Below are 123,295 nucleotides of genomic sequence, written 5' to 3'. Positions count from 1 at the left end.
GGTGGGAGGACTGAGGGCGAGGGCAGGAAACGCAGAGCAGATTGCGGGAAGGCAGGGCACTGGCCACACAGGGGCTACAGGTGTGGGGGAGAAGAGGGGGACTGTCGGAGTCATGTGACAAAGGGCATCACCACATCTTGGCCATGCAGAAAAGCCAGAGGGCTCCTGACCCCAGTTATTTTAGTTTCTCATCCTCCAATTAGAACAGCCTCCACCTGCCTCCACACCAGGTGGGAGAGACTAAGCGAGGCCGTGGGGAGAGATGGTGGCCCTAGCGGGGAGGCCACGGGGGAAGCAGGAGCCCTGCGTGCCGAATGCCGGGTCTCTGGGTGAGCCGTGTGCGGCCTGGAGGCCCACGGAGAGGAATGGGTGTGAGCGGACGGGCGTGGGTCGTTTTTCTCTCCCCACAGTGTGGGAGAGCGGGGGGCAGGTGAGCGTGGGCTCAGCGGTGGCCGGGAAGGCCGGAGACCCCACAGGCAGAGGGCATGTTTGTGAGCACGTTGCTAGGAAGGAAAATGGGTCCCAGGCAGAGCCCACGGCCCTGGGGAATGACCCCTCCCCTCCTCCTGCACTTGGTGGGTGGCCAGGAGGTCAGGAGGGACTGGGGTGCGGTGGCCTGGGGAAAGGGACAGGAAGGGGGCACCTGCCCTCAGCCAGGATGGGGCTGGGGTCCTCTGGGGGGCAACCCTTCCCCAAGAAAGGATGCATGGTGACACTCCCGCAGCCTCCAGCCCCCTCCCACCGTCCAGCCTTGCCCCTTTCCATTCTCCTCTCCCCCCACAGCTGCATGACTGGCTGCGGACCTGGCCCCGTCCTAGCTGGGTGACCTTGAACTAGTGCCGTGACTTCTCTGGGCTTCACTTTTCTCACCTGGAAGGCAACGGAGATTAGGAGACCTTACAGCCCTGGGAGGTTCTGTACCTTAAGGGAGGCCACATTGCAAGGGACCCGGCAGGTGCTGGGGCCAAGGGCAAGGGGTGGGTAAAGGCCTGACCATGCCTTCCACACCTGCTCAGATGCACCGCTCCCTCCCCGTCTTCCTCCTTCCCTCTCCCCCCCTCCCTTTGTGTCTTTCTTCTTTGTCTTCCTCTGTTGCTATTTCGGTGCTTCCTCCATGATGTTGGTGAGGGGTGAGCCTCTTTTCAAGTCAGGATGCCAGAACCCCGTCTAGCTGGTAAACAGCTGAAGGATGTGGTGGGAGATGAACTTTCCACTGAGGCTACTTTGAACTTATCCCTTCCTTGATGGGGGCTCCCCTGCTCCTCCCCACGTGGAGCCGCCATCCCAGCCCCACGAAGCCAGGATGGGGGCCAGGGGCCATGCCGAGAGGGGGCCACACCGAGCGGCCACACAGAGCTCCAGCCACCTCTGCCTGTTCACCAGAACTGCCAAGAGGGTCTTCTCGAGGGGTGGAAGTGGAAACCACAGATGGGGCGATAGGGAGCAGTGGGGAGCTGAGCAGGGGCTTGGCAGGTGTACCTCGGAGGTGAGGCTTCCAGTGGAGAAGGCCGGGTACCAGCAGGTGATGCCCTGCCAGGGAAGGGAAGCCACGCCTGTGCTCCCCGGGAGTGGCCTCAAAGCCATGGAGCCACGTCCATGTGGCCCTGGCGGGGGGTCATCCTGCCAGAGCCTCCTCCTGGCCTGGTCCTGGGGTTCTCTCAGACTTCTGGAGGATGCGATGTCGTTGTGGGGCCTGGAGAACTGCACGTGGCTCCAGCTGGGTGTTCAGGTCAGTGGGCACAGACGTGAGCCTTTGGCGTGGATCTCACTACCACGTGGTGAGGAGGAGGCCATGTGCAGTGGCGGCCAGGGCCCGGCCACACCAGGACGAGCTGACAGCCCTGGGAAAAGCTCTGAACCTTCCCAAGCCTCAGTCTCCTCAACCCTAAGATGGGGATGATGCCGGTGCCTCGTGGGGCTGCGGTGAGCATGCATGAGTCAGTGCCTGTGACGTGCTCAGAGCAGTGCCCGGCACACAGTGAAGCACTCAGGAATGGAAGCCGTCAGTATTAATGTCCCTGTTGTCATATTGGCATTGTGGCTGGAGGCTGTGGTGTTGGAAAATCAGCCCCCATGTCTGTGATCACGCTCCAAATCCCGGGTCCAAATCCCTTCCTGCCCTTCTCATCCAGCAAACTCCTACACATCCTTCAGTGGCCAGCTCAATTGTCCCCTCTTTTGTCCTACTTTCCCCAACAAACCCTGGCAGAGCTAGTGGCTTCCTCCTCTATGTCACACATTCTCTGTAGCAATGTGGTGGAGTCCCACAGGAGGCGCAGGTTACGTGCTTAGGCAGCACAAGGGACAAAGCTCCAATATGGTCAATATTACTCTTGAGAATCCCGAAGGAAAGTCTGCTGGGACACCCTGCGAAGTGAAAAGAAGCAAGGAGCCTAAGAGTGGACAGAACATCACTTCTGTGTAAGAAGGGTGTGGGGGGAGGCAAGAGGTCTTCATATTTGCTGGTGTCTATATCAGGGAAACAACAGTGAGGGTGGATGGTGGGGGGACAGGATTTTAATGATATGAATTTATGCTGTTCGTGTTTTGAACCATGTTAAAGTATTTACCACTTGGCAGGAAGGAAGGAAGGAAGGGAGGGAGGGAGGGAGCGAGGAGGAAGGGAGGGAGGAAGGAAGGGAGAGAGGGAGGAAGGAAGGAGGGAGGGAGGAAGGGAGGGAGGGAAGGAGGGAAGGATGGAGGAAGGAAGGAAGGAAGGAAGGAGGAAGGGAGAGAGGGAGGAAGGAGGAAGGGAGGAGGAAGGAAAAGCATGCTCCCTTAGGAACGCGCCTGTATTTGAGTCAGTCCTGCACTGGCTCCAGCCGGGATGTTTCTCTGCAGGCAGGTGAAGGGGCGGCCTTATGCTTCAGGCCTGCCGTGTATGAAAAATGCATCTTCAATAACTAAAATTCCACCCAGTGTGGCAAGGTTCCCGCGGCGTGAGCAGTTCCCAGGATCTGAGGGAGCAGAGGGTCCCCACTGTGCCTCTGTCCTCCGGGTGTTTGTTCGCTGAGGGGAGCGGCGGCCCCAGCTGCTCTCTTTCTTTCTGTTTTGCTGCCGAGCAGATTCACTTCAGTCCAGGGGGGTTAAACGTGCCCATGACGCCCCTCACTGTGCAGTGTGGGGGTGTCACACTGGGGCTTTGGAGTTAGGTAGAAAAGTTGTGCTACACACCACGCTGTGTGGCTTCTGGCTGGTCCCTTAACCTCTCTGGGCCTAAGCTTCCTTATTTATAAATTAGGGAAGATAATACCTTCTCAGAGTGTCCTTATGAAGATTACATGAAATGGCACCTGCCTGGCATCGTCACCACCCCCCCCATGGTGATGGACTGTCTGTGTCTGTCTCCTCCAGAGACTGTAAACTTCCAAGGGCAAGGACCAGATTTCATTTCTCTCTGTGGCCCCAGAGCCCAGCGCAAAGCCTGGCCCTATATGGGTGCCCAGCATTGCATGATTCTATTAAGACATCCCCGAGCCCAGCACCCCAGAGTGCAGTGGGTGCCGGTGCTGTTGGTGGACAGACAGCTGGGTGGGGCTCTGGCTGTGCCCTGCAGTGCAGCTCTGGTGACACAGGGACAGGAATGGGTTCCCATTGGAAGAGCCACGCTCAGACTCTGAAGCTCGATGGCCATATTTAAATCCCAGTGCTGTCATTGTTTACCTGTGTGGCCTTGGGTATTTTACTTAACGTCTCTGGGCCTCAATTTTCTCACCCATGAAATAGGATTGGTGTGAGAATTGACTGTCCTCCACCTCACTTCTCATCAAGCTGGACCTCCTTTTCCCTGGAGAGCCAGGCAGCTTCTTGCTCTGTCTTTGCTCGGGCCATTCTGTCGGCTCGGAATGCCCTTCCCTCTCCACGTCTTGGCTAACTCCTACTCAGCCTTCACGACCTGGATCAGGCGTCCCCTCCCCAGGAAGACAGGAATTCCCTGGTCATCATTGTCTCACTGCACTTGCAGAGCCATCGCAGCCACCACCGTGCCTGCATTCTTGGATACGGCCCCGCCCCCATACCAACATTTCTGAAATTGGGGTTCGGCTGCCAAGTCCATATAACACCTTTGTGTTTCCTCTCCCGGATCCTTGAAATGTGTTATAACTCGAGGTCTTCACACTTCCCTGCCAAGCTGGGGCCCAGCCCAGAGCCCGGATGTCATTCATCTCGGCCTTCTCAGTCCCAGCACGGGCCTGGCACACGTCAGCTCAACCAGGGACAGGGCTGAGTCCCAGGGAGGCTTACACGGGGGAAGGGCCTCTGTGTGAACAGCCCCTGCCATCCTCCCCAGGCCTTGTGGCCGTCATCACCGTTCTGGACATGTGACACAATGTTGCCTGTGACACAGCGCCTCTAGGCTGTCCGGGGCTGGGAGGGGCCGGGCAGAAGAGTCTCAGAGTTTCCCAGTTTCTCCGAGACTGTGTGGGGGTGGGGGGTGCGAGGGAGGCAGCGCTGGTGAGGGAGGACTCAAAAGGTGCCACCATCCCTGTCTGAGTGGGGTTGCGGTGGGTAGGACTGAATGTGACTCCAGTACTAACTCTCGGTGACCTCGGGCCAGTCCTTTCCCACCCCAGGCCTCAGTGACCTCATCTGTAAAATGAGAGTGGGACAGGATGTTCTCCGTGTCCCCTCACCCCAGCACCAGTGCACAAGACCCCCCGGAATTGCTGTCTTCTCCCCACCTTTCTCCTTTTAAGGAGCTCTCGCACCTGTAGTGACTAACCTACCAATGAGAAGGACCGTTCATTGCCGAGCCTCTAACCCTCACCACCACCTATGAGCTGTTTACTGCTGCCGGGCACATTCTACAGGCAGGCTTGCAGCTCACAGGCTCAGAGAAGTGGAGTGGCTTGTCCGAGGCCACACAGCCGGGAGCTGAAGTTGAACCCAGGCTGTCCAGCTAGAAAGGCTTTCACAACCCCGGCCAGGCTGGGAGTCCGCCCCACCCCCAGCAGTGGCTCCTCCCGTAGGAATCCCCCGCCAGCCCTGGGGGGTTGGGAGGGCCCGAGGTGGGGGGGCCAGCACAGTGGCAACCACATCCTGTGACGGTTGCCCTGGGGAGCGCCTGCTTTCTCTCCACCTCTGGGACAGGTGAACAGGCCCCGCCCAGCCCCGCAGCGTGGAGGGGAGGCAGCTACAGCCCTGCCTCCTCCATCACCCCTTCCCAGGCGGGAACGGGAGCCCCAGCCCTCACCCCGCAGCAGAGGGGGGCACTGGTCCTCGCAGCTGAAATCGCAGCCTGCGAGTGGACGAGCACTGCAGGAAATGCCCAGATTCCGCTGCATCGTCTCTACCAGCCTCCTCCCCACTCCCTGTCCCTGCCGGAGCAGTCCCCTCGCCAGACAGCTCCGAGCTGAAACCCTCTGAATTATCCTGCCTCCGAAGCTCTGGGGGCTGCGGTGGGAACCCCTCCGGCACAGCGAGCCCTGCCGCGGGTGGGCTGGTGCGGAGCAGGGCAGGGAGGCAGCAGCTGCGGAATTCCCGCAGGCTCTGCCCGGGTGCCTCCCCCAGGAGGACAGGCCCTGCCTTCTTGTCCCCGTGTCCCCAGCCACGGTAGGTTTCCCAGGTCACCCTAACATTTCCACCTCAATGGATGGAGCTGCTGCCACCAACGCCCCACCCAGCGCAGACACACACACACACACACACACACACACGCGCCACACACATGCACACACACATGCAGCCTCGGTTCTATGAAGTTTAAGAACTTGTGACTCCACACCCAAGTTTCATTCAGCAACTCAGTTTAATCTTGGAACACTCAGCACAGGACACGGGGCCTGGACACGCTGACGGCTCTGGGTGCAACGTTGCACGCCCTGGCGTTCCTCCCGGGAGCACCCTCCTCTGCTGGAGGGGGCGCATGAGGACTCAGCGCTTGGTGCATCCGCTGGGCCCCTCTCTGCGCTCCTGCCCCCGCAAGGACTGGGCCTCCATCTCTGGGGGCTGCGGGAGGGCAGGGCTGGGCCCTCTTTGTAATCCGTAGGAAACTCAGAATAAAGGCCCACTGTCCAGGGATGGTCATTGCAGAACAGGCGTGTGCCCCTGGGGGGCTCCGGGGGGCTCTGGGGCAGGAGTGGCCTCGGGTCCCAGCCACGTGGTGGGGGGCACACGCTCATCCTGTTTGCTGTCAGCTGCCCCACCCCCAGCAGCTCCCATCAGAGTGACAGCAGCCCCACAGCCCCTAGTACAGGGGGCTCCTGCGGCAACACCAGGGTGGGGGCCCATTTCTGCCCCTCCCAGCACCTCTGGTCCTGAGCTGTCAGAGACTTGGAGGATCAAAGCACTGGACCCCCAGGGTCAGAAGTGGCCTCAGGAGTCCAGTCCAGCACCCCCTGACCCCTGGCAGACTCTGCTTGTCCTTCCCAGAGACAGAGGGCTCACTCCTCTTGGGGGCGGCACCCTCCATCCTGGGGTGTCCATCGGGGCCGAGAGGGCTGTGCTGAGGAGTTCGGTTTGATGGAGGGAGACCAAGGGGTGCAGGGTGTGGAGTTTCTTCCATCCCTCTGGGGAGGCCTCTCAGCCCCATGGGGGTGATCTGGGAGGGTGGGGGCGGGGCGGGCCGGTAGGTAGAGCAGGAGGCTGGGAGTGGGGGCAGCCACCAGAGGGGCCCCAGCTGGACCCAGTCTAGGCTGCTCCGATGTCATCGTAGTCCTCGTTATCAGTGGAGTGAGGCTGGGGACTGGGGGACCCTGTGGGCCGGGAGGCTCAGGTCAGTGGGAGGCCCAGTCACTGCCCCTGGTGCCCCACGGCACAGAGCTGAGCGAGTTTGCTCCACACCCCACCCCACCCCGGCTGCTGTGTGAAGCCGCCTAGCGTCTCGTCCATGGCCATCTCCCGGGCTAGTGTGTCAGCCCTGAGGGCAGAGACTTGTCTGTCTTGCTCAGCGCTGCAGTCCCCACGATGGCACAGTGCACAAAGTGATGGACAACTGAATGTCAGGAGCCCCTCTGCATCCACAGTCTCTCCCAAGGAGCCAACTGGCTGCTTTTGCTTGATTGCCTCCACTAATGGGGAGGTCACTTCTTATCAAAGCAACCTTTCCGAATATTTCTTCATCCCATCCACATCCATTTTCCCCACTTCTTAATATTCTTGTTTTGATTTTTAAAAGAAGAATCTCTTTCCCTCTCTTCTTTTCCCCTTCCTTTCTCCTTTTCCCCCTTGGGCTGATGCATCCGATAGATGCCCCACTCATCCACTTCCCAGTCCCTCTACCCCCGCTCCCACGATCCCCTCCCCAGCCACTGGCACCTGGACACCCAAACTGCTCCACTGAAGGGGGCTGGGGTGGCGGTGGCTGGAAGTTCTGGTACCACTCTCCCGACGAAGTGCTGGAGCTGTTGTCAGCCGAGGGCCCTGCTGGAAACCCCCAGAGCCAGTCACCCTCTGCCAGGACACAGCCGCTTCTCCACAGATGGGAGGTCCGCACCACTCAGGAGAGCCAAGTCCTTAGCTTGACAAATGAGGACATAAAGGCCCAGAGAGGGGAGGAGATTTGCCCAAGGTCACACAGCAAGTGGCAGTGGAGCTGGGACTAGAATCCTGACCTCAGCCAGCTCAGGGCTCCCAGCCTCGTGCTTCCTCCAGCCAGGCCGGCTTTGGCTACAGGATTGGGGGCTTGCGGGATGCACAGATTACCTGAAAAAGTTGTCCGGGAGCCGGCTAGCTCCAAGTTCGGGGGCTGCTCCAGGAAGGAACTCCTCTCTGAAGAGAACACCTGGGCATTCCATGGAGGCGGATTGTTGCTGGTGTGATTGCAGTAATCCTCCCCGGAAGATGTGCTGGACTCGCTGTTGCTCCTTGGGTGACATTGAGGGTTCAGGGATGGGGGGTCTGTGATGCAGTGCCCAGGGTTGGCAGCTGGGACGTGGGAGACGTGCAACTCTTCAAGTCCTGGGCCAAGAAAGGGAGAATGGTGAGGAAAGAAGCAGCAGTGCAGCAAGAGGACTTTAAATCAGACTTGAGAAAGAATTTACTGCCTATAGGAATTGTTAAAGTCAGGAAGGACTCATTGAGGGAGGCAGCTGCTGGTAGGTCTCCAAGTGAGCTGAGCTACTGTCTGGGAGGCAGGGCTGTCATCCTAATCACCCCCCTCTGGTCCCTCCCCGGCCAGACTCACCTTCCTCCAAGGGAGGCATCTGGAACCTGCTCTGCTGGGCCTCCTCGTCTGTGACCCGGTGCCGCTGGGAATCTGCAGGCAGAGGTGGCAGTGGGGAGGGGTGAAGGCTCAGGCTCTTTGTCCCAGGAGTTTGGAGGAAGGGGCTGGTGTCCCTCAGGGCTGGGGAGGGTGCCCCTGAGGCCGAACACGGTGGGAAGACAACCCCAGAGGTAGAGAGGGCTCAGCTTTCCCTTTTCTCAGCTCCCATCCTAATCCAAGCAGACCCCTGACCTCAATCTAGGGAAGATTCGTGTTTACCCTGAAACCAGCCTGGGGCCAGAAACTCCAGTGCCCTGGGACCCCCCAGCCCCAGCCCCAGCGGCCCTCCTGCTCCTTAAGGAAATGCCACGAGTCTGGGCTGTCTCCTTGTGCCCTGGCAGCTCTGGGCAGGAAAGGGCAGAGGTTTGCCCCTTTGAGGAGCCTTCCCAGAGCGGAAGCTGGATGGTCTGGAATCACTGTGTCACAGCCTCTGTGGCACTTTCGAGTTTCAGACTCAGAGAGACAGAGACTCACAGAGTCTTAAGAATTTGAGTGTCTGGGATCTTGGAGGCAGCTCTTTTGAACCTTGTACCAGACTTTTAGTTTCAGTGTTGGAGGATTTCGGATTTTGCATCTTACATGCCTGGCCTCGGAATCTCAGGGAACTATCCCTGTGGCTCCCAAATGCCAGTCCATGGACCAGAAGTGGGATCACTCTGTCCTACCCCCTGCCCCCTAGCCCTGAGTCAGCAGGTAGGGCAGGGGTGGCTAGCTGTTCCCAACATCCACTCTCCGTCTATAGTGGGAGATCCCCTGGCCTTTATCTGGACATACAGCTGCCCAGGGTCGAGGCTTTTCCCCTGCCTCTCTTGCAGCTAGCAGGTGGAAGAATGTGAGTGGCGATGACGGGGCCATCTCTGGCGTCTCTAGCCTTTTGGCTGCCTGGAGTGTGGACGTGACAGGGAGCCATTCTGGACCATGTGGACGAGCCTCTTATGGACTGCACAGCAACAAGAAAGGAGGAGGCTGGGCCCTCACCAACTTCTCAGGACGCTGTCACTTGGGGTCTCTGTCACACCCAGCCAGACTCTCATCCTGCCTTACACAAGAGGGGCAGGGCGGGGCTCAGGAATTTTTGACAAGCTCCCAAGTGATTCCAAAAGAGGTGTGGGGCTCTCAGGCTAGTCCAACCTCCCAGCATTGCTGGCCCTGCCTTAGGCACTGTCTTTCCTCTTCCTGTCCCCAGGAGAAAGAGAGAAGAGCTAGACCAGCCAGTGAAGATGTGCAAGCTGGCATGACAGTGGAGGCAGGGAAGGGGGTGGGGCCGGTGGGGCAGGATGGGACACGGAGGGGGGCGGGTGTGCAAGATGCCCTGACAACTGTGCCTCTCGCCCGCACTCCCTAGTGTCTCACACCAACACAGCCACCTTAGGTGAATGTCAAGGGCCTGGTTACTGTCTTAAGACCCTACATGGCCAGAGACAAGCATGGGAGGGACAGAGGTCGGAGTGGAGATGCCAGGAGACATCATGTCTCCAGGGTCACAAAGCTCTTTGGAAATTTCAATGCAGGGCCTTTTACAGTCACTCTAGGGGGGAGCAAGGAGGATCTGCCTATGCCATGCAGGAAGCACCAGGTGGGACCTACGGAAGGTCCTCTGGCCAGCTGGGCTCTCTCCCTGATTCGAGCAGGTGGGCCCCTGGGAGCCTGGCCCAGGCACTCACTGTAGAAGGTGGTCAGGGCCACAGGAGGCTGGGCGCTGAAGTCATAGTGCTCATAGTCTGTGTCTGAGCTGGAGTCCGAGTCCTCGGGGGCTGGGGCCCCGACCTGGATGGGCAGCTTGGGAACTGGGGAGAGAAAAGAGTGGGGGGTGTAGCAGAGTGGTGGGGGAAGGGTGGAGGGAGACGTGGCAGAGAACAGGGACAGCAGGGATGGGAGACAGAGTGGCAGGAGGGCACCAGGAAGCCCATCTGGTATGGACCACCCAGCCTGGATTTCCCAGGCTCCTCCCACTCATTTCCAATATCGGAACTAAACAACATTTATTAATTAGCAAACACTCAACGTAGCACTTGCTCTGGGCCAGGCACTGTTCTAACATTTACCTGCATAATAGCTCTGTGAATGTTATTATCCCCATTTTACAGCTGAGGGAACTGAGGCGCAGAGAGGTTCTCACCCTGCCCAGAGAAGCAGGCGTCTGGTCTAAACCCCTAGACTATACTGTTCGGTGCGTGGCTGCTCTGGGCTCAGCCTCACGCTAGATGCTGTATTCGTAGTGTCTTCTCAACTATGATACGGCTACTGTGTGCAAAGAATATTTATAATATTTGGCTGAGTTTTATATTGGTCTTCATGTCATCGAACTCTTTCCAATAAAGGTGACTGAATATATACATAATGCAACGTGACAAAACTCAGACTCCTCTGCAAGACTTTCTAGAGGTATCAACCCATATATCATAAGAGACAGATGACTGACCTAAGTTTTCTTTACCCAGAAAATATGAAATAAAACTGTGTTCCAGGAGAACCTTGATGGAACTTTGGGGCAGGCCACTGAGGGGGGCGTGACGCCACAAGCACACTCGCCAATTAGCAGAGTGCAGCTTTCCTCTGAGAACCGAGATCCCAAATGCTCCTAGCCTGTATTTGTCCAGAACTTAAAAGCCTAGAGTCTGAGGACGACTGAACTGGAAAGCCATCTGCCCATCAAGGTCCAGAGAGGGACCTCAGCTGCTCAAAGTCTCACAGCCACAAGCTGGCCCATCTCCGGCTGGGCACTGCTCTGACCTAAGCAGTACTGACCCTCCAGAAAATGCACCCTTCTGTCCTCCCCAGCCCCCCACACCCAGATGGGGGACAGCCTACCTTCTTCTTTGGGGATGGTGATGGGGACTGCTTGATAGCTATTGACGCCTGCTGGGACGGTGGTGGGTGGGTGCTGGTGGTTCAGCATAATGGGGAGGGCTGCGAGAGGGGAGGCAGAAATTCTACAAGTCATTTTTTTGCCCTCTCCCCGTCTACCTGGTTCTGTCCTCATCAAGACACACCCCCCACCACATACACACACACACACACACACACACACACACACACACACACACCCCACACACACACAGAGTCTGATCCTCCCATGGGACCCACACTCCCACACTGGTGAGTCCATTTCTGCTGGGCATGCTGGGAAAATCCTTCCCATCAGGAGCTGGCTGGCCACTGCTGGACCACGCCATGCCTGCTAGGGTTCCGCCAAGGCCCATGTCCCCCTGGGATGGCCCTGGCTCCCAGAACTTTGCACCTACCATATTTTCCTTTAACTTTCAAGAGGATGAAGGCTATGGCAATGAGTGAGGCAAGGAGGAGAATTCCCAGAACAATGCAGGAGATGAAGAGCATTAGCTCCCGAAATTCCGTGTCATCCATTTTCACTGTCACAGAAGATTCTGGAAACAAGAAACTCAATTCAGGGAGAAAGAGCAATGCACATAGACTTCTCTTTGTCCTTCTTCTTACCTTTCTATCCTCCCTACAGCTGATCCACTTCTCTTCTCAATCTACCTTCTTCCTCCCTTCTTTTTTTCAAATTTTTCCATCTGCTTTTAGGAGTTTGGTATATAGTATGTGCTCAGTAAATGCATGTTGAACGAATTAGTAATTGACTAAATGAATCTCTGCCTGAGCTTTCCCCTGGCCACCAGGCCACAGGGATCTCTCTCTGCTAGCTCTTTAGTACTTAGTCTTTGCTCGATAGACAATTATTGAGTGCCCACTGTGTGCCAGGCACTAGGGCCTCCAGATACAAATATGACAACAGTATCACAGGCCTTGAGGGGCTCTGTCTAGAGGGGAGATCAACAAGCAGACCCAGTGCGATATGGGGAGGGCCTGCTGCGATGGAGGTGTGGACAGGGACCCTGGGGGCACGCAGCCCTACAAGGGCACCTTGTTCTCTATGTGGGAGGACCAAGGCTGGCTTCCCAGAGAAGGAGACCCTAAGCCACCCTTGGCAGTGAACGCTGGATCTCCTTTCTGTGCCTGGGACCACCCTTCCTACCAGACGTGCCCTCCATGAGGGCAGGAGTGAGGTCGGTGATTTGGGGTCTCCCAGCTCTGCAGCCCCTGCTCTGGTGTGACTTCTTGCCTTCACCTCCCTTTCAGCCTCACCCCTCCTTAAAAAAAATGCAAAGCACAAGAATGGCTAGAGGGCCAGTGAGGAGGGTGCCTGGAACCACATCCATCCAGATGGGCCCCACGTCCTGCTCCCTGTGTAAATCCTGGGGAGCGGAGACAGCAGCACGGCAGGGAAGGGGGTGAGATCATCCCAACCCCCGGCTGGGGGCAGCGTCTGCTTTGCCTGGGAGAGGACCCTCTCCCTGTCCTCGTTTTCTGTGTGCAAAGGGGGCAGTTGGGGCCAGGATGGGAAGCTGGATCCAGCAGCAGGAAGCTGGTAAGAGGGCGAGGCTGGGTGTGGGGGCTCCGGGGAGGCTACTGCGGGTGCGCCCAGAGGAGCTGCACTCGAGGGAGGGGGTGGTGGACCAAGGCTGGGTGGGGTCCCTGGAGGCCAGTTCTCTCTTTGCTCTTCTGGGGCCGTGTGGCCCCCACGCCAACCTCAGGAAGGGCCGGTGCGCGCAGGGTGTCTGCGGGTCCTGGCAGGAGCTCACGCTCCAGCCTGTGTGGGCTGGTGTTCATTCCCTCTCCGCGCCAGGGCCTCTGGCAGGACTTGCTGTCCCTTCAGTCCCCCCAGCCCCTGTCCACCCATCTCTGGGGTGTCTGGGAGAAGCTGAGAGGCAGCCAGGAGGCAGGGGAAGCAAGTCTGGGCTGGTCCCTGTGGATAATGGGGGGGCTTCAAGGGGCTCTATGCCTGGACTACGTAATCGTAAGAACAGCTGACATCCAGACAGTTCTTACTGTGTACCAGGCCCTGTTCTAAGCACTGTATAAAAATTAATTCACTGGAGCCCAGAGCAACGCTAGGAGAAAGGTACATCACCCCCCCTTTCATAGTCTAGGCATCTGAGGCTCAGAGAGGCTAAGAACTGCCCGGTGTTACACAGCTAGCAAGCAGCACAGCTGGGCCGGGAGCCCCAGGAGTCCGCCCCAAGCTGGCCAAACCACACACAGCGGGCGGGGAGGCCCAGCGTGGGTCTGGAGTTCAAGCCTTGGATGCAAACTCTGGCCAGCACTTGGCTGGCTGTCACTTCAGCCTCGGAGCCTCAGCTCCTTCCTCCATGTAAGTTATAATGAGACCTCTCCCATTTGGCTGCCGAGAGGATGAAAGGGTGGGGAAATAATGGCTGCACTCGGCCCGGGGCCTGGAGCATCGTAAACACACTGGCTGTTCCCCTCGGCATCCCCACTGCCTGGCTGGCCCACCGCCCACCCCTTCCCCCCTCCAGCTCAAGGAGGTCTCAGACCAGCTATGGCTCTCTCTCCAGGTCTTTGCAGGAGCTGGAGAGTGTGGGAGATTCAGTGAGCTGCAGGACGACTTGTTAGGGAGGGAAGGGACAAGAAGCACAAAGTGCCCAGAGAGCCCCTGGGAGGCAAGTCCATTGGCTGCAGGTGGGGGATGGGGAACAAACCATTAATTCCTCCCCCCACCCTGCAGACACATACACAAACACACACAGACAGACACACACACACACACACACACACACACACAGAGGTACCAGAGCTTCTGAGAGTCTATGTAGTACCTGGCAACACTCACCTACAGTGACCGGCTGGACACTTGCAGGGCCTTCGGGAGTGGACAGATTGTGCAGGCTCCGGGAACCTGTCAGAAAGCACCGCCCCATCACTCAGTGCATATTACTGAGCCCCTACTGTGTGCCAGGGCTTGTGCTAGAAACTGAACAAGACAGACAAGTGACCTGCAACTGAGGGCGTGCTCCCATCTGGGGCACGTGGCTGAGGAAATGTGCCTTTCCCATCCCCCACAATAAGGAGGAGCTCATAGATCAAATGCTGGGAAGGTTCTTTGGTTAGAATAGGAGCTAATAGAAGAATTTTCCCTTCTTCCTGTATAAGCTGCTACAGACCACAAACCCCCTTTCCATCCAGTCTTCAGTGCGCTCTTCTTTTGGCCCAGGAGACGGGGAGCCGACATTACCTCCATTCCCATAACCAGCGTCCCCATTTGACAGGTGTGCTTACAAAGCAATGGCGCTCACAAGGCCCACTGGCAGATACTGTCTGGTCTCCCAGCTACCCTGTGAGGTGTCTAGTATCAGCATCCACATATGGAAGTTAAGGGACTGTCTGAAGCCTCCCAGCTGGCCGGTGGCAGAGCTGGAATTCAAACCAGGTGTCTGAACTCAATACAGATGCCTCTAAAATCAAGATGATGGCCTCAATCGTTACATTTGATGGAATATCAAGAGTTTATTTGGGCAGCATTTTTTCCCCTTATGGTACATAAAATAATACTAGTGAGAGGCCAAGGCGGGAGGATTGCTTGAGCTCAGAAGTTTGAGACCAGCCTGAAGAGAAAGACCCCATTTCTACAAAAAATAGAAAAATTAGCCGGGCATGGTGAGGCACACCTGTAGTCTCAGCTACTCAGGAGGCTCAGGCAGGAGGATGGCTTAAGCCCAGGAGTTTGAGGTTGCAGTGAGCTATGATGCACTGCACTCTAGCCAGGGCAACAGAGCGAGACTGTCTCAAAAAAAAAAAAAAATGGTGTGACTTATAATCAATGCCATCTCAGATTTGGTGAAATACAGTAGAACCCAACTCATAGAGTGGTTATGGGGCTTAGCTGAAGTGAAAGCTACTGAGTGCTTGGCAATGCCTGCCACGTGATTAGGGTTTCAGGTGCTGTCACTGATATTATTATTATTATTAGTGTCTCCTAACATTATTTTTACTAGGAATGCCCTGGGATGGCAAATTGGTTTCAACTCTTGAGTCAATTCTAGTCAACAGGGACCATTGCTCAGCATCTAATAATGCCTGAATCAATATTGGATTCATGATTCTGGGGCTGAGTTGAGCATCTGTAGAAAAGAATGCCCTGATTAAATAGCAGTGTCTGCCTGGGAGCAGTGAGGACAACGGTCCCTCTTATGTTGTGTTTGCCATTGCTGATCTAGTCCAGTTGTGGTCCTTGTGCAAGTTCTTAGGATTCAGGTGGAATTCTGTTCCAAATCTGGGGGCTAGAGTGGGGTGGGTAGGGGTAGGGGTACCTGAGCAGAGGACCCTGGCTGCCAGCGACTGGCTGCAGAGGTTGGAGTTGTTGAACCTCCACAAGCAGTCGGAGAGGGTGGGCTCCTTTCCCTTGCACGAGTAGTACATCCTGCCCGGCAAGGTGTGGGGCCCCCCCTTCGGCTGTTCCACCGAGGTTCCACAGCCCAAGGTCTGGCAGAGCACGTCGGCCTCCTGTGAGTACCACTCACTGTCACACACGGTGCTCCAGACCCCTTGGAAGTATACCTCCACCTGCCCCTGGCAGGGGTCAGCGCCCCCGGTCAGGCGCCAGGACTGGTGCTCTGCGGGGGAGGGGCAGGGGGCAGAGTCAGGTCAAGATTCTTCGGGCCAGAATCCCTGCCAGCCCAGACCCACCAATGCGGTATCAGCACAGGCACCCATGCAGCCAGCTGGCCTCCAGATCTCGCGTCTCCCCCTCCTGCATTTGTGTCCCCCTTTCATCTGCCACGTCTTCTCTGGCCAGCCCTGCGGCAGCACCCTAGATCCTTGCTACTCAAAGTGCGGTCTGTGGACCAGCAGCATCGGCATTGCCTGAGATCGTGTTGGAAATGCAGAATCTCCAGCCCTGCCCAGACCTACTGAGTCAGAATTTGTGTTTTAACATCCCCGGTCCCCATTCTCGTGCATATTAAAGAGACGCATGAGGGACCCAGAACCTCCCAGTCTCACCTAGACGGCCCAGCAGCCTCCTCAGGGGCCTCCCTGTGTTTAGTCTGCCCTTGCTGCTTGAATCCAGCTGACCAACCACCACTCAGGATGAGTGTCACCTCTAACGCCACCTCCTCCAGGAGATGGACAGGCTCATGCGGCCTCTAAACTCCACCTGACCTCCCTCCTTGGGACATTTCCCACTTTCTCCCCTGAATTATGTTCCTCTAAGTCTCATCTCCCCTCCTGGCCTGTGACGTCCCAAAGGCAGGGACCACCTCTCCAGCGCTGACGCCAGCAGGCCTAGGGTAAGTGTTGGCGGATGGCCACGTTTCAGCGCCGCCGCCCACTGACCTGAGCACACGACACCCGCGTCCTCCTTGTGGCCGCAGTAGTGGTCTCCCGGCAGCCCCGGGCAGTCCCACAGGTAAGTCTCGGCCCCGGAGCAGTTCACCTGGTCCCGGTGGATGGGCCCCCGGCCGGGCGTGAAGTGCGGGCCGGGCAGGGCCTGGACCGCCCAGCCGCAGCCCAGCTGCCGGCACACCACGTGGGCGTCCTCCAGGTCCCACGTGTCGTCGCACAGCGTGCCCCACTCGCCGCTCTCCAGCATCTCCACGCGGCCGGCGCAGGGGCCGCCGCCGTCCACCAGCCGCAGCGCGTGGTTCTCTGGGGGCGGAGGGGTGAGGATGCTGGGGCGCCGGGCGTGGGAGGGAGGTCGGGGCTGGCAGGGGGGATGTGGGCGGGCTGTGGGCCCAGTGACACGGGCCGGGCCGTGGCCTGGCGGGCAGGACTGGGGATCTCCTCCGGCTGCGGTTGCGGTAGGCAGAGCGGCAGGCTAGTGGAAGGGACTAGAAACCTGGTGGGCGCGGCCTGGAGAGCCACAGGGCTCGGGGACCCTAGGAACCTGACAAAGTTCAGAATATGGGGAACAGGCGGAGACAGAGACCCAGAGCAGGAGGGGGTGCCCTGTAAATAGGGTTTGAGACCAGGTTAGTATCGGGAACCCAGGGTGGGTTTGGGGACCAAGCGTAGGGGAGGAGTCTGGAGGCCGGATGGGAGGAAATGCGGGTCTGGAATTGCTACCGCGCGGTCCCCCTGCGCGGGAACCAGCTGTGCTCGCACTGCGGGGAGGGGGGTGCGCGTGCGGAGGGCGAGGCCTGGGTCCTGTGGTTGGAGCAGGGGCGCCGGCCCAAGGCCTGGGGAGCGGGGCAGGCAGGGGCCTGGGTGGCGGGCGCGCGGGGGTACGGTCGTACCTGCACAGGCGACCCAGGCCGGCTTCCCGTCGCGGCTGCACGCGTGCTCCACCACGTCGCAGAGCTGCCACTCAGCGCTGCCGCACAGGACGGCGGGCGCCCCGGCCAGCGTGGCGTTCGGGGCCCCGCTGGCGTTCCCCGCCGCGGGCCCCCACGGCAGCTCCGGGGTCGGCGGAGTGAGCTGGGCAGCCGCGCCCGCGCCGCCGCATCCCAGCGCGCGGCACACGGCCTCGGCGGAGAGGTCGTTCCAGAGCGCCCCGCACGCGGGCTCCCAGGACGCTTCGAGCAGGACCTCCACCGTCCCGCTGCAGCGGCTGCTCCCGTTCACCAGGCGGACCCCAAGCTGCTCCCCTGGAAGTGTCAGACCCGAGCTGAGACCTCCACGGATTCGCACCCTGACCATCCCAGGGGCGGCCTTGGGGCGGGCAGTTGCCCAGACTCTACCACTGACCCTGTACGTGACTTTGGACAACGCCCTGTCCAGCTCTGGGCCTCAGCCTTCCGGCCTGCAAACCGGGGCTGTGCTGGCTCATCCCGGAGTCCCCTTTGAGGCCTGACCCTCTGGTTTTCCTTAGAGTTAGGAGAGGGTGGTGCTCGGGGGTGACTCTCTAGAGGTTATTAGGAGGGGTTAGGCCTGGGATGACAGAGAACCAGAGGTCTGGTCCCCACAAACCCTCTTCGTTCGCTCCTGTATTCAGGGGCACCCTTTTGTGAAAGTAGAGCAGAGTTCCGGGTTCAGGGGCCTTGGTCTTGTGGGTACCATGCGTCCCCTCCTGAGCCCCTCTGCTGCTCTCAGGGTACTGTCCTGGAGGCTGCTGCAATCTGGGAACCCTGCAGGACCAGCATGGGGCTTGGCCACTGGGTTGGAGGTGGCCTGCTTCAGCTAATGGTGGGTCCCCCTTCCCCAGAGCCCCTCCTTTGAGAACCACCTGCCCATATTAGCCCAGGATTGCACCTCACGTGCAAGCACACAGCTTTGCATGGAGTAGGTCCTTATCTGTTGAGTAAGTGAAGGACCATTCTAGTGGAACCCTGACATCTCCACTAAGAGCTCTTTAGCTTATTCTCAACAAATCTCCTTGAAGTACTCAATGAATGCCTGGCCCACATGCACGTGACAGCAGTGGCCTCTCAAACATGGTAGTTCTAAGATCTCAAAGTGAATCTCACGGTGGAACTTCAGGCACTGGGTCAGGAAGGAGAAGTCTTGCCTGAAGTCAGGGAGCCTCCCTGGCACCCTAAAAGCTCACTTCCCTTTCTCATCACCCAGGACACCGCCTACTTGGTTTCCGAAAGCTGACCGTGGACCCGCAGAAAGATGACTTGCTTACCTGGCTCCAAGGGCCCACTCTCCGCACTGCTGGTGTTGGGGGGGCCAGATGGGGCTGGAGACGGAGGACCTGAAATTAATCAGGAGCAGCCATGGTGGGTGTGTGAGCTCAGCCATGGGGCCACAGAGGTGGTGGGCAGGGGTCATTTTCTGGAACCTGCGTGGCTATATGAGCCCTTTGAAAAGACATAGTCCTCGCCCTTGCCTCCCTTCAGGGAGGCAACTTCTCATACTTTGGGGTTTCAGCAGCCTCCACTTCATCTATTAATTATACATACATCGTCAGAAATCAGAGTAGAGTAGGGAAGAATGACAGTGGGCTTTGGAGCCAGACCCACTTACTGGCTGTGTGACCCTGGATGGGTGACTTAACCTCTCTGTGCCAGTCCCAATTTGTTGGCAATAACACTTAACAAGAGTGCTGTGAGGCTGAAATGAGACAAATTGTAAGATATTTGACATACAGAAGAAGCTTGAAAATGGGAGAGATTCAGGAAAAACATTTTTGTTTGGAGACTTTGTTTTTGAGAATTTCATACTGGACTTTAGGATAACTGGCACACCCTGGGCTGGGAACCATTAGAATGCTAAGTGCCTTTGGGCATGGAGAAACTAACATTCACTAAGGGCCTTTTATATGCCAGGCATTTGCATATATTTTTCCATTTACTTTCAACAACACATTGAGGTAGGTATTAGCATTCCCATTTTACAGATTAGGAAAGGGAGGCCCAAATAAAAATCGATTGCGTGTGTCAGACAGTGTCCATCTGTCCCTCCAGAGCCACTATCCCCTCTGCCAGGGGAGGCTGACTGTTCTGGATTAATCAGTGTCTTCCTGGGCCTTTTGGCTTCTGTTAGGTTCAGCCAGTGGGGAGCTCCAGCAGAGAAAGGAGGGAGGGAGGAGAGCGAGGGTGTGGTGCTTCCCCCCGCTCGCTCCATCCCTGTGAGGTCCCTCGGGCAGGCTGTGTCCCTCATCTGAAGGTCATTCCTCCTTCAAAGTAGCTATCTCTCCTTGACTGTCTCCTCCCAGGTCTCCCTAACCACTCCCTGGTCTTGTCTCCCTGGGCTCAGGGTGGTCGCAGCTCAGCTGCTCCTGGCTTCTGGTCACCGTATTATCCTTTGTAAACAGTCCTTTTGTAAATAAGCCTCCTTTAAAGTCTCCTGCTTTGAGTGTGCCATCTGTTTCCTGTTGGGACTCCGACTGATATGTGGCCCGAGGCTGGCCAGCTAGCAAACAGCAGGACCACCATTTACACGGTCTCTAAGGAATCCTCCCCACTCTGGGCCCGGATGTCTGGTTTGCAAAGCACAAAGGGAGGCTCTGTGGCAGGGACCACTGTGCCCGCAATGAACTCGTCTGTGTTTCCTGGTTTCTCTTGCTCCTAGGTTGGGGCTGTTGAAGTCTGGGCAGAAGACGTGTGTGTACTTCTGGGCCAAGGCAGGTAAGACAGAGGCAGTGAGCCTCCTCCATCTGTTACTTCCCTGTTATAGGGCATTAGGGGCCCTGGGTTCTGAGAGGATCCCCACGACAGACTCGATCTTGACCCAACTCGGATTTTGTGTGAGTTAAGAAGTAAGCTTTGATTGTGTTAAGCCATGAAGATCTGGGTTGTTCCGTTAGCACAGCCTTGCCCTCCCGGGCCTGACTGATGCAGAGGCCAAAGACTCAGGTGGACCACTGCCTGTTCTCAGAGCTTCCCCAGGGGATGAAGCCTCTAATTGCCTCTAATTGCCCGTCCTCACTAACTCCCTTGTTGGCCGCCCAGCCTGACCCCCTGAAGGGGGAATGACTCAGAATTCAGAGCACAAACTCCACAACTAATGTAATATTCAGAGCAAGAATTCAGATGTGCACAAGTTAGGATTTCAGAATCCCAGTTCCCACAGCAACAGACGCAGTCAGTGCTCTGGCGTAGTTTTCAATATTTCTGCATGAAATATCGAATGCTGGCTGCACTGTGTATGATTGCGGGCGGTGTGAGTGACTGTGTGTGAGTGTGTGATTGCGATCATGTGTGTGAGTGTGTGTGTATGACTTCGTGTGAGTGTGTGTGAGTGTGATTGTGTGAGTGTGTGTGTATGTGTATGCCGGGGGCTGTCGCTCCATTCCGCATCACCTCTGTCCGGGTCTGGGAAATCGCCTTCTCATGCATAAAGGCACTTGTTTTCTACTAGAACAGAAAACTCTAGAGGGCGGGGCCCAAGGCTGGGTCAGCCCTGTGTCCCCTAGGGTGCCCAACACAGTGTTTGTTGATTGAATGAAAGAGTAAGCAGGAGCTGTCAGCTCCAAGGCAGTTTATTGAAATGAGAGATGCTCAAGGGCTTTGTTTTTTGTGTGACAGGCATCCTCCTGTCTCCTGTCTGGCTTTCGTGTCTCTGTCTCTGACTTCCGTGCTGCAGGAACAAAAGCAGCGGTTACCTGGAATCCTCTCTCCAGCGGGGGCTGGTTTCACAGAGGGCCCAGTGGGGGATCTGTGCTTCCCAGACATCGTTACCCCTTTGTCTGGTCCTGTGCTTCACGCTTTTCTTTAAATTCATTCACTGTTTTGCTACAATAAATCTATTTGAAAAGGAACCTGCAGTAGTTTGAACGGGTCCCCCAATGTTCATGTGTTGGAAACTTAATTCCCAACGCAACAGTGTTTGTTGAGACGTGAGACCTTCAAGAGGTGATTGGGTCCTGAGGGCTCTGCCTTCATGAATGGATGAATGCCGTCCTGGCGGGAGTGGGCTAGTTACTGTGGGAGTGGATGTGTTATAAAAGCGAGTTCAGCCCCCTCATGCTTTCTCTAGCAAAAACGCTCTCCCGCCGTGTGACACCTTTCACCATGTTACGACACAGCAAGAAGGCCCTCGCTAGATCTTGGACTTCCTGGCCGCTAGAACTGTGAAAAACAAATTTCTTTCCTTTATGAGTTATCTAGGACCCAGCTGGCCAGCCGAGTGTCAGGGCGAGCCTGGTGGGGAAGCTTGCAGGTCCAGTGAGGGGCCCACCGCAACGTCGCCGTGGCCACGCCCACTACAAGTCGCGGGTAAATGCCAGCTACCACCTGCTGCCCCAGCGCCATCAGATGTGCTGAGAAAAACACAGTTGTATCCTAAATGGTAGTTGAGTGGATGATGGAAAGAGATGCTGGGTAGAGCTGGGAGGCAGAGCGGAAAGGAAGGACTAAGAAGGATGGAGGAGGAATCTACAGAAAGAACCAGTGTGGCACGCATCACCTGCTAGAAGCATATTTTTTTTTAAAATCGGTAGAAAGTATTTGCAAGTACATAGCAATAGCCTTAACAACAACAACCACAGCAAACCAAGCCCTCCTGATCCCGTGACTCCACCTCTGGAATCTGCCCAGACGAAAACAGTCTTGAACACTGTACGGCAGTCCACGCTTCCGAATTAGATGGTTCCAGATTCCTTTTTCCAGCTGAGCCCCTTTCTAACTGTGGGACTCAGGCAAATCACTGAACCTCTGAGAGCCCCAGGTGTCCCCTTTACGAAATGGGAATACGATGTAGCAAAGTCCCAGGCTGGTCGTGAGGATTACATGAGATGATACATGCAGGGCCCTTGGGGTAGCAGAGTGCTTTGGGGTGCTGGCTGTCTCTGAGGGTAAAAAAAAAAAAATCCAGACTGGAAACAACTGAATTGTCTAAAAGTGATTGGTTAAGAAATTATAGCACATTAAAAATATTTGCAAAAAATGTTTATAAAAAGTTTTCAATGAAGGAGGGAAGTTTACGGCAAGGTTAGTTGGAGAAGCAAAATACACAGTTATAAATATGGTTTGTGCTCTTCCCTGCAGCCCGTGCCCTCACCCCCTGGCCAGGTTTTAAGCTTCTGAAGGTCTTCCAGGACCCTGAGGAGCCCAAGTTCAATCCCCAATTGTATCCTCTCAGGGCACTCGGAGCTGTTCCTTTGTGGGCCCAGCCACGTGTCATTACACAGTGACTCTGGTCACGAGCTGTCTAATGGCCCTCGATCTCGCTAGCTTCTAAGCATCACATGGACAGGGATGGTATCTATTTTGTGCATCCCACACACTCTGCACCTTGCACAGTGCCTGGCCCAGAGGAGATGCGAAGAGGACATAAATAAATAAAATTCTGTCTCTACTACAGAAAAAATATCATAGGAAAAATAAAACACATGCCCATATGGTGAGTTTCTTTTCTTTTTTCTTTCTGCTTTGTGGTGCTAAATTTTTCAAATGTTCTACATCAAATAAAAATTAAAGATCTCCAAATAAATGCCGGGCTTTCTCCTGGGGGGACATGTGGCTTGCTCACCGTCCTAAAACAATGAGCTTTAACAGGGACTACCTATTCATCCTGTCCCCCTGGGCCCTCAGAGAGAGCCTGGGCAGATGGCAGGCCTTGTCAGCCAAAGCCATACTTGCTCCTGGGGAAGAAATGAAGACCTCGCGTGGCTGGTGGGTCAAGGTGTTGTTTTTCCTGAAAACGTCACATTGTTGGGTGGCACAGTGCAGTGGGGTCACTGGGCTGAGCATTACAAGATGGGCTCCTGGTTGATTTCTGTCATTAACTTGCTGTGTGACCTTGGATGAGTCCTTTGCCCTCTCTGGGCCATTGTCTCACTTGCATAGCGGTAGATTTCTGATCTCTTCCCGACCTTGCATTCTTTGATTATAATTAGAGAAAATCAATAATGAAAGACATCTGTCGAGCACTTACTGTATGCCCCATGGATGAGAGTTGTTATCTGTGTGCTTTACACGTAGTACCAATTTGATTCCTCACAGCTACCCTTTGAGGTGGGTACTATTATCATCCCTGTGTCTCACTGAGAAAATTGAGACACAGAGAGGGTAAGTACGTCACCCAAGGTCACCCAGCTGGTCAGGAATAGAGGCAAGATTTGAACCTGGGCAGTCTGGCTCTGGAAACCACCTTTTAACTACCGCTGTGCACTGCTTCCAGCATTCTATCAGTATAGACGGGAAATCTGTCCTGCACATTCAGTCTGTCATTGCAGAAGTGGACGCGTTGTGTGCAAAGAGCTCATATGTATCAACGCAACAGAGGAGCATAGACCTAGAGACCTTAGTGCTCATTCTGTCCAACTTGGACAGTGACTCACATAGAGCCATGCTGTCCACTGGCCACACATGGCTTCAGAGCATTTGAAATACGTTTTATGCAGGAACTGAAAATTTTATTTAATTTTTAAAAAATTTCTATTTAATTTTAAAAACCAATAACCAATTCAATCACTGGAAAACTTTTTAAAATGGTTAGAACAACTGAGATATGTGATTCTCCTGTTTCAGTGGTAAATCTCATGAAATCTAAATACAGATCAAGTATTTCTGATGAAACTTTAGTGTCCAAATTGAGATGTGGTTTATGCATAAACTACACTCTGTGTTTCGAAGACTTAGTAAGAAAAAAAGAATGTAAAATATCTCAATAATTTTTTTAGGCTGGGCATGGTGGCTCATGCCTGTAATTCCAGCACTTGTGAGGCCGAGGCAGGAGGATCGCTTGAGGCCAGGAGTTTGAGATCACCCTGGGCAACATGGTGAGAAATCGTCTGCACAGATAATAAAAAAAATATTAGCCAGGCGTGGTGGGCATGTCTGTACTCCCAGTTTCTCGGGAGGCTGAGGTGGGAGGATTGCTTGAGCCCAGGAGTTCTGGGCTGTAGTGAGCTATGATCTTGCCACTGCACCCCATCCTGGGTGACAGTGCAAGACCATGTCTCTAAAATAATAATAATAATAACAATTATAATGATAATTTTTCTATTGATAGCACATTACAATGATGATATTTTGGATATAGGGTTAAATTAAATAATTATTAATTTCACCTATTTCTTTTTACTTATTTTTTAATGTGGCTACTAAAAAATTAAAAATTACAAAACGAGGCTCACATCATATACATCCTAGACAGTGCCGTATAGGGGAAGTACACAGGCCTTGCATCCAAAGGTCTGGGCAGGAGTTGGGCTCTGTCCCCAATCAGCTGAGTGACCTTCAGCTGGTCGTTTTACCAGTTTGAGCCTTAGACTCTCATCCATAAACTGGAGTTAATAATGCTTCTATCAGAGGCTTTTTGTGAGCAAGTATCTTGTAAACTGTTGAGACCATACAGATGCAGTTATTATCACTGTCCAGGCCAATGATCTGGCTGAATTATTGGAAGATCTGAGGCCCAAGGGAAGTGTCCCCCAAAGTCCACAGGGAGTCAGGCTCCCAGTGCAGCACGGCGATGTCCTAGTTAGCCTGGCTGCTGTTCTAGGCCTCTGCGGGGACAGCGCAGGGTGTGCCCCTCTGCAGGACTGGCCCCAGGCCCCAGGACTAATGTCTCCAAGCCTTGGGAGAGGTGTGGGCCCTGCTGACCTGGAGACCACCATGCATCTTGTTTACACAGACTGACCTTTTGTGTCCTGAGCAAGGGTGACAAACTTACCAGAACCTGCTGGCCTGCCCTCTGAGGCCCTGGCTCAGGCTCCAGGAATTCGAAGGGAGCAGCGCTAGTTCCGGGAGCTGTCCAGAAACACTCACCTGCCCCTGGCTCAATGGGCGGGCAGCTGGACTGGTGTTCCCAGTTTGCAGTTGGACATTTGAGAGGCAGCCGGATAGGAGCCTGGTATTCTACTTCCAACCCATGTTGATGGGAGCAGTTACCTACCTCAGGCACCCGGGTCCAAAATGCAGGGAGATAAGGGAAGGGCGTTGTGATGCTTCCCGTATTCTGATGGGGAAAGAGGAGGCCCAAAGACATGTCAATCACCCATCACAAACCTCCTGGCACAGCTCAGCAATGATGGCTGACATTTATTCAGTACTCTGTACCTACCAGATCCTTTTAAAATACTTCAGATGCGAAACCCAATTTAATTCTCACAGCAAACCCACAAGGTGGGGAAACCAAGGCACAGAGAGGTTTAGTAATTTGCCGAAGACTGCATAACTAGAAAAGGGCTGAGCTGGGATTTGAACCCAGGCTGTCTGGTTGCAGAACTTGCATTGTTAACCATTCCACTCCACTGGGTTGGCATCTGACATCCTGAGTTCTGATTTGGTGACCATGCCAAGGGTGAGAGGCAGGAAGTTCTGACAACCTGGATGGTTTTCCAAACTCCCTGCAATTCTGCTAATCTCAACCAGCCCTGAGCTTAGAAATGACAACCCATTCCCTGCCCTCCGATGGTGACACAACTCGGCACACAAGCTCCAGGGACTAATTTCCAAAAGGGCCCCTGACTCCAAAGATGAGCAGCAAGAGGAGACCTTCCTCCCTCAGGGCAGGGGTCCCTGGGTGGCCTTTGTCTCACAGCTCACACAGCAGGGACAAGATCTGGTGGTCCAGCCTTAAGCTGTCCCCACCCCTTGCCCACCAGCTTGCGCGCATGCAGCTGGCTCCAGCGTGTGTAAATCCCCTTGTTTCAATTCTGAGGCCAGAGGAGAGACACACAAATGGACAAGGAATGGGGAGTCCTAAGTGGGAGGGGCTGGGGCTGTCGGGAATGTTTTTCTTCAAAAATTCCCTTGATGCTGCCAATGGTGAGCAATTGATAAAACAACTAGGAGGAAGGAAAATCCTGGAATTCCATTAAAATTAGAAAGAAGCACAACACTGGCTCTCACAAGTAACATAATTTGATGGGGGGAGGGTAGCTGTGTTCCACCTTTGGGAGGGCTTGGAGAAGTTGTTGCTGTCCAGTGGGACTGAGTGCTCTTTGTTTCAGGAAACTGAAGCTGTCCCGGGGCTTAGTTGGATAGCTCCATCCTCGCCCGCAGAAGGGACCGACTGCAGTGCATGGACCGGGTTGTACACTGTGGCTCTCCAAGCCCAGGAAGGTTCGAGTGACTTCTCTCCGCTCAGAGCCCCAGGGAAGGTCAGTGGTTTGGTGCTTTGGTATTATTTTACAGGATTTTTGTTTGTTTTCACACTCCTGCATTGTCCCCAGGAAGGGCTTGAAGACACAAAGAAAACTCAATGCACTCAATTGACAGAGGCAAAGAGTCCCAGCCCCAGTGGACTTCAGCGACTCAGGTCAAAGAAATTCATCCTTTTAAACTTTCTTTTGTCACCATGTCACACAACAGGAGATGTTCACCTGCGTGGCACCTTCTGTGCATGCCCAGATTTCAGTCCCCCTCCTCTCCACCACCAAAGCCAAGGGGAAGTAAAGGACAACAATTCATAATCTCTGCTGCAAGGAAGCTTAAAGATAAGATCGATGCAACATAATAGGCTTGGGGAACGTTCAGTTTCTGGAATTCACTCTCTCTCTCACCCGAGAAAGTGAGTGTATGTGAGCCAGGTTCTCCTGAAAGCTGAGAAATGAGTCTCTTACCGGCCTGCATTCAATTCCATTAATACTTGCTGAACTTGGTTCACATGCTGGGAGCTGGGGCAGGTATTAGGGAGATAAGTGTAAGGAGGACAACCCAGGGAATAGGAGAGTCACAACCTTCCCCAGGCACTAATTCATCTGTGTAGCAGCCTCCACTCTAAGGAAATTCTTTTTTCATAATTTAGAACAGGGACTTTGGGGACAGATGAAACAGTGATCTGAACCCATCTCTGCCGACCACCAGCTGTGTGACCTAGGGGGAGTCACAAAGTGGAGCTAGGTTTCATCTTTAACCTGCCCTGGGCACCATACGGGCCACGTCGGGTCCCTTCGAGGGGTTCACGGATGATAATGGAAAATGCTTAGGACTTGGTCTATGGCAGCTGCTGTTATCATCCCCCGTCCTGAGCTGCTAACCTCCTCTGTCTCGCCCAGTCCTTAGTGGATGTGCGAGGGCAGCTCGCCATCGACTCTACGTTCCATCCCAGGCATAAAGATGACTCCAGGGCCCCTCAACCCCCTTCTCTGCAAAGGGACGGTTCCAGTTCCCCAGAGGCTGCGTCCTTTCTTCCCCTCTCCTTGCCTTTCTTACTAACGTTATCAGAGCTGCCGCAGACTTGCAACTTGGCGCTTCCTTCCCTGGCTCTGCAGACAGGCATCCCGTGTTCCTGGAGAAGAGATGTAGGCTGCAGTTGCCATGGCAACAGGAGCTCTCAAAGAAAAGGCTCCTGGGGTCCTGGCCCCAAGGCTTGCTCAGGCTCCCGTGCCAGGCTGTGCCTTCTTTGCAGCTCCCAGGCGGGAAGCTGAGACACCACCGAGCATGGGGGGTTTCGAGCAGCTCAATAAAAAACCCCGAGGGATAACAGCAAGGATTTGGCTCCAAGAGAGCCCAGCTGGCCAGAAACACTGGCCCCACCAGCCCCATGTTCTTGATCCCCCATGGGAATTCAGATCATTGAGTGGAGGAGAAGAATGTCCAGGTCCCTCTTCTAGAATTTCCACTCAGTCTCGAATGGAGCTCTGCATCTGGTTGCGGGGAAACCACCTAGCAGGTCTTAGGCAGCAGAAAGAGCGTTGGATTGGAATAAAACGCCCGTGGGTTTGAAACCTAGCTTCCTCCTCACTCTGGGGTGACCTTGGGCAAGTCTCTTGGTGTGCCTGACTCGCCTTCCTCACCTCACAGGTATGAAAACCTCACGGGACTGACTTAAGATCACAAGAAAAATCCAGCACTCGGCCCACTGCAGGTGCCCAGGAAGACTTTTTTTGAAGAGATGAATGCGAATGCATCTAGGAGATAAATGTATATGTGTGCACATATGTATGGTAGGTGGAAAAAGCAGATTATGAACAAAATATACAGGATGATAATATTCTTATAAATATAGTGCATAGGAAAATGGCTGATCATGCCTCATAGAGTTCAGGAGGCTTATACTTTGACCTCAAAACTATACCTTTATGTACAAATTCTAGAAAAAAAATTCTCTGGTATGTTCACACGCAGATGGGCACAGGGATGGTAACTGCAGCACTGTTTGTAAATAGAAGAAAATTAGAAGTAATTGGACTGTCCCCCAGCTGGAAATAAATGTACTGTACTGTGTCACAGACTGGACGATTCAGCTGAACAAATGAACTAGGTCTATATCTACCCACTTGGATAGATCTCGAAAACAATGAGAAAAGTAACTTGCAGAACAAAATTCCCGGTAGGACACCGTTTACATGAAATATAGCACATGTCCCAATACCATCCATTGTGTACAGATACATTTTTGTGTAATAACAGTATAAAAATGTGGAAGAAAAGGGTACACACACAACACTCTGGAGCGTGAGTGTTCTGGGGAGGAAAGGATAAGGAATTATTAAACAATGTCTGTGTGGTTTTCTTTTTTACTAATATGGATCTGAGCAAATATGGTGAAAATGTAAACGTTTCCTAAATCTGGGTCATGAGGATGCATGGCGTTTGCTAACACACTCCCAGTGCATTTCTGTGTGTTTGCAATATTTCTCTCTCACAAAATGTCTGGAAGATTCTATAATAAGCTAGTAACAACAGTTACCTTCAAAGGCAGCATTATTGGCGTGTTTTTTTCTTTTCTTTGTTTTTTTGTGTTTTCTAAATTTTGTGTCATTTTTACCGTATATAATTTTAGTGATCAAAATAAAAACAAAATTTTTAAAAATGAAAGCGTGGGTGAGAAACCTTTGTAAATTGTCTGCATCGTATCAGTGCACCCTACCAATGATTCCTGTGCTCTTCCCTGGGTGAGAAAACTGTGGAGTTTTATAGTTTTAAACTTTTTAATCTCCTTAACAATGCTCAGAAGTAGACACTATTATTATCACCACTTAGCAGATGGAGAAATTTAGGATCCAAGAAATCACGGAACTTTCTGAGACAGTAGAACCCCTAAGAGGCAAAGCAGAGATCTGAGCACAAACCGAGGGTCTCCTGGGCTCTGCTGCAGGGGTGGAGGTGAGGGAGCCCGGGGCCTGCCTTCACCCAGCGTCCGGCCTCGAGAGCCAGGTGTCACAAGCTGACCCGAATCCTGTCTCTCTGAGGTGGGTGCAGAGGCCTGAGCGACCTGCTCCAGGAACACAGCGGAGGGAGTGGCCCGTCCTGCGAGTGGGGGGCTGGTGAGTGAGCCCAGAAAGTTATTGCAGGGGAGGTGACCTTTGGGCCAGGGCTTGAAGGTCAAGGATCAAGGAACACATTTACCAAGGACTTCCTCTGCGAGAGTACTTTATGTGCATTACCTCAAGACAGCCCTGTGAAGCGGTGCTAGAATAAAACCCATTTTATAGTCAAAGAGCTTGAGAGAATTTAAGTCACTAGCCCAGGGTCCCACAGCTTGATGCCGACGAGCCCAAATTCAAATCCAAATTTGTTCCCCAGATTCACTCTTTCCCCTATGTCAGGCAGCTTCAACAGGTGAGAGCAGGTCGGTAGAGGGGGTTTGGGGAAAGAGTAAGCAAATGCCTGGGGCAGGGTAGGGCCTGGTGTGTTGGGCTGGAGACTCAAGATACGAAATTCAAGAATAAAATCCCCCGGAGCGTGGCCCTCTGTGCATAGGCTGGGAGGAGGAGGAGCGGAGGCTGAAACCGCTGAGGCCTGTGTGTGACTTTCCCGGGGGCCTGTCCCCACCCACCGGCTCTCGGGAGGGGCCCTGGTCGAGCCTTCCAGAGCTGCTGGAGCAGCAGTTTCTGGGTGAACAAAGCTTGTACGTGGGCAAGAGGTGAAAATCCTCTCCACTCCGGGGGGGACACAGACGTTTCCAAGGTGGTGTAAAGCCCCAAGAGGAGGCCCCCTTGGGATCAGGCATCATCAGCCTCCCTCCTTGGAAGGAAACAGCCTCTCCCAAGCAGGTGGGAATTAGGCTGGGCTGGGCCCGAAATGTCTCCCTGGGGTGTCCAGGACCAGCCCTGGGGCAGCGGCTGGGCTCACCAGGCTCATCTCCTGTGCCCATCAGCCCCCTATTCCAACGATCCCCTCTCTGTCCACCACCTGCCTCTTCTCTTTAAATAAATCCAGGTTCCAAACTAGGTTTGAAGAGAAGCTGGGGAAGGCACCGGAGATATTCAAGCTGATACTCCGTGGCCACCTTGAGTCGTTAACAGCCCTGATCCGTGGGGCTCAGGGCCCACTGGCCTCAGGGATTCAAGTTCAGGAAATACATGACCTCCGAATGCCCACCGTGTGCTCCTGCTTTGCCTATGCGGTACAATCTCTCCTATTAATCTCCATAAGGGGCCCCCGAAGTCTCCATTTTCCAGATGAGGAAACCGAGGCTCAGTGGCGTGAAATCACTTGCCCAAGGTCACCGTTCCTGGGAGGTGGAGACAGAATTTGACTCCAAGTCTCTCTATACCTGAACCCACACTCACGGCCATCAGGCCCACAACTGCCCCATACTCCCCTCTGCAAGTCATATCTGGGGTGCTCCTGAGGTGGCTCAAAGTCCTTTCAGGTTCCCACCTATTGTAATCTTTAGCCAGGGAGGTTCCATTCATTCCTTCTTCCTTCCCTCCTTCCTCTCAGCCAGGCTCTGCGCCAGGCCCCATGCCCTGGTGGAGGAAATGGATGTACTTGCGATTGATTATGGTCAGATCCAGGTGCTATCCCAGGGCTTGGAACAAAGTGCTCCGGGAAAAGTAGAGGTTGGAGGGAATAACTTCGACTTCAAAGAGCAGGGGCCATGTGGGAGGGTCTTAGAGGATGAGTAGGAGTTCTCAAGGATGAGAAACTTAATGGAAAGTGGTAGATATCCAGGTCTTTGCCAAACAACCTGAGAGATCTAATTTGCACATTTCCCTCTCCCTATGGGGCAAAGTCTTTGGGCCTTTAATCTGGGGCAAGCAGAGACCTGGATGAATGTTTGGTCGATGCCAAAGTATGACGAACACTTGGAAACTTTTGGAGAGGTCTGAGGTGGGCAGCCCAGGCTCCAGCAAGCAGCACTCACTACTCTAGAGTCAGGGTCTGGCTCAGCCAACTCATCTCCCCCCAGTCACCCCCAGGCTGCCTTCCCAATCTACTCCTCTGGCTGATGACTTTGCTTCCAAACTCTGGAGTCTTGGGGAGCAGAGAGGCCAAGAATCTGGCCTCTATAGTGTGGGACAAAACATGGCAGAGTTGGAAGCATGTGGATTTGGAGTCAGAATGATGTGGATTCAAATCCCATATCTTCCTCTTAATATCAGTACTTGGCTTTCTTAACCTCTCTGAGCCTAGGCACCTTTGTCAGTGATGTTAATACCAACCTCCTGGAGCTCTGGGGAGAATAAAGGAGGGGGTGGGCGCCCCAGGGCTGACTCTTATAGACATTCTGGCAACACTAGCATGGTCTCTTGCTGCAATTTTGAACCCCTAGATATCCCCAAACTGAACGTGTTTTCATAACTCTATTGGTGGCAAGAACTTGTCATTTATTCTTCATCATATGAAAAATCATGTATTTTGCTGCAGAAATGTGAATATATTTGATTACAGTGGCTGACCAGGCCCTGCTGAGACATTACCTAATATTCAATACATATATACATATATCGCATCATTTTTCTAAAAATCCGACACGTTGTAAATTCTGAATTGCCCCTGGCCCCACAGATTCCAGAAAGAAATTGTGGACCTGCAATGGTTTCCTGTCTCTCCCCCGCAGGAGTAGCCATGACGGTCAGTTCTCAATCAAAACGTGAGGACAGAAAAGTCACCCTAACTCCCCCTGCCTCTTCCTCTCTCCTCATCTGCCCACCTGGAAACCCTCTTCAGACAGGGATCTCTTCTGTAAAGCAGTAAGGAAAAGGCGAACAGTGCGGAAGTGGCCACAGGCAGGCACAGGCAGGACCCATGAACACGGAAAGTATCCGGCTCTCAGTGATCAGAGACTTGTAGGGTAAGATGGGGAGACGCTGCTGGACACCCACCCCACGGGCAGGGACTAAGCTGTGTGGTGAGACGGTACTGGGGACAACAGGGTCGGCAGGGACTCTGCCCATGGCTGGGGGAGCCAAGCTGGTACAGCTGCTCTAGAAGACATTGCATGGTCACGAGCCAGCAGAGCCACTCCTGAGTAGCGTGGGGCTCTCTAACATTTTTGTCTGAACCTACAGTAACAAATGACCCAGCACCTACCCCCACCACACGCACACACACACTGCTATGGGTTGAATTGTGTTTCCCCCCAAAAATGAGTCCTGATTCCCAGTACCTCAGAATGTGGCCTTATTTGGAAAGAAGAGGCAATCAAGTTAAAATGAGGTGACTTGGGCCGGGTGCGGTGGCTCACGCCTGTAATCCTAGCACTCTGGGAGGCTGAGGTGGGAAGATCGCTTGAGCTCAGGAGTTCAGACCAGCCTGAGCAAGAGCGAGACCCTGTCTCTACTGTTACTAAAAACAGAAAAATTAGCCGGGCATGGTGGCGCATGCCTGTAGTCCCAGCTACTCAAAAGGCTGAGGCAGGAGGATCACTTGAGCCCAGGAGTTTGAGGTGGCAGTGAGCTGTGAATACACCATTACACTCGACTGAGGGCAACAGAGTGAGGCTCTTTCCAAAAAAAGAAAAAATGAGCTCATTCAGATGACGAATTCAGTATGACTGGTGTCCTTATCAAAAGGGGAAATTTGGGCACAGGCACATGCACGTAGGGAGAACACCACGTTAAGATGAAGGCAGAGATCGGGATTATATTTCTACCTGCCAAGGAATGCCAAAGATTGCCAGCAAACCACCAGAAGCGAGGGAGAGGCTGGGAACAGATGCGCTCTCCCAGCGCCCAGAGAGAACCGACCCTGCTGATGCCTTGATCTTGGACTTCCAGCCTTTACAACCGCAGGATGGCACATTTTTGTTGTCATGCTGCCCAGTCTGCTATGGCAGCCCCAGCAAGCTAAGTTACATGCATCTATACACACTCCTGCCACAAAAGCTGCCTCCAGGGGCAGGAGCTGGGGAGAGCCGGGAGGAGCTTCTAGGGAATTCCGGCGGCATGGGACTGGGAGAGGTAGCAGCAGGATGGAGGGATGTGCCCCCTTCCCTTCCTGATGCCCCAGACTCTATGAACCTGCAAGCGCTTCTCGGGACTGAATTCCGAGGCTGTGTTGAGGTCTTCAGGGAGGGCCTTAGCATCTGTCGAGAGCAAAAGAGCTGATGCGCTGACACGTGGCCCTACCCGCTGTACCTCAGAGAGGTTGGGGAACACGCCTGGGGTCGCAGCGGAAGTGGCGGAGCCTGGAATCCACGTGGGTCTCACAGCCCCCAGAGCCTGTGTTCTTGCAGCCACCCGACAACGTGCATCAAAACCAGCACGACGCCCATTAGCACACCCACCTTCCTGCTGAGGAGACGAAACGCCCTCGATGCGCCAGAGCCCTAAAACTCCCTCCCTCAGGGGGAAGGGCTGAGTCGTGTGCAGATGCTGGGTGAGATTTTTCTCTTTGCATTCCCTCTAATGTGGTGGTTGTAACGTTCTTACAACAAGGGTGACTAATGTTTACATCGTGTCTGAATTTTCAGCTAGAATTGGGTGGGAGTGACAAGAAGGGCAGGCTCGAGACCAGCCATTACTGTGACCTGGGGTAAGTTCCTGTCCCTTTCCAGGCCTCAGTTTCCCCAGGGGTAGGTTGGGCCAGCTGGGGCCTGACTGTGGGAGTCGGGGTCGCTCACCACCGCTGACTGTCGGCCTCCCTCACAACACAGCCCCCCACCGTCCCCGAATCCTTCCACCCGTTAGTGAAATGCTCCCAAACCAGGTCTGGGACAGAAGACAATTTAAGGTATAAGGTTAAGTGGGATTCAATCACCCAGTAAGCAAATTATTCCTTTTCCAGTTCTTCTTCCGTGGTGACTCCATGAAGCAGCAAACCTCCTGTGCAGCTACTCAGCCTCTAACACCTAACACTTTTTAACAAAGCGAGCGCAGGCTCAGGCTTGGATGGCAGGCTATTTGATGACACTTTTGTTTTCAGTGTTTTATTTGTTTATGTGGACATATTCTATTTACCGAACTAATATTGATTTGAAAGATATGGTAGTGGTAGAAGATTTCTAGGTTTATATAAACCTACTTTTAAAAAGGAGTTGATGTAAAAATATTTGTTAAACAATTGTATTTGCATAAAGGGCAAATCAAATCACACCCTTCTATATCTAAGACTCTCTAACAGTTTCCCATTTCCCGTGGATTAATTCCAAACCCCAAACCCCAAGATCTATGTTCCCAGCCCCTGCCAACCTCCTCTACTCCCCCATCCCTCTGCAATCTTCTCTAGCCTGTCAACCTCATTCCTGCCTCAGGGCCTTTGCACCTGCTCTCCCCTCTGCTCGAATGTCCTCCTCCCTGATCGCAGCATTCCCAGCTCATCTCATCATGCAGGTTTCTGCTCAAATGCCCTCAGAGGCCCCACCTGGATCTCCATCCCTGTCACTCCTGGTCCCCTTACATTGCTTTATTTCCCTTGTTGCACAAAGTCCTTTCTGAAATGATACTATTTTTGAAATGTGTTTACTTATTTGTCTATTTTCCTCATTAGACTATAAGCTCCTTGAAGACAAGGGCTTTGTCCCTTATCCTTAGTGGCTTAAACAGTGCTCAACATATAATAGTAGTTCAACAAATGAATGGCAAAACTTGTAGGAGTGGAGGGATAACTGGCCCTGGGACAGAGAGGAGCTGAGGCCAGGTAAGACGGTGGCCACCAGAGGCTCAACCCGAGGGCAGCTCGAACCTCGGCCTCATTAGTACCGGCCTGCAATGCGCTGAACCCCCAAAGAGAGCCAAGCCGGTAACTATAACGGCAGAAGGAACGATGGAGTCATAACATCACTGTCAGGCAACTGTCTTTGTAATAACTGACTCAGGCAAGAATCGTCAATAATGTTACAACTACCAGGGGGCAAAGGTTTGAGGGGGACAGAACTATTAATATTTACATATTGACAAAGAATGTGCCCACAAGATTACAAAGGAGGGAAGAGCATCTTCACAGTGGGGAAGCCCAGCGGACAACACCTTCGCCCAGCAGAGTTGGACCCCAAGCCAGGGGACAGCACCGCTTCTGCGACATTCCTGCCCAAAGAGGCAGGACTTAAATCTAATCCCGAAGAATCATTGGAACAACCCAGGTGAAGCGCATTTTACAGAACAACTGGACTGTGCACTTCAGAAAGGTCAATGTCATGAAAGAGAAAGACAATCTGAGAAACTGTTCTAGATTAAAAAAGAATAAAGAGCATGAGAATTAAATACAGCACATTCAATGGAAATCTCTTCTGCTTTAAATGATATTATTGGAACAATTGGCAAAATCAGAATAAGGTCTGTAGATTACCTAATAGTTTTGTATCAATATTAATGTCCTGATTTTGATAAGTATACTGTGGTTATGTAAGAAAATGTCCTTATGAAAAAAAAAGCCAGCGCATTGGAGTATTTAGGGGAAAGGGACATTATTCCTATAATCCATTCTCAAAAGGTTCAGAAAAAAAGTAATAGAAAAAATAGATACATTGAGAGAAAATAACCAAGCCAATGTGGTCAAATATTAACAGGTGGGGGTGTGAGTAAAGAGCATATAGAAATTCTTTGTATGATTCTTATGATTTCTCAGTAAGTCTGAAATTAGGCTGAAATTAAAAGTTAAACAGAAAACAAAACTGGGAGAAGAATATGGCAGAGCCCGAGCACCGGGGGAGCTGTCAGGTGGGCGGGCCATAGCCCAGGGTTGCCTGTGTCCATGTCAGGCCATGTCAGGCCACGTCGGGCCACACTGTCCCCTGCAATCTCGTGGTGGGGGTGTGAAGATGATCGTGTGCCTGGCTCACATGGGCCGGCGCCAGGCCCTGCTGGGCAGTGTGGGAGGGGGCCCGGGCAGGGCCTGCAGACCACCCCTCACCCCTGCTCCGTGACCTTGGGCACATCACCCCCCACTCTGCACCTTACTGTCCTCCTCTGACAAATTGGAGGAGACGACTGGCAGCTCTCTGGGGTTTCTTCCTGCTCAAATGCTGTGGTGATATTTCTAGAATCCCATCTGGGCAGAGCAACACATTTCTCAGGGAGTGTAATTCCTTTGGTGAGTGTGTTTCCTTTAGTTTAGCTGAAGGAAGGAGGGAAACCAAGGTGCTGAGCAGAGTGGGGACCGGGCCTCCTCCCTGCCCCCTTGCTTCCCCCCCTCTGCCCTGCCCCAGCCCCGTTCCCAGGCACCGCTGGGAGAGGTGAACATCCCCAGACTGAAGTGCAGGTAAAATCCTCCCGCCAGTCTGCATTTAGAAAGAAGCAGCTGGCAGGAGAGGTCAGTGACCAGAAGGTGACTCTGGTCCCGGCTCTGTTGGAGACTGGCAGCATTGCTCAGCTCACCCGTTTGCTTTTCTGCAAAACAGTCAGAGCTGTGCTCGGCTTTGCACTCAGCCATGAGGACACAGTGACTTCACCTCTGCATCCTCCCTGGCACGGGGCTCAGTAGGTGACTCCACGTTGGAAGTGGGGTGCTCAGATGGGATCCCCAAGGCACTCCGAGAAGCCCCCAGCCCTGAGGCTCCTCCTCACCCTCACAGCCTGTATCCCCAGGGCCCCGGCCCCAGCCCCACACAGACTCCCCGGCATCTGCTGGCACCACCAGAGACTCCAGCCCAGCTCAGGGTCCTGGTGGAGGTCAGAGGTGGCCTGGAAACGTAGCCTGGACCTTTGGATGTGCCCCTACCCCTAACGGGCAGCAGAGACCCAGAGGCACCCTCCCTTACAGGGGAAAGCAAGCGGTCACCCTCCTGTGAAGGGCCCATGTCCAGCACCTCCCAAGGGCCCGAGGCCCAGCCCCACAGCTTCCTCCTGGCCCATCAGCCCAGCCTCCTGCCTCTGGCCTCTCTCAGCTGCCGTGTTCGGGCACAAGGAAGCTGGACCGCAGGAGCCTACAAAATGGAGGGTGGAAACCTGGGCTTCCCTCCGTCTCCTTCTCTGCACCTGCGAGCTCCTGCCCTGGCCCAGTTCCAGCAGCAGTTGTGGCCATGGGGCCCTCCTAGCACCCCAAGGAGCCTGGTATTTCTCCAAGAACGTCACCGCCAGCATCTCGGGGAGCCCCACCGCAGCCCTGAGCTCTGAGGGCTGCTGTTGGCCCTGCTGAACAGCTGGGGAAACAGAGGCTCAGGGCTGCTGCTCAGCTGGAGGGGAAGAGCTCAGACTCCACTCGGCTCTAATAGCCCCACTGATGGTGGGTGAGGTGACTAGTCCCCAGAGCCCAGGGGGACCTTTCCTGCAGAAATCTTGAAGTGGGTGGGGGTCCCCTGCTCAAACCCTGCCCAATTTCCAGAACTGGGTTTGGAGTCATAAGCTTGAGCTGAAGATCTGTCATCTATTAGCGGTGCAATCTAGCGACCGTCACTTCACCTCTCCTGGCCTCAGTTGCTTAATCAGTACAATGGGGGTAATAATTCATACCTCCTGGGGTTGCGATGAGAAGGCAGGTTTTCGTATTTGCAGAGTGCTGCCCTGGAGGCCATTATCCTTGTTATTGCCTGGCTAACATTTGTAAATTACATTTTGCGTGTGCACCTTCTGTGGAGCAGTCACTGTGCTCGGCGTTTTCATGAGTTTTAGCTCATTCCATCCTCAAGACACACCAGTCTGGATGCGTCAGGAGAAACAAAAGGACCTGGACCTCAGCTCCTTTGGGAATTTCAGCCCCACCCACCTGGCGTGACCTGTGGGACCAGGTCCCCATAAGCTGGCCTCTCAAGGGCTATCCCACCTCCGGGTTTCTGCTCAAATGGGTCCTTCTGTCTGAAATCCTTTTTTGCCCTTTAACTTCTTATTTTGAGATTATAGCCTGGCGCAGTGGCTCACACCTCTAATCCCAGCACTTTGGGAGGCTGAGGCGGGAAAATTGCTTGAGCCCAGGAGTTTGAGTTTGTAGTGAGCTATGATGATGCCACTGCACTCTAGCCTGGGCAACAGAGCAAGACCTTGTCTCTAAAACAAAAAACAAAACAAAGGAAATTGTAGATTCACAAGAAGTTGTAAAAATAGCACAGAGAAGTCTCCCTGTACCCATCACCCAGCTTCCCACAGTGGTGACATATTATGACACGGATTTAAATTCAGCATCAGCCTCTAGCCTGGGACAAAATACGTAACTTTCTGAGCCTCATTTTCCCCACCCATAAAGTGGGGGCAATCGCCTTCACGCTGTCAGGGTGGGACGGGACAGGCGTAGCTGGTGCTTAGAGAGCGCAAGTCTCTGGCAGTGGGTGGTGGTTGCAGTGACTGTTGGCTTGTACAGGTTGTCACGTCTATCCCGGGCTGCTGCTGGTGTGTTCACCCCCTTTCTCGCAACGCTGCAGTGTGCTTGGGGGCCAACCTTCATATCCCACATCTCGGTGCCAGCACAGGGCCTGACACACACCAGGTGTTGAATAAACATGAAAAGATGGCACCTTCTGCCAGGCAAGCTTTCCTGTGACTCATGGGGCCTCCCTAATGCCACCTTTGTTCCTGGCCCCGAGTGCATGGCAACTGCAGGCAAACCCCACAAGGAAGGGCCATGAGGAGGTAGGCAGCACACTTAATCCTCTCTGTCGCTAAGAAGCCTTCCGGGGGCACTTCAGAGGCCCCTCAGCGGTGTCCCTGGAATCAGGGGTGAGGCTGCAAGCCTGGGCTGGCATTTTGGGGAGAAACCTCATACTAGGATAGAGCTCAGAGAGCAGCCAGCCTGGAGACAAGCCTGGTCATTCTTTCTTGTTTATTTGTTTGTTTTGAGACAGAGTCTCACTCTGTCTCCCAGGCTAGAATGCTGTAGCATCGGCCTAGCTCACAGCAACCTCAAACTCCTGGGCTCAAGTAGTCCTCCCGCCTCAGCCTCCCGAGTAGCTGGGACTATAGGTGCATGCCACCATACCTGGCTAAATGTTTTCTATTTTTTAGTAGAGACGGGGATCTTGTTCTTGCTTAGGCTGGTCTCAAACTCCTGACCTCAAGCAAGTGATCCTCCCACCTCGGCCTCCCAGAGTGCTAAAATTACAGGTGTGAGTCTCCACGCCCAGCCCAGGCCACTCTTTCGTGGTGGAAAAAGCACTGGTCTGTGGACTGGGAGGCCTAAGTTTAAGTCCTGGCGCTTAACTTGCTACAGGTTTTGGACATTTCTGTTAACCTCACTAAACCTTGTTTTCCTCATCTATAGAATGAGGTCGCCATGTGGGTAAAGGAGCTCATCGTGCAAACAATGCTAGGTTAACCACCGAGTCTTGTGTTCACATGTGTGAGGGATTATCTTTGGCCTTGCTCTATAACATTTATAAGCTAACACTCTGAGCACTGCGTTTTGTGTGTGCATTTTTAGGTACATTACCTAAATTAACTTTTACACTTTAGTGAGCTGGGTGTTTTTATCTCTAGCATGCAGGCACAGAAACAACCCCAGCATCATGCATGGCTAGAATTCGGAACCCAAGTTGGCCTGATTCTGTAACATATGGCAAGATGCCGGCTGCGGTTGTGATACTGTGCCTTTCCCACGGCTAAGTTCCTAAGGGCTGGATCTCTGTTGCTGGCAGCTGGCTGCCCTGTTCCACAACCGGTAAAGCCTCCAGGAACATACATAAAGTACAAGGGTCCTTAGTGTGCAATTTGCCCCTTTTTTCCAGGGAGGAAACAAGGGCCAGATAAAGGAAGGAACTTGCCTGAGCTTACCCAGCAAGTTAGGGTCAGAGCTAGTTCCAAAAATCCATCCCCACCTTACCCCTCCTCAAGGCTCCTTCTCCTCCCCAAGCTGCAGGGGCTCAGTTTCCCAGGAATCAGGGAACATGAGCTTGGGTGTCATCCCCAACTTCAAGGCTCACTGGAGAACCTGCCTGCTGAGCGGCCCAGGGTGCCAGGAACTCCCCGATATGGGGCCCTCATGTCCAGGACACCCCTAGGCAGCTTCCCCAGGCTCTGTCCCTTCTCTGGATCAGTGTTTCCAAACTGGGGGGCACATTCCCAGAGGTACACGAAATTATTTAAGTGATCACCGACTTGGCACTGAATTACACGGTGAGGGGGTTATATGCCCTGTATTTCCCTTTCAGCCAAAAATCTAATTACAGGCTTGGAGGAGAAGGGCTCGCTCGTGTGGGCTAGGCTTTCAGGCCCCACGCCTGCACAAAGGGACGGCAGAAATGCAACTTGCTAGAATTTAGTGGCATCATTTTGTTTCCATCATGTTTATTTTCACCATTATAATCATGATGGTGGTTTACAATGGCTTTCCTTTTAAGGGAGAGATACGAAGTTTCTCCCGAAAATAAATGTATTTACAGTTTAAAACAGTGGTTAAGAAGAGCAGTTAAGTAAATTGTCGGGTCAATGTCACTTTGGCAAACACTGGAAGGCTGAGTGGAATGAGGGCCCAGGAAGTGCTGCTCGGGGTAACCCGCCAGGCCCTGATGGGATGGGGCCTGGGGGACACGGTGGCTGGGAAAGGAGACGGGACTTGGGGATCCCAGTCCCGCCAGGATGTGCTCAGTGCCACCGAGCACCCGGCATGGGTGTTAAAGTTGGTTGTTGGAGTCTGTGGTCCCGGCAGGGAGGGGGCAGCCAGGTACCCGGGATGAGGTGAGGTGTTTTTTCCTACTAGGTGGCTCTCGGGGGCCTTCCAAGGCCCTGTCTCCGAGCCTCAGTGGGGATCACCTGCTTTTTCCTCCTTGCCCCCAGGGAGAAAGCTGACTCCATAGCTCAGAATTGAACAGCTTGGGGCCCAATTGAATTCCTGAGTTTTCCTATCGGGAAATGAGGCTGGTGCTGCCATTAATAAATAAGGTTCTACAAACGTGGACTGAGTGAAGGAGGCCGTGGGCAGCGTTTCCCACTCATTCTGGAGCCCTCTGTAGTCAGCCACATTCCTCTAAAGGTGCCAGCCCAACTCCCTAGGGGCCACCCGCTCCGTGCCCCCACTACGGTGATGGCCATGCTGGCATCCTCATCCGGCACTGACCCGCGGCCGAGAGCCACACTAAGCCAGAAGACATAAGCAAACGCCTGTCGTACGTTATGTATGTATCTGTGAGAAGCAGTCTGGCCTGGCAAGAATGTAAAAAGAAATCAGAATAGAAAAGCAAACGTGTATGTTTAATTTAATCCAATCAAGCGGTGACGCCATCTGGAGGGGGAGGCAGATGTAGGGTATTAGGTTTGTGTAACTTGGATCCAGAGGTCAAGGGTCAAGGGACCAGCCCAGTTGGAGGGCACAGGCCATCAAAAAGCGGGTAGCACGTCCATCAGTGGCACAGGAGAACCGCATCTTATGTTTTGGTGAAACAACAGAAAAACCCTAACTCAGTCCACTGAGATGGAAATTTCAACCTGCTTGGTACAACCCAAGTTACCTTTGATGGCACAATCGTTTTCTCCTATGTAAGTGGCTTTTAACTCAGGAAGATTAGAGTTTAGAAAACAGATGGTAAAAATAAGCCAACATCCATAGTATTTATACATTTGTTTTGAGTGTAATTTAGGCCGAGTTCTGTGTATTGGTGCAGAAAATCCTGTATTTGTGATATTTAAAGAACATTGGACCATTGAGTTTCTCATGAATGCGATCAAATAATTGACTTTAGTTCAAATTTTAAGTTAAAAATTTAAGAGAATTTGACAATGTAAACATTATTAGAATATTTAAGAGGACTTAATATTAATTTTGCTTATGTTAGTTTTTTTAGATTGAAAGCATTTTCTGAAATCCTTGGGAACATGTTGTCTATTATTCCACAAAAAAATAGAATTCATTATATTTATAAATGTTGTTTAGATATCAAAGGCAGTGCCATCCAATATAAATATAATACAAGCTACATATGTAATTTTAAATTTTCCAAGGGCCCCATTTTTTTTAAGAGCTGAGGTCTCGCTATGTTGTCTAGGCTGGACTCAAACTCCTGGGTGATCCTCCTGCCTCAGCCTCCCCAGTAGCTGGGACTACAGGTGCACACCACCCTGCCTGGAAAGTCCCATTTTTAAAAAGCAAAAAGGAATAAGTAAACTCAATTGTAGAAATAAAATGTAGCTAACCCAACATATCCAAAATATGATCATTTCAATATGTAATTCACATAAAATTTAGTAATGAGATATTTTACATTCTTTTTTGAACTCATCTTCAAAATCTGTTGTATATCTTACACTTTAGGCATCTCTGTTCGGACTACCACACTGTAAATGCACATTTCTAGTGGCTATTGTATTGGACAGCAACAGATCTAAGGGATTTTAATTAGCTACATTTGTAAAGAGTATTTATTATTTAAAGAAGTTTGCTCTGTTCCACTTGATTTGCTCAAATATTAATCAAAGGATCCTGGAAAGTCATTATTAAAAATTATCGGGCTTATAAATAAAATGTGATTTGTATGTTGAACTCACAAGTTAAGGAAAAAATAGATTTTTAAACTTGTTAATTAAAAAAATGAAATATTATTTTCAAAGTAAACACAAACAGCCTTTTCAGTGCACAAAAGCAGCCCCTGAGGACCTCACCGACCATAGCAAAGATGGGGTTAGTCACAGACCTCGGCGCTGCCCTGGCGGGAAATGCCCGGCTCTTTGTCACTGTGTTGTAGTGTCACATCTGGACAAACCCTTATAGAGGGGCTGCCCGAAGCACCCCCATTCCACTGATGGAAAAGCCAAGGTCCGGAGAAGAAGCACAGCCACACAGTGAATTTGGGGCAGGGCTGGGGCAAAACATGGGGTATCCTGACCCCACCCAACCTCCCCAGTCGAGGACTTCTAGTTCATTCTCTCTGTCCCTTCATCCCTAGTTGGCTGATCAGGAAACTAAGGCAGAGAATTGGCGGCACAGACCAGCGGCGCATTGGAGGGCTCAGACCTCTAAGTCCTGGTCATTCGACAACACCAACCAAGGCCTGCCGAGAGGCCAGCCCAGAACCCAGGCTGCTGGGGCAGAGCAATTGCTGTGTGAGGCTCAGGACCGAGCATAGCGCTGGGACTGGGAAGGGGAGCAGGAGGGGGTGCCTGCCGGGAGGCTACTGCCAGGTCTGCCAGGGCCCAGGAGAGCCAGGCTCCACCAGCCTGTGGTCCCCAGGGCAGAGTCAGGCAACCCCACTCGCACATAGATCTTGGGGTGAAGGCGTGGAACTCCTTCATGGACCTCCTTCTCTGGCTACTTTTCCTCCCTCTTTTCCATCATTTTTCTTTCCTTTTCTTTTTCTTCTTGGCGGCCCTAATCCCCTTTTCCCAACATGGCCAGCCCAACACAGAATCCCCACAAGCAGATGGGGGCCGTCCTTGCCCTCCAAGGCAACGGCCTGCCAGGGTTGGGGCCTGCCCGGCCAGCGTGGAGAGCAAGGAAAGCTTGGGCAGGCCCCGGGCAGTGGCTCCGTGTCCCTCACATCTGCCCTGGAGGGGACAGGGGCTCCTTTGCATGCAGTCTTCCTTCTACCTGGAAGGCCCTTCCTGCTGGGCCGTATGTCTCAGCAGTAGGACAGATGCCACTGGCCACTGGTAAGAGAGCTCACCGAGGTCGCATTTGATGCCACTAAATCACATAGCAAAGTCAGGGGGAAAATAACCGCGGGAGCCAGAGGTCTGTGTCACCCCTCTCGCTTCCCTCTAGCAGAGGGGGCGGCTCTGGGCCTTTCCCTTCTTTTCACTTTTTGCTAGAGCGTAATAGAAATTGGGTTTTGCTACCATTTATTTTCATGCTTCCCTTTACCTTTTGTTTATAGCAAATGATACTGGTTTTCCATTTACAATAGTGATGTAAAGTTTCCTTTCAAAATTGAACTCAGACTAGTAACAACAAGTGAGTCAACTGAATATCCACACAGTTTCAAAAACATGAACTAGCAAGCGGCTGGGTTCCAGGCCGGGTCCCCTGGCTGGCTGCTGGTCCGGCCTGCCCAGGCTCGGGCACCCAGGGCTCCGGGGCCCGCTCAGCCCCGGCCCCCGTTCCTGCTGGCAGGCTGCAGGAGGAGCTGGGCTGCAGCCCTGGGCTGGGGAGGCCAATGGGCCCCCGCAGACCTTTCGGGCCTGGCTTACTCCTGAGCCTGTGGCTGGGCCTCCTGGGGAAGGGCGGAGAGGGTGGCCAAGACGGAGATTGGAAGCGGGGGGCCTCTCTTGGGCGATTTCTCTGTCTCAGCACAGGGACAGAAGGAGCTGGGGCTTTGCAGACTCTCGCAGAGTGAGGAGGTGGGGAAGCTGACCGCCCCAACACCCCACCGCCCCCAGGGCTGAAGGCACACAAATTCCCGCTCCCTGAGCCAGCTGGCTTTCCCTGACCCTGTGAGGCTAGGGGACTTGAAGCACGTGCCCACAGATGGAGGCAGAGAGAAGAGGCCCCTGGAGGCTCCCCACATGCACCCAGTCCTCTGAGCCAACCCGATGCCCCCTTGACTGTGTCTTCCCGGGTCTCCTTCAGCTCAAACCGAAAGCACTTGGCTCCCCCGCTGCAGGTTCCGCAGCAGTTTCCCCACCCCCTAAACTGTGAGAGCCCAAGAGGGGCAGGATCTCTGCATCTCTAGACCCCTGCCCAGCTCCGGCCAGCTTGGACCCCATGCTTATCAGGGCCAGCAAGTATCTGGAGTGTGCAGCCCAGCGTCCCAAGCTTTCTGGCCACCTGATCCCCTGGCCCAGGTGGTGAGGGTGTCTTGGCACCTAGAGGCAGCTCAGGATGGGAAGGGGGGGCCCTTATGCGCCTTCCTGTTCATTCGTGCCCTAAACTACCCCACCTGGTTGTGCCAAGGCCACCAGTGCCTGGCTGTCCGGAACTCCCCTGGGCTTCCCTGAGTTCTGTCTCTGGAACTGCTCTCGTGTGAGCAACATGAGCCCAGTGGGCCCTGAGCTTCAGCTTTGGCATTAAAAATATGATCATCGGTGGCCCTGCCTCTCTGGAAGGTACACAGCTCCTTCCTGAGAGTTGGCCAGAATTAGGAAGAGAAATTGCTGAGCCTAAGGGTGGAATGTACGCTTCTCTCCTCAGACCCTGGGACCCTTGGGAAGACCCGAAGCATCTGCCCACGTTATCTCGCTCCCGGGGCCTCTCAGGACTGGAGCTTGGTCCAGGCACAGCCCTGGCCCCTCAGGGGGCTCTTGTGCCCTTGCCAAGCCCCAGCAGCCGTTGGCACAGCTGGAGGCTCCCCGGGACCTGAGTTTAGTCTTCGCTAATAGGCTCCAGAAAGGTGACCACGAGAAAACAACCAGAAAGGGGACCAGGAGGGCCAGACCCGGGTCCTCCAGCACAGGAGGTGAGGGAAGGAGGGCTACCTGTGAGGGCTGCCGTCAGCGATCCAGCGGTCACAAGGAAGAGCCACATGTCCAGGGCCATCTCTGGCTGCTACGCGTGCCCAACAGCGGGAAGCACCATCCTGGGGCTGGGCGGTGACACGGCCGCCGTGTGCCCCTCTCGCCAGCCTGCTCTGCCCTTTGCTGTTTGAGTTCGAGTCTTTCTCTCCGCTGTTCTCTTACACTCATGTGACCAAACCCAGCCTGCGAGTGTCTCTCACGCCTCCCTGTTCTGCTTGTGGTTTTAGTCTCCAGGAAGCTAGGCTGGTGTTACAGGGGCTGGGGGGGAGAGCCCAGCCGCCTCTGCTGGGAGCCCCCAGAGCCCGGCTGAACCCCAAGAGCCAAGGAGCCAGACACACACACGCACCCATGCGCACGCACTTCCCTGAGGGTCTTCTAAGGAGAAGGGAAGTGCAGGGGCCTCATTTCTGGGGCCAAAAGGGAGAATTGATATGTAGTAGATGCTCCACCCATACATGTTGGAAGAGTGGGTGACTGACCCATTTGTCCTAGTCCATGGAATCTGGCTTCATGGAATGAAATCCCAAGGCTTAACTTGACCTTGGGAGCAATGGGAAGAAGGAGGGTGTGGTCTTGGTACGCTTTTGAGATGCAAGAGCCCAAGCCTCCCCTTCGAGAAACATAAATGGCAAGGGTCTGAGAGGTGGCTGTCCCACATGTCCTTCTATACAGAAGGCAGCCACAGCCCCCCGAGGTGGCACAGCAGGGCCAGCTCCCCCCGCCCCTGGGTGCCAGGCAGGGCGTTCCTCTGTGGGAGTCGGGCAGGGGCCGGGCCCACGAGGATGAGCAGGATTCCAACCAGCAGCTGGGGTGGGAGGCCTCAAGGCCAGAGGGAACCGGAGGAGCCAAGGGCTGGGGGAAGGGAGCCCAGGACCAGCAAGGGGAGGGAGAAGTGCTGAGTCCTCAGTCACTGCAGGGGACTGAGCTACAGGAAGGAGGCAGGGACCAGGTGTGTTTAATTCACTGCTGTGCTCCCTGTGGAGCACACAGTAGGTGCTGAATAGATGTCTATGGAATGAACACAGGAACAGACAGGGTGGTGGTCCCAGCAGAACCCTGCAAGTGGTTGAGCCCAGAAGGGGGCTGGTTCCAAATCCTGGCTCTGCCCCATGTGACGCCATCTCAGGTCCCCCCCCCCCTGGCCCTCCACACCCTGCATCGGTCGCTTGTCATTTCCCCACCTGGAGCGTTTGATGCGGCAGGTTTTGGAGCCTCAGGGAGCCAGGCCCGTCCCGCAGTGAGACCCCGCGCTGCCCCGCCCTGGGCCCGGCTGCAGCCGCCCCCTCGTGGACGGTCCCCGCATCGCAGGCCGGCGCGGGTGCCTCCAGCTCCGGGCTCATCTGCGGAGACATCGCTGTGTGGAACTCTGGAGTCCGCTCCGTGGAAGGCGACGGGAGGAAACCACATCCCTGCCCTCAGGGAACACGTAGTGCACAAACACAAGTGACCAAACCACAGGCCGGGGTAAGACGAACACAACATGACGTCTCCCGGTCCTAAGAGAAACAAGTCTGAAATGGGCCGGGAAGGATGGCTGGGCTTCCACTCCTGACCACACTGTAGACGGCCTGTGCGGAAAGAGCTCCCCCCCCCCCCCCATCAAAACACCAAAAAAATACTTTAAGTCAGCTTTAAAAACGTACAACTGAGATGGCAAGAAATGGAGGGAAATAATCAGAGGCCCCAAATGACAATGAAGCACAAATCCAAAGAGAGGGTCAGGAGCGGGTGCCCAGAGGCAGCTGTGGGTCCAGGTGGCTAAGAACTTCAGTGTAACGAACACGGGCAAATCCTAGAGCTGAGCAACGTGGAAAACAAGATCAGAAGCTCCCAGCTAAAACAAAGGGCACTAACACAACACCCACAGCGGTGAACTTGGGGAGAGAACCTCCACAAAGGAGCTGACATGGGATGTGCCTGGCTCAGCTTTGACCCTGAGTGGAAGAGAAAGGAACGTCACCCCTGGATGGCCCTGCCCACAAGTCAGCCACAGATAGGTCTGGAAGTGGAATGCACAGAACTTGTGTGGCAAAAAACAACAACACAACAAGAACCAACCAACCAGAGACAACATAAGAATTTACAGTAGACTATAGTTCCCCAGGTACTTGGCAGGAACAAATGTCGAAAATACCCTCAGGGCCTAAAGAATTCCCATAGAAAAAGTTCCAAGGAATGTGCAGAAAAATCATAAAACACAGTACACAAGGCACTTTCAGTGAGAATGGCACAAAGCATTAAACAAAAGAATCAGACCTTCAAAAACTTCAGATATTGGAATTACAGTATGTATAACATAAGGATGTTTCGTATGCTTAAAGAGGTAAAAGTTGGTCATTGAAGGTATAGATAAGGAACAAAAGACTATTAAAAATGACCAGGAAGATTTAAAAGAAAAGCAAGTAGTACTTGTATAAATGGTGTAAAAACATAATATTTGAAACTACAAATCCAGTGGACAGATGAAACGGCAGATTAACATAGCCAAAGGGAGAACATATGAGCTGAACAATGGTTCCAAAGAACTTACCCAAAATGGAGCTCAGGGAGACAAAAAGATGGAAAATATGAAAGAAGTTAAGAGATGTAGATGATGAACAAGGTCTTGAATACGTCCAATTAGAGTTCCAGAAGGAAATGGAAAATTTCCAGATTGATGAAAGACATAATCCTCGGATCCTGAAAGCTCCCACAGCCCAAGCATGATAAATAAATTTTAAAAAACCTACACCAAGCACTTCTAGTAGCAAAACGGTTGCCCACTGGAGAGAAGATGGATGAACTATGAAGCAGAGTGGCAGATAACTTCTCAATATCAAGACAATGGAATGACATCTCAAAGTGCTAAGAGAAAGTGATCATCAACCTTGAATATCTTCCAAGAATGGGGTTGAAAAGATACATTTTCAGATCAAAATTGACAACATTTACAACAGACCCTCACCTAAGGGAATTCTAGAGGATATTCTTTAAAAACAAGGAAAACAATCCCAGAAAGGAAGTCTAAGATTCAAGTAGGAATGGTGAGCAAAAGAATACATGAACACAGAAGTAGATCAAATAAGCATTTTTAAAAATTTTTATATTTTAGACAAGGGGTCTTGTTGTGTCACCCAGGCTGGAGTGCAGTGGCACAATCATAGCTCACTGCAGCCTCAAACTCTTGGGCTCAAGTGATCCTCCCTCCTCAGCCTCCCGAGTAGTTGGGACTACAGGCATAAGCCACTGCACCCAGCTGTTTTTTATTTTTTAGAGACAGGGTCTCGATATATTGCCCAGGCTTTTCTCAAACTCTTGGCCTCAAGCTATCCTCCTGCCTTGGCATCTTGAGTAGCTAGTATTACAGCTGCAAGCCACCTCACCTGGCTAAATAAGCATTGATTGTATAAAACAATTACAAAAATGTTTAATTTGTAAAGTTAGAAAATAAATGAGATAAAACTAAAGAACCAGAACATGATAACAAATGAATTGGTAAGGAGCAATCAGAGTCAGAAAGGTCTATTATTTGGTGGGAGGGCAAAATATTCACTAGCGTTTGAACTTGTTAAATTAAATGTGCATGCTAAACCAGCAGAGCAATACAGTGGAACAGGGTGGGGAGGGAGCCTGCCCTAAAGTCAAAGAAGGCAGGAGAGGAAAAGAAAGAGATCCAATGGAAGAACAGGACAAGCAGAAGGATGGGTAGGTTTCAGCAGGTAGACTGGGTGTACAGTGGTGAGAAGGGTGCTCCTGGCAGGGGGCACAGGGTAAGTAGGGGCAGGACAGTGTAACGTGAGTGTTCCTGGGGCTGGACTGACATGACTCATCCCAAGCTGCCCACGTTTCACGGACATGAAGCTTTGAACAGGAAGCTGGAAGATGTATCCAGCTGGGTGCGCATCAATGAGCTCATTTTTATTTATAACTCCTGGAGCCAGGACCTTCTGAACTCAATTTGCAAGGGGCACCTAGTGGCTCTGCACCCCGTGGAGAACCCAAGTATTTTTCACCCAGACCTTCTCTCCCTCCTGACCTTGGCCCAGCAAAGTGGAATAAGCAACATGACTGAGGGAAGCCTGACTCTGCCCAGAGGAAGAGAGGACCTAGAACTGCCCACCCCACACTCCGCCATGTGGCACAGGGGAAGTTTAATGCTGACTGGCACTTACTGAACACTTCCTGTTGTGCCCAACACTTCACATGGAATTTTTCCCCTCAATTCTCACAACAACCCACCCAAGTAGGTTGTATCTTTAGCATATCCTTGCAGATAAGGACATTGAAGTTAGAGAGGTAGTTTGCTCAAGATCCCACAGCTAAGAAGTAGTAGGGCTAGGCTCTGAATCTAAAACCCCAAGTTCTTAACCACAGGCAATTCACCCTCTTGGGGAGGAAGAGCTATTGTCTAAGCATAAAGGCTTTGGCTGAAACAAGACACCTCTGCCAGGAAAAGCTCTGGTTCTATCAGACCCTACACTTTGAACCAGCCCTGCCCCCTGCCCAAGTCAAGCCCACTCCCCAGTCTCCGGAGTCCTGAAACTCCTGGGTCCTGACCACAATCTCCAAACCAGCCACAGCCAACACTTGTCTTTCCCAAGGCCCAGAGTTTTCTACCATAGTCTAAATATTCAGCACTTAAATGTATATACATTATCACTAATCACTTAGTCACTCATTCAGAACAACTTTTATCATGTGTTCTAGGTGCTAGGGACACAGTACTGACCAAAAAGGACAAATATTTCTGTTCTTGTAGAGCTTACATTTTAGTGGGAGAGAAACCTAATAAACAATAGACATAATAAATAAGTAAATTATATGGAGAAAAGAAATAGAGCTGCATCAAAGGGGATAGGAGTGCCAGAAAGGGGTTAGGATTTTAAATAAGGTAGTATCTTAGCCTGGCCTCCTCCCCGAGGAATAGAGCCTGGGACAAAGGGCTTGTTTGCAGATAGGTTATTTGCGAATATCATCCCAGGGAACAGATTGAGGAAGGAGGAGTGACATAGGAACAGAAGGAAAGTCAGTAAAGGATGCTTCATTGAACTGGCCACACCCCGGGCAGCCAGTGCTCGAGCTCAGACTTCTGAAATGGATCTCAGAACTGTCTGCCCCATGTGTAGCCTCCATGCCTACCACCCACTGCACCAGCACCGCTGTGGCCGACAGAAGGGAAAAGCCTCCTGTCCACTTGGGAACTGTAGGCCTCCCTTGTGGAAGAGCTTCTCTGTGTTAACGGAACGTAGACAGAAAGAGCCGCCTGCTTTGTGCCCGTCCACATGCCTCCTCCCCAGATATCCTGGTCTCTGGTTTTCCAGTCTCGCTCCTTCCAGGCCCTGCCCAGCAGTCTATGTATGTCCACACCTCCAGCCACTCGTCCTTCCATATACAGTTGATGACCAAAGGTACGCTCCCACCTCTGCCCACCTCAAGGATTTTCCTTCATCATTGTCCTTCAGAGCCACCTGTGAGTGCAGCCGCAGGGCAGCTTCTGTCCATTTCTGGTTAGTAACAGCCTATCGTGCGGCCCCATTTATGAACCAGGCATGAGGTTTTCCTCCTCTGTCAAAGGGAGCTCCCTTGAGGCCATAGAGATATGAGTTAAAAGGGAAATACGGATGCAACAGAGGTGGGTGCCGTCTGTCCATGTAACTTACTTGTGCCTTCTGGTCCTGTTTAGGCCTGAAGCTATTCATTGTACAATGATTGCTGCCTCCCCTCTCCCCGGATCTTATACCTGGTGTGTATAATACCCAGCTTGTGATAGGGCCCTGCGGTCACCTATGACCCATCATCAGATACAAGTCTCTATCAGGACCAAGGAGCAACCCAGGAGATGATTTTCAAATGACAAGCATTTCTCTGCTACAGGAGCAATGGCTTTGGTCCAGCACTTCAGGTTTGTGCTGCAAATTCTCTTGCATTAGAGCCTTCCAGAGACTCCATGCAGCATCCTCACTCATCTGGTGTCTCTGACATGATTAGACCTGTGGGTCTGATGGTCAAGGTGGCACAACAGCTTGCACCACCACCTGGACATGCCACAGCACCTTCTCTTACTCTGGGCCCCACCCAGAGCTGCTAGCCCTCCAAGTGACAGGATAAATGGGTCGAACAGGATGCTACAGAGCCCAGTGAGGCCCACCATGGACTGTGCCTCTACTGACATTTGTCATATTGGAAATTAAAACTGAGAAATTTAAAATATTTACTTAATACATTTAAAAATAGCAACAATAAATTCATTACATGGTGAGACAAATAACATTTTGTATGAAAAATCACTGTATATTCCAAACCCCTCAAAATTACTGGGATGAGTGGCATTGTTTTACATTTTTGCCAATCTCTTGAACATCTGGCTTTGTAGATTCTCATATCTGCTTCTTTACCCAATCTGTTGAGATATGTTGTTTTGGCTGAAGTATACGGAAAAAAATCTGGTCTCACAGTATGCAGTTGGTAAAAGGAGGAGGATAGATAAATAGCCTTTTTTAGATAATTGTAGATATTCTTCTCTGATACTACAACAAAATTTGGCAAGTGATAGTTTCTAAAGGTTAGTACCAATATGGAATCAGAAATCATACCAGTGACCTTTTATACACTATTAAATTAAAATCCATGGGTCTATTTTGCACTTTGAATGGCTCCCTTATCCACGCATGATCTGTGATAACACGCATCAGTCATTTTGGAACATATTGCTTCACAGAGTTACACAGATCTTCCAAATGTTGACATATTTCATTATACAATATCAAGAAAGCACATTCCTTGATGTCATCTCTGATCCCATCAGAAAACTTTGAGCATCGGGACAATGTCAAGATCATGGCAGCAGACGCGAGTTTTCTAAAATTTCTAAAAGCTCAAGTTTCATCATTGGCAACAAATACTGTCAGTTGTTTTCTTGCAAGTGACGGGCTCATTTCATTCATCTTCAAAAAATTTGTCTGCCAGATTCTTAAGTCTGAAAAACCACAGTTTCAAGCAAAAATGGTGTTCCATGGGGGGGAAAAAAAAAAAGGAAAAGTAGTCCAGCTGGCAAATGGAAGAATAACACAAGTGCTTTTCCCGGAGGCAGCCGCCATACTGCACAGTTCAGCAGGAGTGAATACTGCCTACTTCTCCTTCTGTCACATAGAATATTAAAAAGATGTGTATCTAAGGATTGTGATTTAATAATATTAATAATTTTAACTGCTTCATTGAAGACATTCTTAAGTAAAACCAGCAATTCTTCCCCCTATTTCTACTCTGAGTGCACGGGTGGTGGGGGGGTAAAGGATCCGGTGGCTACTAGCACAGTTTGGTGCCACCGCTTTGATTCATGCAAAGGCACAAGCAGTTTCACCTACCATTGCTTTTGCACTAGGCAAATTATGTCAGTGCAAAGGGCCAATTGTGTCTTAACATTATTATGTAAATAATTCTGATTTTCTGGACCACTGAAAGGGTCTCAGGGATCCTTAGGGGTCCACGGATCCCACTTTGAGAGGGGAGGGAAGAGCCATGGTGCTCAGAGCTGAGACTTAGCATCTCAAATACCCTAGTTTCTCTCCTAAACATTGCCTGAGACATATAAGCCCCCTTTGAGGGGCAGCCCAGCTGTCTCTTCTCCCCCACGTGTAGGATTCCAAGGCAATTCGCCGCCCTGATTGGTTCCCATGGAACCTTTCAGTGTGGTGTCTGCTGAACCCAACGCTCTATGCAGGAACCGATCAGCCTGGGGTCTAGCAGAGAGATGTCCCCGATGCTAACTTCGACCTTTGTGTAATAATCAAAGCCTCAGAACTACAGTAGAGGAACTCTAGAAAACTAGGAAAACAAAAAAGAATTACCTATAGTCACATCACCTTGACAACCACATGGCTTAGGGTGGCCTTAAGTGCTGACGCATCCTGAATTTACCACTGATGAAAATCCCCAAGGCTTTTTCGGCCCTGATGCTGTGGAGCCTCGTCTTCCTGGCCCTTCCCAATTGGGTCTGAAGACTCCAGGAGGAGGACCCGACGTTCAGATCTGTCCACTCCATGCATACAGAGCTGCCCCGTCAACATCTGGGGGCTGCAGTCCACTGGCCAGCTTCGTGTGCTCTGCTCACAGGGCACATCAGAATTTGAATCTTGAATTACAACTTCCAATGGTGAAACCACCCCCAGTGATGATGTAGCCCTTCTGTATTGGTTTTCTAGGCTGCTGTGGCACATTACCACAAATTTGCTTCATGTCTGTTGCTTAAAACAACAGCCATTTATTCTCTCCCAGTTCTAGAGGCCAGAAGTCTGAAATCAAGGTGGCAGCAGAGCTGCTCCTCCTCGAGAGTCTGTAGGGGAGAATCTCTCCCTGGCCTCTTCCTCCTTCTGGAGGTGGAGGGAGTCCCTTGGCATCCCTTGGCTGTGGCCGCAGTGCCTTCTCTTCCGTGGGGTCTATCTGATCTCCCTCCAGCTTTTTCTCACTAGGACACAGCTGGGTCACGCCCTGATGACCCAGGATAAGCTCCTCCCTTCAAGATCCTTAGTGTAATCAAAACTTTTGCCATACTAGGTAATATTCACAGGTTCCAGGGATTAGGATGTGGACATTTATTTTGGGGACACCACTCAGCAGACATTCAGAGCAGCAGTTTTCAACAAGGAATAATCTTGCCCCCCGGGGACATTTGGTGATACCTGGAGATATTTTCTGGTTGTCATAACTGAGGGGAGGGAGTGCAGCTAGCACCTTGCGATGAGGCAAAGGCTATTGCTACACTCCCTGCAGCGCACAGACAGCTCCTACAGCACAGCGTCAGCCAGCCCGGAATGCCAACAGTGCTGGTGCAGGGACACCTGACTTATAACAACCAATTACTGTTCCAGTATACCCTATGTAAAAAGCAACCTCTGCCATCCCCACCTCTTTACCTAACTTTATTTTTCATCATAGCCTTTGTTTTGTGTGGCATTAAATCTATCCTACATTTATTTGCTTGTGATCGTCTCTCACAGCCACTAGCATGTCAGCTCCATGAGGCAGAGATTTTTGTCTGTTTCATTCACCGATGTTTCCTCAGCACCTTGAACAGCACACGGCACATGGTACGCAATCTCTAAATAGGTATTGAATTCAGTTATTAGCTGGTTAAGGTGTAGACATTTCCTGAGTCCTTACTATATGCCAGCCAGAGTGCTGGGTTATCTTATTGTGACACAAAAGCCCTCTAAGGTAAGGATTCGTATCCTCCTCTATTCTTCAGATAAAGAAACAGAAGAGGTTAAGTTACTTGCTGAAGATCACATAGCTCTTAGGTCTAAACAGAGTCCTTTCTTGGGTGACCCAACCTTAGAGAAATGATTTCTGTAGAGAGGATGTGTCTCCTGTGTACCAGGCGTAGTGCCAGGCTCTGAAATACACAGATGAAGAAAACACAACTCCTGTCGTCAATAGTCTCCAGTCCCGTGGAAGAAACAGGCAGGTAAGCAGGCAGCTATGATGTGAGTCACTGCAGGGGGCTATGAGGGGTAAACCAGCCTTGAGAAATCAGGGGAGACTTCTCAGAAGAGGTGACATCCGGATCAGGTCCTGAGGGACCAATATTAATGAGTCATGGAAAGTTCTAGGCTGGAGGAGCAACATGTGCCAAGTTCCAGATGAGAAAGAGCTAGAAGCTGACTGTGGCTGAGGGCAGAGGAGGGCAGGAGACGTGGAGAGAGGGCAGCGGGGGAACTGGCTCAGGAATTGGCTCGGCAGCGGTTAGTCTTGGAGGCCCTCAAGTTGGACAAAGGAGTTGGCACTTTATCCCGAGAACCAGGAAGGGGGCTTGCAGGGTTTGAAGCTCGCTGGCCACAGTGCTGAAAAGGAACCAAAAGGTGCTACTGCACTGGCCACGCAGGGAACACTGGTTGCTCAAAAAGGGCAGCGCCGTGGGTGGGGGAAAGAGGTGGGTGGCCACAAAAGAGAGTTGCAGGGCAATATCCATGAAACCTGGGGACAGGACCCTCGGGATATCAGAAACAGGGGGCAGGCAGGACAGCAATCGGTTTTGTAAAAGGTTGGTGAGAACAGACATGTAATAAAAGGATAATAGGAAACAACCATCACTGGTGAAATGTTGCAGCCCCACCCAGCTCCCAACCTGCGGGTGGTCTCACTCAGGTGCTAAGGGGACAGGGAAGACAAAATAAGGATGCATCCTCTACTGCCATCTTCCCCACTGGGGGCCGTGGCTTTCCACAGTCTACGTGGCCCTGGGAATGTCCTGCTCATTCATTCTGGCCTCATAGGCTTGAGAATTTGCTCTGTTCTGCTCCTTTCAAGGCACCTGGCTCTCAGGGTGGTTATGGGGACGGAGTCAGCCATGTCCTGCAACAACACAACTAGACGATGACATTCTGCCGGCAGCTACATGCCTCCGTCAGGAACAGGAATGCTGCAGGACAACTCCACGGCAGGTTACGTGCCATTCCTGGTGCACCTGCTACACCCCTGGGCATGCTGGGATTGACCACCCTGGCATAAGAAGCTGCAGTGAATGGCCCCTCCTTGCTCCATGGCCACTGTACTTTTATCCAGGTGGCTCAATTTTTTGGTTTCCACCTTTCCTCAAACCCAGGATCCCCCTCCAGGTACAGGGTGGAGGTTGGCCAGGTGTAAGAAAAATCCAAAGTGTTCTCTGTGTGTGGCAGATCTTGGCTAGGCCTGGAAGATAACCTTGCCCCCACTGCAGGGGCCGCACCCTGGTCATCCTTACAGAGCCGCAATGAGGCTGTGCATATTTGATGCTCACCGGTGACTATAGAACCTGTGGAGAGTGTAGCAGGACAGCAATGGGGCATTATTAAGAAATTGTACCTGGAAGCTAGAAGTGAGATCAAGATTTCATTGCTCCATTTTTTCAACCACGTAAATTAATTGTGCTGGGTTTTAGAAGGTGGGACTGGGGACCTGAGAGGCTAGGCAAGTTCCACTTTTGAACCTCCCCAAACCTGACATCTCTCACCCTGGCATGGCAGACCACCATCAGTAGGAACTGGGAGATTCCAGAAGCCACTTCCACATAACCTCCTCACTGTGATCCCTTGATGAACACTTGCTGACGATGTAACCTATGAGCTGGATGTAGGCTAAAAGGCTCAGGTCCACCACCCTCCGACCAAGGCGTCTGCAGTTCCACTTCAGCATGTCACTGCACCAGACAGGGTGGCGGCCACTTGGCTCTCTGTGGGCGTGCAGGTGCCCAGAGTTGCCAAAATTTCTGCAATTTTAGGAGTATCCAAAAATCTGGATTTTTATGTGAATGTTTCTGAATTTTTAAAGAGATAACTAAAAAATTTTTTAAGATTTTTAAATTAAAAAACAACAAAACCAAAAACTTGACACCATGTGGCTAAACACTATCTGGACCAAACCACACAGACTGGTGGGTCACGGCCATGGCCCACCAGCTCTGGGGCTCCTCTGTACTAAAATTTTGCTCTCATACTGTAATCGTTGTAACTCGTGCCCTGGGTGACAGTCATGTCTACCTTCAGAACACTACTTCCCCTGTCTGTGAGAGGCAAATCACCCCCACCTTCTCCCCAGCTGGGCACGTCCTTGGGACTTTCCCCGTGATTCCCAGTCCCTGTCCCCCACCTACCTCGGAGATGGAGCCTGCGCAGAAAGGCAGAACCTGCACTCCTCTTCTGCGTGCCGCTTTGCTCTCCTCTCCTGGTGTTTCTCTGCAGGCCACACTATTTTTAGAAACCTTTCCTTTCATCCACCATCTGCTACAGGTCGCTGACAGCACCTTAGCACTCACGTTTGTAAGGCTCAGCCCTCTGGGATGGCATCTGTCACATCTGCCGGCCTAGTGACATTGCTGAGAGAGGAAGGAACTGGTCTGATGTGACCTGTGCTTTGTCACCACACTCCCGTGGCTAGAGATCATGAACTTCCTCCAAGGAGGCGTGGAGGTGGCTTGACTGAAGCATCGTCTCTCTCCCGGCTCTGCCTGCCTCATCCGAAGCACATGGTCCCTGACGACAGCAACTGAAACAGAGCCTGGGGTGGACAGCTCTGCTTTCTCACCGTCACTCCCCAACCTTACACCTCCATGAGCCAGTCCCATCCACCACTGCTTGGCTTCTTATCTGATATAACATGCTAAAAGCCCACCCTTTTGCTGGTTGTCTACAGCTTTCACGAGACTCAGTTTATTTTAGCTTTTAGCCTTCTTGATGTTATTCCTACAAATCTTGCCTTGGGACGCTCCTTCCATTCATTTATTCAGCCAGTACTTACTGAGCACCTATTTGCCAAGCACGCAGGCAGTCACTGGGAATAAAACAGTGAAAAATTAGACAAGGTCCTTGATCCAGTGGAGGGTCTGTTCTACTGGTGGAGACAAAAACCAGTAACTGAACACGTAACACAGGCTCTGAAGACATTCAAACAGGACAGTGTGACAGAAAGGATGCTGAGAATCTAGTAGGCAACTACTTAAACAGGATGAGGCCAGATGGACCCCATGGAGGGAAGACGCTTCAGCTGAAACATCCGTAAACAGACGAGGCCAGTCAGGCACTAATCCCGAGGGGGAGCAGTTCTGGCAGAGGGGACAGCAAAGACAAGGCCCTGTGGCAGGAAGGAGTTTAGCATGTGAAGGGGACAGAAAGAAGGTCAGATGGCTGAACTTGAGTGAACTTGAGGCTGAGACCAGGTCAGAGCAGGGCAGAGGCCAGATCTCCCTGGGCTTGTAGGTCAAGGTGAGGGCTGGCGCTTGTCCTCAGTGCATCAGAGGGTTCTGAACAGGGCAGTGCTGAGGCCCACAGTGATTTGGTCTGAGGTCAGCGGGCCTCTCAATCCTGACTCACGTGTGGCTCTCTATGGTGCCACAGGCTTCTTGAAGGTGCCCCACTTCCTTCCTCAGTAGCATTTGCACAATCCAAATTGCACTGTCACCCAGGAGCCCGGGCAGGGGTTTACCCCTAGGTCAGTTACCATGAACCAGTTGTCCTCCCGCCCCACTGCTCACCCCTCACCGGGCCTCAGTCTCTGCATCTGTGACGTGGGCACCTGCGACCAAATAACGCTGGTCCTCCCAGTTCTATCAGTCTAGCGCTGGGTTCTGACTGAAGAGGATGCAGGGAAAGTGGGATCCTGGCAAGAAATGAAACTGAAAGTAAATATTCCTCCAGGCTCTAGGGATGCCGGCAGAGGTGGGGGTGGGGGGAGTAGGCGAGAGAGGAGGGAGATTTTTAGAAAGCTGAGTGGGCAGGGGCCCAGTGACCCAGGCTTTCACTTCTCCTAAACACCAGGCGCACCATGTGACGCAGGCCACAGGGGTGACTGAAAGGGGAAGCCAGGGGAGTCCAGAGTTTCTCAAGAAGTCAGAGAGGGACAGACTGAGCCCGGAGGGCTCTGAGGGGAACCAGGAGGAAGGGGAGCTGAGGCAGTTGGGAACAGGGAGGAGACAGCAGGGCCTGAGGGGCAGAGGGAGCCCCCACCCCAATGCAGGCCATGTCTCATTAGGAAAGGGGACAAGATTTAAGAAAGGGAGGAAAGAGGAGGAGGGGAAAGGGGGAGGGGGGCAGTGTGAAAGGAGGGACAGAAGGGGTCAGGCTGCAGGAAGGTGGGGGGGAGTTAGGGGAGAAAGGGCTTGGGGCTTGGGCGAGGGGAGCACGCATCAGGGGTGGGAGGAGGGGAGAGGAGAGCTGGGAATTAGGAGGAGGTAGTAGAGGCCTCGCAGTGAGCAGAGGGACGGGGCAGGGAAAGGAGGGGAGAGGCGCAGGGGAGAAGAGGGGCAGAGGGGAGAGAAGGGTGGGCAAAGGGGTGAGAAAGGGGACAGCCAGTGGGGAGGGGAGGGGAAGGGCGAGGCCGGGCCGGGTGAGGGCGGGAAGGTGGGCTAGAGAAGATGCCCGCGCCGCGCGCCCCGGGGGAGCCCCGAGCGTCCGGGGAGCGCCGGGCCCTGCTGGCGCGCCGAGCGCGGGGCCCGCGACCCTGGCGGCGGGCGGCGGGCGCCGCGGTGCTGCTGGTGGAGACGCTGGAGCGCGCAGCCTTCTTCGGCGTCTCGGCCAACCTCGTGCTCTACCTCAACGGCGCCGGCCTCAACTGGGCCGGCGAGCAGGCGTCGCGCGCCGCGCTCGTCTTCCTGGGCGCCTCCTACCTGCTGGCGCCCGTGGGCGGCTGGCTGGCCGACGCGTACCTGGGCCGCTACCGCGCCGTGGTGCTCAGCCTGCTGCTCTACCTGGTCGCCTCGGGCCTGCTGCCCGCCACCGCCTTCCCCGACGGCCGCCGCTCCTTCTGCGGCGAGATGCCCGAGACGCCGCTGGGGCCCGCCTGTCCCGCGCCCGACTGCGAGCGCAGCTCGCCCAGCCCCTACTGCGCACCCACGCTCTACGCCGGGCTGCTGGTGCTCGCCCTGGCCGCCAGCTCCGTCCGGAGCAACCTCCCCTCTTTCGGCGCTGACCAGGTGAGTGGCGGGGGGCCTGCCCCGACGGGAGGCCCTGGGGGTGAGCAGGGACGGCAGAGGTCCGGGGCCGAGAGCCGGGAGGCAGGAGGCGTTGGCCCCCAGCCTGACCTCGGACAAACCACTTCCCCTCTCTGCTCCCAGTTTCCTTGTTTGAAAGAGCCCTGACAAAACCGATGGCGACAGCAATGGGAATAACTATAGTTGGCCTTCTTAGAGCTACTCCCGGCGTCCTACGTGCCAGCCCTCAACATTTGCACCATTTTAACTCATTTAATCTTCTTCACTACCGGTGCGGTGGGTAGTAGTATGCCCATTTTACAGAGAAGGACACTGAGGTTTCATGGCATTAGTCAACGTGTCCAAGGTGACATGGAGGGCCCCACCATGAGCCCCATGTCTGTGTGTTATAGGGTTCCGGGAACCAGGGCAGGAGCAAGGCAGCCTCTTCCTACCAGCAGTGCCAGAGGTTGTCAGGTAGACTTGTTCAGATCCCAGCTGTGCCCCTCACTCACTGGGGGCTCTTGAGCAAACATCTCAACCCTTAAGCCTTTCTCCTTTCCCCCTTGGACAGAGTGTGGCACGTAGGAGAAATTCAATAAATATTTGCTAAATGAATGAGTAAATGCCTAACAGCATGGCTGTATTTTGATAGCTCTACTCAGCAGGATATTAGACAATAATTTAGACTAATATGTAATATTATTAAAACAGCCACATACGGTGTTAATGAGCAAAAGCAGGATGTAGAACTGCATACAGATATGAGCACAGCCCGTGAAAAGGCTAGGTGTCAACCAGAGCGGAGAAACTGAAGAAAGCTTGTTGCGGTCGTAGGGCCAGGCCACTGGGCTTACGTGCACTTCTTCCCTCATTGACTCTGTTTTTCAAATATTCTTCAATTGCATATAGTACACTCATAAAGGGGACATTTTTTAAAAGGATCATTTCATCAACAGCATCCACAGTCCAGCAGTGAGCACAGTTTCCAGTGTCCTTGCAAAGGGCTCACTCCTCCAGCCTGCTTAGATTCCTTTGACGAGGGGTTCTCTGTGCCTCCAGGGCAGCTCTGGCCATTTCTTATGTGCTGTTGACCTTCCCTCGGGAGGGGACCAGGAGACCCCAATATTTGCCAGTCGGAATCTCCCATCTTCCCTTAATTCTGTTCTCTCTTTGACATCCCACTAGTGAGTGCCCCCACGCAGGTGCCCTTAACCTGTGCCCTTGACCCCCACTGACCTCCAGAGGGCCTCAGCCTTCCTATGCCCACTGTAGCAGAACTGGCCTCCCTGACCCTCCCATGGCATGGACAGTGACATCAGCTCCGGTATGTTCTTCCATTTACTGAGCACAGACTTTGGGCGGAGCAAGGCCCTGCTGGAAGGCTGCCTTAAAAAGTCAGGCCCTGAGCCCAGGACGATGCAGAAACACTAACATGGTTTGAGGCAGGGATGGGCATCGCTGGATTTGAGTTCTTTAAAAATGGCTCTGGCTGCAGTGGAGAGAGTGGGTGGGCTCACAAGCATGGGTGCCCCAGAACAGTAAGAAGGCTGCGGCAGGGGCAGTCAGATAGGGAGGCGGGTGGGAGGGAATGGCACCATCTGGCAGACAGCTCTACCCAGGAGCTGCATGTTTAGCACACTTGCTGATTTCAGGAAGGGCCATCCATCATTCTCCACAAAGTGTCTGCTCATTCTGGAAGAACTCATTTATATCCTGAACGGCTGCCTGGTCTTCCCCCTTAGAGTTACAATTGTCATATTCATTTACTTCCAATTAATAAATGGAAGTGGCTACTCATAATGGGACTTATTCAATTTTCTGCTTGAACGTCTAGGGCCAGGGTTCTCAGCTGGCATGCCCTTCGCTCCCGATCGCCAAGAGGACCCCTCAAAATCCCCACAGCAATGCAGTTTTAAGCACATCTGCATGGATTATAGTTTTACATATGGAAAAGGAAAAACAAAATACTTATGTTTTTCCCAACGTAACTACAGAAAGTAAAGCTTGACACAATCTTCTTAAGTAGTGGAAATATGTACCTCCAGATGAAAGACAGTAATGGATTCTGAGATTTGGGGGGTGATTGAAACGGTGACATATTTAACAATGTAAAGAATCTTTTATTTGCTCCATTGAGATGACCCTTAGTCGCCACTGCTTTCTAAAATTGTGGGTGAAGGCCGGGCGTGGTGGCTCACGCCTGTAATCCTAGCTCTGGGAGGCCGAGGCGGGTGGATTGCTCGAGGTCAGGAGTTCGAGACCAGCCTGAGCAAGAGTGAGACCCCGTCTCTACTAAAAATAGAAAGAAATTATCTGGCCAACTAAAAATATATATACAAAAAAAAAATTAGCCGGGCATGGTGGCTCATGCCTGTAGTCCCAGCTACTCGGGAGGCTGAGGCAGTAGGATCGCTTAAGCCCGGGAGTCTGAGGTTGCTGTGAGCTAGACTGATGCCACGGCACTCACTCTAGCCCAGGCAACAAAGTGACACTCTGTCTCAAAAAAAAATAAAAAATAAAAAATAAAATAAAATAAAATAAAATTGTGGGTGCCGGGCCCTGCCCCCCAGACCTGCTGAGTCAGAATCTAGGACCAGGGTCTGGGGGAGGTGGGGCTGCCTGTGCGGCTGATCGGAAACCAGCAGACCAGAAGGGGGCCTGGGGCCTGACTGTTGTGGATTGATCCAAATCCTGGGTAACGATTTTCAACCCCTCTGCCCTTGCTGGGGGGCCTGACATTTTTTTTTCATATGGCAGAGGGAAGCAAGTTGGGGGGAACGGGTGGGTCAGAATAGGGTACTCTGCCTGCATCTCCAAACTGCAGAGGACATTCTCAATTAGACTTCTAACTGTTCCTTCAGTAATATGCACACATCACATTTAATATTGTGGAGCAGAACTGAGATCTTTATTGGCTTTTTTGTGATTATAAGAGTAATGCATAGTGTAGGTTGCTCAGTCAAAGACAAAGGGATAAATCAACCAGAAATGAACAAAGTGGCATCAGAGATATCTATTGTGTGCACTCCTCAGTGACAATAAAAAAGCAGTGTGTCCTGGGTATGCAAAAGCAGCTGTGCCAAAATGTCCTGATCGTTAACAAGTGACTCCCCAAGAGAAGGGTTTATTCATTCATTCAACAAATATTTATTGAGCATCTATTTAGTGATCAGAGACTAGGAAAGTACGAGAATGCCCATTCACTGACCCACGAAGTGTCTCCCTCCCTGTGGGAGGGAGGGGTGTGGGTACAGAGGGTGCCCCGTGCCTCCTTGGTCCTCACTTTCACCCTTTCCTGGCTGGCAGGTGATGGATCTCGGCCGAAATGCCACCCGCCGCTTCTTCAACTGGTTTTATTGGAGCATCAACTTGGGTGCTGTGCTGTCGCTGCTGGTGGTGGCTTTTATCCAGCAGAACATCAACTTCCTGCTGGGCTACAGCATCCCTGTGGGCTGTATGGGCCTGGCGTTCTTCATCTTCCTCTTTGCCACCCCCATCTTCATCACCAAGCCCCCCATGGGCAGCCAGGTGTCCTCTATGCTTAAGCTTGCTCTCCAAAACTGCTGCCCCCGGCTGTGGCAACGGCACTCTTCCAGGTGAGCAGGGGGCTCTGGGTGAAGGGAGCCGCCAATCCTAGAGCGGTGCATCCTTCTCCTGGGGAGGCATGGTCCAGACTGCAAGGTTCTGGTTCAGCTAGGTCCGGTGACAGCCCTTTTTGATGATCTGCTTTCCAGTGGGCCAGAGCTGTGACTGAGGATGGCAGTGGAGGTCAAGGTGGTGATGGTGCTGGTGGTATTATTGGTGACACCCTAAGTATAGAAAGTGTGAGGATGGTCATGGTCTTGACAGTGATCATGGTGATAAGGATGAGGATGATGGTGTTCATCCCTACAGTGAAGACAAACACTGGTAACAGAGATGACAATGGCAGTAGAGGTGGTGTTGACGGGATATAATATGAACCATGCTATGCTGCCCTGTTATTAAGTACAACAGAGTCTTGGGAAATTGGCCAAACTTGCTTCCTCCCCTATTCTCTGACATCCAATGGGGGGAGATTCTAAATGGCCTTGTATGAGCACAGTGGCTTCCTTTTGCCTTCTCCTTCCTAAGTTAATTGACTATGTATTCTACGCAAATCTGTCCCCAGACCTTGGAGCCAAGTACAGCTCCTGTCAGTAGGCTCTAGATGAAAAAGCTGAAGAACATGCTTCTCCCAATCTGGTATATTGCTGGAGGGTCTGTGAGTATAGTCGGCAGATGTGTCGTTTTGATTATGTATCGCTGCTTAACAGACCATGCCAGCGCTTAGTGGCTTAAACAACAATCTTCTTATCCCCTCTCTCAGTTCTGAGGGTGACTGAGCTCAGCAGGGAAGTTCTTCTGCCCTCATGATGTCACGGGGGCTGTGGTCATTTGAGAGCCGAAAGGGCTAGAACATCTAAGCCGGCTCACTTACATGGCTGGCAGTCAGTGTGGGCCTGTCAGCTGCGACTGAAACTAGAGTGCCTTGCTTCCCCTTCGTGTGGCCTTGCCACATGGCTTGAGCTTCTCACAGCGTGGTGTCTGGGTTGCAAGAAGAGGGAACATTCCAAGAACGAAAGTTCCAGAGGGAAGAAAGCAGAGGGGGCGGGTCTTCTTAAGGCCATTACGAAGCTTAGAAGTCCCAGAGCACCACTTCTGCCTCATTCTGTTGGTCAGAGCAGCCACAGGGCTGGCCCAGAGTCAGTGGCACGGGAAATAACCTGCACCGGTTGGTGGCAGAATGGCAGCACATACTGGGAGGGGAGCAGTTGACGGTGGCTGTCTTTGAAAATGACCATGCAGCTGTTGTCCCTTTTGGAATCTCAAAGGATGGGGCAAGGCTCTGGGACAAGAAGGGATCAGAAACCTCTCAGGACAAAAGGCAGAGGGTGACATCTGCAGCAGCGGTAGATCTGTCCCGTCTGCTGGTGATGCACTCCCCCATCCCTGCCTCTCCACTCCCTACCGTCTCGTGTAGGGAGGGGGTTGTGATGTTGACTGTTGAGGAGGATGGACTTGGGGACAGCAAGCAGGGGAATTCTGGTGTATCGAATCTGTGACAGCGTCTCTGGGTCAGGCTTGGACTGGGACTCCCCTGGTTGCCATGATGCTACAAGCAAAAATATCCCTTAAGCCTCTGTTGGCCGCAGTCTGTGGTCTTACTTCCTCCAGGGCCCAGAGGGGCCACAGCTCTGCAGCGGGCTGGTCTTTACCAGCCACCTTTGCTGCAGAAGAGACGACAGTGGCAATGTTGGCAGCAGTAGTGCCAACACCGAGAGAGAGAGTGATGGTGACAGTAATGGCAACTCTGGAGAGGGTGCTGTGGTGACAGCGATCGCCTTTCTAAAGGTGGTGATAGTAAGGATGCTGGCCTGGGTGACAGTGACAGTGGTGGCAAAGGTGATGAGAACAGTGGGGAGGAGGAGATGAGGGTAGTGATCTCCGAGGTGGTGGCTGTGAGAAGTTCCAATACTGGGAGGAGGACTAAATTAGGGGACACTGGTGGAGGTGAGAACGGTGGCCCTGGTGGTGGGATGATGATGGCTGCCTTTTATCTTCTGCCCCTGTGGTCCCACAGAGACCCTCAAGGCGCCCACCTGCTGCCTGACCAGGGGTCTCCCCAGCCTAGGCCGTCCCCTCAAGAGGACATTGCCAACTTCCAGGTGCTGGTGAAGATCTTGCCCGTCATGGTGACCCTGGTGCCCTACTGGATGGTGTACTTCCAGGTGAGCACCCCTGCCCTGTTGCCCTGGGGGCCTGGCTCCCCACTTGCCTCACTGGCCTCAGTCCACATCGTAGAAGCCCAGGGCATGTGGGAAGAGGGGGGAAGGTGGGGACAAAGTGAGTTGCTGCTACATGCCTGCTGGCATGGGGCCTGGGACAAAGCCGTCCCAACAATTAAACTCCCTTGGGTCATACAGCAGGAGGAACTCTGGAGACAAGCCAGAGGCCCAGCTCCCTAAATAAGTCACCCATCTCTCTGGGCCTCAGTTTCCCTATGTGTACAATGTGTGGCTTAGACAAGAGGCTCTTCCAGCTCTGCAGCATTTGGGTCCTCTGACTTGGTAGCTGTGGCCCAGAGAGGGTGTGTCGGTTGCACAAAGCCCCACAGCAGGTCAGGGGCAAGCTCAGTGTGTTGAGTACTTTGTGACAGTCGTTGCCCAACCTGGCTGCGCCCCATAATCACCTGCAGAGCTTTTAAAAAATACAGATTCTCAAGTCCCACCCCAGGTTACTAAGTCTGAATTGCTGGGGAGGTCTCCAGTTTAATAAACTTCTCAGATGATACTGACACTCTAATTTGACAACTGCTGCCTCCCACCTACCATGCCACCTCCCAAGGGGAAGGCTAGTGGTGTGCATGCATGTGTGTGCTGTGTGTGTGTGGGGTGGGCAGCAGCCTAACCCAGCCCCTAACCCCCAGGCCGTAAGGTCATTCCCTCCCATCCTCCTCCATAAGAACGTTTGTTGGAGCTGCCTGCCTGCTAGGTAGGGCTGGTACGGAGAGTGTGCATGATGAGACAGGGACGTGAGGGTGTCCGGCTGACTCTCAGTCATCCCTGTCAGAATACTGACATCCTCCATACCAGTTGGTACAGGGCTGCTCCCTGAGTGACCCAAGCACCCTCCCCTGCCCTGGCCCCTCCTGGAATCTCCTGGAACCCCCTCCGTTATACAGCGACTGAAGGGGCGATGCCTGGTATGGCAGGGTTCCTGCTCCTGCAGCTGTGTGCAGAGCCTCCCGGTGGCTCTGTGTCTGTACAGTCCCTGTGTCAGCCTGGGGGACTCAGCTTCGCTTCGGTGTCAGATGAGAACTCCCTGTGGGGACAGCCATGCCATTATCTTCCCCATTTCAGCAAACATTTACCCATGCTTACTCTGTGCCAGGCCCTGGAGACACAAATGTGAGTCAGAGCAAGCCAGGCTACCAAGGCGGAAGGAGGATGGGAAGGTGACTTTCCCCCTGAGGCCAGGAGAGGGGACAGCTGCCCAGCTGCCCTGTGCTGATGCTGGGAATGCCCGCCTAGGCGCCGGGAGCCTGCCGGGGCTGGAGGTGGGCGGTCAGCCCTGTTCAGCTGCACGTCCGTCTCTCTTGGCAGATGCAGTCCACGTATGTCCTGCAAGGTCTTCACCTCCACATCCCGAACATTTTCCCAGCCAACCCTGCCAACAGCTCCGTGGCCCTGAGAGCCCAGCGCAGCAACTACACGGTGAGAGACAAAGTGTGTGTTCAGCACGCAGCTGGGCCGAGGCTGGGGGCTTCCTCTAAGAGGGGGAAGTGAAGCTGCCTTCACACTCCCCTTCGCCAGCTGCAGGTGACCTAGGATACAAGAAAAGCACCTGCAGAGGGGCCGGGGCAGGGGTCGTGCGACGCCCAGGCATCCTGCCAACATGCTCAACTGCTCAAAAGCACTCAGGCCAGCTTCACTCCCCCAGGCTGCTGCTCCGAAGCAGGCCTCGCTGCCCGATTTTGCACCCTCAGATCAAGCACACGCAGGTCCCATTCAACTCTACTTTCTTCCCTCTTTCTCCGGGACCCTTGAATACCTAGATCCCTGTCTTTCACCAGAACTTTCTAAACTAGTTCCTTGGCATTTCAGAGACTCATAAAATTAAAGATCCTCAAAGCTGGCAGATAAATGACATATTTGCCATTGTACTCCATTTCCTTGCCATGGCAGACATCACTGATCAATCATGACAGTTTTTCATGTTGATCCCATAAATGTTCCAAGCATCCACTACTAATTGATAGAAGCTAGAATACAAGAGGAACCTATTTGCCAACCCCAGTTTAATCCCATCCCCTAGTTACGCAGTGGAGGAATGTGAGTTCCAGAGAGGGGAAGGGCTGCCCCCAGGTCATGCAGGAACAGTCTGGCGTCCAGGTCCCCTGGCTGCAGCCTTCTCTGCTACCCTACCTCTCTTGACTTCCTCCCACCCAGATCCCGGAAGCCTGGCTCCTCCTGGCCAACGTAGTGGTGGTGCTGATTCTGGTCCCCCTGAAGGACCGCTTGATCGACCCTCTCCTGCTGCGGTGCAAGCTGCTTCCCTCTGCTCTGCAGAAGATGGCGCTGGGGATGTTCTTTGGTTTTACCTCCGTCATCGTGGCAGGTGTGCGGCGGGGTGTGGGGCAGGGGGCTGGCCTTTGTCTTTCTTCCATTCCAAAAGGATTTGAAGGCATTTGTAAAAAATATGTAAAAGCGGGGCAGGGCTCAGCTCAGCTAAAGAAGACTTTCATGCTGTGGCACAACCCTGAACCCTTTCCACTTAGTAACTTTATGATCCTGAAGTCACTTAGGGTCTCTGAGCTGCATCTGTAAAATGGGGATTGCAGCCATTCGGACTCTGAGCAGGGCCTGTCTCCGTCCTCACGGAACGCAGTCTAATGGAGGGTGTCATGAGGATCAAAGGAGATGAAGTCTGTAAAGCACCCTTTAACGTGCCTGGATCACAAGTAGGAACTGGAGAAAATTAAAGCTCAATAAACAGTATTGTGTTGAAAGTATGAAAACCAAAGTAGACTATTTTTCAGCTATGTGCTTTTAAGAATTTTGTCCTATTTCATCCACAAAATAATCCTGGGAATTTTATTCATGCTTCTTGCATAAGGGAACTGGATCTCAGAGAAGTTAAGTGATTTGCCCAAGGTCACACAGCTAGCCAATGATAGGGCCAGGGCTGGAACCCAAGTCCTCTAACTCCATGTCCAGCATTCAATCCTCTAGAGTATTCTACTAGAGCATAGCTATCTCACAAGTAATGAAAGGGAAGGGGATAGAATAGTTAAACTTGAAAGCCAGGTTAGAAACACTACAGCAATACTTGAGGTTACAGTAGAGAAGTCATGTGATATCACAGAAAGCAGGCCAGCTTTGAAACCAGACATACTGGGGCTCAAATCCATCCGTGCCTAATTATTAGCTGTGTGACTGTGGCCTGGTTGGTTGCTTAACCTAAGTTTCACCTCCTTCATTTGCAAGAATGCATACTTAGGTGCCTAGTACATAACAAGCCCTCAATTAATGACAGTTGTTATTGAATGCAAAACCTAGCTCTGAGCTTCCTAGTAGCCAAGGCAAAAAGCGAGAAGTTGGAAGTGAAATCTTGACCCCTACTCCCTGGGCCAATATTCTTTTCCTTACCTGCTGCCCAGTCAGTCATTGGCTACTTAATGAGTACCCACAACATACCAACCCCTGCTTTGAGCTAAGCCAGCAGTGTCCAACCTTTTTGGCACCAGCAACCGGTTTCATGGAAGACAATTTTTCCACGGACTGGGGCAGGGGGGATGGTTTCAGGGTGATTCAAGCACATTACATTTATTGTGAACTTTATTTATATTATTATTACATTGTTAACCTCCCTGCTAATGATAATCTGTATTTGCAGCCGCTCCCCAGGGCTAGCATCACCACCTCAGCTCCACCTCAGATCATCAGGCATTAGATTCTCATGAGGAGCGTAAAACCTAGATCCCTCATCTGCACAGTTATGATAATCTAATGCCACTGCTCATGTGACAGGAGGTGGAGCTCAGGCAGTGGTTCAAGCAATGGGGAGTGACTATAAATACAGAGGAAGCTTTGCTTGCTCACCTGCCACTCACCTCCTGCTGTGCAGCCTGGTTGCTAACAGGCCACGAACCAGTACCGGTCTGCAGCCAGCGAGTTGAGGACCACAGGGCTAAGCTGCCTGGCGTGGGCCTGGCTATAACCTCTCTATCCTCCCCCACCAGGAGTCCTGGAGATGGAGCGCTTATACTACATCCACCACAACGAGACTGTGACCCAGCAGATTGGGGAGGTCCTGTACAACGCAGCACCACTGTCCATCTGGTGGCAGATCCCTCAGTACCTGCTCATTGGGATCAGTGAGATTTTTGCAAGCATCCCAGGTACCCTGGATCCCTTCCCCTGCTCTTGCACCAGTGATGGTGGTGCCTCCAAGTCAGGGGGCCCACGGGTGCAGCCTCCAGGGCTCATCTGCATGGAGGTGTTTTCTTAGCAGGGCTGCATTCACCCAGTGGGGATTTATTGGCACTTGGTTCATGCCAGCCACTGCAATCCGCACTGGAGATCTGGAAGTGAGCAAGGCACTTCCCACTGTGTCTTTGCGGTGCTGTGCCCTCCACCTGAGATTGAGGGTGAACTCCTGTTTCCCCTTCAATAGCATACCAAGGCCCCTGGGCAGAGGGCGTCCTGCCTTCCTACCCTTTGTTCATCTCTATCACAGCACACAACAGCCTCTGTCATAATAATGCATTTCTCTGTCTGTCCCCCTGGGGCTGGGAGCTAGAGCTGCAAGGCTGGGGCAGAGGAACAAGGGCTTCCTTGCTGCAGGGCCCAGGGCTAGGCTGGGTGGGACATAAAGATAAACTGGGGGGAGAAAGTCATGCAAGCAATAAACCAGTGGAGTGTGGAGAAGTGACCACAGACCCACCGCGGTGGGGGCCGCTGGCATGGCGAGGAGGGGCCAGGTGAGCAGGTGGGAGTAAGGACCTCACAGGCAGAGGGAACAGCAGAAGTGAAGACCCAAGCCTTGGGAGTGTGGGGGGCAGGGCTACAGAGGCGTGGGGGTGGGCGTGGTATAGGGAATGGAGGTCTTGTAGGCTGAGCCTGGATCTTGGAATTTCTCCTCAGGGCAACAGCACCCCCCACCTCCAGTATCCAAGGGGCTTTGGCAGGGAAAGGACCCCATCAGAGATGCTTCAGACAGACCTGTCTGGCTGCGTGAGGAGGACGGGAGTCAGGACAGTTTAAGAAAAATTTGCAAGGGCAGGGCAAGAAGTGACCAGGGCTGGGGTTTGACCCAGGGCAGAGGGGGGACAGAGAGAAGGACCTACATTTAGAACAGATTTCAGAGGTTGAATCAAAATGATTTGGCAATGACAGTGCAGGTGGGCAGAGGGTGGGGGACAGAGGGAGGGTGAAGGTGGTGCTGGCTTGGAGGTGCTGTGGCTGAAATGGGAAACCCAGGAGGGGAGGAGGGGAGCCAGAGCTCTTGGGGTTCAGCCAGGTGATGAGCAGAGCAGAGGGGAAGGTGTCATTGGTGCTGAGGTGTGGTCACAGCCTGGAGGGAGGCTTGGTGGGGGTGGGGAGGTGGGGGTGGCCCAGCGGGCAGGGCCCCCGCCTGTCCTCTGCTCCTCCACTAACCCCTGCGGGCCCCCCACCTCCCTCTCCGCAGGCCTGGAGTTTGCCTACTCAGAGGCCCCGCGCTCCATGCAGGGCGCGCTCATGGGCATCTTCTTCTTCCTGTCTGGGGTGGGCTCGCTGTTGGGCTCCAGCCTCGTGGCACTGCTGTCCTTGCCGGGGGGCTGGATGTACTGCCCCAAGGACTTCGGTGAGTGTGGGGGCTTCCCCAGGAGTGGGACACAGGTGGAGGGAGGCTTGGAAAGGAGGTGGCAACTGCTAAGTGAGCCCAGGCAGAATGCAGTAGAGGGCTACACTCGGGAAAACAGGGTTCTAGCCCAGACTCGGCCAGTCACACAGCGTGGCCTCCCTCCTTGGGCCTCAGTTTCCCCAAGCATCAAAAAGGAAGCAGTGAACTCAGTGGCATGCTGGCATTCTGGCTGAAGGGTTACCTTTCTCGTGGTATTTGAATTTCAAGCCCCCTTACGAATAGCTAGTGACACGGGAGTTGCAGACACCCCGGGAGACTCTCAGAGAGCCAGGTGCTAGAGGGGTATCTACCAGCGTCTTCAGATCCCACCCACTGCCCACATGGCTCAGCTGCCAGCCCCAGGGACAGGGTGGCAGACAGGGCATCCCTGCCCTGACCCAGTACCCACTGTCCTTCCCCAGGAAACATCAACAATTGCCGGATGGACCTCTACTTCTTCCTGCTGGCTGGCGTGCAGGCCGCTACGGCCCTCCTGTTTGTCTGGATCGCTGGTCGCTATGAGAAGGTGGCTCACGGCCCAGCCTCCCACAGCCGTTCCGGCAGGGACAGGGGCTGAACACGTCCCGTCCCACCCCCTTGCTTCTCCCCACGGACACAGACAGCAGCAGTCCCAGCTGTGGTTTCCTTCTCGGTTTATTCTGTACCCAACATTAGAATGCAATGGTTCCCATAAATAAGAGGCATGAGCCCTTCCTCAAGACCACGGTCCATGACAAGGGGCGGGGCGGGGGGCCTGGGTGGGAGGCCTTGCAGAGGACCACACAGGGGACTTGAATAACAAGCACCAGAGGACCCGCAGGAGGGGGCAGGCTAGAGGCTTATGGGACCCCACGCTTGCTGCGCCAGGTGGGCTGGGGAGGGTCAGGAGCTGCCCCGGATCCTCTCCATGTAGTTACGAAGCTCCTCGGGGTCCTTCAGCCCCATGTCCTCACACACCCAGCGGATGTCCTCCTCGCCTGCCACCAGGATGGACTGCACGGCAGGGCCCCCTACGGGCTCCTCAGGCAGCTGGGCCGGAGGGGCTGGCGCGAACGTCACAAACTCTACACGCTTCCGCCGCCCCCCAGCTTCCTTTCGGGCCAGGGTGCTGGAGGAGCTGGAAGTGCCCCCAGGAGGGCAGGGGTCCTGGGTTGGGGCCTCCCCTCCTCCCCCACTCTCACAGGGGCAGCCCCCCTCTGCCTTGGGCAGGCCAGGGGACCGCCGGTCCAGCTGGCGGCTCAGTTCCTCCTGGTCGGTGCCCAGCCAGACCCAGTTGTGGGGCTGGGGCGAGGTGGGGTCGGGGGCGCTATCTGGAGGTTCTTTGCGCTGATAGCGCAGCACGAAGACCACCCCATTGACCAGGAAGATGAGGATGGCCACACAGAAGATTCCCAGCAGGGCGTACATGCCCAGCTCTAGGTCGGTGACACGCTGAGGGGCAGGGACCATCTCCTCCTCCTCTTCCTCCTCCTCCTCTTCCTCCCTGGCTTCTGCCTCCTCCTTCCTGGCCTCCTCCTCCTCAGCCCGCTCAAACTTGCCCCTCACGCCCACGCCGGCCCCGGCATTGCCTGCCACCCGCCACTCACCACCTGTGCTGCCTTCTGTGGCTGGCGGGCTCTGGGCAGGGCTGGATGGGAGGACAGGGGCCGGAGTGGGGGCAGGGGGCAGCCCCAGCCAGGCGGTGCCAGAGGCCAGGGGCACACGGTGGCGGCCCCGGCGGCAGGGCTCGGGTGGGTGCAGAGCCACGTGCAGGGGCAGCCCCTCGGCGCCTGCCCCACTCACCACCACCCTGAGCTGGGCACCCTGCTCCTCAGCTGGCAGGACAGCACCAGGCTCCTCTGCCGAGACGGACAGTCCCAGGTCACGACGGTCGTAGAGCTCAGCGGGGGCCAGGGTGTGGTCAGAGAAAGACAGCCACAGGGAGAGGGCCACCTCCTGTGGGGCACACAGACACAGGCAGAGACACGCGAGGGCACGCACGCATGCACACAGAGACCACTCCCACAGAGACAGGCCACACGGAGGAGAGACCAGAGAGAAAACAGAGACACAGGCAGATAGACAAAACACAGAGAGAGGGGATGTGTGTCAATCACCTGTTTGCCACTCAGCCCCAGGGTCTGAGTCATCGGGAGGGTCCTCAGAGCCATCTACTCAACCTCCCACTGCCACACTCCAGCCACTGCTTGATCACCTCCAGCCACAGAGAGCTCACTACCTCACAGGGAAGTCAGTCCTCACTCTGGAAACCCTAAGGTTGAGGGTCGAGGTACCAGGGCCCCCTTCTTCCCATTCCCCTCTGCCATCAGCCCCCACCTGGAGATGTTGACCTCATCCCCCTGACCCCCAGCTGTCACCTGCTTTGGGGTGGGAAGGGCTGACTGTGCCCAGCATGTGGCTGTGACCTCCCCAGGGTGGGCAGTGCCCCGGCTCAGGGCCAATGAGATGCCCATCACCGGCTGCACCCGCAGTTCCAGCACCGAGACTTTGTCGTCCGTCACAGCCAGTGCCTGCTCCCCCAGAATGGAGTCAGACAGCGGGGAACGCACCTGAGGGTGGGAAGGAGCTGGAGATGGGGGGCCTTGTATGTAGCTCCCCACCCAAAGGGATCTGTCTTCCGCTTCCAGCATCCTTACAGGCTGCTCTCCACCCTTTGCACCCCAACTACATGCCCTGTACCTACCTGAACCCCAATCCCACACCGAGGGGACAGTTCCCTCCTCCCTCCAGACCTGGCCCCTAGGTTCCCACACCCCAGCCCTTCATGCCTAAAGGACTTCCCCCATTACACGCCACCCCATTCTCATCCAATCCTGCTGTGCTCATGCCTAGACTGCACACCCCCTCCCCAGGCACACCCTGGGCCCCCCTACTCTCTTCACCCCTGCCCGTGACCACGCTGGGGGCCACCTACGCCCTTCTCAGGGAGTCTGCTCCGCAGCGTCCCCTGCTGGCTCACCTCGATGGAGGTGACACCTGGCTCCCGGCCCACCAGGACGCGGCCGCCCTCCAGCGAGGCGACGCGCGGGTCCAGCACATGGGCGTGCGGTGCCACCAGGTGGGACACGTCTAGCAGCCAGTCGGGGCCGAGCAGGTGAGTGAGGCGGCGGCCGCCGTCCAGCGGGTGGGCCGCGAAGGGGGCGAGAAAGCGCACTCCGGCGCGCTGGTACTGCAGGCGGCAGCCGCGGGCGCGCCGCTCCTCCTCCGCCGCCTCCGCCTCCGGCTCCGCGGGCCTGCGGGGCGGGGCGTCAGCGCAGGCCCCGCCCCCAGCCCGGGAGGCCCCGCCCTCCGAGGGCCCCGCGGCTGGAAACCCCCAGCCCTGCCTGCCTGCCCGGGGGGCCTGAGCACGCCCAAGCACGCTGCCCCCAGCAGGCTCCAGTTCCTCAAACTCAGCCGCCAACCCCCGCCCCTCTTGCTCCCACGGAACACGAATAGAGACCCTCTCTTATGGGGATGGGCCGCCTCACCCCCGGTTCTGGTGAGCCCCCCGCCAGGGGGTATTCAATATTTTACTGAGCTCTGTGCCATCTTAGGCTTTGCGGACACAGCAGTGACCAGAACAGACAGAACCCCTGCCTTCAAGGGGCTTTCATCCTCAGGGGAGGAGCGTGGGAAGGGTCCGCGGGCAACCAGCAGTATTAACCAGTACATGACATAGATTAGAAGTGGCAGGTACTGTGGAGAGAAGTGAGGCCGGGAAGGACGAGGTCGCAGTTTCAAATACAGGGGTCAGAGCTTGGGCAGAGCAGGGGTCAAGGGCAGGGATGGACCCGAGGAACTGCAAGCACCTGGGCAGTTTTTCAGACCCCAGCTTGGGCCCGTGGCTATGTCCCCTGTGTGCCTCTCAGTCCCAGCGTGACTTTGCCCAGGCCTGCCAGCTCCCTCAGGCCTCCACTCACCCTTCAGCTGGGCCAGGTACCCTCCAGCCGCGGACCTGCTCCAGGGTGGTGTCTGTCAGCTCAATGCGCAGGGGCAGCAGCGGGGCCCACACGGTCAGCCGCAGCGACGCCCGGAGCCGGCGCCACCAGAAGTCCACCCGCACCCCCCGACCTCCCCGGCTCTCCTTGCCAGCCACGAACACGGCATCGCAGGCCTCAGACACCTGTGGGAGGGCAGAGGGCAGGGGGGTGAGCTAAGCCACAAAAGACAAGCAAGCTTGGGCCAAGGAGGGCAGCCTTGACCCCAGGCCACAGGAAGGGCTGCAGCTGAAATTCAGTTCTGCGTTTCACTGTAATGCAGGCTGCGGCAGGGTTGTTGGTTAAGCTACTGTCCTTAGTTTAAGAAGATTTTACTGTGCATCCAGGGTGCGCTCCCCATGGAGGAATGGGGCCATTCCTTGAGCTCCCCTGGGGTCAGCTGGGGAAACTGGCTCGTCTTCCTCCCGGCAGAGCAGGAGTTTGAACCCATAACTTTGGCCCCTTATTTATGCTGGCTGACCTCTGGCATTGGTACTGGAGCCATCTGGCAACCAGCCTATAGCTAAATAGGCAAAGTTGGTAGGCAAGGCAGATCTATCCACCCAACGCCCTCACCTACCCAAGGACATACATGTCAGCAAAGGGCTGCCACAGGTGGCAAAAGATACTGTCCCTATTCAGGTGGCTGGGATCTGTGTAAAGGCAGGTGCCATGCTTCCCCTCTTAGAACTTCAAGATGGAGAAAGTTGCCCTGCCCTTTTTTTTTTTTAATTCACAGTCTCAAATAATAATAAGTACTTTTACCATTATATAATTGCCACATTGTTATTATTAAAACAGCAGTAGTAGCTGCTGTTGTTTCAGCTCATGCTATCTACTGGATACTGTCTTAGGTGCTTTCAATTCTTACAACCCAGAGGTATACTCCCATTTTAAAGTTTAGGAAACTGAGGCTCAGAGAGGGTAAAAGACTTGCCTGTGATCACACAACTAATTGATAACAAAGATGTGTTTCAAACTAAAACTTCCTGATCCCAAAGTACTTGCTTTTAAGTCTCCCAGGCCAGCTCATTTGCCAATGCAATAATGAATGTGAACGTGCCCAGGGTAGGGGCAGTTGGGGTTACATAGCTCCCACTGGACTCTGGAGAGGTGGCTGAGACAAAAGAAGTTGAAGGTGTGGTTCCCCCCATGAGGTTTCTGGTCTCAAGAAGAAGCTGTGCTCTTGGGGACCCGCATGGGGAAGGAGAAAAGCCATGAGTGTGTGACATAGAGGCACACTCACACGAGGTGGGCGCCTGCCACTCACCTGCAGCACCTGCATGTTGGCCGACTCGCAGCCGATGTGCTCTGTCACCTCTACCAGGGCACCCCCGCTGTCCACGGTGACAAGACGCACAGGGACACGCCGGGGCACTCCAGTCAGTGGTGCCGTATTCACCAGCTCCTCAGCCTGGGGGTGGAGGAAGAGCTCAGTCCCAAGCCCCTCGGTTCACGGGGCTCCTAGGACTTGGCCCCAGCCTGGCCCGGCAGACACGGAGGTTCCTTACCTTGGCCAGTGGGATGAGGGCTCTGATGTCCCGCTCCGACACCAGGATTTCCCACACCATTTTGTCTTTCTCTGCTTCGGGGGCCTGACCTGGGTACTCCAGCTGCCACGTGACGGGGCGAGTGACCGTCACGGCCCCACCCGTGCCATTCTCCACCACAAAGTCCACCCACAGGAACTCGGAGAGTTCGAGGGGGCTGCTGGCCAGAAGAGAGAGAAACTGAGTGCTTGCTGGCCTTCAGGTACGGCCCAAGCACTTCCTGCATTCACCAAGTACGACTGTCCCCACTTTCCACATGAGGAAACTGAGGAATAGAGGTGACATAACTCACCTAAGACTACACAGCAAAAAGTGACAGGGCCAGGATCTAAACTCAAGCATCTGAGCTCCAGAGCCCAAGCTCTTACCCACTGTTGACCTCTCCAAGGCTCATGCAGTGACTTCGCCACCTCCCAGCAGGTTGCTGGCTCCCCTGCCTGCCTGTCCCCTACCTGCCTGGGTCCCCTCCACTAAGATCTCTGCTTTCCACAGCCAGTGAGGCAGTGGAAAGCTTTGAGGTCAATTCTACCAAGGAGGGAGATTCACTTCCAAGACCTGAATGATAACCCTCAGAGCTTCCTTTGATCCAAAACCTACGTGCTGGAAACTGTCCCCGTAGCGTGATATGCAGTGTCTTATTTTCACAAACCCTAAGGGATACATTATTATCCCCATTTTACAAGTGAGGAAACTGAGGCTTGGGTTGGGGGGATGTTAACTGGCTTGCCCAAGGTTATTCATCCAGTGTCCGAACCAGGATTCAAACAGGGGCTACAAAGTCCATGCCCTTGGCCCAGTCTCAGGGCACAAATAAGAAGAGACTGTTAAGTGTTCAGAACTGCAGCTGGGCTTTGGGGGAATATTCATGGCCCAGAGGAAGGGCCCCAGTTGGTGGGGGCAGGGGGCGGGTAGTGGCTGTGAGGGCTGTAACTGGGTGGCCAGGATAGGCTGGCATCACCTGGGATAAGACTCACAGACACCTGCTATGCCTGGCACAGTGGCTGGGTCTGGGCAAATAGTGGCTGAATGAATGATATGCCTGTTTGTGCTGCTTTCTTTAAAAAGTCTGTTCTTTTGCCTACTCACACAGTGATCTGGAGGTAGCACGGCAGCCCCCTTCCCTTGGGCCTCCAAATCTGCCCACGAGCACGCTAGAACCAGCCCTCCCTCCTCCACCTCCCAGGGGAGGGAAGCTGCCCACCTGGAGTCTGGCTCTGTGAGCCCGGCGCGGTGGCAGGTGATGAGGGTGGTGTGGTGCTTGGAGCCCTTGAAGCGGTCCAGCTTGACAGTCCAGAGGGTGGGCTGGGCTGGGCGGGCGGCCTTCACGTGCAGCCCTTTCTTTACCTTGATCCTGGGAGAGAGGTTATAGGTCCATTTTGGCAAGGTAGACACGGAACTGTGGACTGGATCCGAGGGGGAGGACAAGGGGCCAAAGCCATCAGCCTCCTTCCTGTCTGGCCTCCTCGGGTCCGATCTGAATGTCCTCCTGGCCATCCTCCAACCCAGAAGGACCCCGCCTCAGCGCAGGTCACACCGTAAAGCTCTCCCCCACCTACAGACCACTGATGACGGCCCACACGGTCAAGCCTGAGTCTGGTATTCGAGGCCCTCCAGGGTCTGGTCCATTCTCGCCTTCTGCTGCACTGTCCGCTTCAGCTACACCACATACGCACACACAGTTCTTCCCCACGCACGGCTCCAAGCCTTTGCCCAGCCTGTACCTTCTGCCAGGTCCACCCTTCCTTTCTGTATCTACTGATTCTTTAAGCCTCCAACAACTCGAATACCATTGCCTTTAGAAAGCTTTTGCAGTGGCAGGATGAATTCCCCTGGGACCGCACCCCCGACCCAAGCCCCTGCAGCATTTTAAACCTTCATCAGAGCACACACACCCACATGCCTGCCAATTCAGTTCATGCCCTGCCCTGCTGGGGGCCCCTCACTGCCAGACGGGCACTGGGCCTTGCTCATGCGTGGATCCCCAGAGTGGGGACACAGGGCATGGCATACTAAAGTGTCCAGCAGATCCATTTAGTGAGTGTGTGATCGAGCACAGGAGGGCATGAGAGACAGGGAGACACAGAGAGATGGGACACGCACAAACCCACACATGGGAGAGACATGTCACACTCTGCAAATCCTTGTCAGTTGGATTGGGTAGGTGGGTCTTTGGAGGAATTCCTGCAGAAAAGGACACAAAGAATGTGGGCCTTCCTATGCGGGGGAGAAGGTTCTGTCCAAAGGTTAGGGACCTGTGGCGAGAGTGACAAGCGGGGAGAATGTGCAGATGAATGTGACTGGGGCACATATTCCTCTCTGCGGCATTAGAGCAATAGCCCACCACCCCCAGGCACCACGTTTTCCAGTTTCCAACCCCTTCCATGGTTCTCCTCCTGGGGACAATGTTAGCCCCACTGGACAAAGAAATTCCAGGGAGGTGCTAGGGAGAGGGGAGGCTTCCTACTTCTGACTCCAAATTCAGGGCTGTGCCAATAATAGGGTCCTGCCAGGGCAATTACACCTCTTGGCCCAGAAGGGGTGTGGAGGACCCAGGCTCTGCAGAAGTCAAAAATTCCAGCAAAGACCCTAAGAAGAGCATGTACCTGCCCACAGTCTTCCTGCAGAAGTTCCCACCCCCACCCATGCCCAGGGGCACAGTGCTCACCGCAGGGTCAGGAGGCTGGCAGTGAAATTGTGCCGAAGCAGGAGGGTGGCACTGAAGACCTGGCCAGGCCGCACTGGCACGTCGGGCACCCGCAGAGTCACAGCCTCATCCAGGGGTACCTCCTGGTACTGTGGAGGGTCTGCCGGGCGCAGCTCCACACCACCCACTGGCAGGGCCTGCTCCCTGGGGTCATCTTCCCCACTGGGGCCACAGCCCCCAGGGCCCTCCGCCGCGGGCTCCAGCGTGTAGGCCAGCTCAGCCCGTGTGGTGGAGCCCTGCGAGAACCAGTGTGAGGGGAACTCCAGCTCCACCACGCAGGCGCCCAGGGATGGCTGCGAACACACAATGGCTGTGGTTGGCACGGGAGGTGGGGCTTGGGGGAGGGAGAGGATCCCCAGCACCCATGGCAGGAAACCCAGATCTGGAGGAGTTCGTTAAAAAAAGGGCCAGCACCAATCAGAGGGTGAAAAAAAAGGGGGCGGGGGGCCAGCATGGGCCAGAGAGACCTATCCCAGGTAACATAGCAAACTAGCCACATGGCTGGAAAGGTCAAGGTTTCAGAACACATCTGCAGACCACTCTTCTGCCTTTGGGAAAAGTCTCGTGCCAAAGTGAGCCAATCCCAGTGCCCCACCCAAACCGTGCCCCAGGACTGCCCTGACTGGAACTCAGGCTTCTCGACATCCTAAAGCTCAAGAACTAGCTCTTTCCAAAGAATTCCTGTGCTAGACTCCAAAACAGTGGAAACAGCGATTATGAAAGTAATACTAACAATAATGCAAAAACACTTGCTGAGTGACTACCTGCTATAAGCTGTTCTTGTGTTCATCCCATTGATGGCCTACTCCCACTCCATATGAAATAGGAATTGTTATTACCCCATTTTACAGATGAGAAAACTGAGTCTCAGAGAGATTAAGCTACTTGCCCAAGTCACACACGATGGCCTGAACTCCTAGCCCTAAGTAACCTTTCACGGCACCGAAAGCTAGTGGAGCAGGAATGGAGTCAGGTGGCCGGTGACCCACAAACTTCCCAGGAGTGGTGGGCCCTTTCCCCTCCAATATGGGACCATCCTTTGGCTGGTGCAACAGCAGCAGCAGGGCCAGCCTAGGAGGGGCCCGCCCACTCACCTGGAAGCGGCAGGCTCCGTGGGCAGTGCCCGCAGGGTGTGTGGCATGCAGACGGGCACAAGGCAGGCTGCCAGGCCCTGGCGGCCAATCTTGCCCTTTGAGGTGGAAGAGGACCCGGGCATGGGGCTCTGCTGGAGTCACGGCTGCCTCCACTGAGACAGCCCGCACGTCCCACGGGACTGGCCTTTGGTGGGGCTCAGTGAGCTGAGGAGGGACCACCTGGAGGGAGAATGAGGAGGCTTGACAAAGCAGGAGGCAAGGAGCAGGAGGATCTGGGAAGATGGAATGCCCAGCTTCCAATCCCAGCCTGTTTTCCCCTCTGGAAAGTGGGGAGCACAGCTAGGGCTGGGGAAGGCCCCCGAGCCACACACAGCAGACCTCAGGCACTGAGTCCTGTTAGCCTGGGGGTGCCTGGTGCCCCCTCCTTACCTGCTGAGTGGCAAAAGGCGGGTAGGAGGCCCGGAGAAGTGGCTGGGCCCTGGGCCAGGGCTGCAGGAGCAGAAAGGTCTCAGATCGGGAGCCCAGAGAGGAGTTGGCAGGTGGGTAGTGGCCCACCTGCTGCACACGGAAGTGCTCAGGAGCATCCAGGAGCTCCAGGGCTGCTGGCAGGTAGACAGGGTCCAGGGGGTCCTGGTCACAGTCCACTGAAGAGGGATAAGGGGTACAGATGGTGACAGCTCCAGAGATGGCAGGGGCTGAACTGAGCTCCATCCTGGGGCACAGTGGTGGTGGGCAATGGATGGAGAAAAGGGCTGTAAATGTCCCATGCACCCAGGATGCCCTAGGAATCTCCCCATTTCACAGATGAGGTTAACTGAGGCCCAAAGAGCCTCACACAGGTAGTACACAGCAAAGCCAGGATTTGACCCTGAGTCCAGTGCTGGATGCCAGCTGGCCAGCCATCTCTCCTTCTACCTTCCACAGACATGGCCTTCTTTCCAGCAGAGCCTTCTCAATGCTTACCCTCCCCCATCTCTGCCCTCCACGTACTTGCCTCTGATACCAAGGCATTTCTGGGGTATGACTCTCCCCAGATAGGTCTTATTTGGTAAATGATGGTAACAAGGTGAGCTTTGTACAAAGTAGAGACCCTTTCTCTGCCCCTGGGTCCTTGGCTAGACTTGGCTGGGCATCCACCCTCCCTCCCCCGTCACTGCCATGGCAACCCACACCATCTTTCCAAACTTGCTCCGTTCGTTCCTGTACCCACTGGGTACTGGAGCGGAAGAGGGAGATGGGGGGATGCTGAAGAGGCCTGTGAAGCTACTTGAGTGCCCTGGGGGTGGTGTGGGGACCATGAGACTGGGGAGATAGTCAAACTATTCAGTCACCAGAAAGATAAACGACCACTAAGGCCATATTGGTTTGTACTATTAGCCGTAACAATAATAATTAACGTGTTTTGAATGCTAACTATACACAGGTAGTAGTTTAAACATTTTGCGTGTATTTAACTCTTTCAGTCTTTGTAATAACTCTGAATCAGGTTCTTTTATAATACTATGAATCCCATTTTGTGGACATAGGAAATGAGGTGGAGAGGTTAGGGCACTTGCCTGTGGGCCCACAGCTGGAGAGTGGGGGAGCTGGGAGGTGAACCCAGGTGTTAACCACTAGACAACCCTGCCTCTCCATTGCCCCCCTCACCCCATACCCTGCCCTGCAACAGTGCCCCCTGCCAGCTTCACTCCCAGGACTATGTGTCCCCTCCTCTGCCCGGTGGCACCTTCCTCCTCCTTTAGGGCCAAGAGTGAATTGCCAGAGAAGGAGGAGGGGAGTTGCCTCTCTCTCCAGGAAGCCCTTCTTGGTTATCTGCCCTCCCACCAGTCTCCTTAGTCTTTTGGAACCCTGGTTGCCTCCTCTGGGTTAGTTACCTTCCTATCCACCCGGGGCCCTCTTACTCATCCTGGAATTCCCCCAAGCTGGGAAGCTCTCTGCAGAGGACTTCCTGGGAGCCTGGAGACCTGAGTTTAAGTCCTAGCCCTGCCTCAAAACATGTGTCGGTCATGAACCTCTTGGAGCCCCAGTTTCCTCACCCGTAGGAGGGGCAGGAGCATTTAGCAACACTGTGGACGGGAGGGCTTTGTAAAGTGTGGAGCGCTGTCTGAAGGAGGGATTATTGCTGCTGCATAATGGATGTGACAAGGCTTTCCTCCTCTCTCTGTAGGAGGGACCTCCCACCCGGTCCCTCAGGGTGGGGAGCAGGTGGCTGAAAGCAGCCCCATAGCTGGACTGGGGGTGGAGTGGGGGGAATTGGTTTCAACCTCCTTCCAGCCCTCCCCACCAAGGAGCAAGCCTCTGAGAAATTCCCACTGCCCCCCTTCCCTCCCAGCCCCAAGCTAACAGGTGAGTGACTACTGCTCCCCGGGGGTAGCCCCTGGCCTCCTGGCCTCCTGCTACTCCATTGCCTCCGTAATTACAAGATGCTCTTAGCCGGACTCCCACACTCCCACGGACTCCCATCACCCAGAGCTCAGCTCCCTCGGCGGGGGTAGGAGAGTAGAAAATGCCTCACTACCCCTCACTCTTCTGTGGCATCATTCACCCTGCAACCACAGCCTGGCTCCCCAGCCCATGCCAAAGGCCCCCTCCCCTTCCCCCAGGGATGGAGCCTCACAGGGACTCAAGAAGGCAAGGATGGGGGGGCCATCCCTGGAGACTCCAAGGTCAGAGAGCCCTCGGGGCAGGGAAGGGGGCCGCCTGTCTCCCAGGTCCCAGGCAAACAGGCTGCCTTCCACTCCCGCGGGGGTGGCTGTGTTGTGGGGGGAGGCTAGGAGCCCCGAGAGTGCAGCTCTATAGACCGCAGATTAGAGAGTGGTGGTGACGCCGTGGTGCCAGGGACAGGGGCAGCCGGGTTAGATGCCCCGGCTGAGGGGACTCTTGCAGAAGGTGCGGGGCCGCGGGAAGGATGGTCCCGGGTCCGGAAGGAGTTGCCGGGGTGTGCAAGGCGAAGGAAGCCATGGGGGCGGGCGGCTGGGGGCAGGTTCCCGGGGGCAAGACCTCTCCGACCCTCAGGGCACGCTGCGGGGCGACCCCGCTCAGGGTTTCCTCCGAGAGCCCGAAGGTTCGCGGCTCCGGGGCATTCCTGGCACCCGGCTCGGCCCAGCCCGCCGCCCCTCGCCCCGCTGCTCCCCTCCCGCTGACCTCTCACGACGTCCAGGGCGAGGGCCACCAGGAGGCAGAGCCAGGGGCCGCAGGGTCCCCGGGGGGCCACCGCCGCGCGCCCCGCCATCCGGGCGCGCATCCTCCCCACGGAAGGCGGGGACCAGGCGGGGCGGTTCAAGCGGCCGCGCTCCGGCCCGGCATCTCCCGCGCCCGCTCCGCGCCGGCCCGACCCGGCCGGCTGGGTCCCCGCCGCCGCCCGCCCGCGGCTGCAGTTCCCAGACAATGGAGCGGGAGCGCGGGGCGGGAGGGAGCGAATCGCAGCACACGGGCTGCCCCTCCGCCCCGCCGGGTCCTAGCGCCCTCCAGATCCCGAACGCCAGAGCGCCTCGGTGCCTGAGGTCGGGAAGAAAGCGCTACCCGGGAGACCACCTCGGGGACTGGCCCGCCTCTGCCCGAGGGACAAGATGTGTTCTGTTTGGCTGCCTCTCGGAAGCTTCTGACCAAGGAGGAAAAACCCGCTTCCTCTGCCTCACCCCCGCCCCACAAGCAGTTCACCTGTGAAGGCATCTGACACCTGAATCAGAACCAGAATTCAGGGACATATGGGAACCGAGCTGCAGGGGCAGAAAGGGAGGGGGCCAAACGGGGCCAGATGCCAACCACCTGGGCCTGCCCTGACAGAGCCCTGGGCCACCCCTATGGAGGGAGGGCTCAGGTGCAGGCAGCTCCAGTTTCAAGCCCAGCTCCACCCCAGGGAGAGGCCTGTGGGCCTAGGAAGGGTGAGGGCAGCCAACACTCCTGAGGAGAGGCCTGCTGCCCGGTCCCGGCCCGTGCTGCCTGCCAGGCGGTGTTGGGAGACGTCCAGAGCGGGGCCCCGGCTCCGCAGTGTCCCCTGGGCAGCTTAAAAAGAAAAAGCCATGTCTAGGCCCTTCCACAAACAACTGATCCAACCTACAGCCCAGTTGGGAACCCTGGCGCCGAAAACTCCTGTGTGTTGTCTGTCGGGTGGGGAGGAGGGCAGGCAAGTCTTCTCTAGGCTGCCCACCCATTCATAACACTCCAGCACACTGTGGGGAAGGGGTACCGCCTCCCACCCCAACACACACACACATACTATTCCAGCAGTGCTGGTTAGTTCCTGGAAGTTTGGGGGTGATGGGGAAAAAAAGAAAAAAAAAAAACAAAACAGTTTCTGGAAGTTTTCTACTGGGGGCATACCTTCGTCATTCCCCACAGTCCTGGAGGGAAGGGGACCTGGTACCAGCCTGCTTTTCAATTCCCTCCCTACCAGCTTCACACTGCCCCTACAGGGAGAAGTCAAGAAGGCAGAGCTGCACTACAGAAACCGGTTTAGCAGTAGAGGGAGACATCAAAGCAAACTAGACTTTGAGTAAATACATTTTATTCAGAACAAGATAATAAAATAGCGTGCACTTTATTTAAAACCAACCAAGAGCTGAAAAAATATATCACTGCAGCTGTGATTCCACATCAAATCTTAACAGTAAGAACTGGGCATTTATTCTTCACACCATGTGCTGGGCCTGGCAGCGAGGACACCCACCTCCATCACAGCCTCAAAGGAAGAAGTGGCCCCTAACTGCCAAGAAGGGGTGCCCTGGTGGAGAGGGGTCAGCTGGCAGCTCAGCCTGCTCCCCGCAGAGCACACACAGGGAAAGGGGCTGCTTGTGTTCTTCCCAGGCCGTGGGGGTGGGCACTGATCAGCAACTCCTCCTGGGGGCAGGGGATGGAGGGACAGGATAGGGAACCACATGCAGCTCTGCAGACAAGGAGGCCGTCCTTCTTCCTCCCTCAGGGTCTCCGAAAGCCCCTCAGGGCATCTGATGGCCATTGTGGACCCTACTTGCAGGCACAAGCCTACAAAGCAGCAGCGGTCTTTTGCTTGGGCTGAAGGGGAATCAAATTCTGAGAGCAACTGCTGTTTTATTGACACAAAGCAGCCACAGTGCACTTTCCTACATACAGTATGGCAGGGGGCAAGCAGAGGGCCCTGCTGGCTCTGATTAAGGCACTTGTAACAGACTCAAGTACACACCCTCCTCCCCAGCCCCACAGGCCTCAGGGGACCCTGTTTCCCCCTCCATTATCCTCAGGTCCGTATCCCCCTCCCCACTGCTGGGCAATGAAGAGGACAGGAGCATCTTTGATGACTGAGATTTGGTGGGAGTACAGGGCTGGAGGGAAGAGAAAAACAGAAAAGGAACTGGGGACTCAGCAGAGGAGCAGGATAGGACAGGAGAACAAGAGCATTAGGAGGAAGCTATGGCCACAGCAGAGTGGAGCCGGTTAAGTCACAGGAGACTGATGGCAGTGAGGTCGCTGAGAGCAGATGCAGAAGCCAGAGGGAGGCCCCTCCAACCTGCCCTGGCCAAGACAGGATAGGAACAGAGAAAGGGTTAAGAGAGCCAACCCCAGACAGACAACCTCAGAAGACAGGGCCCTGAGGACCAGCAGTGGGAATGGGCTCTCTATTAGCTGGGGACCAAGGCAGGGATCAAAGTTCTGAAGGTTCAGAGACAGGGCAAGAAAGGGGCAGGGGCCCAGCAGGAGGGCTGTGCACCCTGAAGCAACTCAGGTCTTTGGTATGGCGAAGGCACGTGGGCATCCTTCTCATTCCTCCTCCACGTTGCGGGGCCCCTTTGCTGCTCGCCTCTGCCGCCAGCGCAGCTCCTCCACCTGGCGCTCCAGCCCTCGAACCTTGGCCTCCAGCTGGGCCCCTGAGGCCCGGGTGCCAGTGAGCCGGCTCAGCAAGGCATAGAGGGTCAGCAAGGCCAGGAGCAGCAAGGCCCGGGTGGAAGGGTCAGGCACCGACCTCACCAGGGCCACAAAGCCGGCCAGGAAGATGACAAGCTTCAGGCCCCACAGGATCCTCCCCAGCAGGGCCAGGACCAAGCCGAGGAGCAGGGACAGCAGCCAGTAGACGACGAGGGCCCCTGTTCCCCACAGCAGGAAAGTCTGGACCTGGCCAGGGCTGAGCTTCAGGCCCTCAGTGATGTGATCACCTGGAAGAGGGGAGAAGTGGTGAGGGGAAGGGGGTGAGAACTTAAAAAGCGGGAGGTGCCAGCCCCTTGCAAAGGAATAATCTGTTCTCAGACTCAAAGAGCTAAGGGTTGGAATCTCAGCTCTGTTTCTTCTTGCTGTGGGACTTTGCGTAGGTTATTTCCTTTTGTTGAGCCACAGTTTCATTTATTAAATAGAAACAATTCTACCTGCCTCACTGGGCCTTGGATAACAAGTAAATGAGATACTATAGCTCAGCACGATGTCTGATGGGACATACACAACTGGTACATGGTGGTGGTAGTTCTTAGCCTGCTCTTGTGCCACATGTCTGGGGAAACCTGGGAAGTGTCAAGCAGCTTGGAGAAAAGTCTAGACCCTGACAGGGATAAACTCCCATAAACAAGAAGGTACAGGTGAGGCTTCCCGATGATCCAGTTGTATACCACTCACCATCTAGCCCCAAGGCATTCAGCAGCTGGGCTGCGATCCCAGACAGAGCAAAGAAGGCCACAGAGATGGCTGATGAGATGGCCCACATCACCTGGGACGAGGTCTGTGGAAAGAGCATGGAGTGAGATGAGCCCATAAGTAACAGTGCTGCTCTCCTTCAAGCCCAGTCACCACTGCCCAGGCGAGGCCTGCAGGAAGGTCTCCTACTTGCTTCTCAGCCACTGGTGAAGGGCCCAGGTCAGAGGTTTGGAGGCCTTGGGCCTGGCTGAGGGGGCCCTTCCACATCCACCTTCCAGTGCAAAGGATGTACGACAGGCCATTTCTCCTTCCTGAACTGGAAACCAGGACATCTGGGACCTAATTCAACTGATTTGCTGGGATATTCTCGAGGAAAGAGTTGGTGTACTTGTGTGTGAATGAGGGGGGAATCATCAAATCCCTTTAGTGATCACCAAACTCTATAGTCACCAAATGACATGGTTTATAAAGATGGCTCATTTCCTAGCCATTCTTGCAAAAAATGGGCAGGAGCCAGGGAAAGGAGTGGAGCTAAAAGGCCCTAGGGTAGGAATCAAATGAGGTGGAGGCAAAAGGCAGGTACTACGGGGCTTCTTTTTGTGGCACTTGGGGCTCTCTGCACCAGGGATTATGACACCGAGAAGATGCAGAGCCAACATGAGGTGGCCATTACCAACACCTCTTCTTTTATCTTTCCTCAGTGTGCATAGTCATGGCAGAGACCACCTTCCTTACCTCTGACACCAGGTGCATGGTCTCTGGCCCAATCCAGGCATCCAGTGTCTCCCGCACAGACCGACCTATGTGGGTCAAGAGATCAACTGGGGCCTCCCTCTTCTGCTGGCCTGGTGGTGCAAAGTCCCGATGGGCCTGGGCCGATGCTGAGTGGAGGAGGATGAGGGCCACTAGGACCATCAAGATGGCTTTCAACAGATGCCTGCTCCACGGTGGACTGCTGCCTGAGCCTGCCATGACTGGGTCTGCCAGGAGAGAAGCACAGGGTAAGCTGAGGGCCAGAACCGGTAGATACACCCACTCTCCCAGCTCTCATTGCCCTAATGTCCTCCTCCACTCCTACCCCCCAGCAAGCACCCAAGCTAAAGCTAGAAAGGGCTGTTAGCTGAGAGAGGAAGGCCTGGGACTTCCAATTTAAGCAGGCTATGACCATCTAATTCCCAGTTTCCTCTTTCACATTCTTTACCACCTGCATATTGATTAACCAGCAAGTTTTCTTCAATCCCTTAGAGTGAGTAAGAAGATCTCTCTAAGGTGTACGCCAGTTATAAAAATCTGAAGGACCGTCTCTGTCTCTTAGGTGCTATGGGCATAAAAGAATTATAAAGACTCTAAGGCTTTGTCCCAAGGAGCTTATAATCTGCTTAAGATAAAGCTGATATAGAAAACAACATAAAAATAGCAGACAAGTGGGGTTACCACCATATAATGATGTAAAGAAAAGTGAGTGTCCCTTCGATAGCTCAGCTGGTAGAGCGGAGGACTGTAGCTAATTCCTCCGTAGGAGAAAAGTGCTCAGTTATGTGCCCAAACACAAATAACTGCACACATGCCATTTGCTCTGCAGGACTATCATGTGAGGTGGCTATGACCCTCCTCACCCCTATTGGTACAGATGAGAAGAAACTGAGACTCAGAAGTTAAGAATTTGCTCATGGTCCCTGGGCTAAGAAGTAGAAAGGCCAGGATTTGAACCCAAGCTTCTGCTTCCAAATCCCACATTCTCCGTTATCAGTTTTAGTGGGGCTACAAAACAAGAAAGAAAAAAGAAAACAAATCCCACATTCATCGGGAGTCAAGGTATCCAGTGGATCTCAACCACGGCCACTCATTGGAATTACCTGGGATCTTCACAAAGTACTGATGTCTGTGTCCCAAGCCCAGAGGTCCTGATGTCATTTCTGGGTGTTGCCTAGGCTTAAACCTGCAAAAGCTCCCCCAGTGATTCCAATGCACAAAGTTGAGAACCACCGATACAGAATGACCTCAATTCCCCACCCCCAAAGTAGGTGCTATAGTTTGAATGCCCCCCAAAACTCATGTTGAAATTTAATTGCCATTATGATAGTATTAAAAAGTGGGACCTTTAAGAGGTGATTAGGTCATGAGGACTCTTGCCTTCATGAATGGATTAATGTCATTATCTTGTGAGTGGGTTAGTTATCTCAGGAGTGGGCTCTAGATAAAAAGGATGAGTTGGGCCAACTTCTATCTTTCTCTCTCTGTCTCAAGTGCTTGCTTCGGCCTTCTGCCCTTCTGTCCTGGGACGACCCTCGCCTGATGCCAGCACCATGCTCTTAGATTTCCCAGCCTCCAGAACCATGAGCCTAATAAATTTCTGTCCATTATAAATTACCCAGTCTGTGGTATTGTTATAGCAGTAGAAAATGGACTAAGACAGTAGGCAAAGGCTTAAAGAAGAACCCTGAAGGAAAGATATAGTTACTAATAAAAAGCTAACAGTTATCTATTAATAAGTCTTGCCATGCACCACCTATCTCATTTAATCCTCATAACCACCCGCCAGATAGGTATTGCTATTATTCCCTATTTTACTGATAAATAAATTGAGGAAAGTTAAGTACTAAGTGGGGAAACCAGGATTTGAATCCAGGTGCATCTGACACTGGATCCCCTCACATATAACCACTCTGCCGTATCATGTCCAACTAAGTCTCAGAAGTGATTTAGAAAGTCAGACAATGAATTGTTCAAGAGCTAAAATAAACTTGCATCTACCAATCATCTCAATGAATTACTGGTGAAGTTCACCTAATCACTTTGTGCTCTGATCTTTTCTGTAACATGATGCCACAGATAAATAAGTTAAGATTCACCAAATACCACCTCATCGAAGCAGGTGAGGATGAGCCAAGGAAAATGTATGCAGGTCCACCTTTTATTTGCCTCCATGCCGAAGAAATGTCAAACAGCACCAGCAAATCCCCTGTTCTCCTCCAGGCTCCGAAATGAACCTGCAGCTCCAGGGAGTTTCTATGATTCAAACCTGATGATCAGAGGCTAAGCCATGCCCCTGAGGTAAGAACAGTCACGTTTTTGAAGTTTTGCAGTTATCTAGGCACTCAGGGAGTTGGCCATAAATCCACAGCCATCAGGATGAAGGAGAGGGAAGAGAAGGATGTTTCCATTCTTGCTTAGTGGGAAGGAGGAGGGTCAAAGAAAGAGTTCTAAAAATACTACATTTGGGGTACTTTCTAGCCCAGAAACAGCTGCTCTAAGCCCCTCCTGAGGCCTGAAGGGTCAAGCAGAGCTGCAAAATGCACAATTCATGTGGAAGTACCTCAGACTAGGAAAGCCTTCTACTCTTTTTGGCACAAATTAAGAACCAGATGGCTCCCGCCTGCCAGTGGTCAGAGATGAGGGCAGCATAGGTCAGTTCCCGAGCTATGTGGGTCATAACCACATTGGGGACTTAAAGAGCAGGGTTGCTATCTTGGGTTGGATCCTGTATCCAAGGACCTCCACCAGGGGAGATCAGATGTCGTCTCCTCCACCCTAGAAGGTCAGGGTGCTGTGAGCTGCTCCTCCCACGGCAGCCTGCTGTGCTCTGGGCCAGCCTCAACTTTCAAGTGGCCACCTGCCTCAGTCAAGGGGAGCTGGGGGACCTTGAGGTAAACCCTCCACAGTGAGGCTGGCGTCACCATGCAAGCTGACCTTCCGAAGTGTACCAGAAACCAAATCTAACAGTATTTTGGACCGCACCCTTCAGAAATAATGAGTGCGGATGACTGGCTGGCTGGTTCATTTTTTCAGATTGTTTTAACAGGATTCCTTCTCATTTCTTCCAGGTTAATCCTAAGCAGTATGAACTCACTGTCATTATGCCTCCTCACTTCGGCCTAATCAAACACTTCTAATAAAGAAAGAGGCCATGGTATTCAAGAGCCAAAGCAGTCTCAACCTCTGAGAGGAGGAAGCATGTCTTAAACTTTTTCACCTCCTGCAATGCCTGGCTTCAGACAAATGGCAGGCACTCAACAACAGCTACAACAAATAATAATAATGAAGATAAATTAGAATTTTGTGCGGTGCTTTATAATTTACAAAGTACTTGTTACTTTACCATTTCATCTAACTCTTACAACAGTCTTTCAAGATATTATTACTCTCCCCGTTTCACTATGAAAAGTATGGCTTAGAGAGGTCAAGTGACTTATCCAAGATCACAGAGCAGAACTGCAGACTTGACTGCAGAACCTATGATTTCAATTTTGCTCTTTTGCTTGTCCCACACCCCCACTGGCTCGGGAAGACCTGGTCCCTGCCCTCAAGGAGCTTAAAGTTCTGCCAAACATCAACAAGCTCAAAGTGGGAGGACATGCAGACTCCCATGAGGAAACCACCTACTAGGAGATGACATACCTGCCGGGCTTACAGGTCATGGATTTGTATCAAGAGGTATGAGATGACAGCAAAAGATGGAGACAAGACCTGCCATTTCTGTCCAGGCAGCTGCAATATGGCTCAGATGGGGTCAGGAGAACCCAGGTGGGCTGGGGAAACTGCTTTACTTACTATGATAGTGAGAAGGTACTTCTGCATATGTTTAGCTATGGTTTGCTACAGGGCTAGGGTGGGGCAGTTCACACACCTACTGCCAAGGCTGCTTCCTCCTCTTCTCTTTCCTTTGGTTAGTTTCCTTTCATGCTATGAATCACTATGTGGCAGGAGGGGCAGCTGACTTAGTGCCCTCTGCCGGACCTGACTGCTGCATCATTGCTCATAGCTGCCCCTATGGAGTAGCGGTTCTCAACTCGCTGCCCATCGGAACTGCCTGTGCAGCCTGTTAAACAAGGATGTCTGCCCCACACAGAGCCACTTAGACTCTCCCATATAGGGACTCAACCTTTTGTTTGTAAAGCTCCCCAGGAATTTCTCATGCATAACCAGACAGCTGCTGCAGATGATTAGCAGCACAGGGAAAAGCCTCAAAAGTGTAGCAGTGTACAAAGAACCCCAGACTTCCCTCCCACGCTCAACTGTGCCACAAACTAGAAGCCACTACCTTTATGCCTGTTAGTTAACCTGTCTGCGTTTCGTTCTCCTCAAATGTAAAACGGGGTGAAGCCAAACTGGGTTAAAAGTTGCTGCAAAGAGTTAAGATGTTGCTGCAAGGGCTTTGTAAACATCTATAGAAATACTTGCAGCACACAAATTGATAATATACCACTCACTGCACTGTAGCATAACTTAGCAGTTTATCAGCCTGCCTCCCTCATTAGACTGAGAGCCTCCTGGTCAGACTTGACAGCTAACTTTTCTTGGGATCCCCAGAGAGTAGCACAGAACGATGACTAATAAATGCTTGTGAAATGAATATTAGAAGATCCGTCAAGAAGCGGCGAGGGTAGAAATGGAGAGACATGAAGAGGTGGGGAGGGAGGTTATTTCAACAGTTGATCCAAATATATAGCAGCCACCTGAAAAGCACAGCTGAGTCGAAATGAAGATCCTAAACAGGACGAAGTCGCCACTGCAGAGAATGAAGTCAGAGGACTGGCAGGTCCGGGGCCACCCCCGCTAACCCTCCACCCCACCGACAGCTGCTGCCCAGCAACTGTTTGGGGGGCAGGGCAATGGGAAAGGGACAGCCGCGCCGCGCCCTCCCAGGGCCCAACCTCCCGGAGACAGGGTGTCAGTGGCATGTGCTATTTCGAACAGTGCGTCCTCTGCCAAGAGCTGTAGGGTGGCGTCGCTGGCAAGAGAGGTGCTGCGATCCACGAGTTCGGGGTACCCCGAGGCACTCAAACTGAGGCCGTGGGGCGGCGGGCGGGGGCGAGGGGGCGCTGGCCTCGTCCCCTAGTCTGACAGCCGCTACGCCTCCTCTGGACTCACCCTCCGGCGCTCCAACCCTCTCCACGGAAATGCACGCCTCCCGGATGACCTATTAACGACGCCCCCGGTTGCATAGCAACGGGAATCCGGGTCCACAGTATGTTTCGCCCGCCACGCGACGTCGGACCCTTCCCCACTCGGGCTCCCCGGGCCTCACGGCTCCTCCCCGGCCCGGCCCGCAGCGGCTGCCGCCTCCCCGTGCTACGTGCTGCCCGCCAGTCCTGGTCTCGGTCCGCACTCACCGGCTCCGGCCGCCGCTATCCTTCACGTGCGACTTCACTAAAACGCGCCACCAAACCCGCGCCTCAACTCCGGGGCGTTGGTTTATCGTCTGCGCGTGCGCAAGGCGGGATGTGCTCGGAGACAGCCGGCTTGGCTCCCAGACTGAGCCGGTCCGTGTGCGCACGCGCTCTGCCTCACCCGCGGCGTTTGTTTTCCCCGAGCGTTCCCACCGAGAGAAGAATGGGCTCGGAAGTTCCCGCTGGGAACGGAAGTCTCCGGCAGGAAAGGGGAAATAAGTGTCTCTATCTGGGCTGTAGGGTGGGTAAACTAGATCTTTAAATCGGGGTCGAAGCTAATCCGCCTCTTCAACCGCTCGGCATTTGGGGCAATGTAGTTCTCGGGCTACAAAGTCCCCTCCTGGGGCTTTGTGGGAAATGTAGTTCTGACGGGCGCTCCAGAGCACCTGGTCTTTCGAGAAACTTTTCGCGCTCAAAAGGCACAAAGGGAAAAGGTGTTAGAGAGCAGTTAAAGGCACGCAGCGCTAGGAAAATGCATCCGCTCCCTCACAGAGCAAATCCACACCTAAAGTCTGCAGATGGTTCCCAACTGTTCGCTCAGATTTTTAGAGAAGGAAGGGAACCAACCCCCACGCCCCATTTCTATCACAAAGGCAGCATTGTGAAGGGGACCGACCAGGGATTTGGATGAAGTGAACTCTTCCCTGCTTTGTGATCCCGGGCACGTCACTTCTTTTCTCTGGACCTTAGTTGCTTGACTTTCAACACTATAAAGTACCTAAAAATACCACTTCACAGTTGGTGTGAAGTTTCAAGGAAGTAACAAGAGTGGACTATTTTTTTTATCCAAGTTGCTGTCAAGAGTGTTTTTATCACCACCATTAGCTGCCATAGGACAGTTCCCCTTTGAGGTTAAAACCCCTTCCTCAAACCCAACCCTCTGAAATGTAACTCTTCACCTGCCCCCTGAGTCAGCCTTCTAATTCTGTCGCCTTAGATTGCACTCTCAAGTGACTCCCAATTTGTCACTTCACCCAGTTGTTTCTTCCCACCAAATGTTTCTCAGACTCATCCATCTTCATCTGGGCCCTTATCACTTCCTGCCTCTCAGCTAAGAGTCTTTATTCCAGAACGGCCTCTGGTAGCATCCTGAACCTCACTTTCCAGCTTTTCTAACAGTCAACTTCACATTTGCTTGTGAGATCAGATCGTGCTGATTTGTAGGATTACCAGTCTCAGGTTGCAGCCTTTCCTGGGCAAGAAATGTAACTTTTATTTTTCTATGACACATTGATTTTTTTTCAACTCTTCCATTTGAGTGGTAGAAACAATCTCAGACAGTTCAGGTTTCTTCCCACCTTAAATTTCAGTTTTGGAGAATTTACATAGGGCCAAAAAGAAGAAGGTAGGGGGAGTTCATCTAATCTTCAGTGTCAGTTGTTTGAGCTGGCAACTCCGGAGACTCTCATTATCCTGCCTAATATTCTGTCACTCATCCACACAGGTTACCACTGAATCTACTTGGGAAATGGAGCTGCTTCTGGGGGTTTGGCCACTGTGTCCCCATGCTTCCCAAGCAGCAACAGCAGCCTAGGCCTGAGGGAGCAAGGCATAGAGTTCCTTCCTCAGCAACCCACCAACACCTATGCATCCATCCCTCTCCCCCAAGTCTCCTGTTTACTGCAAAATCATCCTGAATCCTTTCTAGTCCCTGTAGAGATGGCTTTTGAAACTGAAAAGCCTTAAAGGGACTCCCTTTTTCATGCATTCTGCTGTCATAGCCATAAGCTCCCCAATAGAGAGACACCTCCAGTTTTGCTCATTGTGGTATCACCAATGCCTGGCACACAGTGGGTACTCAATAAAGATTTGTCCAGTAATTAATTACTGGATCTCTCTCCTTCTATTCTGTCCCACCCCAACCAATCCAGCAAGTGTCTTCCAGAGGGAACTCTGACAAGTGGTTCCATAGCTCAGATGCAATCAAATGCTGCCACCCCCATCAAGTCTAACCTGGGGTTCAAGGTTCCACCTAAACAGACCCATTTTATTTCCTACCACACATCCAAGTATAGTACTTGAGAAGTTGCTGATGTGCACAGGCTCTGTGTGGCAGTCTTAGATCTGAAAGCAAGAGAAACCAGAACAACTATGGTTCCTGCCATCATGAAGTTTACAGTCTAGCAGAGAACAGACATCAAACAGATACTTATAAGTAAATAATCAAATGACTATAGTTATTCAAAGTGGCTTGGAGGGAATTACAGGGTCCTGTGGGGACCAAACCTCAGTCAGGGGTCAAGGAAAGGCTACCATTTAAGGTGAAACTGAAGTTTACATTGAGGGGTTGGAAGGGAAGGGGGAAAAGGGAGAGAGCTGAGGAAAGTGTTCCAGGCAGAAGTTCTGGAGCCAGCCAGAGTGGGTATGTTTGAAGAATTGAAAGGCCAATGTGGCTGGAGAGAAGGTGAGGTGAGACTGCAGAGGTCAGCATCGGGCAGACATGGGGGTAAGCTTCTCTGGCCCCCCCACCCCCGGCCCCTGCCAGAAACCCTCTCCTTCATTCCTGGTCTCACGACTGACTCCTTTCCTTTGTTGGGGCTCAGAGAACAGTACCCCAAAGCACCATGCTTTGGCATGCCCAGCACTTTTGAATGAAAGGAAATTGGAAGGCATTCCATCTGCCTCAGAACCAAAGAGCAGCTAACCTCTTGTGCCTCCCACTCAAGTGCAGGGAAGGGAAGGATTTTCTCTGCAAGTTCCCTTATCTGGCTGAGAAAACTTCTTTCAAAAGAACTGCAGTTGTCTTAAAACCCCCTCCCTAGGAATGTCATCAAATAACCAGGAAAGGTTAACCTCTGGAGACAGAAAAGACTAAAAGTTGCTACCAGGTCCAGACAGACTTTTCACCTCTCCTGAAGGCAGCTCCAAGAGATTACCTGAGAGACTTTCTCTACATACTAAGACATCCTTTGTTCACAGTGTAGTTCTGCCCCTCACCTTGTTGCCACTTCCCCCAGCATTCAGAGGAACTTTGTCCCAGGCCATTGTCTGTTCTTTGGGCTCATTTTCCCTAAAAAATCATTTACTCTCTTCAAAATTGGCTACATTCCCCCATCTCCCTCTCCCATATGAAGAACATGCTAGTGAAGCTTCAGCCATCTGATTTCTTCTTTGAGTCTCATATCTTGTATGACTCCTGTGCACACTTGCATGTTGATAAATTTGTGTGCTTTTCTCTCTTCAATCTGTCTATTGTCAGGTCATTTCAGTGAACTTTCAGAGGGTGGAGAGGAAGCTTTTCTTTTGCCCCTACACCCTCATTCAGGTCTTAGCAAATATGTCACCTCCTCAGAGATGCACCCCCTGAACACCGTGCCTAAAGTGGTAATCCCTCTAATCCCAAGCACCCCCTATTTATCTTATTCTGATTTGTTTTATTCATAGCACTTACCACTCTCTGGAATTTTCTTACGTGTTGTTTGTGTCCTCCCGGTAGAATGCAAGCTCCAAGAGAGTAGAAACCTTGTCTTTATTGTTCGACTTTTCTATCTCCAGTTATCAGAACAGGGCCTGGCACGTAGGTGGCACCCAATCAATGTTTGTTGGATGAATGAAAAGCCTGGGGAGTACCGTGAATAGATTTTCCATTGAAAGTAGATCACTGGCTGTTCTGTGGAAAGTGGATTAGGAGGAGGTCAGGTTGGAAGCAAGAGGACTTAATTAGGATGCTACTTTATTGGTGCAGGGAGTGATGTCCTTTCTGTATATTAACTCTTCACAACAACCCTGTGAGTTAGTCCTAGCCTTGTTATCACTCCTCCATTTTACATATGAGGAGATTAAAGCATAGAATGTTTATACAGTGAACTATCTGGATCAAGCTGGGCTTTGAGCACAGAATCTAACTTCAGAAGCCATGCTCTTGGCTACTACGCCATCCTGCCCTTGGTACCTGTAACTTTTATTTTTCTCTCCAAGCCTTTGCTTATGCTGTTTCTGTTCCTGGAATGCTCTTCATTCTCCTTATCCTCTGTCTGAATATTGCCCACCTGTCAAAGTCCAGCTCATTCACACATCTTCAGTAAAGGAGACTTCACTGACCACACTTGTCCATCCTGCTCTTTTGTCTGGATATGTTATAGACCACACCACATGTTATCTGCATGATTCCTGAGAGTCTCTTATCTTATAGATATTCACAAAGAATCATACACTGAGCTGGAAGGGACCTAGAAGACAGTAAATGAAATTTATAAAGGCCATTGATTTGGACTGAGCTTCTGCACTAGGCCCAACAGACCAAACCAAAATGGAGTTACTTCTCCTGAGGCTCCACGCCACCACGCCAAAACCAAGATCTTTATATGACCTGAGAAATCAGGGAGGAGAGAGATAGTAGCCAAATCCCCCAAAGAGGCCGGTTGTAGTCAGCATGAGACTGACCACATCCCTCCACTTTAACCTTTACAAGAGAAGTAACTTTGAAATGACCAATCCACTTTTTGTTTTCTGTTCCGCTTTCCTCAGCTCTTTTCTGTCTAGAAAACCAACCTCCTCTGCTCAGCTCATCAAAACACTCATTCTATTTAATAGAACGGGTGTTCCCTGATTCTAGAATCACAAATTAAAGCCAGTTAAGGTCTTTAAATTTGTCGTAATTTTGTCTCTTGACAAAGACGAAGGGGCAGTGAAGCGGATGACTTGTCCAGGATCACAGAGCAGACCGGTAGTAGAGGCGGGACCGGAAGTTTCTTTCTTGGCAGGTGTCATTAATAATTTCTCTACCCATCTGCAGCTGTACTTTCTTCACTGGGCCACGCAAGGGTGGCCCGAGAAAACACCTGCCTCAGAATCACGTGGGGCACAAAAAGACTAAGGCAGGCCCGAGATATCTGCATTCTAACAAGCTCATTAGGAAATTCTCGCGTACAGAAAAGAAGGTATAAAAAGACCAGGGTCGCGTGGCCGAGGTCCGCGCGGTTCTCAAAACAAACCAAGCGTTGCCAAATTGCTTTGACTTTAAAGTAGTTTTGGCTCTCCTCTTACCCCGCCCACCTCGCTTTACGGAAGGAGCCGAGTCGATCCGGAAATGGCCGAGTGTTCCGTGGCGGGCCCTTTCCTGCCCGGTTGCATTCTGGGAAAGGGCAGTTTCCGTTAGGTGCTGAAGGCTGGGGCGCGCGACCGTCCCATTCCCACGTGAAGCGTTACGCTAGCTTAGCTCGGCGGGGCTGCTCCCAGCTCGCCGCGGAGCGTCCCGGCTGCGGCGGGGGACCGGAAGTGGCTCGCGGAGGCTCAGAAGCTAGTCCCGGAGCCCGGTGTGAGGCGCCTCGGAGCGTGGCGACGGCGCCATGTCCCTGATCTGCTCCAGTGAGTGTTGGCTACGGCCGATCTCGGGTCGCAGGAGGCCGGAGAGCGGAGCGGGAGTGTGTGCGGACCGTTGCGGCGCCCGGGTCGGCGCGAAGGCGGGAATGGGGCGCCCCAGAGGCGGAGCAGCGGCATGTCAGCACGAGGGTGCTCTCCTCAGCACGAGGGTGCATTTGCGCAGTGCTCCGCAGTTTACATGGTGCCTCGGTGCAGCGGAAACAGCTCTGATGTGGGAGTCAGGGAACCCGAGGGCTTGTCCAGGGTCAGCCTCCGTTTGGCTTTGTGAACTGGCTCAAAGCTCTGGGCCTCAATTTCCCCATTGGCAAAGTGGAGAGCATTGCGCTGAGTGTTGTCTGACGTCTCGCTTGGATAGTCGGAGCTTTTGCGATTTGCGAAGGTCACACAGCGAGTTAGAGGCAGAGACGGGGCTGGAAGCCAGGTGTCTGGCTCCCGGTCTCACAGTGTAAGACTAATAAAAACAGCGCACATTTATAAACCTCTTACTGGTTTACAACGTGCTTCCAAGTCTATGATCTCATTTTATCCTCACAAGAATTCCCTAAAGGAGAAATAAAGATACTGGTTTTACAGATGAGGCTGTAAGGCTCTGGATACACGGCTAGTAAGTGGCAGAGCTGTATGACGCAGCTAAGTGATACGGGGCTTTGACCCTGAATCTGTGCCTTTTCCATGCTTTCTATTGTCTTTCCTTTCGGTATTTTGTTATGGCATACAGGTGTTTTTCCTTCTCATTTCATCAGATTACCAGTTTCCCATCACTTTTTCTCTTCCCTTCTTTCTCTTCTCAGAACCTCTCCATTAATCCAAAGGGGAAGGAAGGAAGGGAAATGAACAGAAAAAGGAATGCCTCACATTGAAGAAATTACAATTTGCAAAGTATTTTGACATTCATCATTTCCTTTCAGTCTTGAGGAAGCACTCTTTTATATTCCCCAGCACCATTCTTCCTCTCATTCACTCGTTCACTCATTTATTAGATGTTTGCCAGGTGCCTGCTGGGCATCTGCATTGTACTGGAAGTCAGAGACCAGCTGTAATCCCTATCTTCAAGGGGTGCACAGTCTCTGGAGGCAGGTGTGCAAATGAGGCTTCTGTTGGGTGTTGTCGTGAGGGTAAGTTACTGTGTAGCATGCTTTGAATCACATAGTAATATGCCATGCAAATGTACCACATAAATGTTGTTTTATTATTGTAGTGTTTGTCACATTTTGCTCCTTGGAATCTTCCAAATGATAAGTATCTTTTTATATGCTAATGAATTGACTGTTGGTTGGCAGTCCTATTTTAGCTTAAGATGGGGGTTGGTCATCTCCAAAGACCAAGGCAGGATTAGAGAGTTGGGACTTTTATCCCTACCCCCCAACATCTGGGGAAGAGGGGATGAAGGTTAAGTTGATCACTAATGGCCAGTGTTTTAATCAATCATGCCTTTGTAATGATACCTTCATAAAAACCTAAAAGGGCAGGATTTGGAGAGCTTCCATGTAGCGGGACATATGGAGGTCCCTGGAGGATGTCATGAGGTTCTGCATTCCTTCTATCATATCTCACTCTATACATCTCTTCATCTGTATCGTTTGTAATATTCTTTATAATACATTGGTAAATATAAGTGTTTCCCTGAGTTTTGTGAGCTGTTAGCAAATTAATGATTATGGGAACCCTGATTTATAGGCAGTCATCTCAGAAACACAGGTAAAACAACGTGGGGTTCAAGATTGGCATCCAAAGTGGGGGAGGGGCGACAGTTTTGTAGGACTGAACCCTCAACCTGTGGGATCTGATGCCACCTCCAGGTAGGTAGTGTCAGAATTGAATTGGAGGACACCCAGCTGGTATCCCTGCTGAACGACTACTTGTTTGGTGTGTGTGGGAAAACCCCCACATCTGAGATCACAGATCGGTGTTGTGAGAATAGGAGGAAAATGATTCTCAGACTTTATAATTTCTTTGGTAATCCATCCAGGATTATCACCTGGACTGAAGTGGATGTCAGGAATTGGAGCGGGTTCATGTGTATCTCCGTGTTGTGGAGTAAAATGGGTACCCAACTATCTTTGTTCAAAAATGAGATGCGCAGGGATTATTGACTACTGTTCTCTAGGTCCCTGGCACATAGTAGTTGTTAATAGTTATTGTTGACTGTCAGGAGACTGGTGGAGAAGCTAGTTATGTAGCTGGAAAACATTTTGGGTCCAGTACAAAACTGGCCTGGTGTCATATGTCTTGCTTCCTGTTAGTTGAATGTGAGAATGCCTGGTCATGTTGGGGCTAATAGCAGGTGAAGAATCCCTAAGACCCAAGATTCCCTTCACCCCAGGCTCACTGTATGCCTTTTCTCTATAGTCTCCAATGAAGTGCCAGAGCACCCATGTGTGTCCCCTGTCTCTAATCATGTCTACGAGCGGCGGCTCATCGAGAAGTACATTGCAGAGAATGGTACAGATCCCATCAACAACCAGCCTCTCTCTGAGGAGCAGCTCATCGACATCAAAGGTGCCCACTGGCTGACCTTAGTCTAGGGCCATCGTAGGTCAGAGCCTGAGAGGATGGCAGGTGGTGCCAGTGCATTGGAGGAGATAGTGGTCTGTTAATGGCTAAAGGGAAAAGAGGTGTGGTGGGGAGAGTCCTCTGGCTTATAGTTCTTCATCCCCGCTTTCCCTCTCTTGGCAGTTGCTCACCCAATCCGACCCAAGCCTCCCTCAGCCACTAGTATCCCGGCCATTCTGAAAGCTTTGCAAGATGAATGGGTGAGTTGCTGAAAAAGAATCAATTAGTGTCTTCCTCGCTTGAAGAGAATGCATCACTAGACTAGGACTTCAGGGTCGGAAAGATCGAGCATTATTTAGAGTATAAACTATGATATCGGGGACTGGTTTTATTCATCAGTGTATCCCCAGCACTGAGAGCAGCACGTGGTACATAGTAGGTGCTCTAGAAATAATGAATGACTGCATCTTGTGGGACTGTCTGGCACAGTGGCTGACACAACGAAGCCAATCAATAAATAGCAGCAACAGCACTGTTATTATTCCCTTTTAGAGAGGTGCCGGCGTGACATCTGTGATTTGCTGGTAAATTAGAGAAGATGGGGATGGGAAAGAGCTGGCTCCTGCTCGTGCTGTGTGCCCCATATTTGGCCAGGGGTGGGAGTTCAGGCGTGTCTGCCAGCATATTCAGGGTCACTTGGGTATCACTTGGGTCACTAACACTGATCTAGGCTGTGGGGTAGGCAGCATCCTCTCCTCAAGGGCCAACTCTACTGGGTGCTCCCTGCCCACCCCCACCTCACAGTGATGTTTCCCTCTCTCAGGATGCAGTCATGCTGCACAGCTTCACTCTGCGCCAGCAGCTGCAGACAACCCGCCAGGAGCTGTCCCACGCTCTGTACCAGCATGATGCTGCCTGCCGTGTCATTGCCCGTCTCACCAAGGAAGTCACTGCTGCCCGAGAAGGTGGTGCCTCTCCCCTGCTATCCCCAACTCTGGGCTGGTCCTGCTTTGTGATATCCCATTTCTGACATTATCTTTTCTTTCAGCTCTGGCTACCCTGAAACCACAAGCTGGTCTCATTGTGCCCCAGGCGGTGCCAAGCTCCCAGCCAAGTGTTGTGGTGAGTGTCCCTCCTCCCTTGGGAGCAGCCCATTTGTGTGCAGTGGCCCATGGAGCTCTGCTTATGTGAGTGTCCTTGGCACTCTGTGCCTCTCACCCTCCTTTCTTCTCTTCAGGGTGCAGGCGAGCCAATGGATTTGGGTGAGCTGGTGGGAATGACCCCCGAGATTATCCAGAAGGTAAGTCCTGCTGTCACTTGGCAGGAATGCTGATGGGCCCTTACTTTTCACCACCTGCCTTGAGTCCAGTGTGACTAAAAATCCCAGTAGAGTATGATGGTACAGAGCAGGGACTCTGGGACCAGACTGCCTAGGTTTGGATTTTGATGGTGCTGCTTTATGACCTTGGCTTACTGAGCCAACCCTACTGTGTCTCATTTCCCTTGTTTCTGAACTGAGAATATAATAGTACCTAATGTATAGGTTTGTGGGAATTTAGAAGATTTAATTATTGATAAGTGTGACATTTAGCTCTTATTGTTATTAAGCTATGAAATTATTAAGCTGTTAAGCTACTCTGTTATTAATATATTAAGCTACTTTTTAATATGTTTTGGTGTTGTTTTCTTATGGGGGAGGCAGGACAGGAATTTATCATCTTCATTTTACAGATGAAAGACACACCTAGAGGAGGCAGAGCTCAGCTCCTGATACCAAGTCCAGTGCTCTGTTTTATACACGGAATCCTGATTTGTGGGGCCTGGTGGTATCTTTCCAAGCAGTTCAGATTGTCAGCATGCATCTGAGCTCTCGTCTTGGTGGCATAGACCTATGGGAGTGCTACAGACCTGGTTCAGGTCCTTGCTCGGTTATTTATCACCTCTTTGACCTTGGGCAAGTAACTTGGCTTCTCTGAGGCTGTTTCCTCAGCTGTAAAATAAGGTCTTCAACACCTACCTCATAAAGTTGGGGTGAAAGTAAAAGAGATAATGTATGTAAGCCTTTAGCATAGAAGTTGTCAGGTAACAAGTTCTTGATGATGCTTGTGAAAGCACACATGTGACCAGCCTCCAATGTGCCATTGTCCTGGCAAGATAATTTGTCTCACGTTGTGCCTGTTCCTCCCCAGCTTCAAGACAAGGCCACTGTGCTAACCACGGAGCGTAAGAAGGTAAGTCCTCTTTTGGAGCCAACAGAGTGCTGGCCTGGTGGGAGGCAATTAATCCCTTAAGAGAAAGAGGGGTGGCTGAATCTTGTATTTATTGCTGCTTTCCTTGGGGGGCATTTTCATTTTATCAGAGGGGGAAGACTGTGCCTGAGGAGTTGGTGAAGCCAGAAGAGCTCAGCAAATACCGGCAGGTGGCATCCCACGTGGTGAGTGGCTGGGTCCCCACTAACTTGGAGTCAGACCCTCCCCTGTTGTTTCTGGGGTGAGGTTGGCCAGCATGGAGAGCAGTGAGTGGAAAGCTGTCCAGGCCCTCTGGCCCTGTTTGTCGCCTGGGCTGCTGAGTTGTTAGAGCTCCTCTCCTGCCGAGCTCTGGGTCCCAGTAATGCAGGAGGAAGTGGCCACATCCAGGCACAAAGCCAAGCAGGATGGATAAAGAGTAGAAGTAACTGTTGTTACTCTGAGGGGATGGGTGACCGAGGATGGCAGTGGGGGAGTTGTGTGGCTGTGACCTCCCATGATCTGGCTGTGACAGAGTTTGGTGTGGCTCTTTCTGCAAAGGGCTTGCACAGTGCCAGCATTCCCGGGATCCTTGCCTTGGACCTCTGTCCCTCCGACACCAACAAGATCCTCACTGGTAAGAGTGTGGGCCTGGCACAGCAGGCCTAAGTGGGGAGGGGCGGCAGAGAAAGGTTCATGTTTCTTGTCCTCTTCATGGGCCTGGGGACGAAAGTCCCTTCTTTAGCAAATGTGCCTGGGTAGTCCTGACTGATGTTTTGGTTTCATTTGGGTCCTCTCCAGGTGGGGCGGATAAAAATGTTGTTGTCTTTGACAAGAGTTCTGAGCAAATCCTGGCCACCCTCAAAGGCCATACCAAGAAGGTCACCAGTGTGGTGTTTCATCCTTCCCAGGTAAGGGGTTCTCCCAGCTACCTTTGGTCCCTCTTTCCTGAGCCCCATTTCCCGAAACAATGGTCCCTGAATGGTCCCCTACTGTCTCCTTGGTGACATGGAGCTGAGAAGGAGCTCTGACTCCTGAGAGAGGGCCTCTGTTTGGAGTCCTGGGGATTGCCCTCTACTCTGTGTAGGACCTCGTAAAGCAGGGGTCTTCAGACAGGGGGAGAAAGGAAATGGGTGGTTTGACAAAGCATATTCATTGAAATATTTTATATTAGAGAAAATAAAAAAAACAGTGTTTATAATGCAAACTACAGAAGACAAAGCTCAACATAATCTTGACTCACAAATATCTGAGGAAGACAGATGTGTTTGCTTTCCCATGATTCTTAAGGGTGGAGGTGGTAAAAACTTGATGTTGACTATTGAAAGCACTGTGGGTTACAAATAAAGAGAACCTCTGATTTCTAGGGTAAAGGTAACTCATGAGACCAGAATAATGATATTACGGGATTTGAGTTTTAGGCCGATAACAGTTTGGATCTGATCAGTGCTTCCCAGACAGTCAGCCTTTCCCTTAGCTTGGAGCTTAGGGAAATGAGAAATAAAAGAATAACGTGGTGAATTTTCCATAAAACTAAATTTATTGAAATTAAAAGCACCATTTTCCTGCTTACTTGGTGTTAATAATTATGTCTCTTATGAAATTACATTCATAAAAGGTGATAGTTGTTTTTATCTTATGGCTTTTAATGTCTTAACTAGCCAAAATAATTGGTTAGTGATACTGTGTAAGTTTTGTACCTGCTCCAAGTCTTTTGGAAAATTAATTTGCCCCTGAAATTCTTAAGTGTGGGATGCACTGAAATATGATCTCACACAATTAATTTGCCCCTTTCAGTTCCAGTGTTGCTCAGACCTGTGCCTTCCAATGTAGTAGCCATTAGCTACATGTGGCTATTTAAATTTCAGTTAAATAAAAGAAAATACACTTCCTCGATTATAAAAGTCGCATTTCTCCTTTGGTCCTGGAAATGGGTTGGGAAGTTGCTTTCCGTTGCAGTTGTCCTTCTTACCACTAGATGGCAAGGCCTGATGCTGTTGGAGTTAGCGTTTTAATAGCGTTTGCCATTGGCCCTCTCAGCATCATTGGATGGATAGGTGATTCCAGGAAGGGCAGGGTTGAAAGGAGAAGCAGTTGTTTGTAGTTGTAAGATCATTGTTGTCCATCTCCCTTTTCTGTCTCTGATATTCTGCCTCTTTGCTTTCCTTTTAGGACCTGGTGTTTTCTGCCTCTCCAGATGCCACTATCAGGATTTGGTCAGTCCCGAATGCCTCCTGTGTACAGGTCGTTCGGGCACATGAGAGCGCTGTGACAGGCCTCAGCCTCCACGCCACTGGTGACTATCTCCTGAGCTCTTCTGATGACCAGGTGCGGTCCTAGCCAGGGCCCTGAAGAGGCCTGTTGGTTCCCAAGTTTAAACATCCTGGGAGGAGGGGACATCTTACCAGCCGGTTCCCCAGAGCTCAATGCAGAAGGTTTTCTTTTTGCTGGGAGGCATTAGCTTTGCCAGGGTTCGCAAACCAAGGTCTTTGCCTTCCTGAGGGGCCACCAGAGCCTGGGGACCTACTTTCTCACTGGCTCCATTGTCTCTTTTCTTTTCAGTACTGGGCTTTCTCTGACATCCAGACAGGGCGTGTGCTCACCAAGGTGACAGATGAGACCTCCGGCTGCTGTAAGTTGTCTCAGAGGTGCTGGGCTCTTTTGTTTTCTGTTTATCATTTATTTTTGTTTTATTTAGTCATTTTGCTCATTTTTTCTTCTAAATATACGTTTACCACCAGTGCCTGCCTAGTGCCAGGCTTTGTGCTGGGCACAGTGAGTAATGTGAAGAACAAGGAACCTACCTTTGCTGCTCTTAGCCTCTCCCCGGTGGGCTCTGACCACAGGTCTGTGTCCCCTTCTCCCCAGCTCTCACCTGTGCACAGTTCCACCCTGACGGCCTGATCTTTGGCACGGGAACCATGGACTCTCAGATCAAGATCTGGGACTTGAAGGTAGGACATGGAAGGCCTCCATGTGAGGCCCGGGGTCAGAGGGAACGCATGCTCTTGTGAAGATGTGTTGCTGATTAGGTGCTTATGACACCTAGCCCTAGGCGTGTCCTTAGGGTGGAGTGACAGTGGCTCTGCATGTCTGATGTGAAGGGTGTGATCTGGGGGGTCCTGGACCTGGCCATCTACCCGTGCTGTTCCTGCTGACTGTTCTTCCTGGAAGGACAAAGGAGGACTTCTCAGGTGTTTTTCTTCCTCTCATGGTCAGTGGGTGATGTATTTTACTACCCGCCCCCCAACTGTAGGAGCGCACCAATGTGGCCAACTTCCCTGGCCACTCAGGCCCCATCACCAGCATTGCCTTCTCCGAGAATGGCTACTACCTGGCTACAGCGGCTGACGACTCCTCTGTCAAGCTCTGGGATCTGCGCAAGCTTAAGAACTTTAAGACATTGCAGCTGGATAACAATTTTGAGGTGTGCCCCCTCCTCCCCAGCTCTCTCCATTGTTTCTCTTCATTTGTGGATTATTTACTGAATTAATCTATATTGCATCTGTTAATCCCCAATGGCCCCATAGTTTCTGTTCCCCTTATGTAACCTCTCTTTCTGGTTCTGACAGGTGAAGTCACTGATCTTTGACCAGAGCGGTACCTACCTGGCCCTTGGGGGCACAGATGTCCAGATCTACATCTGCAAACAGTGGACGGAGATTCTTCACTTTACAGGTAGAGGCTGACTCTGGGCCTCTGAGGTCTCTGGGTACCCAGGCGCAGAGGGAATCCTCACTGGGTTAGGAATCTCCAGGGCTTGAATTTGCCTAGGCAGCTTTAACACTGCCTGAGGCAGTAGAGCACAATGGCTAAGGAAGTGGACTCAGAGTCAGACTGTGTGGTGTAAATGCTTGTTCTAGCTCTGCCACTTTCTGGTTGTGTGGCATTGGGCAAGTTACTGTAGGGGAGGGAAAACATTCTGTCTGCCCTCTGAAAGATAAATGAGTCTATGAAATAAACTGACAGTAGACAGATTAGCAGGAGAAAAGCCATTTTAATTATGTGCATATGCATGTACAAAATGTGAGACTTGAAAAAGTTCAGATGGTTGAAGCTTATACAGTCATGCGCCGCTTAACAATGGGGATATGTTCTGTGATGTGTATCTTTAGGCAGTTTTGTCTTGTGAACATCATACTGTACTTACACAAACCAAGTTGGTGTAGCATACTACACACCTAGACTGTGTTATGTAGCCTATTGCTCCTGGCTACAAACCTGTACAGTCTGGTACTGTACTGAATACTGTAGGCAATTATAACACAACGGTATGACCTGTGTATCTAAACGTAGAAAAGATACAGTAAAGATACTATATAAAAGATAAATCGGGCCAGGCGTGTTGGCTCATGCCTGTAATCCTAGCATTCTGGGAGGCCAAGATTGCTTAAAGTCAGGAGTTCAAGACGAGCCTGAGCAAGAGCGAGACCCCGAGACCCTGTCTTTACAAAAAATGGAAAACTCAGCTTGGCATGGAGGCATGTACCTGTAGTCCCAGCCTGGAAGGCTGAGACAGGAGAATTGCTTAAGCCCAGGAGTTTGAGGTTGTAGTGAGTTATGATGATGCCACTGCACTCTAGCTGGGGCAAGAGAGCAAGACTCTGTCTTTAAAAAAAAAAAAAAAAAAGCACAACCTGTATAGGGCATTTACCACGACTGGAGCTTACAGGACTGGAGTTGCTCTGCGTGAGTCAGTGAGTGAGTGGTGAGCAAATGTGAAGGCCTAGGACACTGTACACTGCTGTAGACTTTATAAACACTGTAGACTTGGGCTACATTAAATTTATAAAAATATTCTTCTTAAGTAAATTAGCCTTAGCTTACTGTAACTTTTTTACTTTATAAACTCCAAGAACTTTTTTTTACTGTTTTATATAACACTTAGCTTAAAATACAAATACATTGTACAGGTGTGCGAAAGTATTTTCTTTCTTTATATCCTTATTCTATAAGCTTTTTTCTATTTTCAAAATTTTTTATTTTTTTACTTTTTAAACTTTTTGTTAAAAACTAAAATGCAAACACATACATGTAGCCTAGGCCTACACATGATCAGGATCATCAATATCACTGTCTTCCACCTCCACATCATGTCCCTTTGGAAGATCTTCAGATGACCTGTGGAGCTGTCAATTCCTATGATAACAGTATCCTCTTCTTCTCTTAAGGCCCTACATCAGCCTGTTTTACAGTTAATTTTTTATTTTTTGGAGACAGAGTCTCACTCTATTGCCCCGGCTAGAATGGAGTGGTGTCATCATAGCTCACTGCAACCTCACACTCCTGGGCTGAAGTGATCCTCTTGCCTCAGCTTCCAGAGTAGCTAGGAATATAGGCCCGCACCACCATGCCCAGCTAATTTTTCTATTTTTGGGAGAGACAGGGTCTTGCTCTTGCTCAGCCTGATCTCGAGCTCCTGAGCTCAAGTGATCCTCCTGCCTTGGCCTCCTAGAGGGCTAGGATTTTATGTATGAGGTGTGAGCCACCGTGCCTCGCAACTTTTCTTTATAGTAGAAGGAATATACTCTAAACGATTTAAAAAACATAGTATAGTACATACAGACGTACCTTGTTTTATTATGTTCCCCTTCATTGTACTTTACAGATATTGAGTTTTTCACATATTGAAGGTTGGTGGCAACCTGGTGTTGAGCAAATCTTATCAGCACCATTTTTCCAACAGCATATGCTCACTTCATGTCACTGTCACATTTTGGTAATTTTCACAATATTTCAGACTTTCCCTTATGGTGATCTGTGATCAGTGATCTTTGATGTTACTATTGTAATTGTTTTGGGGGTGCCATAAACGGTGCCCATATAAGACAGACAACTTAAATGATAAATGTGTGTGTTCTGACTGTTCCACCTACTCGCTGTTCCTCCTTCTCTCTCCCTTTCCTTGGGCCTCTTTCCCTGAGACACAACAATATTGAAATTAGGCCAGTTAATAACCCTACAATGGCCTCAAACTATACAAATGAAAGGAAGAATTGCATGTCTCTCACTTTAAATCAAAAGCCGGAGATGATTAAGCTTGCCTAGTGAGAAAGGCATGTCAAAAGCCAAGGTAGGCCAAAAGGCGTCTTATGCCGGTTGGCCAGTTGTGAATGCTAAGGAAAAGTTATTGAAGGACATTAAAAGTGCTACTCCAGTGAACACATAAATGATTAGAAAGCAGAACAGCCTTATTACTGATAGGGAGAACGTTTTAGTGGTCTAGATAGATCAGAGCAGCCACAATATTCTCTTATTAAGCCAAAGCCTAATCCAGAACAAGACTAACTCTCCTTAATTCTGTGAAGGCTGAGAGAGGTGAGGAAGCTGGCAGACTCAAAGTTTGAAGCTAGCAGAGGCTGGTTCATGAGGTTTAAGGAAAGAAGCCATTTCCATAACATAAAAGTTCAGAGTGAAGTAGCAGGTGTTGATACAGAAGCAAGTTATTCGGAAGATCTAGCAAAAATCATTGATGAAGGTGTCTACAATAAACATTTTCAATGTAGATGAAACAGCCTTCTATAGGAAGAAGATGCCATCTAGGACTTTCACAGCTAGAGAAGAGAAGTCGATGCCTGGCTTTAAAACTTCACAGAACAGACTGAGTCTCTTGTTAGGGGCTAATGCTGCTGGTGACTTTTAAGTTGAAGTCAAAGCTTGTTTATCATTCTGAAAATCCTAGGATCCCTAAGAATTATCCTAAGTCTACTCTGCCTGTGCTCTATAAATGAAACAACAGAGTCTGGATGACCTGTTTACAGCATGGTTTACTGAATATTTTAAGCCTACTGTTGAGACCAGCTGCTCAGACAGATTCCTTTCAAAATATTACTGTTCATTGATATGTACCTAGTCACCCAGGAGCTCTGATGGAGATATACAAAGAGATTAAAGGTTTTCATGCCTGCTAACACAACATCCAGTCTATAATCCATGGATCAAGGAATAATTTCAACTTTAAAGTCTTATTACTAATATTTAAAAATACATTTTGTAAAGCTATAACTGCTAGAGATGGTGATTCCTCTGATGGATCTGGGCAAAGTAAATTGAACATTTGGAAAGGATTCACCATCCTAGATGCTGTTAAAAACATTCCTGACTCATGGGATGAAGTCTTCTAGAATATCAGCATTTAACAGGAGTTTGAAAGAAGTTGATTCCAACCCTCCTGGATGAGTTTGGAGGGGTTCAAGACTTCAGTAGAGGAAGTAACTATAGATGCGGTGGAAATAGCAAGAAAACGAGAATTAGAAGTAGAGTCTAAAGTTGTGACTGAATTGCTGCAATCTTATGATAAAACTTTAGCAAACGAGGAGGTACTCTTAGTGATGAGCAAAGAAAGTGGTTTCTTGAGATGGAATCCACCTGGTGAAGATGCTGTGAACATTTTTGAAATGACAAAGGACAACTCAGTTGATAAAGCAGCAGCAGGGTTTGAGAGGTTTGACCCCAATTTTGAAAGTTCTACTGTAGGTAAAAATGCTATCAAACAACATCCATTGCACACTACAGAGATATCTTTCATGAAAGGAAGAGTCAATCAATGTGGCAAACTTTGTTGTTGTCTTATTTTAAGAAATTGCCACAGCCACCCCAGTCTTCAGCAGCCACCATCCTGCTCCAGTTAGCAGCCGTCAATATCAAGGCAAGAGCCTGCACCAGCAAAAAGATTGACTTGCTGAAGGCTCAGATGGTTGTTAGCATTTTTTAAAAAGAGTATTTTTTTAATTAAAGTATATACATTGTGTTTTTATACTAATGCTATTGTATATTTAGTAGACTATAGTATAATGTAAAGATAACCTTTATATGAGCTGATAAAAAAATTTGAGATTTGCTTTATTGCTAGATTTGCTTTAATGTGGTGATCCGGAACTAAACCCGCAATATCTCTGAGGTATGCCTGTACATAAACCAGTAACGTAGTCATTATTATTATCAAGTATTGTATTACGTATGTACATAATTGTATATCCTGTACTTTTTTATGACTAGCAACATAGGTTTGTTTACACCCGCATCACATATGAGTAGTGCGTTGCACTATGATGTTACGATGGCTACGATGTCACTAGTTGATAGGAATTTTTCAGCTCCATTGTAACCTTATGGGCACACAGTTGTATATGCTGTCCATCATTGACCAAAATGTCATTGTGTGGTGCACGACTGTATAGCGTCCTGAGCTACAGAAAGGAATAGGGGCCTGGAGGCTCATAGGGGGGTGTTACGGACACAAGTGATGGGAGTTTTGGGGGAGGAAATGCACTAAAAAGTCTCTTGGGTAATAAAATTTGTCTCAGAGACAAATTTGTCTCAGAAGAATAGCTGATTGTCTGTGACAAATACTGGATGTGGTGTCCAACCTCTAGTCTCCTCCCTTGTGATACCAGTTAGTTTTTTCTGGTTGCTGAGACTCCCAGGAAAGGGATTCATGACAGTTGTGTTCCTTAGTCAGATACGAGAAAGAGGGGTGAGAGACATTGGTTCTCAGTTAGTTCAGAGCACTCAGCATGCCAAAGTGCTGTACTTTGGGGTATTGTTTTCTGAGCCCCAACATTACTTAACCTCTCTGGAGCCCCAGAAAAATGGGAATGATAATAGTGCATACTCAGTGGGGTTGTGGTGAAAGTATACACAGATGCTCCTCTGCTCCTGATGGGGTTATGTCCTGATAAACACATTTTAATGCACTTAATACCTCATAAACCCATTGTAACGTCGAAATATCTCAAGTTAAACCATCAAGTCCAGATGCTCCTCAAGTTACGATAGGGCTACATCCTGACAAACCCATCGTGAGATGGAAATATTGTAAGTCGAACCATCATTAAGTTGGGGACCGTCTGTATACAGGTAGGTTAGAACAGTGTCTGGCACGTAGTAAGGATTTGCTGCTGTTCTTACTCAATATTGTGTCTTAGTCCCTTGTGGGATTAAAGCAAGTGAATAAGACCCATTCTTGGCACTGATGGAATTTATAGTCAGCTTAGAAAGGCAGATGTAGTATGATTTCACAAACACTTATTTAATTGCAGCTGTAAGTACTAGATTAGAAAAGTATGAGACAGCGCTAACAGGGTTTCTGGCCTTCTGACAGTTGTGTGGCCTTTCCTTTCAGAGCTTTATAGCTCCTTCATCTTTAAAATGGGAATGTTGTCACTGTCTTGCAGAGTGGGACACCTAGTGATGTGGAGGTGGCATGCGTGGAAACAGGGGACCTGATGCTCTTAACTTAAGAATGAATGGGAGCTGCTGTACTCTTTGTTGATGAAATTCTCTTCCTCATTAGCAGGTTGTGGGCAGGATACAAGATACTTCTTTCATACACCTGTTCTCCTGAGCCCTGTTCAGTGTGTCTGTGTTTAAAGGTGTCCATTCTGACTGTGTGGCCCACTGGTTTTAAGCCTGCACTGGGCCTGGTGATTTGATTTGGAGCTGAGTTAGGCGGGGTGGCAGGCTGAAAGCACAGTGTGGGCTTTTTAGTGAGGAGCTGCTTGATTCCAGGTGTGATCCTCAATCTAGGAGTTTGTCCTGATGTTCATGAATTTCCTAAGTCCCATGAGGCGTGTTGCTCAGCCCTGACCCAGCCCTGCCCTGTGCCCTGGAGTGGAACCTCATATGAGCTAGAACAAGCTAATGGACTATTCCAGTTATAAGCAAGGAGTTAGAGCTAAACATATATCAACAAGCTAAACACTAAGGTTTTTCCTGAACTGAATCACAGTTGCCCAGAAAGCTCAGGTGAGAAGGAGGACTGACATTGCTTTATTCATTCACCCACCGATGAAAAATGGGGTGCCTGCCTCGTGCCAGGCACTGAGGGAGGCACTGGAGGCGCATAGTCCGCAGGTCAGCCTGGAATCCTGCCCTCGAGAGTGGATAGTCTCTCAGTGTGATAAGTACCGACTAGGGGCTTGTGTGGGGAGCTTGTTGTTAGGGGTCAGTGTTCAGACTCAAAAGGAAAAGCCTTTTCACAGTTGCCTCTTGTCTCTCTCCTCAGAGCATAGCGGCCTGACCACCGGGGTGGCCTTCGGGCACCACGCCAAGTTCATCGCTTCGACAGGCATGGACAGGAGCCTCAAGTTCTACAGCCTGTAGGCCCTGCTCCTTCTGACTGAAGCTGGGCCTCATCTCAGTAGAGGGGTAGCGTGAGGGGTGGGGGTGGGGGGAGGCTGCCGGGGGGCGGGGGGCATCTGTGGGCGGGACATTCACGTCATTTCACTCTGGTCTGGGTGGTCGCCTGAGAGCCGTGGCAGCATGGACTGCCCTCATCCGTGCACCACCAGGCCCTATGGGAACAGCTTTGGGAGGAAGAACGCATCCTCTGAAGGCCCAGGGTTGGAGCTCAGGGCTCTCCCCTCTGTCATTCGTTGCGCCGACAATGAATGTGGTGGTGGCTGCTCAGCACCCACTGTGTTTCAGTTCCTGCGAGACGGGGAGAGGCTGAGCCGAGGGAACTGTGACGGGATGGGCAGCAGAGCTCGTCCAGGGTTTTGTAAGCAGTGATCTAGTTTCATTAAAAAAAGAAAACAACAAATGTAAGCACCTCCCTGTGTCTGTCTGTACCTGGGACACCCGAGCAGGGAAGGTCAAGGGAGGGGGCACACAGGGACACTGCCTTCCAGGAAGCCCATCGTTCCTGTCCTTGCACGGGTATCTTACTTTTTTTTTTTTTTAATTGCACAGCAGAAATTAAAACAAATCTACAAGCCGTTTGTCAGAAGAAACCTTCCATGTCCCTGCAGGCCTTGATCTTGTATTTCTAGGGACTTGGGCTTCTGGGAGGGAGGGAGACGTGTAGGGAAAATAAGCTGGATCTTGCTAGTGAGGAAGCCTGAGCATGTCAGTAAGGATTCTTTAGTTGTAGGTCATAGAAAACCTGTCTCCAACTGCCTTAAATCAGAAAGATTTCATGGAGTCTGGCAGTGGAAAAGTGGAGTTAGAGCTTTTTCCAGGGAGCTAGCCAGCGAACAGTAAAGATCAGATAACAAATGTGCCACATGGGAATTGCTGTAGGGTCATGTGGCTGCCTTAGATTGGGAGATGAGGAAAGGCCTCAGGGGGTGATATTGAAGCTGAAGCGGAAATGACAGGGACCTAAAAGGTGGGGGGTGTTGCAGGCAGAGGAAGACTGAGGCTAGAGTGAGCGACATATGGAGGAACAGGAAGGAGACCAGTGTAGCTGGAGTACGGTGGCCCAGGAAGGTCAATAGAACCCTGACGAGGCCGTTCCAGGGCACTGTTGGGGCTGGAAGCCTGCTTGGAGTGGGTTGAAAGGACGTGCGAGGAGGAAGTGGGAGTCGGTGGTTATAGAGAAGGGATTGTGCTGGGAAGGGGAGCTGAGATACGGGGTGTTACCTGGTGGGGGCCATGGGGGCAAAGTATAGTAGTCAATGATGCAACAGATCTCCTGTGATACAAAGCTTTCGTGTGACTCTGCCTTTTCCGTTCTCAAACCTGACATTAAAGGCTCTGGTGACACGAAGTGTCTGGATCATAATCCAGGCAGGGAGGCAGGAGTATACAGAGGAATGCAGCCATGACACTGGACTTCAGATAGAGGTGCCCACACATAGGACGGGGTGCGCAGCTGTTTAGAAAATCAGGTAAACTAGGGGAGGTGCCACAACTGCATGTTGAAGAAGTGGAAGTTTGTTAGGAACGGAGTAGGGGTGGCCGGTTAAGCAGAGGTGCTGGCAGCCGCAGCTCCCCGTGCTGTGCAGTACGGAGAGATGAGAGAGCAGGCTCAAGGGGAACACAGGTGGTGAGAAGTAGGGGTAGTAAGGTGGTTGGAGAAAGGCCCACAAGGTCGTAGTGAGGCAGGCAGGGAGGTTGCTGGTCTCAGCCAGCAGCGTAAAGGCTAAGATCTCACCTGAAGGTGGTCAAAAATTGGAATCAATTTTTAACCAACATTTTAAAAGTTTTCTATTGTGAAATATTCATCCAAAAGTGTCTGAAACATACCTGTACAGTTTAAAGAATGTTAAGCATCCTTGTATCCACCAGCTAGCTGAAGAAGGCATGTTCGGTGTGTTCTTCCATGACGGCCTCCCTCCCTGCCCTGCAGAGAAAGCCACTACCTGAACTTGGTCTGACCATCCCTTTGCTTTTCTGCATGATGTTACTGCCATATTGGTTTTTTAAAAAAATTTTTTGAACTTTATATAAATGAAATCATTCGATCTATTTTGTTTGACTTCATTTTCTTGAGATTTACCTGTATCGACACACATAGCCCTGGTTCATTTCCTTTTAAGCAAATGGAAAGACACATGGCCAAAGGGAACTCACACCAGGCTACCAGGACTGCATTCATTGGAGACAGAAGCTGCCACAGAAGTGTGGGTCCTGCACCTGAGAGGGGAGTCCTGACCATCAGCCATGGTGCCTTTAAGCTGCATGGTTGGAAGTGCAGCTCCTTCTGCTAGGATCAGGGCTGTAGGGTCCAAGTTTTGCCACTGCAGTTATTTGATGTGGCCAGCCAGCAGCAGCATTCACTGCACAGTGTTGCTAATGGGAGAAGCACCAGCCCTTCCTCTGACATAATTAGGGGGCGGGGTCCAAGCCTTGTAATTGACCAGTGCCTTAGGCACCTGGCAATTGCTAGATTCCATGGAACCCTGTAAGAAGCCAACTCTTTTTCTGGGAGGCCGGTTTGCAGGGGGTCAACCTCAGATTAACACTTACCCTGTATTCATTACAGAATTCCTTTGTAGGAATATACTGTAATGCATTTATATGTTCTATTGTTGATAATAGACATACGGGTTGTTTCTAGTTTTGCCTTTTTTTTTTTTTAACGATTATAAACAATGTTTCTGTGAACATTCTGGTGCAAGGGTTTTTCTGGGATGTCAACTGAAGAGAGGACTTATTATATAATGTCATTAGATAATGGCAATTTCTCAACATGGGTGTACCAGTTTACATTCTGATTAACAGTAGTAGAGTCATCCTGTCTCCATACCTTCACCAATACTTAGTATTTTCTGATTTTTGCATTTTTGCCTGTCCAGTGGGTGTATAATACTGTCTTGAAGTTTAATTTTTACATTCATGATTACTATTGAGGTTGAGCATCTTTCTAGCCACTTATAGACCATTTGAGTTTCTTGTGAAATGCCTGTGTCTTGCCTGTTTTTCTATTTGTGTTGCCTTTTTTCTTACTGGTTTATAGCAGTTTCTAATGTATTTTGGATACTAATCCTTTGTCAAGAATGTGTTGCAACTACCTTCTCACTTTGCGCCTTGACTTTTCACTCTTTATTATGTCTTGTGATTTGACTGTGGGGTGCGCATTTTATTTGTAACTTTATCTGTGAGAAAGAATTCTTTCAGATGTAATTCACATTTGCTCCTTCTTGAAGCCTGGGGATCACTTTAAATTAAATTCAGCCCTTGAAGTTTTTTCCGAGTTTGAAACTTTAAAGGCAATCCCTTCATCTGCTCCCCCTCAGTCTAAGAATTTGGACTGTAGGCCGGGCGCTTTGGCTCATGCCTGTAATCCTAGCACTCTGGGGGGCCGAGGCAGGTGGATCGTTTGAGCTCAGGAGTTTGAGACCAGCCTGAGCAAGAGCGAGACCCCGTCTCTACTAAAAATAGAAAGAAATTATCTGGACAACTAAAAATATATAGAAAAAATTAGCCGGGCATGGTGGCACATTCCTGTAGTCCCAGCTACTCGGGAGGCTGAGGCAGGAGGATCACTTGAGCCAGGAGTTTGAGGTTGCTGTGAGCTAGGCTGATGCCACGGCACTCTAGCCTGGGCAACAGAGTGAGACTCTGTCTGAAAAAAAAAAAAAAAAAAAAAAGAATTTGGACTGTATAAACACCATAGAAGAGGTAATTGTACTTTTAATTCTCAGGGATGATTTTTCTTTTCTTTTTTTCCCCAATCCACCTAGCACCAAGATCAAGGTAAGCAAGATTCCTTGCTGCCCCCATCTGTGCAACGGGTTTATTTCTCCTTCGCTCTTACACTGAGGACTTAGCTCCCTGGAGTTCCAGCTTTAATAAGAAACTTATTTCCAGACTTGCCACCTTTGGCCGGCTCTATCCTGTACTCATCAGAGCAGAATGTCAAGGTCTTCAGGGTTCTTTGGAAGTTCCCAGAATGGAAACTTGTTTTTCTTAGCAGAGTTTATGCTTTTACTTTACTTTTGGCCTATCTGCGTGCTTTTTTTTCCCAAGTTAGTTCAACAATGATTGACACATTTTAAAATGTTTATAATCCGGTGTTTTGGTGGTTTACTTGATGTTGATCTGGATACCTAGTGTTCCTACTGCTAGACAGAACTGGCACTTTTCTATGAAATGCTCTCACAGAAATGTCTGGACATGGAGCCACATTTTAAGGTGTTAAATTTTACTTGAGTGGAAGTAACAGGCTGTGACGTATTCTCTTCCCTTTATTTAAAACAAAGCACCATAGAAGTATTTGATCTCAATGTGTAGAGTAGGTGGGGAGCTTGGGGTGGGGGAGACCGAAAGGAGGGGCATCCCTTGGGTCTCACACAGCTGGAGCCACAGCCCTGCACCCTCCCCAAAAGGGCAGGAAGAGATAAAACCTGAGGGCCAGGAACAGCTCTGCTTCCTGCCGCAGGTTAGCAAAGTGGTTTGTTATCGTCCCCCTGGGTCTGACTCAGCTGCTCTCGAGGCCCAACAGGTGCCTGCTCACACTGGGCAGTGGAAATAGAGGAGGAAAAAAAGATGCTTGGCTTCTAATCAAAAAGAGCCACTTTAAAATTAGCCGGACATGGTGGCGCATGCCTGTAGTCCCAGCTACTCGGGAGGCTGAGGCAGGAGGATCGCTTGAGCCCAGGAGTTTGAGGTTGCTGTGAGCTAGGCTGACGCCACGGCACTCACTAGCCCGGGCAACAGAGTGAGACTCTGTCTCAAAAAAAAAAAAAAAAAAAAGCCACTTTAAAACATCAGTGTTGTTGCCTTATGCTGCTCAGATACGCCCAAGATTTAGAATGATATTGGTCTGTGGTGGCAAGGCTCAGGGGCAGGCAGACACCTATATGGTCCCCGAGCCCCACAGTCATAAGGGACGTGGCTTTTGACCTGGCAGTTCTACCTAAGAATGTCTTTCCAGAAAGTGGTATTCAAAGAACTACATGCTTACATAATTGTGCTCAATGCTTATCATCCTTAACAATAGACTTGGTCTCCATCAAAAGATCAAAACCACAATTTAGAGAATACGTCTATTAAAAATGGTAGGAAATGACACATGATGTCTACCCTTGTGTTAAAAAGTTAACAGAGAAAAGCCATCTACACAATGGGATTCCACCTGGTACATGCAGAACAATGCTTTGCTTAAATAGAGCACCAATGCCATTATAGAACCACCCTCCCGTGCTATTTAAAATCCTCATAATGAGCTTGTATGATGGAGGGAGGGGAAGAAGGAAGAGTTGATGCTGGAAGGAACCAGAACCCAGGCCCCCAAGAGCAAGTCAGCCTGGCTCCTCCAAACAGCCAAGCTAACAGTCCTCGCTTACGTCGCACTGACCCTAAGAATACCTCCTTGATCCCCTGCACAAGCCAGGAAGCTGGGCTGGGCAGGGCAGGACTGGCCGTCACTGGCCTCAGGTGGGAAGACAGGCCCAGAGAAGGGAAGTCGCTTGGCTGACTTCCACAGCAAGTGTCTGGGCCTTCCCGCCTCAGTGCTCCCTTGGGCTACCGCCAGCCAGAAAAGCCTGAAGGCAGCGGCGCCCCCTCACCCTGGCCTGTAAACTTGCACTTACAAAACAAAAAACCATCTGGGAGGCCGAGGCGGGCGGATTGTTTGAGCTCAGGAGTTTGAGACCAGCCTGAGCAAGAGCGAGACCCCATCTCTACTAAAAATAGAAAGAAATTATACGGACAGCTAAAAACATATATATATATAAAACATTAGCCGGGCATGGTGGCACATGCCTGTAGTCCCAGCTACTCGGGAGGCTGAGGCAGGAGGATCGCTTGAGCCCAGGAGTTTGAGGTTGCTGTGAGCTAGGCTGACGCCACGGCACTCTAGCCTGGGCAACAGAGCGAGACTCTGTCTCAAAAACAAAAGAAAACAAAACAAAACAAAACACCAAACTAGGTAAGCATTAGGTTTTAGGGCAAGAGGAAGAGAATCCAGAGAAATGCCAGTAGTTAATGGCATTTAGGAGATGTTGGCTAACTGCTATGTACTATTCTAAACATTCTTATCTATTAACTCATTTTATCCAACACCCCTATGGGGACAGGCATAATCTCCATTTTACAGATGAGGAAACTGAGGCCCAGGGAAGTTCTGTAACTCACTGACACAGCTAGTCAGAAGCAGAGGTGGTGACTCAGGCAGCCTGGCTTTGGAGTCCATGTGTTTGACCAGTACCCTGAAGACAGAAAAGGTTGCGTAGCCAGAGCCGGGACCCCCCACGTAGTATCAGGGTGGCCGGCCTGCCTTGGGCACTTAGTTCCCTTTGTAACAGCTCTCTAAGCTCATGCCCTACTAGAGGCCCAGAAAGGTGTCTGGAGCCAAGTTCAGGCTTTCCTACCAGATTCTTCTCCCCGTCCCCCTGAGGCTGAACCCTACTCCTTCTGCCCCCCAAACCACTACCCACCTCCTAGCCTAGAAGATCTACATGTCAGTCTGCAAAGGTCTTTGCTGCCAAGTCAGAGATGAAGGCCCCTGCCACACACAGGCCGCCTCGGGTCAGCAGAATAGCCAGTGCTGGTGCTGACCTGTCTGGGGGCCGTGCCCACCGCGGCAGGGCCAACAGGCCGCCATTCAGCCTGTGCCGACCCCTCCTGTATGGGGGAGGGAGGCCAGCGGTTGGAAATGTCTCCCGGTGTCCTTTAGAGGCAGGCTGGCAGGCTCAGAGCGGGGCCTGGGAAGAGCTCCTTCAACTCAGGTTTAGTTCTTTTGTCCCTGGGAACTCTGGGTCCCTCTTATCCCCAGGGGCACTCAGGGTACTTTGAGGATGCCCCAGTCAGAACTCCTGTGTCTGGGGAAGTTGACAAGCCTTGACGGGCCATTCCGTCCTGCCAGGTTCCCGAATCCCAGCTGTTGCTGTTCTCGGACTCTGACATGTTTTACCCTCTTATACCTTTGCCTTGTTCTGTTCTCTCTGCCCGGAATGCCACCTTTCCTTGCTGGGAGGCAAAGTCCCCCAGATTCAGCCTTGGGAGACATTGGACTCCCAAGAACATGGCATATATTAAGAAGCCACAATTCTGAAAGGACAGAAGGAGGAAGAAGTTTCTCAGACAAGTTGTTACAGGGAACTTCTCCACCTCTGTTTTCCGCAGGTTTGAAATCATGGTTTGTTGAGCCCATTCGCTGTCTGTTGCCTTCCCGGACCCCCAGGCCCCAGGTCCTGCTCGGGCCCACCTAGGACAGGGGCAACGGCCAGCAGCCAAAGGACCACCCAGAGGAGAGGCCTCGGGCTGGAGTTCCTGCTGGAGCCTCCGAGAGAGAAGGGATTTGAAGGAGCGCGGGGTGGATGCGGCTCCCGTAACACTCTCGGCCACACCAGGCCTTTGTAATCAATCACCCCGTGCAGCCCTGAAGCCGCGTTTCTGCAGATGGGGTGGACCGTGTCTGTCTTTGCTTAGTTCCCCACTGAATGCAGTTACACCATCTCCCGCCCTCCCGATGGCCGGAGCTTCCCCATTTTGCCAGCACACTCTTGGGCGGGGCTGGGGGGCAATGCCTGAGGAGCCCACCCCCAAGCCCCATACCTGTGGGCCCAGCATGGGCTCCTGCCCGAGGGAATCCTCAAAGCCCCCTGGCTCTGGAGAGCTCACAATGGCCTGGGGCCTGCAGCTGGGGAGGTGGGGACGGGATTCCACCGGCACCTGCCCACCACCTTGAAGTGGACAGTCTGGCCTGGCCCAGGCAACACCTGTAGCGGCATGCCCTTGACCCTGCAGTCATAGCTATGCTGTAGGCCTGGGAGGCCAGGCTCCGGCTGTGGCTCACTGATCTGGCCCCACGATGACCACAGGCCACGGCCTAGGCTCCTGCCACCAGACATACCACAAACACCCGCAATAGCCCCAACCTCGCCACCAGGGCAGGGCCCAGGCCTTATATGGGGGAGGCGGCAAGTGGGAACCTCTAAGAGCAAAAGGGCCCACCTGGGGGAGCACCCACCTGGCCACCAGGGGCCATGGGGAAACTCCTCCAAAGGCAGGGGCAGACACCCTCCCAGCCAGGAGCCCTGGGGGCTGCCCAGAAAGCTGCCTCCTGCCCTTCACCCTGGCTCTCTGGCCCGCAGCTGGGGCCTGATGCTTGCTCAGTCGGAGTGATCCTGGCGTGAAGGAGAGGAGAGAGCTTTCTAGGAACACTGAGGCTGCAGGTAGGGCGGGACCCGTGGCCGGGAAGTGGCCCTGCGGGCCTTGGGCCCCTTCCTGCCTCACTCTTGAGCCTTCCCCATTCCGTCCCTGACCAGACAGGCTCTCCAGGGGTGCTGCCTGCCTAGAGGCCTCGGCACCACAGGAGGCTGCAGGATGCATCGTCACCATGCCTCGGGCAGGGCCTTAGGGGCAAGACCAGGGTGACAGGGCCCCTGCCCTAAGAGCTGGCAGTAGGGTGGGGCTGCAGGTGAGGAAACAGACATCTCACTGGGCTCTCTGAGGAGTAAGCCAGTTAGTGTGATGATGACTATTACTAATATAAAAATAACAAGAACAACAATTAAATGAAACGTGACATCCTGGATGGCACCAAGGAACAGGAAAAGGACATTAGGTAAAAGCTCAGGAAATGGACTTTAGTTAATAATGATATAACTCTGGTCTGGGAGGAGGTTAAAAAAATAATAATGGATCCATATTGGTTCACTAATAGTAGCAAATGTATTACACTAATGTAAGATATCAGTTACAGGGGAAACTGGGCGTGGGGTATGTAGGAACTCCCTGTGGTATTGTCTCAGTTTTTCTGTAAATCTAGAACAGTTCTAAGAAATAAGGTCTATTGAAAATAACAAGAACAGGGCTGGGTGTGGTGGCTCGTGCCTGTAATCCCAGCACTTTGGGAGTTTGAGGCTAAAGGATCATCTGAGGTCAGGAGTTTGAGACCAGCCTGGGCAACATAGCAAGACCTCATCTCTACAAAAAATAAAGAAAAAATTAACCAGCTATGGTGGTGTGTGCTGGTAGTCCCAGACACTTGGGAGGCTGAGGCAGGAGGATCACTGGAACCCAGTAGTTCTAGGCTGCGGTGAGCTATGATGATGCCACTACACTCCAGCCTGGGTGACAGAGTCAGACCCTGTCCCTGAAAAACAGCCCACAGTCTGCAGTGTTCACCAAATGCCGGGCACACACAGTTCCAAGGCCTTGCCTGTGTTAGCTCCTTATATCATGCGGCCATCCTCTGAGGGGGAACTGTCACCAGCCTCGTTTCATGGCACTAATTCCTGCGGCAATTAGCCTGGGGTCCAGCAGAATCTGAGCTCAGCAAGTGTTAGGAAACACAGGTGATTATCATTTGCAGCAGCGAGTACAGCACGTGCCTTGGTAGTTCGGAGTCCGGTTTCTATCCAGCCCCTGCGACTTAGTAGCTGTGACCCAGGGTGCATCACCTTTTCCGAGCCCCAGGTTTCCCATTTGTAAACTGGGGATGCTAATGCTTACCTTGCAGGCTGGGCCGG

The 123,295-nt window shown here is 52.1% G+C and overlaps 5 protein-coding genes across 11 annotated transcripts; 2 read left to right on the top strand and 3 right to left on the bottom strand.

Annotated features, from left to right (window-relative positions):
* Positions 1-5,730: 5,730 nt before the first annotated feature.
* On the bottom strand, positions 5,731-45,897 carry CD6 (CD6 molecule). Of its 4 annotated transcripts, none has more exons than XM_045558185.1 (13): positions 45,675-45,895; positions 18,588-18,656; positions 17,257-17,607; positions 16,358-16,669; positions 15,334-15,636; positions 13,857-13,922; positions 11,449-11,589; positions 11,015-11,113; positions 9,868-9,990; positions 8,126-8,197; positions 7,645-7,899; positions 7,258-7,365; positions 5,731-6,695 (listed from the first exon to the last, which is right to left on the bottom strand). In XM_045558185.1, exons 1-13 carry the CDS (start codon positions 45,733-45,735, stop codon positions 6,631-6,633), a joined length of 2,025 nt encoding a protein of 674 aa, XP_045414141.1. In that variant the 5' UTR covers positions 45,736-45,895; the 3' UTR covers positions 5,731-6,630. The 4 variants fall into 4 exon arrangements, with proteins under 4 accessions (XP_045414141.1, XP_045414142.1, XP_045414143.1 ...); XM_045558186.1 differs by having other exon boundaries at positions 7,258-7,362; XM_045558187.1 differs by lacking the exon at positions 9,868-9,990 and having other exon boundaries at positions 45,675-45,897.
* A 13,674-nt stretch (positions 45,898-59,571) lies between these two features.
* On the top strand, positions 59,572-72,257 carry SLC15A3 (solute carrier family 15 member 3). The gene is made up of 8 exons (XM_045558184.1): positions 59,572-60,132; positions 63,439-63,728; positions 65,735-65,882; positions 67,257-67,367; positions 68,103-68,271; positions 69,896-70,054; positions 71,344-71,499; positions 71,961-72,257. Exons 1-8 carry the CDS (start codon positions 59,575-59,577, stop codon positions 72,113-72,115), a joined length of 1,746 nt encoding a protein of 581 aa, XP_045414140.1. The 5' UTR covers positions 59,572-59,574; the 3' UTR covers positions 72,116-72,257.
* Positions 72,175-84,456, bottom strand: TMEM132A (transmembrane protein 132A). Of its 4 annotated transcripts, none has more exons than XM_045558181.1 (11): positions 83,987-84,456; positions 81,272-81,486; positions 80,843-81,061; positions 79,710-80,041; positions 78,246-78,395; positions 77,006-77,201; positions 76,765-76,908; positions 75,438-75,640; positions 74,498-74,771; positions 73,896-74,087; positions 72,175-73,536 (listed from the first exon to the last, which is right to left on the bottom strand). In XM_045558181.1, the coding sequence occupies exons 1-11, from the start codon at positions 84,084-84,086 to the stop codon at positions 72,421-72,423; spliced, it is 3,141 nt and encodes a 1,046-aa protein (XP_045414137.1). In that variant the 5' UTR covers positions 84,087-84,456; the 3' UTR covers positions 72,175-72,420. The 4 variants fall into 4 exon arrangements, with proteins under 4 accessions (XP_045414137.1, XP_045414139.1, XP_045414136.1 ...); XM_045558183.1 differs by having other exon boundaries at positions 72,175-73,473; XM_045558180.1 differs by having other exon boundaries at positions 77,006-77,204; positions 83,987-84,257.
* An 876-nt stretch (positions 84,457-85,332) lies between these two features.
* TMEM109 (transmembrane protein 109) lies at positions 85,333-93,863 on the bottom strand. Its single transcript, XM_045558178.1, has 4 exons — positions 93,553-93,863; positions 88,175-88,419; positions 87,422-87,524; positions 85,333-86,970 (listed from the first exon to the last, which is right to left on the bottom strand). The coding sequence occupies exons 2-4, from the start codon at positions 88,409-88,411 to the stop codon at positions 86,579-86,581; spliced, it is 732 nt and encodes a 243-aa protein (XP_045414134.1). The 5' UTR covers positions 88,412-88,419; positions 93,553-93,863; the 3' UTR covers positions 85,333-86,578.
* Positions 93,864-98,672: 4,809 nt separating this feature from the next.
* PRPF19 (pre-mRNA processing factor 19) lies at positions 98,673-114,192 on the top strand. Its single transcript, XM_045558177.1, has 16 exons — positions 98,673-98,916; positions 101,281-101,430; positions 101,608-101,684; positions 102,248-102,389; positions 102,473-102,546; positions 102,662-102,724; positions 103,614-103,655; positions 103,784-103,858; positions 104,211-104,286; positions 104,451-104,560; positions 105,822-105,977; positions 106,212-106,281; positions 106,518-106,603; positions 106,906-107,076; positions 107,222-107,327; positions 113,656-114,192. Exons 1-16 carry the CDS (start codon positions 98,898-98,900, stop codon positions 113,751-113,753), a joined length of 1,515 nt encoding a protein of 504 aa, XP_045414133.1. The 5' UTR covers positions 98,673-98,897; the 3' UTR covers positions 113,754-114,192.
* The last annotated feature ends 9,103 nt before the right edge of the window (positions 114,193-123,295 follow it).

The sequence above is a fragment of the Lemur catta genome, chromosome 7 (assembly GCF_020740605.2).
Source record: "Lemur catta isolate mLemCat1 chromosome 7, mLemCat1.pri, whole genome shotgun sequence".
In the NCBI taxonomy this organism is placed as follows: domain Eukaryota; kingdom Metazoa; phylum Chordata; class Mammalia; order Primates; family Lemuridae; genus Lemur; species Lemur catta.
Note: the sequence above shows the minus strand (reverse complement) of the source record. Positions and strands in the feature narration are given on the sequence as shown.

Excerpts from the sequence above, each read along its gene's own strand:
- CD6 (XM_045558185.1), bottom strand. The coding sequence starts at position 45,735 with ATGGCCCTGGACATGTGGCTCTTCCTTGTGACCGCTGGATCGCTGACG. Across the intron at positions 15,637-16,357 it reads CGCGGGTGTCGTGTGCTCAG|AGCACCAGTCCTGGCGCCTG; the intron begins GTCAGTGGGCGG and ends CCTCCCCCGCAG. Across the intron at positions 8,198-9,867 it reads GGCCCTGACCACCTTCTACA|ATTCCCAGCGGCACCGGGTC; the intron begins GTGAGTGCCTGG and ends CTCTGCCTGCAG.
- SLC15A3 (XM_045558184.1), top strand. The coding sequence starts at position 59,575 with ATGCCCGCGCCGCGCGCCCCGGGGGAGCCCCGAGCGTCCGGGGAGCGC. Across the intron at positions 60,133-63,438 it reads CCTCTTTCGGCGCTGACCAG|GTGATGGATCTCGGCCGAAA; the intron begins GTGAGTGGCGGG and ends CCTGGCTGGCAG. Across the intron at positions 63,729-65,734 it reads TGGCAACGGCACTCTTCCAG|AGACCCTCAAGGCGCCCACC; the intron begins GTGAGCAGGGGG and ends GTGGTCCCACAG.
- TMEM132A (XM_045558180.1), bottom strand. The coding sequence starts at position 84,086 with ATGCGCGCCCGGATGGCGGGGCGCGCGGCGGTGGCCCCCCGGGGACCC. Across the intron at positions 77,205-78,245 it reads CTCACAGAGCCAGACTCCAG|CAGCCCCCTCGAACTCTCCG; the intron begins GTGGGCAGCTTC and ends TCTTCTGGCCAG. Across the intron at positions 75,641-76,764 it reads CCAACATGCAGGTGCTGCAG|GTGTCTGAGGCCTGCGATGC; the intron begins GTGAGTGGCAGG and ends GCCCTCCCACAG.
- TMEM109 (XM_045558178.1), bottom strand. The coding sequence starts at position 88,411 with ATGGCAGGCTCAGGCAGCAGTCCACCGTGGAGCAGGCATCTGTTGAAA. Across the intron at positions 87,525-88,174 it reads CCATGCACCTGGTGTCAGAG|ACCTCGTCCCAGGTGATGTG; the intron begins GTAAGGAAGGTG and ends CTCTTTCCACAG. Across the intron at positions 86,971-87,421 it reads GAATGCCTTGGGGCTAGATG|GTGATCACATCACTGAGGGC; the intron begins GTGAGTGGTATA and ends CCCCTCTTCCAG.
- PRPF19 (XM_045558177.1), top strand. Across the intron at positions 101,685-102,247 it reads AAGCTTTGCAAGATGAATGG|GATGCAGTCATGCTGCACAG; the intron begins GTGAGTTGCTGA and ends TCCCTCTCTCAG. Across the intron at positions 102,547-102,661 it reads GCTCCCAGCCAAGTGTTGTG|GGTGCAGGCGAGCCAATGGA; the intron begins GTGAGTGTCCCT and ends TCTTCTCTTCAG.